We start from the raw sequence: 121,896 nt of genomic DNA on the forward strand, positions 1-121,896 counted from the left end.
CAAAACAAGACATGTCCAGTTCTTGACTGGAATTCAGCATTCCCCTCCAGGTGTAAAGTTTTCTGATGTTGCTGCCTGAGGCTGCCTGACATGCAGTTTATAAAACAGCTAGGAATTCTATCTTACTACCACAGTAAATTCAAACTTAACTGACAGTAAGAGTCACCTGGTTGTTGTATTTCTGCCCTTTATTTAAATTTTGCCAGTTTAAGTTTTTCTTTTACTGTTCTTACATGTTATTCTTCTATACCATACCTAGTCCTGTTAATAGCTGATAAAGTTTTTGCAGTGAAATTCACCTTCAATTCAGATGAATTGAATTAGGATTTTGCATCATCTAGCTATAGATTTCACAATTATCTGGTAATTCCAGATGCATAAAGATGTACAAGCAAAAGCAGTAATTTGGAGTAGGGTTTGGTTGTTTTTTGGGAAGGGGGGGACATTGAGCCAGTCTGCTTTTTCAAATTTAAATTGTGATTTTTCAGTGTCTGTAAGGAATATATTTAAGAAGAGCATTGCTCGTTGTATTTTAAGACATTTCACTGTCAGGTCTTGAAATTATTCCAAATTTGTCCAAGACTCTCCTCACCTCTGAAGCTGTGTTTAATCTTACCAGGTGCCCAAAAACCTGTACCTATGTGTTTTTCTATCTAGTCACTTGAGTGTTCACCTTATGGCTTTTTTCCTTTTTTTTTTAGTTTTTTTTTTTTTCCTTTTTTAAAGAAAATGCAATGTACAAAAAAAGAAAAAAAAGCAAGAATATGGGATCACTGGGACAACTGAGCTGGGAACTGACCTGTAGCCAAAGTTAAAGACCCTGTGATGGAAAGCAAACCCCTAGAGGTCACTATAATCATAAACATTCAGGGAGAGATCTAGATTTGAGTAATGTCATGGTTAAAATAAGCCATCTACAGAAAGGAGCTTAAATCAGATTTCTGGCCTGTCCTGAAGGGACCCCTCCAGAGCCAGGGTGAATGTCACTGGGGATGGTTTGGCAGCACCCCCAAAATCCATCACTCTACATCAGGGCACAGCAACAAATTGTCAGAAATTACCAGGGCAGAGCTGGAGCTCTGGGGTTTGTCCTTGTCAGGGAAGGAGGGGAAGGCAGGCTGGCTGTGCAGAAGGAAAATAGAAAATAAGTGAAAAAGAAGCTCAAAGTGGCTTGGACAAGATGGCAAAGTTTGCTAAACATAATGGGCCAGCAATCCATATTAAATGGGTGAAGGCTTTGTACTAGTAACAACTGCAGAGCAGTTTTGCCCTGTGTTTTGTCTGTGCATTGCAAACACTGGCTCAAAAGATGTTTTTCTCACACACTAAAAGGGAACAAATCACTTGGAACCTCATCCTGAAAATGGGAAGTAAGAACTCCTAAAACTCATAACAAATGCTACAGCAAAATAAATGTCAGATGATCAGCCCAAAACAGAAAAAAATGCATTTCATAGCAGGAACTGAATTGTTCAGTGTCTCACTTTAATTTAAAAACACTCCACACTACACATGGTTGAGAAGCAGTTTATGATGCTGTACTCCAACCTTGAGCCTGTTCGTGGAAACAAAATCCTGTTGATGCCGTGTTCAGTGACTGTATGAAAAAACAGATTAATTCACTCCCAACCAATTCACTATGATGTGGAACAGAAGCAACTTTGCAAATGTCACAGGGGCTGCATCTAATTATGCAGCAGTTTGTTTGGCTTTTACTTCTGGTTTTTACCTGGTTCTCCAAGGTTCCAGAAGAGAGTTGTATTTGCCCCCAGGGGAATGTGCTGTAATTTGACAGCCCAGAGAAGAAAGTATGTGGCATAAGGGTGCTGGGACTTCACTGTTTTCATGTTTATGCTCTGTAGACCATGTGAAATTCATATGGACCCTTTTCCAGTATATTGAAGCATTTAAAAGGTGTGTTCCATATCAACAAATTGTAAAGCTGATTTTCTGGGGTTTTTTTCTGGTGATGACAAGTGATGGAGTACACAGACAGGTCTTGATTCAATTGTCTGAACAGAAGCCTCCCATGTCATTTCAGACACTGGGGAATTTGCAGTCCTGTCAGATTTATAACCCAAGAAAGCAAGGATTTCTGGATTTGCATATGAATGCCATGTGAGAATTCCTAGGGTGTCCCAAATGTGTCCAGGCACCTGAATCACACTTTTACTGCTCATACATACCCTTAACACCATGCTGACTGATGCAGCATATGAAATAAGTAATTTTTGTCCCTTTTGTTGGTATGGGCTTATCTCATTGCCTCATTACAGTAGTTCTTTGTGTTAACTTCATTAAGTTTTCAACATGACTTCTGAAAACAATGAAAATTCCAAAACAAATTGTATAAGATCTTAGATAACAATGGCTTCAAAAGAGAGCATTAATCAAGACCTAGCCCCTGGTGCCTGAATAACATTCAAAAGGAAACAACAGTGTTTGTTTTGCTTTTTTTTAATCTGTTCAGACTATCCAAACTGATCTTAAGCCTGGGGCCAAATCAGCTGAAAGGGGAAAAAAAAAAAGAAAAAAAAGAAAAAAAAAGTTGAAACTGAGTTTTAAAGTGAAAAAAAAAAGGATGAAGGAAAGAAAAAGAATAGATATGTAATACAATATTTCAATCAAAAAAAGCAAGAAGGCTCACACCAGATCCCATCCCAGCTTCACAATGCTGCAATGGCATTGACCTCTGGAGGATTGTGTTGGTCCAACTGAGAGCAGAACTGGTCCAGTGCATAATCCTGGAAAAGCCACTGAATTCAGTTCAGAGATATTTTTTAAATATAAAATTTTAAAATACCTAATGTTTGGTTTTGGAAATATGTTGCTGGCAATATACAGGAAAGGAAGCTTTTTGTGTTTAGAAACTTTCTGTCTTCTTTCCCATTTTTTGTGATTGAAACAAGTAATATTGTTGTTATGACATGACAGTTGTTCCAGAAGCAACTCAATATGAATTCTATAAGAGAGGCTCAACAAGTGAACCAAGGGAATAAACAGCTAGAAAAAGGCAATAAAACTGATTAGACTGAAATATTGCTTAGTATGGGCAGAGGGCCCTTTCTATATACAGACATTTATTCAGGGAAATAGTTGTTATTTTAGATCCTCTAGCTGGGCTGCCTGGTGAAATGGAATGAAAGACATTGACTAAAATCTTTAATTCTTCACTCAGAATTTGAGTTATCAAAGAATCCAAAGTCTTCTTTTAATACCTTTCTGTAAACAGCTATTGTATGTTACTACCTCATAAACTGCAGGGTGCTTTCTGAGAATTATATACAAAATAAATATACATAATATTATTATAATAATATTATAACAACATGATATATTTCAAAATAAACAGAATTTTTTCACTGACACTTATAAATCATGTATAGAGCCCTCCCTCTACCAAACACACTTTTTTTTTGAGAGCTACCATTATCTTGATTCTGCCTTGTTTTTCTTAATAATTACTACTGTATATAACAATTTTATACATATATATATATATATATATATATATATATATATATATATATATACATATAATTGCCCCATTCTATTAGGAGAGGGTTTAGAGTAAAGCATGCAAATAAAATAGCAAAAAAAAAATTATTCCAACAAGCTGCAAACTTTATTTTGCACATAAATCTACCAGGCAGAGGTAGAAGTCACCCTGCTCTTGATATGTCAACACAAGAAACAGTGTCCTAGGCAGCAGAGTCTGTATTCCTATTATTTAGGACCTGTTTTTTCCCAGGTGATTTCCTCTTTGCATGAAGCCCAACTTCTTTGCAAGTTTCTGCTTCCAACAATATTGAAATTTAGACAGACAATTCCCTACTTATATCAGAATTTTTCTCAAAACCTCCTATTTTATTTTATTAAAAAGACTTTTATTTCTTCTCTTTTTTAATGGAATAAAGAAAATAATTTGTCTTGACTATCCTCAGCAATCTTATAGGGTTTTAAAAGTAATTGTTCTTGGCATTTTTCAGGTAAGTGTACATGATGATATTCAGATATGATCTGACTGCACAGATAGGGAGAAGAGGCAGGAAGGCAAAGTCCTCTGTCACATTTCTTCATGGGCAACTTGCAAACTGAGGCCCATTCCAGTTGCCTGCTTTCCCCTCTAGCATCACAATGCACTTTTTTCCCCTTTTTTGTTTATTCACAGAGTTGCACCACCACAATTTTTCATTGATTCGTGCAGAAATCCCTTGCTCCCACGTGCATCTCCCTGGTGTCCCGCCTTTACTATTTCACAGGGAGTTTGGGCCTCAAGAGAAGGGAGTTGACTGAAAACAGATGCAGGAAAGCTGAGTTTGCTGCTGCTTGTGAAGGTCAGTGCCTGGGAGAGTTGACTCCCAGGCAGGACTCGGGGTGACATCCCCTGGTTCCCACAGCTCATGGGATCGCTGGGAATACTGCAGTTATCTCCCCCTGTGCCTGAGGTCAAGTGCTCCAAAGGGAGCCCTTGGTGGCTGGTGCAGGTTGTTTTTCCAGGGCAGGGAGAGGAGTTTTGTTGATTCACACAGTGTGATCCGGCCAGCATGTGACAGTGGCCAAGTGCCAGGAGGGTTCCACGGGCACCGGCTGCTCCTGCCACTTCTGCTGTGACCTCTGCTGGGACAGGGGGACAGCTGAGTGCCTTCTGTTTGTCCTGCTCTTCTGCCTCCATCCCAGCTTGCTCTTACTCAAATAATGCAAAAACTGTGGAGTCTTCATCATGGAGAATCCACACTCATTGTGGTTTTCCTGTAGTTTTTGTAGTGCTGCTCTAGCATCAGGATTTCATTAGCCACTGGGTAGGCTGATATGTTTTTTCAGATTTGTCTATATCATCATGGAAGACTGGCAAGTCTGACAAGAACAGCATCAGTGACCAAGGCATTTTTGTCCCTCATCTCAGTGCTGATAGTTCTGCTTGGACAGAAACAGCAGAATTTCAGGAGTTCCCCACTGATGATTTGTCATATCCCTTTACTCTAGCCACAGACACTGCTTGGAAAAGAAAAGAAAAGAAAAGAAAAGAAAAGAAAAGAAAAGAAAAGAAAAGAAAAGAAAAGAAAAGAAAAGAAAAGAAAAGAAAAGAAAAGAAAAGAAAAGAAAAGAAAAGAAAAGAAAAGAAAAGAAAAGAAAAGAAAAGAAAAGAAAAGAAAAGAAAAGAAAAGAAAAGAAAAGAAAAGAAAAGAAAAGAAAAGAAAAGAAAAGAAAAGAAAAGAAGAAAAGAAAAGAAAAGAAAAGAAAAGAAAAGAAAAGAAAAGAAAAGAAAAGAAAAGAAAAGAAAAGAAAAGAAAAGAAAAGAAAAGAAAAGAAAAGAAAAGAAAAGAAAAGAAAAGAAAAGAAAAGAAAACAAACAAAACAAACAAACAAAAAACCAAATAAAAACCCAAACAAACAAAAGAAAAAGAAACCAAGACAGAAGAATTTGCTGATTGCTCTCAAACTAAGAGATGTGTTTGCATTGACAGCTTGCACAAACCTCTTTCCACTTCTTCTGAGAGGAAAGATGGAGCTCTCCCTTGAGCACAAGTGAAACAATTGGTTCAAATAACATTTATTTAGTAGTACAACTACGAAGGCCCTGATGCTGAAAAAAATATGAGGCAGAAAAAGATTTGTGAGGTAGTATATTGCATTAGACCAGCTAGTTAGTAAATTTAGAAAAAGTCAGTAAAGCTGTGAGGACACAAGGCTTTCCCCAGATCTGAAACTGCAGTCTTGAGTTCTTCCCTGTGTCCATGAACTGTTCTTTGGTCACACAGAACCAGGCCTTGGGTTTTAGAATATTTGTATGTCCCCTACCTATTCTGTTCAACTTGCATTCAATGCCTGGCTATGAAGGGCTGTACAGGTTTCCTCTCTGAAATACAGAGATTACTTTGTTATATGGTTAAAATAAAAGACAGAAGCATCAATATACCTACTTGAAGATGCTTAGTCCAGGTTTTGGATTTTTGTTCTTTGCTTTATTGGGAGGGTTTGGTTGGTTGGGTTTTGGTTTCTGTGGGTTTGAGAGGGGATGGTTTTTCCTTTCCCCTTTCCTTTCCCCTTTTTCCTTTCCTTTCCTTTCCTTTCCTTTCCTTTCCTTTCCTTTCCTTTCCTTTCCTTTCCTTTCCTTTCCTTTCCTTTCCTTTCCTTTCCTTTCCTTTCCTTTCCTTTCCTTTCCTTTCCTTTCCTTTCCTTTCCTTTCCTTTCCTTTCCTTTCCTTTCCTTTCCTTTCCTTTCCTTTCCTTTCCTTTCCTTTCCCCTTTCCCCTTTCCCCTTTCCCCTTTCCCCTTTCCCCTTTCCCCTTTCCCCTTTCCCCTTTCCCCTTTCCCCTTTCCCCTTTCCCCTTTCCCCTTTCCCCTTTCCCCTTTCCCCTTTCCCTTCCTATTTTCTCCTTTTCTCCTTTTACCTTTTTCCTCCTCTCCTCTCCTCTCCTCTCCTCTCCTCTCCTCTCCTCTCCTCTCCTCTCCTCTCCTCTCCTCTCCTCTCCTCTCCTCTCCTCTCCTCTCCTCTCCTCTCCTCTCCTCTCCTCTCCTCTCCTCTCCTCTCCTCTCCTCTCCTCTCCTCTCCTCTCCTCTCCTCTCCTCTCCTCTCCTCTCCTCTCCTCTCCTCTCCTCTCCTCTCCTCTCCTCTCCTCTCCTCTCCTCTCCTCTCCTCTCCTCCCCATTTTTGGGACCTCTGCAGAGTTGAATGGTGTTATAAATTACTTCCTCCTGGGCTCAGTCTTAAAAGGTTCAGAGATTAAAATCTCTTCTCTTAATTATTTAGGATATTGTGTAGATATTTAACTGGACAGAAAGTTCAGGCACAGGGAGGACAGACTGTTCAGCACAGAGGGTTGGAGTGTTTTTAAAGATTAATAATTTGGACAAGCAGAATTCCCTCAGCCCCTACACTGGACTGCTGGATGGTGCTGTGGGGTTTTTTGCCCCCTCACAGTTTTCTATCTGCAATCTGCTTGTCTCATACCTGTTTTAAGGCAGTTCTTCACACAGGCTCCAAATCCCTAAAGTAATAATTATGCTCTTACAATGACTGCAAACAGCTGTTGAAATAGGAGAGAGAACAGGTGAGGGTGCATGACATATAAGATTCTTGAGCTTGCTATTCCTCAGATTCCCTGGGAGCAGAAGAAATGTAACAGCTCTGCTTATTTTCTTATTTTTTCCATTGTTTTTTTTGTGGGTTTTTTTATTTTTAATCGTAGCTGAATTGTTTGTTCTTGTTTTTCCAGTGATTTTTAGGAACTCTCCCAGAGGAAAAGCGTGGGTTGTATAAATCTCCATCTGCCCCAGCTGTGATAACCTTGCTGCAGACACTCAGGACCAGAGCTGGGGACTGGACCTCAGGGAAGGCATTTGAAATCCTGCCAATTTTCCCAGTTACCTCCCACTCCTGAATTAAGCTGCAATCTTGTCAGTCAAGGAACTGGGCAGCAAGGCAGTGCAGGAAACTGGGATACAGGGAAAAAACTGATTAATCCACTTTGGATTATTTGATTTGCAATTCTTTCTGCTAACTTTAGAGGGTTGCTTTTATATAGGAGCAGAGGGACTGAAAAAAACCAAACCCTTTTGAGTCATCTAACCTAATCCTCCAAAACAATAATTCTCAAGGCCTGAGGAAAGATAAAAGCACTGAGCTCCACAGTCTGGGTCTGTTTTCACCAGATGTTGGGATGAGTAGAAGGAAAAGCTGTTTCCTTCACCTGGAAAGACAGCAAATATTGGAGACAGAAGACACAAGTGTCTTATCTCCAAAACATTATTTTCTTTGGTAAAAACCCCCAGCAAACAAAGCAAAACAATCAAACATACAACTATGAAAAGAAATCCACAAAAAAAACCACAAAACAAAACCAAAAAAACCCAAAAAAGACCCCTCCCAAAAAAAGCCCCAAAGGCAAACAACCCCAGCCCACTTTGTATTTATTACTGAAATTATGCTTCAAAAATTCAGAAAAAAAAAGTGCCTATTACTCTACAGTCTGGAAGTAAACTGGGGGTTTAAATTACTCCTATTCAGAAGTACAAAATTATTATGAGCATCTTTTGCTGCCTCTGTTTTCTAGATGCTGAAAAGGAAGCACAATGTGGCGGCTTCACTTCAGTCTCAAGTCCATAATTTGAGTAGGCAGGGCAGGGTTTGGAGTCTCAGTTGACAGATGCTCAAAAATCTGAGATCTGAGTTAGAAACTTGACAAAGACAGAAGCTTGTTAAGATTTTTAGGGTTTTCTATCTTCATGTGAAGCAGGAAAAAATTTTTTCATGTCTGTTCACATTTTATCTGAAAATAATAAGCTACCTTTCTCTACTTTGAGCTTTAAATTTATGCTCTTCCTTTTGAATTAAACCTTCTTCAGGCTGGCTTTCATTTCAAAAGATCTGCTATTCCTTTTTAAAGTCAACTGCAACCTTGAAAATATTCCAATCAATATAATTGGTAGATCAGACCAACACCTGAAATTGTTCTCTTTCAGAGAAGAAAAAGAAAGCAGCATGATAAAAATAATAATGTCTGCTTTTATTAGCTCAATGATTTATCTAATAATAAATTATTGCAAGGTAATGAAGCATTCCCTTGGAAGAAAGGAGAAATTAGATGATGTGCTTGTAAAATTAGCACACAAAAATTGATACAAGTCCTCAGTTCTGTCTACCACAGAAATAAGTAATCACATTTTTTTTCTGTTTGGACATTTTAGATCTAGAAGTGACATGTGAAAATTGATTTTTTTTTTCTTTTTTTTTTTAAATTGGAGAATAATAGAGATTTTGATGTAATTTTGGTGTCTGGCTATCTTCCCACTTGTTTTGTTGAAGGAAGAACAGACAGACAGGTGTAATATTTCTGAGGTAAATGAGGTTGTAACTGAAGTAGGTGAAGTTGAACCACAACAATGTGGTTCTTGGCTTGTGGTAACCATAACAGATAATAAGGTTAAAGCTGATAGAATCATGTATATTTACCTTTGGTGCCTGATAAATGCCAAGAACAATTATTTTTAAAACCCTGCAAGATTGCTAGAGATAGACAGAACAAATTCCTTTGTTTTAATTCAATGAAGAAAAGGAGAAAAAAGATGCTTTTGTAATAAAACAAAATAGGAGATTTTGGGAAAAATTATGATCTAAGTAGGGATATTGTCTGTTTACATCTCAATATCTCAGCACTAAAATAGACAATTAAATAATTGTTAATTGCAGAGTTTGGGTTTTTTTAATAAAGCAGGCATCTAACTAAAGAGATCTCAACCTTGTTTTGGTAGAGAAATGGGCTAAAAAGAATCACAGCACTACTTGCATAAGCAGTGTCAGTTTTGAACTCATATTTGAGGACGGTAATTGAAAAATATGAACTCAGAAATCCTATATCCCACATCCTGCACTCACTGTGGGATTCAGGAACAGCTTAAAAGGAGCTGTGAAGTGCAACAACTAAAAGAGATAGTATAGATAAAAGAGATAACTACAAAAAGGTAATATTACCAATATTTTCACTTCGTGTCTGGTAATCAGGATTTATTTTGAGCAATCGAATGCTGGCCCTGATTAGCTGAACCCCACACCAATTTTGAGACTTTGGTCATGGTGAGAAAGGATTAAATGTGTTTTCCTGCCTGACAAAGACTGATGATGCCTCACCCAACCCAAATTCAAGAGAGAGATAAGCAGAGGGGTGAGAAGAAGAAAGCTGGAGTGATTTGAGCAGGCCTCAAAAAGAGGCCTGGGGGCATTTAGGTCTGGCAAATATTAATTAGTTTTTGAACAAAGAAGAGCCCGAGGAAAGGGGCTTGGCAGTGTTGAGAGTCACTGTGGGTGTGACTCATGGAGACATGTCTCTATTTTCCACTTATTTTAGTGGCATTGAAACAGATCCTTAAATGTTTTTTTTTTTTACACTGGCAATTTCCTAAAGCAGAGGCTTTGGTTCCTTTACTTTAGGAACATTTGGGGAAGAAGGTTGGAAGTTCATTTTTGACAGGAAACATTTGCCTCTGAGAAAGAAAAAAAAACAAAACAGACTTCCTCCTGACACTGGGTAAAGAGCTTAAATAGCTTTTCAATGAATATTTGCTCCAGGAGTCCTGGGTTGCATTTTTTTCAAGGCTGCCTTGGCCTTTAGAAACCAAGTTCTCCAAAACCTGAGTTCTGAACCTTGTCCCTAGAAGCAGCCAGTGGGAAAGTTTATGGAGCAAGGAGGAGCCTTGGGTGAGTAGGTGGCATGGGGGTAGATTTTGTATCAATAGGAAAAAATACTTTTATCAAGAAAAACATTTTTCTGTTGAATTCTACTTTTAAGTTAGTCAGTCAAAAAAATCACAGTCATGGAATGGTTTGGGTGGGAAGGGAGCTGAAATCCCATCTTGTCCAACACCTTCCACCAGACCAGGTTTATCCAAGCCCTGGCCTTGAACTAGGCTAGGCAAGGCTTAAAAAAACCCTGAACATGGTAAATAAATAATTATTTCCGCTGTCAAAATGAAGGGTTGACAAGTTCTCAGAAAATTCCTGTGGCCTGGACCTCCTGAGTGAACTTGTGGATACTGCAGATCCTTGAGGTATCCTGCTCAAGACTGAACTTGGGGGAAAAATAACAGTTTTATTCAAGAAAAAATACTTAAGGGTAAAAGTTCTCAAAGCAGAACAAATTAATGACTGTTTGTTTAATGACTGCTTTTTATAAGTGAATGAAAAAAAATCAGATGGCAGCAGATGACAGTAAACAAACAGAAATGCTCTCAAAACAGTGAGGGATTACTTTTTTCCCTATGATGATTGAAAGTGTCCAAATAGCACTACAGATGATGCTAAAATGATGCCACTGAAAAGGGTGATAGCATTATTGTTGTTGTTGTTATTATTATTATTATTATTATTATTATTATTATTATTATTATTATTATTATTCAGAAGTTTCAAATTACTACATTGCATTTTTTAATTAAATATTTCTCTACAGTTTTCAGGAGAATGACATCAGGGAAAGATCTGCACTGGTCAAAACAGCTAAAATAAATTTGCATATCACAGGCAAATTCTCATATTGAGTGCATGAGACTTCAAGGAGAGCTGAATTACAAAAGATGATCATGATTGTAGAATTTTTTACCTTCTGAGCTGTTGAGGATGAAGAACTAGGGTCCACTGAGTAATGGTTTATTACTGAGATCATTAAATAACATGTGGTTTCTTTTAGAAAGGAAAAGAAGGCTGAAAAAAAGGAACCAAACATTAGTAGTCAAAATTAAACTTCAAAAATTTAGGGAAAGCTTTTTCTTCATATACATGAAAAATATTCCTGTTGTGGCAGCTATTTAACCAGATTTCCAGATTAACCAGATTGATAACATTTTGATTTTTTTTTTAATTTGAAGAAAAATATTTACTTTATTTTGAATAGTCATATCCTAAAGTCTTTTCTCATTATTCCCCAGAAATAAATATGCATGGAAGCCTTGGCATGTTAAAAGGGTAAAAAATTGGTGAGAGAAGAAGCAGAGAGATGTGAAAAAAATAAACCCCAAAGTACTCAACAGCTTATTTTCCACTTTTTCAAGCAAGTTTTTCATGTTTGATTTGTTTGCATTGACACACCCTACTGGACTCCAACCTCCACCAACCCTCCCCTTGAGTTTCTGACATTTTATCCTCTCAAAACTCATCTTTTTTGGCCCTGAGAGCTGCAAATGCTGCGTGACAGGGCTGGGCTATCACACCACTCAGCACAACCTCTGTATACATGAAAACCCCTTTATCTTGGAAAGGAAGGGGTGATAAGATTAAATGTCCTTCACAGAGGTCTAGAAAAGGTGTCTTTTCTGAGCCTTGTTCCAGGACTTGTCCCCTTTAGGTATTCAGACATGAAAGTGAACCTTCCATAAAGTGAACCTTTCTCCTCAGTGTGGTGGATAAACAAGTTCCAGACTAGAGTTGAACAAAAGTATGCAATTATTGTATTCTCTGTCAAGTTGTGCAATGAACCATCCATTTCAGAGTTCACAGGAAAGGTCTGAGGATACCATCACAATGACATCAGAGACAAATTTGAATTTTTCTCTTTTGTCCCCTCAATCACAGCAGCTCATGGGGTGTGTTGTATGCTGGTTCACAATCTTAGAGGAGTTATCTCAAGAGGTATTTTTTCAGAAAGTGATGGCTGTAAGAGGAAAGGAGTACCTTTTTTTTGGAGCCAAACTGTGCAATTGTTGCTTTTTTCAGGTGTCTGGAGCATTGTGTGGTACAGCTGCTCTCCATTCCCTGGGCTGTAGATTTGCATCTTAAAAGCAGAGGGAACTATTTCTAAAGGGAATTTTACATCAGGAATGATTGTTCACATAAGTTGAACTGTTTTGTTCTGTGAATGTGGTGGCAGGAGATCCTCTCAAGGGCTAATTCTTATCCTAAATTTGCCATCAACTGTATGGGTTATATGCATGTTTTATGTAAACATTCAGAGGCAAATTTACCTGAACACACAAGTATGTATATACATACACAAACATATATTCACTGAAAATGGGAATAGGGGAGTGTTTGAGTCACCATTCCTGGGAGTGCTCCAAAAAAGTGCAGATCTGGCACTTGGGGATGTGGTTTGGATGTGGACATGGCAGTGCTGGGTTAATGGCTGACTCCATGAATCCAGAGGTCTTTCCCAACCTAAACCATTCCATGATTCTCTGGAAAGCACATAGTAAAACAACTGTGCAATTAGTATATTGTATTTTGTATTTAAATGATACAGATTGTGTATATTTTTAAATTACACACAAGGCCTAATCCAGTTGTCTTTATTTAAATAAAACCTAACTTATTCTAAGCAGAAAAGGAACTTTTTTTACAGTGAAGAGAAAGAATTTTTGAGTTTCATGGATGACAAATATTTACTAAGTGTGAATGGGAAAAATCAGAGCACCCACAGTTGTAATATTCATGGTGTGTTTGAACCACTAGGTGCAGCAATGCAGGACCACAAATACAACTGGCAGGATGTATTCTTGAGAGGTGCCTATTTCAGGAATTCTTAGATAGGGAAAAGGCTGGTGTTTGACATGGGTGAGGATGCAGCAGTGCTGTCACAGAGCCACCTGAGGAACTCTAAAGGTTTTAAGTGCTCTCACCTCCTTGTGCCTCTTTGGCAGGAATTGAACCCACTCATGCCCACAGCTTCTCTCAAACACAAGAAATTTCTTTTGGGTCAGTGCTGTTACCAATTGAAAATTTCCCTGTTCCAAGTTCCTACAGGCAGACTACATAATTCACTTTATTCTTTAAAAATAATGCATAATTCATAACAACACTTTTGAATCTGCTTTAATCTGCATTTATGAGATGAAGTATGTGCAGCTGTGAACAGTCTTTCATTTAGCTTCAAAATAATCTGGCATTAGCAATAGTTTGCAGGGGTTTATTAGCAGAAGTTACAGATGATTTTGATCAATTTGTTTGTCTGTTTATTATACAGTATTTTTTACCCCTGCAGTGTGTTATTTTCTTTCTTTCTTTCTTCTGCACCAGGTGCAGAATTAAATCAGATAGCACATGCTATAAATAAATTAAAAAAAAAAAAGAAATCTGCTTGCCTTCCTTCATTGTTGCCTTCTTCCCCAGTCAGCACTGCCTTATTTAAACAAGTTTGGTCTGGTTAAATTCTTCCACTGTGAGCTTTGCAGCATGGACTGCCTGTAGTGCTTCTTCATGTCATGCTAGTGCAGTGTGAGAGTAATTAATGGCTGAACACTCTTGGTGTAACTTTACACCAGAATTCACAGGCCTTTGTTTGTTGTGGCTTGGAACAGCAGTGGGAAGACAACTAAACCAACATCCTAATAATTTAATCCTTGGTTTTGAAGAAATGACAAAATATCTGAGCCCTGGTGAGAATGAGATTAGATTTTTTATTTTTAAAGACACATTAATAGATGAAGAAGACTACTAGTGGTCAGTATGTTATGCTACAATCAAAGGTTTTCATCAGGAGAGAGGAAATCCTTAAAAGGCTAAGATCAGTTTCTATGATTCTCCACCCTATTGAACATTACATTATTTGATAACTAATTACAATATTCTTTCCCCAGATATAAGTGCATCTAGGGAGTGATGGGGTTTAAGGCTTTATCTGTGGATATTCATGAAAATCATTTTAACCATTCCTGATGTTCAGAAGACAGAACATGTATTCTGGGCAAATACCTAATGTTCTCCCCTCTCCTCCTGAGACCTTGCTGAGACTGAACCTCCTGTGCCATGTTTCTAGCAAAAATAACACTTAATAATAAGATTTTCCTAGCCAAAACCATGGAATAACACCCTTGTCTTCAGCACTGCAGCTTAATCTCTGTTGTGTCTTTGAAAGGTGACATTCTCATTTAACTGGACTGATATTTGCATGTACTGTGTGCTTTTTACCAGTAATGTTCTTTCCTATTATGACTGGATCAAAATCTTCCACGAATTTTTTTCGGTTTCTCGGTGGAAAAAGGGTTTCTGATATCCTGGTTTTTTGTTTTTTTTTTTTTTTTTTTTTAATCCTGCTGCTCATGAAAACATTCCAGTATCAAACTGCAAAAGTTCACAGTGGGAAACTCCTGCCAAGTGCCTGAGTTTTACCTTCTTGACCTCCCTCCTAGCTGGCCTCCCACAGCCTTGGGACCACCAGAACCTTTTCCCCAAGACCAAAGTGAAGATTTACAGGTGAAACCCAAGCTGTCTTTAGGGAAAGAAGTGGGAAATTCAGCCTCTGAGCTAAAAGTGCTATGTGGAATGCTGAAAAAGATTGCTTTGGAGTTTTCCAGCCCAAAATGGAGATTTTCACCACAGAGAAAAAGGGGAGAAGAGAGGCACACCTCTCTTCTGTCCTGCTCTCATCCAATCATCTCACAAATAATATTATCCCATTTTATTTCCAGCAACACTGCTAAACAAAGGCAGTTTGGGAAGAATGAGTGAAAGTTTCTTCATTTTGGTTTTCACCTCCAGACCAGTCTCATAAATCCTTATGCATTCTGCCATCACCAGTGTAAAAGTTAGTCCCATACCTTTGAGAAAAAATGCCAATCCCAGTTCCATGGCTCAGTTTGTTTGAGAAGGGATGTCTTTACCTGTCCTCTCAAGGGTCAAACAGGGGCAGGTGAAGGACACTTTTCATTCATAAACCAAGCCTTTGTGAACAGGTTAAAGAGAAATAATGCAGACAGTAATCCCAAGCCTGGGGTTGTTTTGGAGACTTTTCCAGGCAGAACACCAGCAGTGAATGCCAACAAGACAAGTTCTATGCTTCTGTGGCTAGGACTTAATGATGACACCACAGCAATGCTAAATCTTTAATCTGTGTACACAGATATGCCTGGTTGGAACACCCACACATGGTTTCTGCACTTCACACCTCATATTGGGGAAGAGACAGAAACTTCTGAGTTATGCTCCTTAAATCTCCCACTTTGGGGACTTTCACCAGGACTAGGAGTCATTTGAGCTCTGAGCTGGAAATAACTGCTGCTTGTGGCTGAGCAAAGGGAATTTTGTCTCCTCTGCTCTGGCACAGCCAGCAGAGCCCCTCAGCTGGACAAGGGCTGGTGTTGTGGCACTCAGGCATGACACAGCCTGCAGTGAGCTCCCAGCAATCCTGGGAGGTCTGGCTGCTGCAGATTGCTCATCCCTGGCCAGTCCTGCTCTGCTCTGCTTTCCCCATCCCATGGGTTTGTAATTCCCTTCAGCTGACTCAAGCAAACTCCACAGCTGTGCTCCCCACACTCACTCACTCACACCTGAGAAGATGCAGGGAAACAAAGTGGGGGGAGCTCAGGTGCTGGTGCAGATCTAGATTACATCTAGGCATTTGTGTTTGGAACATTATTGCCTTCTTCAGCATTTTGGAGAGTTTCATCACTGCTTCCTTCTGATGAACATGATATGGTCAATTTCCAACCACAGAGCAGTGATTCCATCACAGTGTACCACAGCATGACAAGGAGTTAAAGCAAGGCTTATATTTCTCAAATGCACATTTGTTTTTAGGTCTTTTTCTCTGTATTTTCTTCCAGAAAGTTTTTTCCCATCTGATGGTCTGCGTTTTATTGGTTTCACTGATTTTTATCTGATTTTCCAACCTTTGCTTCATGAGCAATAGTGAGTAAAGCATCAAATTCCTTTACTGCTCTGTCTGGACCACAGACAGTGATAATGATCTCTACTTGTGCAGATATCTCCTGCAGGGCAGCTGCTCTCCTTTGCTGTGAAATCTGCATTCCTCCACAGCTGCATCCACTGGGTGATTAATAACTTTTGGTGCCTGGCCATGGAACATACACCTTGGACATAAATCCCTCTCATCATCTTTTCTCTCTTTCACATTCTTTGGACAGTACTAGAAAAAGTGTTTTACAACCTCTTGTGTCATTTACCATACACTCTTCCTTTTTCCTTCCTTGCTTTTAAAATAAAAATATTGTCCATATGCTTCTTTTCTCTGTTGCTTCTTTCTACCACCTCTCTGATGGATTTGGGGTCAGGAATTTGGTTTGGAGCTTTCTGCCATTCCCAGTCAGACCTTCATGTACATTAAATTATATTTTTGCATTTCTGTCATTACATATCCTTGCTTCACACCATTTTTGATGGCTGTCAGCCCAGACAGTTTTCCTTTTTGGTGACTCTTCTACCAACAAGATGAATATGCAGTGGGAGCCTGGTGCAGCCATATCATACAGCTTCTGAGGCATTAAAACCTCTCCATTAACACTTTACCTTCAGTGTTTTCACTAAAGCCCCCATTCTCTGAGGCTAAATGCCAAATAAAAATGTGAACTTTCATCTGCTGCGTGTTCACACTTAGGAAAGAGAAGCTTGGAGCATGAAGGTTATAGCAGGAGTGTAAAGACTTTGATTTTTGTGAAAACTTTGGGGTTGAGAGCTCTGTTTCTGGAGGCATCTGACAAGACCTTTGTCTTGGCAGAGGTTTTCTGGAGGTCACTTGGCAACCCAAGCACAGCAAATGCTTGTCTGTGACCGTTCCTGACACTGGTGCCTGAGGACCTCAAAGGAAAAAATATCAAGGTATGTAAATAAATCATAGGAGCCAAAGGTTTAGATTAAAAAAAAAAAACATTGTACACTATAATAAAGCCTTTCTCTTATGAGTGCCGGGGCCCTTTCACACTTTATCCTCCTGAACTTCTGGTTAAAAGGGTAGCAGGGCCTCAGAAACATATCATGTACTTTCCTTCCCTTCCCTTCCCTTGTTCTCTATTAACAAAAATATTTAGATAAAAAAGGGTCCTTATTTCCTAACAGTTCATCCGCCTCTCCTGTTTATTCTCTACCTGGTGTCACAGTCCTCTGAGCTTTGGCAGTGTAATAATTTCCATAGCAGTCCTGCTGGGATGTCACAAGCAGAGGATTAGGATTTCAGGTTCTTAATAAGCAAAAAAAGAAAGATGAATACTTAGACAAAGACTCTGTCTTCAAGTAAATATCCTCAATAATGTACAATAAGGAAAGAAAAACAGGGAAAATGTATAAAACCTACACAGAACTGTACAAGAACAGTTTAGCTTTTTTAAACTTTTCCACAAACTCCCAGATGGGCTTCAGGAATGCCATTGCCTTTTGTCTTCATCCTCTGTTAGAAAACTGCCTCTGTATTTTTTTTGGGCAGAAGAAAGTGCTTGGCCAAGTTTCAGTCTGGACTGAATAAAATTTTAATGAACCTTTTTTTTTTTGCACAGCTAAATGGCAGGATCCCACCTTAAATAAAGGCCTGGCTTCCCAAAATAAATAGAGAGAATTCCAAGGTGGGTATGAGGTGGGCTGGGGAGAACTAGGCTGCTGTTGGTCACATTGAGGGCTTGGGGCTGTGCAAAAAAAAAATCAGATGTGGTTCTGAGGAGACCCTCAGTATTTTTTTAGGGTTATTGTCACCTGCATGTGGGTCACACCAAAACAGGCACCTGGGTTAGACAAATGGGGTGGGTTGGCCAAGCACACAAATAACTGAGCTTGTAAGATTTTAATCTGAATCCTACAAAGCAATTAGAGTTTGAAACCATGAGCACAAAGCTCCGGGTGTAGCTCACCTACCTCCAAGCAAGTTAAATTAATCACCAGGAGCCAGGTTGTACTGTCAGGGTTCCCATGAGGAAGTTGTTTATACTCCAAGTAAATCTCCTTGAAACCCATCCTGTTTAGAACAGCAAAATCTGTAAAAATAGCTGCTGTAAAATAGCTACCAGCAAATGGCCATGTGGCAAAAAAGGATCCTCTGAAAAATTATGCTTCCACATCTTAGTTGTCTAACAGAGTTACTAAAATAAAGCTTAAAGTGATGTGTATTTTTACTGTTACCAGAATAATGTTTCAGTGATAGCTATCCAAGTCACAGCATTCCAAGTCTTCGTAGGATGGCACAACTACAGTCCTTGAAAAACCTTCATTATTTTTTTTTTATATGAAATCATACTGATATAAACCCCAAAATGTTGAGTCCTTCAAAAAATAATGTTCTGTTTTCTATGGAACGTATTCCACTGCAATTTTGCAGATACTGCAGGCAGATAATTTTATGCCTTGGTTAAAAGAAGCAGCACAGACTGGTATTTTAAACATTATATTTTGTTTTCCAACAATGATAATGTCTTAGGCTAAACACTTCTCTGCAAAGTGCTGCATTGCTTACCTATCTGTCTTTGAGGAACTCTTAAATTCCTGAAAATAGAGTCCAGAAATAAAAGGTGGCCTTTGATTACACTGGATAAACAGTCTGCTGCACTCTAGTTCCAGCAGGTTTCCAGGACTGCATCTGCATTTCATGTGTGTGTTACATGGACCAATTAGTAATGCTCTGATGAGTTTTCTTTTACGTGCCTGTAGCAAGGCATTGTGTAATTTGTTCAAACAGTGGTTTCATCTGCACATTTAATTTGCAGTCATTACAGCTGTATTTGCAAATGAAGCATGTATTCATTTACATATGGGATAACCATAGGCACTTCTTTCTTTTACTATTTGGACTGTGTTTACATTTTCAGGGCAACATTTATCCAGTTTGTATAAGTCTTCCCTCTGGATGAGAACAACTGCAAAGTACTTACCTACCCCAGAAAATGTGTTTGCTGGCAATTTTTAGAGCTCCATCTCTTCACCAAGTTGTAGAATATTGTGTGTGTGTAGAATATTGAAACTCTCTCCATTGCAAGTGCATTTCCTGAAGGTTGGAGTGCAAAGCCTTGCAGAGCTGAGCTGTTCCCTCTGGCAGTGCTCCTGCTGCAGCATTGTCTAATCAGCCACACATTCCCACAGCTTTGGGGGAGAATTTCTGGCTGGCACTGAATTCTGCTGGTGTAGGTGGATTTGCAGTGGGTTTTACCACAAGCTGAAAGCTACCCCCTTTTCCCCTACCCTGTGCTAATCATCACACACACAAAGACGGACAGGAAAATTAGGAAAAATGAGAATTTAATGCCACCGGGGGGCATTGAGGGATTTGGGTGGGTTTCTTTGGGTGGGGTGTTTTCTGGCTTGTGGTTTGGGTTGGTTTGGTAGGGTTTTTTTCCCCTTGTTTTACAAGAAATTAATTTCTTGTTGTGAGATGCTGTGTCAAAGGCAAGAAGAGAAATGGCAAGTGGGGTGAATAATCAACTCCAAATAATTTTCCCCTGCTGTGCCAGGGTGGAACAATCTGTTACCTGCAGATCAATTACACATTGGCAAGTGGTGGCAGGTTTCAGCTGAAGGCATTGTGGCCTTAAATAATAACAATAATAATAATAAAAACACTCTGTGCAGGCACCCACCGTGGATGAATTGTGTGTCACTCCTGCACTCCCTGGATTTTCAGGGCCATGACCACCACTCATGCATTAACCAAAGCATGCTGAGGGATCCCTGGTGTGAAAAAAAGCTCCTTGGGGCTGTTTCACAGGGGGAAATTTGCTAAAAAGAACTCTGGGTTGTTTTTTTTTTTTGTCCACAATATCCAAATTCAGGCAGCAGTAAACACTTGAAAGCCCCCATCCCTTCCAGAATCAGTCTTGGGAAACAGGATATGGGGCTTAGCATGCTGAGTAGTGAAAAAAAACAACTCCACTTTTATGTAGAGAACATTAAAACAACAGGAAAGCCAACCTCTCACAGAGCCCAGGATCCCTAAGGATTTTAGACAGGAATTGTCTTTCTGCAGTAGCACACCTGCAGGTGCAGATGGAAACATCTCTGAGTAGGAGTCACTCAGTAGGTTTTTCTCAATTGTGGGTGATGGAAAAACGTGTGTTTTGAAAGTCAGAGGAGCTCACATAGGATTTTAGAGTGCTCCTGTTTTAAACAGGATAACCTGCTACCACAAGCCCAGCTCAGGATTCATTTAATTGTTCTTCCCTGAAAGACTGGGCTTCAAAACTACTGCTTATGCCTCTGTGAGGAACACAAAATCAGTTTAAGACCCCTTTGTAGGTGTGTAAGGACCTGCAAAGGTGCTAACAGGGAATGCAGCTGCTGCAAGGATAAAATTCCTACACCTTTTTAAGAAAGCATTATGAAAAAATCTAGGATTTCTGCCTAGTAATGTAGTATGCACCCCAAAATGAACTTTGTCTGCAGCTTCACTAAGGAAGTGTGGAGAGAGGGGGATTCAGAGAGCAGGAGTCTCTTTTTGGAAGGTAAAATGGAAAAAGTTCAGAAGTTCTTTATTTTCTGACTGAAGAGGTAATCCTTGGATGGCCAAAGGAGCTGGATTTAGGCTAGGCATTACAACAACAACCTCTCTGACTCCTCATTTCGGAACATTGTCTTTATTTTTTTTTTTAAAGTTAACAAGGATTAGAGAGGGTGAAAACAAAACCAGGAACTGGGAGAAGAGAATTTATCTGGTGAGGCAGCAATAATGCTGTGGTTTCTGACACTGTTGTATTTTTTTCATCAGGCAGCTCCCTCTGCTCTCTCATCTCCCTGAAGTCACAAATTGTGATTGCATTGGAAATACAGCACCCCCTCTGTAATGGTTGGGTGGTTTTCATGTTTTTTCCCTTGTTCATTACTCATTTCTTCTGTGAATCATTATCATAATTTTGTTCTAAGCATATTTGGGGTTGAAAAAAAAAAGTATTTGTGTCTAAAAATCAGAAATCTGTGGAGCTTTACAGTGTCAGGTTTGCTCTTTTATTTTAGCAGAAGAAACTTTTTTGGTTGAGTTTAGATGAATAAAAGATAATCAGGGTTTTTACATTCTTAGGACTCACTGAGGTCGTTTTGTGGGCTACAAGTTAATTTCTAGGACATACAGCTATTATTTTATTTTCAAGCTTTTAACAAAGGCACTGTGAGTAATTTATTATTTTTACCATGGCCCCTCATTTTCAGCCTCAAAATTTCCTGAAAAAGTATTGCATAAACTTTGGATCAACATAACACCATTCTAAGCCATTTAATGGAATATTTTCATGAAACAGACATATGTGAGAGAAATACATTCACAAAAATATTTTTCTTCTGGTATTTTCCTTTGTGCAGGCAATACAATGTTTCAGCGCTGTGCTGAAGAAGCAGAATTAGAAAACAAATTTAAATTTTCTGTTTTCATTCATCAAGAAGAAAGGAAAATGAAATCACATTTCTATCAAATGAGAGAAATAACTGTTCAATTTGTCATGTGTGTTTTCTTTTAAATTATCAGTTGTAACAGTTATAGCTTTTTTAGGGCTTATGGGATGTATCTGGATTCAAATCTCACCTGCTGAGCTCAGGGGTAATATTTAGTTTTGTAGGAACAGGATTGTCAGTTTAGAGCTGGTTGGGAGTTCTTCTGTTTTGTGCAGGCATTTCAGCTGATCTGAAATAATAAAAAATACTAGAAGGATACTGAGGATACTAGAAAATTTGTAGATTGGCATTTTTTTGTTGTGTTAGTTTGTTTTTGGTTTTGTTTTTGTTTTTTTAATTTGTGTGGTTGATAGGCCAAGTTGCTACTTTAATGTACTGTAATTCTTAATTATTCCTCTGCATTACCATGCAATAAAATGAAATTATGTAATGTGGCCAATACTAAAAAATTCTTGAAACATGAACAGCAGTTCATAGAGTGTAACTTTCCCTTACACAGAAATTTTTTTAAAAATTAATAGAAAAAACATCCTCATGCATGTTCAATTATGCTTTTTTCCTGTAGAAAGTTTTATATGGATCTGTTCAGATTGAGGTCTTCCATGGTACTGTAATTTTTTGCTTTCACAAGTAAACAAAATTAATGTATTAAGAATTAAACTTATGATTAGAATGGGCTTTGGTAAGTTACCCATATATCCAAATACCATTTAATTAAAGGTTTCACACTGTGATAAGAAAGAAAAATGTCACGCCTTTAGTAATAAAAAAATTTGCACTATTGGAATGAATAATTTTATCAAAAGGAAGCAGCAAGAATACTAGACCTCTGAAGATAGCTTTTTTTTTTTTAAAGGCAGAGTGTGTCTATCAGTAATTTGCTTCAGAGTTGCCTACAGCAATGACATTTTTAAAGTGTTTATTAAATTTTTTAATACACTTTAAAATTCATTTAATATATTAAACATTTCAAGTGTTTATTAAATCTGATGTGGAGGGACTGCTGAGGTAAGTAATGAATTAAGCTAGAGGAGGTGCAAATGACCTCTGTGTGCTGACCAAGCTGTGATGGGGGTCCAAACACTTGTTTAACACTGCTAAATGAACTTAAATGAAACACCACATATTTCCTTATCATCAGCTGCAGACATGCAAGAGGTTTTCACACACTGCTTTGCTTCCCCAGCACTGCAAAGCTGTGCCAGAAAGAGAATTATTTATATTGCCCTTTAATTTGGACTCTAAGATTTTCTTTTTCCTCATTTTTTTCACTGTAACATCTTCATTAAAAAAAGAGTTTTTTAATCTTGGAACTCCCAGGTGCTGTAATACTGCAAATAACAATATAGTGAAGGAATAGCCAGAGCACTAATTCTCTAATTTGTCTTAAAAGAAGGGGAAAGGGATCAAAGGCAGTAAAATAGCTTTAGCACACCAAACCACATAAGCAAAGCTGCTGCTGCTGAGTAACAAGGTGGTTTGCCACACCATGCTGCATGAAGGTGCATTCTTTATTTAATCCTTGATTGTCTGAATCATGAGAAGGTTGAAACAATCAGGTGTTCACCCAGGCACAATGGGAACACTGAGTACATTTCCAATGTAAAACACCACCTAAGGTTTCCTTGCCTTCTGACAAAAATTATCACAGATCTCAAAATAAAATAAAACATTTTTTTCCCCCGGCCCCACAGAATGCTGATTTGCACAGGTGAAATAAAACATTTATTTGACTTTGAGATGGTACTGAAATGTGATATTAATGCAACCTTCTTTTGCACTTGTTGTTAAGAGGGGAAATTGCACACAAAGAAGAACAGTTTATTGCTACACAAATTTAACTCCATGTAAACAGGAAATGTTTGCCATATAGGGACAGTGGTATGTTTATATATTTACTATAAAGGCTCAGAGCATATGGTGGGAAGGACACAGATATGCAGCTTGGGGAAAGCCAGTTCCTTCTGGCAGGGCCTGGAGCTTTCTAGGAGGAGATTTTATAGCATTGACCTTTATTTATTTATGCTTTGTTTCATCCTATGTGATGGAACGTTCAGCATTTCTTATCTAAAGCCCTGCTTCAACTACTGTGTTAGAAAGAAAATTTTACAGAGACAGAAAAATTGCACAAAGAATTTTTATTTAGGTCTTTATTGAGTTTCCCACTCAATCAAATTTAAAGTGTAGATATATGGAGTTTTTTTCAGGTGGTATTGAAAAAACAAAGCATTTGTGAACCACATTATTAAATGATGAAATGAAGTCTACTGTAATTTAATTATAGACATAATTGCACACAGAAATACAGAAGTAAAATATCTGAGGGAAACTGTACTTTTACAGAGTATCCTTGAAAATATTGTCCCTTATTTCCATGTGACTACAGCAGTAGCCTGTGAGTTCAAAAATGGGGAGTAATCTGGGTTATGTTTTCTTCTTGTTCTTGCTGTGGTTTTCTGGTTTTAAGCTCCCCCAATCATTTCCACTTCTGCTCTAGCTGTGTGAAACCTGTGACTAGTTCAAATAAATCAACACACTTGTGGATTATCCAGCCCTGTCCTGGCTAAAACAAACTGATCTCACATTGATGTGGCAGGTTCATGGGACACTCCAGTGTAGCACCAACTAGTTCCACGGGATTCACAGCATTCTTGTGCTCAGACACCAGGCTGCTCTGGGGAGCCTCTGAGTCAGAACTGGTTTCTTCACTTTTTTTTTTTCCTCTTTTTTTTTTTTTTTTTTTTTTTTTTTTTTTTTTTTTTTTTTTTTTTTTTTTTTTTCAGGCAACAAACTTGTTTTAAAACAAGCAGGGAAGGCAAAACTTTAGAAATCCCAAGCACCAAGCAATAAAGGGACTCACAAAACCTGCTATGACAGCGACCATCCTTCAAGGTGATTAAGGTCAAGGTGGCAGCTAAACCTCACTGGTTTAGATGTTTAAGTCCCTTTAAAAGTCTGGCTTACACCTACATATATTGTACTTAGACATCATAACACTGGCAGTGATTCTTTTACAACTTACATTTAGTTTCTGAAGTTTTTTGGAATACATACTTTCTGTGTATACTGACCATATTTCATGTGCTTTTCTTCCTGCTGGGCTTCCCCTTTTTGTTCCATAACTTTCCTCTATGAAAAGAGTATGAAAAAAAAAAAATAAGTTGGATACTGGATTTGAAGACCTTCACCTTTTTCATTGTTTAAGAAGCCAATAAATCATCAAATATTCAACCTCATTCTATGGTAAATTCCTCTCTCTCAGTATCATAGCTGTCAGCTTTTTGCAGCAGTGATAACAATCTGTCTGCATATAACAAATATCAAAATACACAGTGCTAAAAATTACAGATAAAAGATCATTAGAACTCTTCAGACACAGCTGCTATAAGTTTTAACTTAAGTTTTCCAGCAGGAGCCCACACTTGTCAGCTTCAGTTGCAGCTCTTTAACCTGGGTTGTTGGGTTTTTTTAACTTTTCTAGGAATATGAGTAGCAAAGTGACTAGAGGAAAAGGAAATTTCTCACTTATGCCAAGTGAAATGGAACAAACCTTTTTTTAAAGTTTATTTTAAAGGAAAGCCTGCCAGAATAGGTCTGTAGAGATCTGACTGGTCAGGGAGAGACACTGTTTCCTTCTGCTGTCATCTATTCAAGTTTCACTGTAGCATTAGAAAATAAAACAACTGGAACAAGCTTCAGAGCAAAGAGAAAAGAAGATGCAGCAGCTGTAGCAGATTTGGCATTCAAGGCTATTCTGCTTGCTAAAATCTCTTAGAAATATTTATCAGATGTGCCAAATGGTAATAATGTCAGGATAAATCTCACTGAAACTTCTGGGAAATGGAGGTTTCTTGTCTGAAAGTACCCAGTTTATAATATGGTATCAAGCCAGGTAACGTCCACAGAGTTCCCAGAAACAAAATATACAATAGTTATTGTATGCTGCATTCAGCAATAAACAGAGCTTCTTCTGCTTAATTGGATCTTAATTTAGAAATAGAAAATGGGCAAATTTCAAAGGCAAATCAGGAGGCTGAGGCTTAGTGATAAGTTTAATCATACAATTAGCAAGGTATGAATAACCTTGGGTGAGGGAGCCACGGTATCAGTTAAACTGGAAGGAATTCAGCCACCACAATCATTAGGGAAAGCACTGAAAAATAAACAGAAATTCTGGAGTTCAAAGTTACTAAGCAACTGCACTTAAGGGAAGAAATATTAGACTATGCATTTCTCTTTGTTTGTCCTACTTACTGGATTCACTGCAGAATGATTGCTAAGCAATAAACTAACCTGGGAAATTCCTCAGATATTATCTCAGTTTTATTCCCAATGCCTTTTTATTTGCCTGGAATGCATTTCATTAACACTTTGTAAACCTTTATGACACTAAAAAAGACAATCTGGGCAAACTGTGGTGTGATAATTCCAGTCAAGTGGGCAAATTCCCTAAGGATGTGAAGACTAAAAAACTGCATGAGAAACCACAAGATCTGTACTTTCTCTCATGTCTGTACCTGGCTAAAAAAGGAAATGGAAATACAAATTACTGTTGCACCTCACTCAGACAGCATGGTGGGAGTGCTACTTGGGGAGAGGGAAGATTTTTTAAAAGAGAAATTTCAATAAATCCAGGAGCACTCTGTGCCTGACCCCTGTGCAGAATGCCACTGGGCTGACCAAGAGCCTCACAAATGTGATGGGTTGGTCAGAGCTGCTGTCTAAGCACTTTCCTTCTTTCCCTTGATGATTAAATGATGATTAAATCCCACAGGATGGACAGAGGTATGATCCTGACCACAGTTCATCAGCAGCTCAGGGTGGGAGGAAGGGGAGGAATGTTACTCCTTGCAAATTAAGGGTTTTTTTGGTGGGCTCAGGGAAGACTTTTGTTTCTTGTTTCTACCATTTCATGGCTGAGCATAAAACTTATTACAGCATGAAATCTCATTCATTCTCTGCAGTCTGTTAGGACAATTTTTATCTTCAGTAGAGCAATCCTTCCTCACAACAGCAGCAGTCTTTCTGCTGTACAGATAATTCAGACTCTCCCACAGACTCCACAGTCTCTCCTAGAGACTGCATTAGTGCCTCCCAACTCCTGCTGGTTATCATATTTAAATCTTTTTTACTGGTCTACAAGGTTTTTTTTAAGATCCATAACTTATTTTATTTAATCACACAGTTTGGTGAGGAAAATCTAGCGATCATTTTAGGACACAGAAATTCAGTTGTGTGAAGAAGGACACTATGAGATATTGAAACACTGAATGGACCCCATTCAAGTGATAGTTTAATTTTGTCACATGCCATGAGGTGATATATCCCATTGGCCCCCTCTGGACCTTAGAAGGCTGCTGATACTGTATAACATCAAATTGAAGGTTGGCAGAAAAATAAAGTAATTTATTTTACACTAGAGAAAGATGCTGTGGCAGAAATTTCTCTGTTAAAAAATCATAGCACTTTTGATCTTTTGTTTTTTGAAAAATAAACACTGAAAAATGTTAAAAAGTATCCAAGGCCCATTTTTATATTTTAAATGTAAGTTTTATTGATAATTTCAAAGTCATTATTTGCTTTTGGATTCTTTTACACTGTTTCAAAGGGATTTGAATTCCAAATGAAATGTTTTGCATTTATTAAAGTAAAATACTTATGTTGATCCAGTTTGGTCTTTCCAGACATGTGAAAATATTCATGAACTTGAAAACCAATTTTCTGAAAAGGCATAACTATGATTATAGCAGAAAACATTAATTCATATATACTAATATAAAGATTAGCAAGATTAATAATCTTGCATAAAGCAGTGATCACTTCAGTTAGTTAAAGAACAAATACCCTGTAGTCATGCAAAAAAATTAGTAAATTCACAGTAAAGCAAGTTCAAAGCAAATTTACTTTCACAAGAAAGTAAAAACTATTTCAGAATCAGTCCTTCTGGAGTGAAAAATCATCATTTTCAAAGCCACCGCCATGGGGTTATACTCAAAGAGACAAAGGCTGTAAATTACATTTATTTGATGGGCCTTGTATTGATTTCACCTTGAGCCTGGGAAAGCTAAGGCCCAAAGCAGGTGAAATGTGCAGCACAAAGAGACCTTTAGGTTTCTGTGTACTTGAGCAAGCGTCAGGATTCCAGTTTGGCAGGCACAAGAGGTGACAGGGCAGCTGAGAGGCTGGGAGCAGCTCTGGGAGGAGCTGCTCTGAGAGCCCTGATGCTCCCATCAGAAACCACCCTGCTCTAGGACACAGCAGTTTGGTACAGCAACCCCACAAAAAAATCCCAAAGCGCAATATTTAAAATTTTTAGGATGGATTATTGCTGCTTATCACCTAGGCTCTGACAAGCACAGAGCTTAAGCATCGTGTCTAATCCCTTTGACTTGAATGAGCTTTGAGTCAGTTGCTTTTTTGCATTCATACCCTTTATTGTAAGTGTTTTCTGATGCAAAGCAGGGTCCAAGTTGGTTGTACTGCCTACTTGCATACAAATGCTGTGGTTGTTGTTTCATATGGTTATTTACCAAATCCAGAAGCATGGAACCCGTCCAAAGATTCCAAAGCAGAATCATATCACACTCCTTATTGGCCAGCATCCCCTGTACACAACATAATACATGTGGAAATGTGATCCTGTGAGGAATTTGGTGCTCTAAAATATCCCTTACTCTTTGGAGCATCACTCTATCCTTTGAAATCTCTTTGGAGCTATTACATGAAAGAAGCATCCCACTTAAATAAAAAAAAAAAAAAAAAAGAAAAAAAAGAAAAAAAAATCATTCTGCTTTAAAAAAAAAAACAATAATGGATGGGTTTGTGACTGTGACAGCTTCTTCAGCAGAGTCCACTGTAATATTTGCTTCATAGAGAAAAAATTCAGCAGGTTAAGCTAAATGTATATATAGTCAAGTGAGATGGTTAAAAAAAAACAAAACAAAACAAAACCACACAAAACCACCCCTCCATCTGTATGGTCCCTGAATAGGACATCTAGAAAGTATCTTCAAAAAGAATTCATAAGAAATATAAATGTTGAGCATTTCTGCAGGTGTACCTCTATTTTATTTCACAGTCACAACTAGCTGAACACAAGATATGAGGTTTTCTCTGCTTAGAATAAACAATTGTTCTGACTATACCCTACTCTTAATATTTTTTTCCTCTTTGTTCAGTGTGAAATGAGATCATCTCATACATACAGACATGCTAATGACTCATTTCAACACTTGAAGGTAGAAAATCTCAAATGAAAGCATTGAACAAAGGGCAAAGACTTTGGCAGTAGGTCTGAACCACAGCAATGTAGCTATGAACATAGTTTTGGGGAAAATAAAAACCACTTTTAATCAATATTTGGCTTATGATTGGAATGTTTTTCTATTTATTTCATTCCTACATGTTTACAAGGCAGTGAGAGCAAAAGTGAGACTGATTGTGTTTTATCAGTAACCTTGGAAAATTAGACAACTCATGAACTCGACAACTATTTCTCTCTACTTAAACATGATGGAAAAATACCAATTCCCCAAGATGTAGCCAAATAAATGGTATGCAGGGGGAGTATATGGGAAAGGCAGTTGAGATACACAAGCAAATATAAAAGACTCTACAAATCTTAGAAAGTTCTGTCTGAGTTGAAAAATTAGTGTTGTCATTAATACTGAGGTCCTAAATAAGTTGCCAGATCAGTGTGAGAGCCACGCAGAAAGTAAATGTTTAAGCTTTCCCTGAGCCTTGAATAAAAGAACTGTTCATTTTTAAAGATTATGTCCCTGAAAGGACATGTTTGTACAAGGGGACAAATAGCTTTACACTTTGCTTTGTTTCGTTTCCTCTGAAGAAAGTATATGCCAGTGGTGAGAAAACAGAACAAAAGCAACACAGGAAGGAAGAAGAGACCCAAAAATGGCTTTGATGTGTGTAAAATTATCTGTTTGTATAAAAGGGCAAACAAATCCAGAGGAGGACCACAGAGGCTCTGGGGATAGGCTGAGAGAGCTGGGGGTGTCCAGCCTGGAGAGGAGAAGGATCCAGGGAACCTCAGAGCCCCTTTCAGTCCCTACTGGGGCTCCAGGAGAGCTGGAAAGGGATTTGGGACAAGGGATGGAGGGATATAGTGCACAGGGAATTGCTTCACATGGAAAGATGGTAGATTTAGATGGGATTTTGGGCAGGAATTGTTCCCTGGCTGCCCCTGGATCCCTGGCAGTGCCCAAGGCCAGGTTGGACACTGGGGCTGGGAGCAGCTGGGACAGTGGAAGCTGTCCCTGCCATGGCTGGAGTTGGAACCACAAGAGCCTTGAGGCTTTTTCCAACTCAAACCATTAGGTGATCCTATGGCAACACCAGATTCATAGGGGTGGATTTCTGCTGACCACCAATGGCATTAACTGTTTTTATACATTATTTAAATGTATTTAAATTAAAGAAAATGGGGCCTGATCTTAGGAATTTGGAAATTAGGCAAAATTTTCCCTTTCTGTTTTGTATTCACTGGATTCATCTCATGGAGGGTAGAAGAACAAATATGGGGAAAAAGCCTTGATTATGGGCTCTCTCCCAGACCCTTTCCAACTTGTTTTGGAGTTTTGCAAGCTCTTGTGAAGGTTAAGGTTTCCAATAGCTTTCTGTAAGTGTAGTTGCCTCACTATTTTGTGTACAAAAGTGCATGTCTTGCAGAATTCACAATAGAAAAGCCAATGCAGTGGCTAAAACTACCCATGCTTTAGCCATCTTTCTTGCTGCTTTTCTTTCAAGGCAACTATCACCTAAGCATGTTGGAGTTTTGTTTTTAAGTTAGTGAAATAACTCAAGATGTGGATAGAAATCTCAGTGGCAAAAGCTGACATTTATCTTTAAATTAATTAGGTGTGCAGGGGGGTTGCAAAATCTGTGTGGGTGTATGATTTTTAGTTAATTTTTAGATATCCTTAAAACCTCTAAATACCAGCACCTTGATAAATACCAGTATTGGTTTTCAGGGGCATCTTTCCAGGAAGTAATAAGGTCTCCTTGTAGAACAAAATTAATTTCTGTCTGACATTTATTGCACAACCTTTTTAGTTTAAACAAATGGGTCATTTCAGGCCACAAAGTGGGAAAACAAAGAAATTTGTAGGATTGCTACCTCTTGCAGATTATGTAGAAAATAAAAACATATTTCAGAGGTGATTAAACATCTTAAGCACTTAAGCCCTACAATCAAATGTAAATTATTGAAATATGTATGCTGCCACTTGTCCAAATTAAAGCAATGTGGCAATGCATGGAGAATATACAGATTAATTTTATTTTTTAATTCTTGCAGGAAGAAGGGTTCAGGCAGATGGTTTTGCCCCGTGTAGGATGGAATACAAACCAAACAAACAGCTCCCATCAACTCAGAACTTTAATCCTGCTTGCCATCTTTGTGGGTCTTGCAGCTCTCAGGACATCATCTCTCTCTCTGTAAAGCCCTCCCCACATGAAGTCCAGTGAGTTATGGGTTTTCTACTGATTTTGTGTTCTAAACACACAAGCACCACAGCACCTGGGGCAAGTGATTGTTTTCTGCTTCACCTCCAACACCTGTGAAATTATTTTCATTTCAGCCACTGGTGTCATACAGTTATAAGTCAGTACAGGCACTTCCCTCTTGTATTCCCTCTTGCCCTCAAGTATTGCAAGGCAATAAGTCCCTCTCCCTTCTCTTCCTTCTCAGCCCAAGGCATGGGAATTTCACACAACTTCCATCCTCAAGGGACCACCCACCCCCAATTGCTGACAACATTTACTAGATACTGTGCTTTCCCAAAGAGGAACCAAGCCTCATTCCTTGACCTTTAATTTCGCTCTCACAGCAGCTTTGTTCCACTGACAATGCATGGTCCTGGGTTCTGCAAGACTGGCTGTAAAACCAGTTTTAAGGGTGGATGTTTACAAGTGGCATTGCTTGCTTTGCCATTAACTTCTCAAACAGCCAGAATCCAGGAACTGGGTATCACAGTTATGAGTTTAAAAATAAACAATTGGGATTATTATCCTGTTCCCCCTGCCCTCCATCCCCTCTGCTTTCACCAAAAGTGTTATGGTGCCACAATGTGAAGCCAAAAGATGCCACATCCTGAATTCTGCATGCTGAGTGCTTCATATTGAAAACCAGCAGGATGAGAAAAGGCTCACATAGCCCAGATTAAGGATAAAATCCATGAGCAGGAGTGGCAGGGAAGTGGGAACATGCACATGAAGCTCCTCAGCAGCAGAGCATAAAAGTCACAGGGAACATGCAGGCAGGCAAATGACTTGAGATCCTCTTCAAATATGAGAATTAGGAAACCCAACAGAACTACAGCCTTGCAGGTTCAGCTAAAACAAAAAAGGAAATACTAAAATTGTCCAATAGTGACCATAAAAACTTAATGGAAGAAAAATCCAGCAAGAGCTATTAAATATAGTGGAGAAGTCCTTGGAGTGCCAATTACTGGAGGTTGTGACTTTTCTGGGAAAGTACTTGTCCTCGGTTCTTATTTTAGGTACCCAGTGTTGAGGGCCATTTCCTTTATTATTCCAGTTATTTTCATGCTTTTCTGCACATCTTGAAAAGACAACACTGACACTGTTTGTTGCTGTCATATATTTTTTTCTCTTTTTTTTTAATTTCCACAAGAATTACTGCGACTACCATGGTGATTGCTGCCCTGCCACTGCAGATGCACTAAATACCACATTTTTTCCCAGAAACAAGGGATGCCCAGCACTGCATGTTTAATTCACTCACCTCCTTTGGCAACAACCATCTTTATCCCCCATGATTGGGAATACTTATTCTTACACATTTTGGGGATTATTAAAGACTCCATGCAAGCAGCCATTTTTTTTTTGTACACCTTATACAGTGTGTTTCATCCTGTTTGCAGGTAGAGTGTAGCCAGAACTCATCTCCTTGCCTCTTGGGCAGCTCCCACTCCCCACAGTCTGGGGAAAAGGAGGTTGAAATGCTACCAGGGAATCCACTCCAATCCCAACTCGGTATTTATTGTGATCCTACTAATTTACTGTGCCAGGAAGGTCAAGTGAGAAGCTTTACAAAGAGCTGTGTGACAGAGGAGCTGTCAGGAAAAAAAAAAAGAATCTGCCTGGTGGTGGTGTTGACTTCTGCTGAGTGGAGCCTTAGATCCAAAGGAAAGAAGAAAGCCTGAGAGCTGGATTAAGTAGAGTGGCAAAATAAACAAACCAGGTGGTAAAATAAGCAAGTTAGGTGTAAGAACAGCAGAGCCTTCAGCACTTCTTATACCCACACACCAAAAACTATTGACTGCAAAGCCAGAAAAGAGACCTGCAGATTTTTTTCTGAGCTTCCCTGCAAAAAACTAAGGAAAGAGTTCTGGAACAGTGTCTGAAATGAGTAGAGTGGGTCTGGTTATTTCAGCACATGACAAGCACTCCCTTCTCTGTACTAACCTGTGGTATGTGCAGTATTGGTTTCCAATAGGTTGACCTGAAAGTTTTCTTACCTGAAGAAAAGTACAGAAATAAATCCCATATTTAATGTTATGTAAACTACTATTCAACTACTAGCTGCTTTTCCATTTTAAAATATTTTTTCCATCTGCTGTGACCGTGGTAATAAAGTTTTTCATATTGTATTTGTGCTTTTTGCATTCCCTAAGGATATAAGAAAAAATGCACCAGCTAACTGACTTAAAAGAATGAGCCATTCACTTTACCTGCCAGGGGCAAAGACAGAAAAGTCTCTTCACATTTTTTTTTTAGCACTGAAAGGGATCAAGTATTTACTTTTTTTCCCCATTCCTGTAGAGTGAGAGTAGAAGCACTCCCACACTTAATGAAACTGGCACAAACAAATATCCAAAAGTCAGACTGAGAACAACCTCCAGTTTTGACTTTGACTTGACAATCTTCCTCAAATTGAGAGGAAACACTGGAAAACCTTTTCACCAACCTTTTATTCCTTTGATAACCCCTCATATACATAAATGCAGAAAAACTTCACCACCGTCCATAGGTGCAGCTTTAGGGCTACAAAAGGGGCACACTCCCTGAAGGACTAAAACAAAATTCCTACAGTGTGATTTTTTTTTTTTTTTTTTTTTTTTTTTTTTTTTTTTTTTTTTTTTTTTGGCTGCAGAACTCTTTCTCAGCCTTGCTCCCTCGTTGAGACACCCAGTCATGGGAAACAGTGAATAAAACCCTCCTCCTAACACACTGTGGGAAGAGTCCTTTCAGCTGCTGCCATGGCTACAAGATATAAGCCAAGGTCATTTTTTGTTATGATTGTAGCTGTGTTGAGCCTGGTTTTTGTTGGGTTTTTTGTTTTGGTTTGGTTTGGGTTTTTGTAGTTTTTTTTGTTGGTTTTTTGTTGGTTTTTTTTTAAATCAGCAGCTGTTGCATATCAGGGAAATTAAATCATGTTTGAGGCAGACATAAAGTGTAGGATTTTTCTAATTCAGGTGAGTCATGCTGGTATTTCTGTCTTCTCTGTGGTGTAACGTCTGATCTCCACTACCACCACACTTTAAACACAGAATAGCACACCTTAATGTGCTGCACCACAAAAAGGGTATCAGAATAAGTAACTCTGCATTAATAGCTTAAAATAAACCTGTAGTTACAGCAGTGAGTTAAGTCTGGATGCTTGCAAACTTTGACATTTTACAGACACGTTCTCTAAAACTAATGACATTGCTGGCAATCTGTACTTGTGCTTTATTTAAGGCGCATTATCCTCTGAATTAATCAGATTTATCAGATTTATTCTGCATGGATTTAGTATCAGTCACTCACAAGCAAGTTCAAAAACAAGCTCAAAGAAGAGACATGGTGTGAAAAACAAGGACCCCTCTCTTTAAAACTGCAAGGTTGATTTGACTATTTTTGTGGATATTTCTATTTAAATATGTTACTTTTAAGTACCTGGACTAAAAGAAAATCTGTCACTTACTTTAAATGAGACTTCTGTACGTAGGACCATTCCCATGCATGGTAAAACCATACCACAGGATTCAAGAAGCTGGTCCAAAGCCCTCTTCTTGGATTTTTTCCAGGCAAAACCAGAGGTAAACCCAATTGCTAACGTAATTTAAAGCAGATCCAGGATTGCTTTATTGTGTATGAACTGGAATTATTTCCTCAAGCGACTAAATGCAGATCAAAATTGCTGCAGCAGTGTACAGGGTTTTGATACAGAGCAGAAGCCAAAGCAGTAAATGTGATATGATGTGATCCTGGATACAAGACTAATTCTTCTGGGTAGATTTTCCTTAGCAAAACACAGAGAGCTAAATCACAAAAGGCACAACAGGTAATGTTTAGAGTTTTATTTACTTTCTGTTTTTAAAAGCCTCCTTTCAAGTGTAGCCCTCTAAAATGGATAACAATGGTTATTCAGGTATTCATCACAAAAGTGAAATATTGCCAAGATCTGTATTTTCCTGCAGGAAACTTTCCATACTTCTGTATTTTCCTTTTCAAAAATGGTGTAAAACACAGCGCTTCGCATCTCTGGATGAAATATGACTCTCCAAACATCCACTTCCTTTAAAAAAAAAATGTATATACACACATATAAGTGAAACTGTGCTTATCTCCCATTTCATGTGGTCAATCATGTAATACGTGTTCTTAAATGCATCCATGACCTCAGTTAAACCTTACAGAGCACATTCCTATTTTCCATCATTTCCTTTCTGACAGAATTGACACTAAGCCAAGGGAGCAGAGAAAATCCCTATCTTGATGTATAAAGAAATAATTAAGGACATTACTTTTCCGGGGCCAAATCATCCAGTTTCAGAAAAGCATATGGAATAAAACACTTCAGAAAGGATCTCGTAGCTAATTATCTCTTTGCTTTCAAGCCTTAACATATTGCAATATTTTTGAAAGTAAACAGACTGAAGGTTTGTTAATAGGGAGAATACTGGATGACAAATTCTTGGGTAAAATTATTTACAGGAAGATAGGAAATGAGTCAGGATTCTCAGGAAAAAATAGCTATCTTACAGGCTTCTAAAAAAATGTCCAAAGGGTTTTTTTAGATGGAGAAAGGAAAGGGAAATGTATCAATAGGAGTTACAAATCACAAATTCCTAGCTTCCTTCTTAGCTGCATACCAACTTTGTCTTAAGTTTTGTCTTAAACTTCTAGTGCTAGGCACGGATAGGCAAAAGAAAGAGATTGTTTGGCTTTACTCTGTATATTAAGGACTCCTTGATGCAAGCACCAAATAGAACTTGAATAAGTAATTTTCTCTGCTTCTGAAATTCTTTGGAAATATCAATAGCACAGCACAGAAAAGGTTTCTGAAAGCTGCTTTAGGACCTTTGATACACAATGCAGAATGCATTTTCATATGCTAAGCAGAATAACAGTATAATTAGTATGTGGTGTCTATAGTTTTGCATGCCCAGAAGAATCCAAAATGTTCATAGAGAGAATAAGGAAGGTATCAGAGCCAACAATCGCTAAGTGACATTATTTAAACTTTGGCATTTCAGAAAAAAAGGCTTTTGGGTTAAGGAAAATAAGATTTCAATGGCGTCATGCAGTACATTTTTTGGGAATGACTTGCCATTTGCATGCAGCAGCACAAGAGCTGGATGTTTTTCTGCATGCCCAACTCTCTTCCTTTCCTTGCTACCAAAAAAATACTGAAGAGTCTGCGAGACTCTTTGTAGGACCAAATGAGGCAAGATTCATTCTAGTCAGAAATTTGACATGGATGAAGGGCAGGGGAGCACTGTCGATGCTTTTGTTCTGCTAAGCAATTGAGAAGAATCCTTCCTTGTAAAACGTTGAGTTTGAAGATGATACAGAGTGTGGATCTGCTGGAGGGTCTGGACAGGCTGGGTCCATGGGATGGTCCCAATGGGGTGAGGGACAACCAGGGGAAGTGCTGGGTCCTGCTGATGCCTTAAGTTCTAAGATTTTCTGTTCTGCTTGGGTGTGCTTTTCCCTTGTGCTTGGGTAATGAAGACAAAATAGTCTGATCCCAGCTGGGGATTCAAGGGCTGTTTCTTCAAACTTCAGGCCCGAAGCATAAACAACGTGAAAAGAGGAGGGTGGCCAGCAAGCAAGCAAGGATGGAACTTCAGACTTTGAGACTATTAATTGGATGCTTGACTCCTGTATGCAAATGGACTAAAATCTATAAAGATGTGAGTTCATGTGACCAGGCCCTCTTTTGCTTCCACCTTGGAGCCATCCAGGCACTGGTACTGCCAGGGTGTGGCCTTTGAAGGCCTCTCAATAAATACCCATTTTATTCCCCTTAACTTAATTTTATTCCCCTTACCTCTGTGTAGCCTCTGTTCCAGCTTCTCGGGTCACAGCAACCCCCTGCAGCTCCAGGCTGGGGGAAAAGTGTCTGGAAAGCCAGGACAGGCCCTGGGGTGCTGTGACAGCAGCTGGACACGAGCCCAGGGGTGGCCCCGGGGCTGTGCCAGCAGGAGCAGGGCAGGGACCGTCCCTGTGCTGGCACTGCTGAGGCCACAGCTCGAGTGCTGTGCCACTGCTGGGCCCTCACACAGGAACTGAGGGGCTGCAGTGCCAGAGAAGGGAACGGAGCTGGGAAGGGGCTGCAGAATTCCTGAGGGAGCTGGAAGGGGCTCAGCCTGGAGAAAAGGAGGCTCAGGGGGCCCTTGTGGCTCTGCACAGCTCCCTGACAGGAGGGGACAGCCGAGGGGATTTGGGATCTGGGAACAGGGAACAGGGACAGGAGCAGAGGGAACAGCTCAGGCTGGGCCAGGGGATTAGATTGGATATTGGGGAAGATTTCCTCAACCAAGTGGTTGAGTCACCATCCCTGCAGGGATTTGGAAATAGCTGTGGCACTTGGGGACAGGTTAGTGCTGGCCTTGACAGCACTGGGTCCATGATTGCACTCAATGTTGTTAAGGTGTTTTTTTCCAGCCTAAATGATTCGGTGTTTCCAAGAACATGAACCCAGGCAGAAAGGGCTCGCTTTTTCCAGGTAGTCTAATTAAGTAGAAAAAAAGCACATTGTTCAAACAGGCAAGTTTTAGTGACGTGGTGGCAGTAAAGTTGTTAAAACCCTAAGAAAAGTCAGGATCTCTGTGTAGAGGAGCTTCCATGCTGCACAGAGCAGCTGCTCCCAAGACCTGGAAGATGGAAGCAGGTGTGGGTAGTTTTCAAAGAAACTGTTGTCTTTTTTCTTTTTTTTTTTTTTTTTTTTTTTTTTTTTTTAATTAACCCTTTAAGGCTAACCATATCCAGTCTTACATTTTTATTTCCGTTTTAGAACGTTGGCTTATAGCCCCACAACCCACAAAACCATTCACTTAAATCAAGTGGGGAACATTTCCTTCTTTCAGCCCCAGGAGACTGCCAGCTTCCACAACTCTAAATCATTTTTCTCAAGCTCTTTGAAAAGTGGTGATTCCCTGGAAAAATAAGTACCTGACAATCAAATCTCACTGAGTGAGGCCCTTTTTGTAAAGGACCCATAACTTAGTTTATTACAATCCTTAGATGCACATATTTCAGCAGTAAAAAAGGCAGACCAAAAGGCTTTAAAGAACAATAAATTTCCATAGACTAAGAAAAAGCATATGCAGGTGAATAATAAAGTTTGGTTGGGTTTTTTTTTTTTTGTTGGTGGTTTGTTTGTTTGGTTGGTTGGTTGGTTGGTTGCTTGTTTGTTTTGGGTTGAGCTTGGTGTTTTGTTTTTGTTTTTGGGTTTGTGGTTTTGTTTGTTTAGTTTGGTTTTTTTGTTTGGTTTTTGGTTTTTGTTGGTTGGGGTTTTTTTAACACAGGCCTGCTTAGGTTAAATTGTTATTATATTTGCTGCTGCTCCCCAAAGGAGATGTTTAAATTCAGGACTGCTCCTGCATAAAAATACCTCCAACTTTGACTGTGACAGACACATCTTCTGTTGAGTGATTGTACCAGATTATGATTTGGGAAAACAGGCAGAAAATTACGTATTTGATTCTCTAAACTCTTCTTATGTTACTCCAGGTTAGGTTGCTTCTTAGATCTCAGCTTAGATTACTTCTTTCCAAAACTGCAGAAAAGTTTTTAGGTACGTAACCTGTATTTTAGGTAGTCTTTTGTAAATATTATTAATTGAAAATAAATATTTAGGGTATTTTTATAGAGAACAGCTCACTCACTTCTTTTGCAGCTCCCAGAATGGATGGTTATCACAAAATGACTATTCAGCCACTAATATGAAGCAATCATTTGTATTTTTTACTGTCCATCACTGATATTACATTGTACACACAGAAAGATTAATTTCATCCTACGTTTTTTCCTAGAAGTCTCATGATTTTAGGACTTCTAATATGATTTCAATGTGATTTTTAATATTATTTCATCACTCTCCAAGGACCTCTGTCTATTTGCTTTTGCGAGTTTTTAAAGTGTCAATTTCATTTTTGGGGACCTACTACTTTAGTTAAAAATCCTGAAAATTATTTAAGATGTATTTGTATCTACGTCTGGATGCAAATGCAAGTGTGTGGAGCCAAAGTCCTGGTCTCTGAAATATCTGCTTAAGGCAAGCATTTCATAAGATTTCCTCCTTAAATTAATGTCATGGATCACGCTGTTCTTTAACCCATGTAGACTGAAGCAACAATAGGTCTCATTAATTAATTAATAAGAAGGATAAGAAAGAAAAGAACCAGCTTATCACAAATACATTCAACAGTTTAGTCATAATAAGGTGCTCTTATCACCATGTGACCTTTCAGGATACAGGACTGAGCAAAATAGGCACAGCTTTCTTTATAAAGGTCAGATGCTGTTGAAACTTCTCTTCCACAGAAGAGAATTTGTTTTACCCTTCAAGTTCTTACAAGGTGAAACTTTCCAACCAAATTCAGTTCAAATATCTGATTCTAGGGTCCTGGTGTTCCAACGTTTTTGCCTTTCTAGCTGAGAAAATCTACAAAGATTAGAATAATTTCTCTAAAGCTCCACTGAAATTGAGTAATTTTCAGCTATAATGACATTTCAGCCCTAGTTCCTACAGGTGCCAGATTTCTCTTTTCACCTTTGAATCAAGAGCATGTTCTGCTTTTCCAGTTTGATTTAAAGTTGTTTAAGACTGCTGATCATTCCAAAACCTGAATACAGCTTAAATATAGTGGTGATGAGGGAGAACAGCCAAATGATAGTTTTAATGACATGAATAATGTTTTTTGAATCATCTTGGCTTGTACCAGTGGGATTTTTTTCTATATTATAGCAGCATTTCAGGACTTCAAGAAGAAGGACTGAGTTCTTATTATTCTACTGCAAACACAGTAAAAAACAGTCTGACCTCTGGTCTAACCTGAACCAACAGGAAGACCATGAAGAGGACATGGAAAGTCACAGGAAAAAACTGATATCTAGTTGTTATACACTGCTTGTTGATGATCATAATGTGTCTATATAGTTATATTAGCTTTCTTGTTATTTATTTCCCTTTATATGTGGTTATATATATTGTCCATCCATAATAACCATGTCTGAGCAGAGTTTCCAAGTATAACCTGCACAGAACTGTCAAATAAACAAAACCTGTTTTACGGATAACTAATTTAAAGATCCATATCCATGCCTGTCACAAAAAAACAACCAAAAACCAAAACCAAAACCAACCAACCAACCAAACAAACAAACCGGGAACATTGAGGGTTGGTTTAGAAGTTTTCTTATTAAAAGTAGTACTGTATGATTTCTATAACATTCATTATCAGTGAACTCTCACTGGATTGACTGGAGAATGTCAATTTAATTTCTCATGAAATACAAAACCTGTGCAGCTGGCAAAAACTATAAAAACTAGAAGATGTAAAAAACCCTTCGGTTCATCTTGGCCTTCTTCCTCTTAAGGAGAAAGTGAGTTCAACAACATAAATTTTCCACAAAATTAGGACTGCAAAATAAGGGAATCTATGAATCATGAAAGCTGTAGCTCTAATCTTTTATTATGCTTGCATTTTCCCTCAGGACTGCAAGGCATTGTGCTTCTGGAATTAGGATACTAGACTCAAAAAAGAAAATGAGATATTCTTCCTGACCTCCTGCTCAGGAAGTTACTAGAATGGTATTTATTTTCAGTGACTAAACCCTGGGTTAAGCATGGCCCAGATTAGCAGGCTAAGTCAACTCTCCCTGCTGAAAGTGCTTTGCTTTACCCTGTAAATAACCAAGCACATTTTTCAACGCCTAAGAACTTTGAATTGCAGTAATTAATTCATGAGACACTGCAGTTGAAGAAAACGTGTCCTGTTGATTAAATCCTTGGATGGGGATCAATGGCTTCATTGCTGGGACGTATCAACTTCCTAAATATCATCGCTGTGAGTTCCATTGCAGGGAGCATAGTGGATTGCACATGGCTGAGTGGGAGGAATTAACACTGGTAATTAGCACACAGTGCTCCCTGAGATCGAGGAGCACTGCAGAGGGGAAGAGGAGGGCACGTCTGAAAGCCCACACAGCCTCACCTCCCTTTCATGCAGAAATAGAGATGACAGGCTGGGTGTTCTTCTGGTTTCAGAAGTTGTGCTGCTGTGACAATTTGACAGGCAAAGGTGATCCAACCCACAGGAGGGAACAGGGAGTTGTGGTTTCTGAAGTTTTAGAGGAATTGGATGGTTTGACAAAAACTTTTTTCACTGACAAAAGGGACATTTTTGAAAATTTACTGGCAGTGACTTGTCAGATATATTTTCCTTCTCTCTTTTCTTCCTCCTCTCTCATCCCACTACTCTCTTCCTCCCATTTAAGGTAACATGGTAGTTAGGACTTGTTTTTCCTGTTTCTCTTTGAATCCTTTTCAAAGTGAGGGCAGATTGGTAAAGACATAGATTACTTGTACTATTTTCCTTCAGTTTTCCTAGTTTTATAGCTTGGGTGTGACCTACTCTGCCACTCTGACCTGGATATTCATTACATTTCCTGAATATATGCATATGTGCAAATTATTTCAATGGACTGATCTGAGTCCACTATATGAGCAGGTGGTCTTTTGAGGGTTCTTGGTGATCATCTCATTCCCCAAATTTCCCTTTTATGATTCCAGATCTTCTAATGAATCTTTTATCCTTGAGAATGTCTCAAGTATGTGGGCAGGCCAAGATGTACTTCTGTTACCATTCTTTGCTCTGGCACACAGTCTCAAAACTAAGTTTGCTAGTATATTTTATTAATCACTGATATAGGCACCAAACATTATTGTACTAAAGTTAAAAGAATTTTCCAACATCTTCCCCCCACTTCTGCATAGACTTCTTTTTAAAGAGTTTGTTGGGTAACACCATCGACACTGTTTTTAATTTAGTTCCTTGGTCTTGCATTCTTCCCCCCAATTTTTTGTCTAAAAATTATTTGTCTCATGTTACGCTTCTGCTTTCAGTGATTTTCTTCTGAATTTTTGTTCTGTAAGGAGAAAAAAACACCAAAACTTTTGAAACAAAGCTGAAATTGGTTGATAGTTACCATTCAGGAAGTTTGTGTGGTTCACTGCACACATGTAGCACCTACTGATGTCCCCACTTGGTATCAGGTTGGTGACAGAAATGTTGTTAACTTAGTCTGGAAACGGCTCCAATTGACCAAGCAGGAGTCTCCAGGCTCCTGAACTGTTCTCTAGAATGTCCTCCCGTGGTCAAAGCACAGATTTTCTAATCAGAACTTCTTCCACCCTATGGTGGGTACAAGCACATGTCCAAGCACCAGCAGTTCCTTAAAAATGTGAGCATATTCTCCCCTGGGACAATCCACAATGTACCTTTTTTTAAACTGTTTTTGTGGCAATATTAGAAGAGCAAAGAAAACATTATATGTTTCCTAATTATTTTTAAATTTCCTCTCCAAAACACTGCCATTTCTAAGACACTCCACACAGATTTCCACTTCCAGGGCCAGAAAAAGTTCTTTTACTTGGCACTATTTGGTATTTTGAGTAGGCTTATGGTTAAAAATCTTTTTTTTTTTTTTTTTCTCTAACAAAGGAGGAGCTGGAATCCTGATGTTCAGAACATGCCAGAGTGTTGAAAAGATAAATACCACTGCTCCATTAACATCTTAATGAACTTACAGAAAAGCCCATCAGATGTCTCAAACTCGTGTTTCACACATGCTGAACAGTCTTATGTTTCTTTTACATTCCTTTGAAGTCCCTACATGCAGAAGACCATCACAGGATTTTTTATTTTTTTTTTAACCTCAAATATTTAGAGCACTTGCAGGTCTGGCTCCAAGCATGGTGATGATTGCTGATATGTGGCACACAGAGAGAAAACAAAGTGCCAGGCCTTTGTCATGAACACCACCTGCCTCAGACACTGACAGCCTTTCAAACTTCTGATTTTGCTGCAGATACAGCAATGAGAAGGAGAAAAGGGAGCTGGGAAGGACAGAAAGATTTCAAGGCAAAAGCTCTAAAAACAAACTGCAGTTTCCTTCCAGCCCAGGGAGTACACCAGAAACGTCCCTGCCTGAAACAAAGCAGAGGGAGGAAGGGTGAGGTTGAATTTTGTGTTTTGCAGTCTATCTCAATTCCACATGGGCATTTATTATAGATCTGGCCTGGAACATAGTTATTTCTGCATCAGCACAGAAGAGATCAACTTATTTCAGCATTTGCTTCACAAAATAGCTCTGCAGTTTCACAGGTACACTCTGGGATGGACCATTTCCAAGGTCCTTTAAATCTGTGAGACACATGACAACCATGCAGGAGCATAAATTTCAATCAAAACCCTTCTGGAAGTGATTTTCAAAAGTCCTTAAAAGACTGAGTGGAAATTAGTATTTAACTCAGATTTTCAAAAATTCTTGCATTGTAATTTCAGGAACTGAATTTTGTAACCGTATCAGACTCACTGTTTTATAAAACAAGATGAAGGCATTTAATTTTTCCCAGTTCAGGTGGGGCAATTATCTGTAGGGTGATGATAAAGAAATTGCTCCTCTGTGATGTCAGCATACCACAGCCTAGAAGAACCAAAAACATTTTTGGGAAATTTTATCTCCTAACAGCAAGTCATGGATCCTGGAAATATTAATACTGTGGATTGACTTCTTTTTTTAACAGAACCCCTTATGGGTCAGAGTTGAAAGACATAAACAATATTACTGCCCAGAGCAGACTGGGAGCTGCAGAAAGGGTTTTTCAGGGAGAACCTCCCATTGAGGTGTGGAAGGGACCCCCTGGATTTCTAAACTTCTCAGAGTGAGGCTGGATCCAATCCCAACCCCAGACTCACACAACAATCTATGTCTGAAAACTTGTATAGGTGTAATTGAACCTTAGGATTAAGGATGGCAAACCAGACATATTTATGTGAAAGCAAGTTATTTATTATAGGTGCCAGATGAAGAACTGTTTGCACCTGGTGAGTAAATACAATGCTTATTCTTCAAAAATCACTGGCCTGTGGAACCACACAATGCTCATTCTGTAGGAAGAAGAAATGGAAAGCAACCAGTTGTGCCAAGTTTCACCAGTTCACTGGGCGGTCAGGTGTGACTTTGGTGTCATCAACCAGGGACCCCCAGGACAGAAGAATGCATGAGCAGAGGGGAGGGAACACCTCCATGCCAATAATTTTGGGGAAATTATTATCATTTGTATGTTTTTTCATGAGAAAACCTATGAATATGTACGTAAAATACAGTGCATAAACAGGAGTTTTTCCTGTACTCATCCAGCTCAATATTTCAGAGGAGATTTCATGCATTCTGCTGAATAAAGAATGCCTGCTTCTTAATTCTGTATTGGAGTCAAGGAGGTTTTTTTAAAACCTATTTTTGGTAATATTATGATAATGATTGGACTACAACATCTTAATCAGAATTCCTTGCTCCACAGTACAGGTAGCTGTATCTACTGTATAGCATAGTGCACTATTTTTGAAGTATCAAAGCAATTGTATTAAAGCTAGAAAAATCAGTTTTTAAGTAGAGGTTGGTGTGGCTCAACCCCACCAAGATGGGGTAAATCTCTGTTTTTACCCTCAAGAGATAACCTGGAGGGGAGTCCCCTCTCCAGGGAGGAATCTTCACACACACTGCAAGAAGGGGTGTGAGAGAATATTTAAAAAGTGAACCTGGGCTGTTGTAGTATCAGGTGATGGACTGTCAGCCAGATGTCCCCAGGCCAGCTGTCAGCTCAGCAGCCCCAGATAAGTTATCAGCAGCATCACTTAGCTCCTTTATTGGGTCCTTCACCCGCCTGCCACATCCTCACCTCACTCTCAGGATGTTTGACTTCCACCAGTGATGGGTCGGGCTGGTCTCAGCATCATTCAACACTAAAAACACCAAAACACCTCCTTCTTCACTCACCACTCACCACTGATAGGGTATTGTAAGAGTTGTTTTACCCCTACTCCAGGCAGAGCATCCTGCTAAAATTACTCCTCACACTCCTTTTTCCACTGGAGCACCTGAAGTGCTGGATGCAGGTTGGAATACTTCTCACATGGTTTTCCCCTCTCATTCTGATTATATGGGTGGAGAAGCATTTACAGAGGAGTTGGTTCTTTTGTTGTTTGGGGTGTCTTTTTTTTTTTTTTTTTTTTTTTTTTAATGGTCCTTATGAACTGAGAGTAACATTTCCACCTTTGGAAAGCTCAGCCAGCTGGAGTGCTTGGATGCTGGGACAAGAAATTGTGCTGGTTTAATTCCTTACAATGCTGTTGTCAATGTGCAAACAAGACTTCTAACTGAAGACTGTCATACCAGGAACAGGAAGCTGCTTGGCAGAGTAAGAAATGGTATCTTAAGGACACTTGTGCTGCCTAAGGTAAAGCAAGTGTTTTAAGGTACAATAGAGACTTTGAAAAGCAGCATTGACTTGTTGTGATTATAATTCATATTAATGTCACTTCAGTTGTCAAAGATTCAGAAAAGCCTTACAAACTTGAGTCATTCTGGATGACATCCAGACCTCCTACATACAACCTGTAAAAAATGCTCCTTTATAAATATATATCATAAATATTCTACCCATTTTCTGGAGTGACTGACTGATGTTCTGTTGTCTTTGTGTTGTAAGAGCCTCGTGCATGGCAAATAATGTATCATTTGTTACTGTTTTTCTAGTATGATCTTAAAATCCTTGAAACAGGTAGGAGTCAGCTTCTTAATAACATACACACTACTGAGAAAACTAAGAAATTATTAGGAAGTTACTGCTATTCTGATACATGGTGCATTACTCAGATGTTCCTGTAGACTGGAATTCAACTTTTTATATAAGCACTGAGTGAATATGAATGAAATATTCTGAAAGTACTTAAAACATCCCAGATCTGCCATTGAGCAGGGGACCTCCTGGGCAATTTCCCATCAGTAACTTCATGTGAAAAGCGGGAACCAGAAGCAAATCAAACTCTGAGAACCCTAAGAGCACTCAGCATTGACATTCTAACAGCTGTAGTAGATGTTGACCAATACTTAAAAAGCACAGTTTAGTTTTTGGATCAAAGCTCAGAAATAGACGCTTTTCATGTTTCCCTGGTGCATACCATGGAAGATAAACCTGTAACTTGAAATCATTTGAGATCTGACCTGTACAGGACCTAACAGGGTGAGCTTTATATCCCTTTCTGCTCCCTCCTCGAGTACCACTCACTGCCAGCCTAGCTTGCCACTAAAGGAATTTGGGTTGTTTAAACATCCTGAAGTTCGTGTCTGTTTTGCTGACATTCAGACGGTGCTGTGTGTTCAAATGAAATATGGGACCTTGGTAAAACTCTTAACATCCAATCTTATCAGCCGTGTACCAATTTTCTCACTGGGGTTGTTTCTGGGTGTTCAAATTCTGAATAAAATGTGCTTTTATAGTATCTAACACACAACTGATCCTCACTGCAGCTTATGAACTGCTGGATTCTTCTAAAAATCAGGCAAATATTTAACGGGGGAAGTGTCCTTTTTAGAAACTTGTTTGCACACCTACTACATTGCCATAATCCCCCCTTTAATTGCTGTGTATTTATTGGATTCTGACAAAGGGTTGCAAAACATGCCTCTGATGATTGCATACATTCAAACACATGTAGATAGCACTTGCCTTAAGCAATCGGTGCTGTGAAAGCAATTCTTATGTAAAAGGGGTGAAAAAACCCTGTAAACTGAAGAGGAGACAATGTTCTGTCATCTTCAGAAACACAGTCAGCCAAACAGTAACACCAACCATGCTAAAACAGTGGAAAAACCCCAAGCATTGTACGTCAGCATTCCAGCATCTTTCACAAATGGTTCTTGCAGCTTTGTGACAAGGAGACACAAGGCATCTATCTTCTCCCTATCTGCAACAATAAGATCATATGCCTCTCGGGACATGTAATTTATTTTTTTCTGTCCCACATACAGGAAATGTTTTCTCATGCACTAAAATGCTCTGAAATACATGTTACAGTGCTGTGCCAGTGAAAAACCTCATTGGTATAGTATAATAATAGTGATAAGTGAGGAGGAAGGTACGCCTGGGTAGATTCCTCTGCTGTATTTAGACATCTGGAAAAATTATTTGCACAGTCATCTAAACAGTTGACTTGGTTGCCTTAATGGGTCATCATTCTTTTCTTTCTACGAGGAGGTCACCAGCATTCAGAGATCACCCTGATGTAACCACTACTATTGGCACCTGGTTCCCTCAGACAGCAGAAGGCATGAAGGAATTTAGTTATGCCAAGAGGGAAAGAATGAGGGGAAGGAGTGCAGCACAAATTATAACTCAGGGATAAGGCAGCAGGAGTCACCAATGTGATTAAACAAAAGAATTCCTCAGCAAAAAAATGTTCGGGGACCTGCTTCTATCACAAGTATTTGTTAGGACACTGGTGTGTCTCAAAGACTGATCAGTTCCAGTGCACAGTGGGTTCTGCCTGAAAGACCCATTAAATAACAATATTAGAGAGTGTGTGAGTGGCTGCCCAGAGATTCGGACGTGTGTCCTCCTCTCCGCGTGCCTGCACTGCCTCTTGCTTGAATTTAGCAATGAAGAAGATTAAAGCTGTCAGTTACATACAAGGGTTAAGAACTCCAAAAGGATTTATGATCTCTGTGCAGTCTCCAGGGAGAATAAGCAGACTGCTCCCTGCCAAAACACTCCTAAGCTGCCCTGCAGTGAGGAGCATTACAGGAAAAGTACCAGTGAGACAGGGGGAGGGGGAAGAGCTAAGGAATAGGGAAATGCAGCTGTCAGCATCTTACCTGCTGTGTGTGTTCCCCATTCTTACTTCACTGTACTTCCTCTTTTCTTTCAGAAATGTGTTTAAATTGACTCAAATTTAATGCCAAGTTTAATTAAATCAAGTTGCAGAGTTCTAGTACATCCTCTGCTGCATATAGAATCTTCCTTAGAATAATGAACAGAAATAATGAACTGCTAAGAATAGTGAACTGCTAATGAAGATGGCTCCTTTCTCAATTTGCTTATTCATTGCTTGAGCCAATATTAATAGTTTACAACTGATGGATGAGACAATTATTATTGTTTCAGCACTCTCCGGGACAATAGTGTTTATCAAACTGCAATGAAATGTTATAGCACTTTAGTATCTGAAAATATATAAAATATCTGGAAATATAATTTGCTTTCAGCTCCTCTCCTTACTCTAGGTATTAATAAAACAAAAAACCCTCTGGTATTATCACAGGGCACTCTCTTGTCAAAACATAATCATATAATCTGCCCCTGCCTTTTGCACAAATCTACCAGTCAGCAGAGGTCTTTCAATCACTAATTTCTCAAAGTCATTGTGGAGGGGTTTTTGAGAGGGCAGAAACCCCAGATGAGGAAAAACACCCCTGTGATTTGACTGCAGATCTGCAGCTGAGGCCAACTGCTCGTGAAGCCTCCAGCTGGAAGAACACGCATCTCTGTAAATATCAAAACCATCCCTCAGCCGTAGCTCACCTCGCTGAGCAGTCCACATTTCCACAGCTGCATCAGACTGTGGCAAAGGTGATGATAAAGGTTTACAAGAGCTTAAGCTCACCCACACGCTCAATCACGCGATGCGCGTAATTCGGGCTGGCGCTTTCAAAAACTGCCCGGCTGGCACCGGCTCTGCTGCACGGTCAGGAGGGGTCAACACAACCTCGAGCCTGGGGCTTGGGGGGGTTGTTTTCCATTGCACAGCCTTTCCCCATCAGTGATGAAGTAGCAGAGTTTTTTGCCAACCCCAAAAAGAGAGGAAAACAAGCCAAAGGGAGGGTTTCGCTCTCTGGCACAGGGAAGGGCCATGATGACTGCAGCTGAGTAGCCTTTTCAAGCATAATGTTGCATGTCCTCACTTGTGTAGCAATTTATATCTTGTTTGCATAAGGTGTGTGAATGAGATGCATCTTTCCTGTGAAATGGGAGCATTTCTGAACAGTTATGTAATAAAGGTATTAGCGTGCCTGTCTGCAAGCATAATGCCAAAGGAAAGGGAGAATTGTGGATGAAACTGGAGGAAAAATTAAAAGGCTTGAAGCTTCTCTATCACTCCATATCAAATTTCTGTACATATTTTGGTCATCTTTTGGACCTTTCCACATCATAAGGTACTGGCAATAGGGAATGCAGTGGGGTGGAAATTGTGCACAAACAACCAAACTGTGCCTCTGAGCCCCAAGTACTACCAAAACTGCATAAGGAGGGCAAGAATTTGATACCTGTGTATATTAGATTGACTCCAAAACGTTCATTCTTAGTGTGTCCTCAGCATGAAGTAATCTTCTTATAATTTCATTGGATGTTTTAATCAAATGAGCATGCATGTGTAACAATTCATGTGAGAAAAAAAAACCCAGCAGGTCACTTAGAGATGCAGTTCTACCTGGACTGTGCACTTCAGCACAGTTTGGGTTAAATTGGCTGCCAGAATGACTCATTGAACCTGGATCATTACATTGGAAAAGAGCTCTTCTGGAAGGAAATTAATGATCTGAAGCTACAATCTAGCAAGACCCAGGATACCAGAACCAGTTCCAAGCAAATAGGCGGCTTCTTTATGGAACACGTGTATTTTTGGATAGCACTAAGACAGTGCCATAAGGAACTGTAGGAGGAGAGCAGATTACAAGCCAGGATCTCAGAAAAAGTCAGAGGCAGGAAACAAGCAGAAGAAGCTGTGGGGAGCCTGTCTAGATCCAAAAGTCTCTTTGGGAAGACTGAAGTTAGAATCTGAGAAGATACAGAAAGACAAGTTAATATATCTTCAAATTATATAATTATTCTATTGTTATTCCCATCCCTTCCATGCCACAGTGAACAACTTCATAGATCTTACATCTCTCTCTTTTTTTTCCTTTTTTCCTTTTTTTTATGTCAGGAAATTAACTGAAGCAGCACTTCAGCACCCCTTTTTTTCCTTTTAGCTCCAGTGCTGAGCTCCTGTGTCAGTCTTGTCACTTCAACACCTGACTTGTTCATTTTCCAGGCAGCACAGAACATTTTAGCCTTGTGTGAATCCCTTTCCAGCATGGTTCCTCCTCCATGTGGCCCAGGAGCCCCAGACAGATGGCTGACAGCAGTTCACAGCATTTTGTCTCTAGCCACTCTCTGAATATGTAAAAATTCAAAGCAAGAATAAATACAGTTAAACAAAAAAATTATCAGGAATATAGTTCCTTCCAGCACTTCACTGTTAGACACAAAAACCAATGTAAAACAAGGGAAAAAAAATCTTAATATTTCTTGTTTCCTCAAGTCTCAGGATTTTTTTGCTTAAGTTTAGCAGTAGTCTCATAGATGACAGTAATTCCTTGCAATCCCTGACAAATTCTTCTGAAGTTTTCCTGTTCTGAAATATGTAGTTTTCTATGATTTCTCTCAACTAATTTTACCTGATTGGAAGTTAGAAGTCTTCCTTAAAATCTAGGTGGCTTTTCCAATAGAAAGTCAGGCACTTCCCATCTATCTTGCATTTTTATCTTCAGGTGGCTGAATCATCCACTGGAGATGCTTATCTCTCTCCATTAGTGCACTGTGAGAATAGGCAAGTAATTTAAAATTGATGTTTAAATTTAAATAGTTAAAATTCAAATAAACCAGTCAGTTAGTGAATAGATTAAAAAACCCCAAACATTGTGGACAAACACTCTTTAATAAAGGTATTTACCATTAACTACATTAATGTTCAGAGTATTTCAGAGTGCACTGACTAGACAATTTTCTTTTTTCTGGTCAATGTTAGGACCATTCTGCCTATGCTGGCAAGAGTAAGAAAGGGGAATGTAATAATTTTTAAATCAAAGCCCACTTTATTGGCAGTCCTCCATTTCAGATGCACAAGATTAATTTTCCTGTGTTGAGTTCTGACACTACATCCCCATGTTCCTATGTTCCTATCCTAGGATGCTGTGTTGAATTATACTGAATTCTGATACTCTGCTGAAATGTACAGGAGCCTTGACTTCCACAGGAATAACAGTTCTTAGGTGTCTTCACTCAGCTTTTCAGGATCAGGGGATGCTTTTGAAATACCAGGTATTCGAGATGACCAGCAAACCTAGGAACAAATCCTACTTATTCTCAACCTACAGTTTGAAATATGGGATTTTTTTTCCTATTATCTAGGATTAGCTTTCTACCACAAAATCAGAGAATTATAATCACAGAATACCAACACCTTGTGCACCATGTATTCAAGGGAGCCCTGGATGCATGGATGAAATTCCCAGAGGCATTCACACATCAATGTAATACTTGGTTAACTTCCATCCTTCACACATTTTTTCATTTTTTTTTTTTCTCCTGTGAATCATTACCTGAAAGAATCATTTTCTTACCAATAATGAAAAAAAACCAAACATTATTCGATCATGACCTTGATTCTTGACATTGTCCAGGCAGCAAAGCAAAATCTTGGGGCTACATAACTAAAACTGTGGACTCAAGGGAGAGACACTTCCATGGCTTGATCCCTGCACAGAGAGAAGCACTGCAGCACTCAGGAAACGCCTGTCTTTCCCAGTTGTGCTTGTTTGTGTCATTTGGAGCTGTCTGCCATCCTGGTACTGAGTGACTTCATCTGAGAAACTTGCAACCCCTTACAGCCAAGTGTCAAAGAATGCAAACAGTAAGGCAGGGAGTGTGGAAGTTTAATATTTACTTAGTGTTTTAAAACAGAACATCTATTCCAACATATGTAGGGGTTTAGATGCTGTGGGAAAAGCAGAGCTCTCATCTGACAAGCAGTGCCCCAGCTATTCTTATCCTGCAGCTTTCCCTCTTCTGCTTTTCAGTTTAATGAGATTTCACAAGCAATTCTGCTTCCACATCAATTTACACATTGCCATATCCTTGTCAGAGTAATTTTTTGTAATTTATTTTTTTGTCTGGAAAGTTACTGAGAGGAGACATAATTGGAGGATGCAACTTCAAACACTTGCAGATTTGTGTAAAGTTTGATAGATTTTTGTTTATGTTTCCCATGACTTACAGAATTGGGAAACAGGCCCAAATCAATAAGTTAAGTATATGCACTGTGTAAATGTGGCCACATCCCAAAGAGAAGCATTGAGTGGGAGAGGACTAGGCACTAGGCAGGTTTTTGTTGATATTTTTCACATTGATATATCCTGAAAAAAGGATAATTATGTATGTGGCACTCTCTTGGCCTGTTTTTCAGAACCTAGAATACTAATATTTAGTAGGTTTTTAGTAGTAGTTAATCTGTTTAAGCACCGGTATAGTCTTATATTGTTCAACATCCTGGAAACAGATATTCAGACACTACTTTCTAAATCCATCCCTTTATGTTACAGGCTGTAGTTCAGAATAACCCAAGCCCAAAGCACCATCTCAGGCAGTAGCATTTTGATATTTCTCTTGGAGCTAAGGTTCCTACACAGTACTTAGGAAAGCTGTTTCTCAAAGGAATGGCCTTTCAGAAGATAAAGTGAGCACAAGCTTTTGAGAAAAGCTTAGGGAGAGGAGCTTATGACTAATCTGATTCAGCCAGCTGATAGACATGTCTCTTTCTCAAGATAATCAGCCTCCAATCCTTTCCCGGTGGCAGTAATCATTCAAGAAGCTTAGTTTGGACCTGCTAAAGCCCTGTACTTGTCATTTACTCGCACTGGCTTCCTCTTGTGTATTCCTTAAATTCCAAGTGTTTTCTGCACCAGTCCTCTGCTGTCTCTCACTATTACGGATCTGCCTTGCCTGATGACTGTTAAGTAATAGTTATCAGGCATGTTGTAAGAGAGCCAAGATAAGGAAAGGCTGCCTGGGGCTCCTGTTGTGAATATTTCAGCTGTGGCACCCACAACAGTCTACCTCACGTGTGGCTAGACTGAAAACTCCCGGGCAGTCCTAATCCTAACCTTGGTAACAAGGTTATCCTGAGAGCCAGCAGCATCCAGCCCAGCCAACATCCAGGCTAAATCCACTGGGAGCTCGTGTCATCTGCCTTTGACCCCACAGAGCTCTTTTCTTTCAGCCTCTCCATATCTTTTCTGAGGTCCAGCCTTTGTGAATTCTTTGAGAGATGGTTTCATGAATTCTGCCTTTTCAGCCTAACTAAACAATCCACTCTGGGGGCCTTGCAAGATTTGAGGTCGGGTTTTCCCTAATGTTTTAGTCCTGGGGAGCACACTGTGGTTTCTAAATATGAAAAGGCAGAAAGAAGAATGGTAGAGGAGAGTCACCTAAGTAATTCTGAGGTTTTGTGCTGGACCAAGATGGGGGAAAACTCATGAAATTGCTATCATAACTTTCACATCAGCCTCTCTTCATCTACTTATTAATGACTACAAAGTCAGCAGGAAGAGGTGCTTGCTTATCATTGCATTAAATTAAATATGTAGAAATATATATTGCTGCTTTTTTTGGTGCTTTATATCTAAAGTATATTTGGAGCCTCTCTGAGGTACATGATGTCCTGCTTGCAGCCAGACAGCCATAAGAAGATCAAGCAATTTATGCAAAACTGACATTCTGAGAACATTGCACCTCCTAAACATTAGCTTGAAAGCAATTTACTGAGTACAAACCAGCATATCATCAAATAAGAAAGATCTTACTTGTTATTGTGGAAGTAAAGTCATAAGAAGATTAGGACAAACTCTAAATGATCAGTATCATTTGTTCAACAGAGATCAGATTAATCCAAGTAAACTTCAAGTTAAAAAATGCTCTGCAGCACCTTGTGTGATGTGATGCCTCAGATCCACCTTGTTCATATCAAAATTTGAATGGTCATCCCAGGAAAGGGTCCCTGCAACAGGATTTAAAAACCTTCTCACTGCTGCTTAGGAAAATTTTCTGAATATTTGCTTCACCTCTCATTTTGTAGGGCTGATGGAGGCATTGGGGTGGCCCTGCCCATGTGCATGGGGGGAGAATGGACACGTGCTGCTTGCAAAGCAACGACTGTGGCACAGGCACAGAAAAGCTGATCCTGGCAAAGTCTGCCAGGGAATCACCTGACCAAGGGGGCAAGGCTCTAAGAACATTTTATTGTCATTATTGCTGTCAAAATATGTGTGTTGTTTCCACCTCCCTGACTGCTGGGCATCTCCAGAATAGTTTAGTACCCTCAATATTGCTACACACACAGCTCTGTGAGCTCTCAGCCTAAGGAACATTCTTTTGTCTCTCTCTGTAAATATTTAATTACTGGCTATGAGCATAACATCCAGTTGACATAAGCATGCACACATCCTGGTGTCTACATTTCCATTACCTTACAGTCACACAATATCATGCTGTGTTAGAAGTCATTTAAACATTATGCACCATGTAAAAATCACTGTGCATCAAAATGGGTATTTTCACAAAGATTCACTCAATCATAAACTGATACTGTTTGATAATCAAAATTAAATTTAATAATACTGTAAATGTATTGATAGGCATAAGAAAAATACTTTTTAAAACACCCTCTTAAAATTCAGAGTTCCATTTTATAGAAATTGGATTTACAGAAAAGTTATTCCTCCATTTTGAAATATAACAATGCATGAAAACACACTGCATTGTAACTCTAAGCACTATTGTAGTCTATAAGATTTTATGAAGACATGTCAAGTAAATTGTTCATATCTGGATCACAGCAATACAGCAAATCTAACCAAGATTCAAAACACAGCAGAATGCATATAAAATCTCAACAATTCTGCCTGAGAGATATTTGTAAAGAAATGGTTTGTTTGGATGTGGGATAGCTTGTTCCACTTTTAACATTTTCAGCAGAAAACAAATAAACTCAGGACTCAAAGGTGAAAAGAAATGTGAAAGCCCTTATCATTTCATGACAATGTGGAAAAGATGGCACCATATTTGGCTTTGTTTTCATAAAAATCACTGTTTCTGCAGAGAACCACTTAGCCTCCTGTGCAACAAACTCCTCCAGCAAATGCAAGCATTTCAGCACCAACAAATTCTATTCCTGACCAACAAAGCGTCTAGTCAATTTTAAAAGAGTTTAAATTTGCATACAAATTGTAAGTTTAAGTGTGTGGCTCAAGCTGGCTGCTCTTCTGACAAAGAATTTCATGTCACTTGAATGTAAAAACCATAAATTAAACAGAAGCTGATATATTTTAATTTTAACCTTAGTCATGCAGCACTCAGTTTGAACTATTCTACTGAAATTAAGCTTTTGCTAACATAAGGCCTATATTTAAATTTTAACTTCAAAAAAATTCCAATCAACAGCATATTTCAATCCACTCCACAAAGAATGGTAGTTTTGTCTAATGCAGATTTCTAGCTTTTAACAATATAGAAGATAATGTTTAAATCTAAATTCCACCCAAGCTCAGTAAGCAGCACACTGCAAACGAAGAAAAATGTGGTATTCCTCAAAGTGCAAGTTGTCAAAGTACTTCATAGTTCTAAAAATAGCTTTCTGGCATTAACAACCTAGAACACAAATGACATCCGCTGAATATTTGTTAATTGTGTTTTTGAATTGCTTATGGCTACACCAGAGGATATATTCCAGGCTCTGATTTCTATTAATAGATGCCTGCTGTGGAAAGCATAAACCTCCCTCTGTCCTATCCAACCTCTCCATGGCTAAGACAGCAAGTCCCCATCTTTTAGACCACCTACTCTCAATAAAATACAATAAGCTGCTGCTCTCCCATAACATACAGGGAATATCCACGTGGATGCACAATGTGCAGGTCTGTAGATTCTTGAAACTCTTTGTCAGCCCTTAAGAAACGCAGAAGCATAATTAATCTGAGCCAGCAGTTGTATTTAATGCTTTCACAGACTCCAGCATTCTGTAACCCTTCAGGAATAGGTGAGGTTCAGTTCAAAGGGATGTTTATCGCAGTTATCTAAATGTATTGAGATTAGACTCTACTGCAAATAGAATAAAGTGAACTTTCTTACTAGGCATCTATTAATTTCTCTTTTGATCACTCGGAAACAATTCAAGTGCAATCAGAGCCCAAGCCAAAACCTGGAACTGTGGAGCTATGAAGTTTACACAATGTTTTGATAACAACTGTTGAATTTCAGAAAGTTCTGACAAAAACTCAGGTCTGCATTTTAGCTCTTCAGCTTTATTGAACTGACTGAATTTAAACAAGGCCCAAAGGTATGTAAGTTTTCTCCCCAGTTTTGGTACCCTACAAATCTAACTGCTAGTCCATATTAGAGGAGCACAAATAATCTGTCCCACCATCTCTGTTAAATCCCACCCATGAGGAAGAAGACACCTGCTTCCACATGAGTGCTTCCAATAGAAAATACAAGATTTATTTTTAAAAGTCAGAAGTTGTAAAGAGGGCAACATGATTTAATCCTGAAAATACTGTGGAATGACCTCCTCAGGAGATGTAATGTTGCAGCAACAGAACCAGATATTCTAAAATTTTCAGGATTTATTAATAAAATATTATAATTATAGTGCCAGTAACACTATTAAATTAATTGCATTTTTTGTATAACAAGGAGGTAGTCTTTTAAGAAGTACTACCTTGTTTTTCCAAAAATGTCCCTGAAAAGTACATACTCACTGCAGACACAAACATTTACATGTTGCAGCTCGTGGTATAGATAAAAAAAAAATTCCATGAAAACATATTACGTAGGTATTGACAAGTTGGGTAAGAATGCAAAGACTGATCCAGGAACATGTATCTGCTACTTTTGGCATGGAATAAGCCTGACATTACACCTGCCCTGGCTAGGTGAAAGATTGCCTAGATATGAAAAGGCAGAACAAACACCAACAATGACGCTTTCATGTGAGAGGCTGGAGAACGTTGTGAGGGTAGGGCAGATAGAAACGTCTGCTCAAAAGCTCTCCAAGGGCAGACAATCAAACTACTTAAACAACAGATGAGAGGGAGGCAGTGGGAAATCTACTGTTGTGGGTTTTATTGGACAAACATATATCCTGAATGTTATTGGGGCAGTCTTATCCCAAAGCTACAGTCACACACCTTCTGAAAAATTTGTTTTCCTTCCTCCTCACCCTTGCCCTGTTCTCTCATGATCTGAGTCCATTGCACATTTTTCTCAGTCAAATCTGCGTCTCTGCATCACCTAGGTCTGTAATAACCCTACTGCTTCCTTTCAAGAGGGGGGAAAACATCAAGAAGAAACATGTACATGCTGCATCCAGAGGCAAAGGTTTTACTGTCCAGTGGGAGAATCCTGTGTGAAACAGCTCTCTTCTCACAGAACAGGTGACAAAAACCTCCCCGCTCCCCTCCTTGCCTGACAGCGCCGGCAATGCTGAGTTTCGATGCAAGCACTGATGTAACCTCTTTGGATTGTTTGACAGCTGCCTAATTTTGCAAATTTAAGACCAAAGCTGGTCTATCTACTCTCCAGAGCCAGGAGCTAGGACTCTCTGGAGGGAGGGCTGGAACAGCCAGGTAGGCTGACTGCCTTCTAGAAGTCCTCCCCCACACCAGCTCTTGGGAGGATGAAGTACCTCAGCTGAACAGAATAAATCATTTCATGTGAACTGAGGCTTCTGTGCAGTAAAGGAAATTATTTTCCTCAGAGAATAGGAGCGCAAAACTGAAGGGCTCCTAGAGTTAACCTTTAACTGGAATGGCTAACCCAGTGCTTTGTCTGCTGAGGGCAGGCAAGTTCCCTGCGTTCCCATCCAAAGAGGACAAGGTGCTTTGGCACAGCCAGACTGTGGGATGCTGGCAGTGGGAGACAGCTCTCATGGGAGCTCGGGAAGAGGGTGTTCTATTGCTGTCTTTGGGCAATTCCCATCCAGGCCAGTCCTGCAAAAGAGAAATGAGGAATAAAAGCAGCACATTTATTCACAGAGAGTGGATTTTGCTGGCTAGAAGTCATGTTTATGGTGGTGGCTTTGTAAGGTGGGGAGCAAAAGAAAGACCTGTCTCTAACTGACTGTGGGGAGGGAGAGAGAGAAAGCAGGGGAAGTAAAAGAACAGCCTTATCCTGGCAGGAAAAGAATGGTGAGAAGGAGAGGAAAGAATTTTCCCTGCATACTTTCCCAAGTAGAAACACCACTGAGGAAGCATCTGATTTAGTTGTCTGAAGGTTGTTTGCATCCTTGAATCTTTGGCAGTAATTTGACATACATAGTAATTACTCCTATATTTACCAGCCAAGAATTAGAAAAAACAAAGCATAGGATTTCTTTTGCAAAGTTAGGAAGACAACAAATGATTGAGACCAAATTAGTCACATGGCTTGTAGCATTTTTGGCAAATATATGTGTACATAGGTAATTTTTTAACATTATACTACCTAAATCAGACTGTCATCATTAATTTATATTTAACTAATGAACCCCTGCTTTCCTGTATAATAAATAGATAGATAGATAGATAGATAGATAGATAGATAGATAGATAGATAGATAGATGGGGGTTTGAGGTTTTATTTCCATCAAAGTTTTAATGCAAGAGTGATAATGTTTTATCTTCTTTATGTATTCATAGTTCCTGTGAATTACTGGGACACATTTCAGCTGGTGCATTGTGATGATGAACCTCTAGAGCTTTTTCTGAAAATTCACTATTTTGAATTTTCACTTCACATTTAGAAAATAAATGTTAGGAAAATATAACTGGCAGAAAGATATCAACTTACAGACCCACTAACCAGACTCAGAACAAAGTAAAGTGATATCTATTACCAAACCTGAAAAGAATTTGAATAGCAATTACAATATTTCCCAGACAGGTAAGGATTAAAACAAATAGATTGATAATGTATTTTGATCTGAGGGATGGTTTGGTTTTGTTCTATTTTTTTTTTTTTTTTTTTAATAATAAATTAGCAAAACATTTAATTTAATTTAGTCAATTTTGTCAATTAGATTTTAAAAAGCAGCATAACACAAATATAATTTAAAGATAATCTCACTGCAGAGCAACAGAAAAATTATTCAGCAGAACCTAAGCTTTTCCTTAGTGCTGTGTTTGTCCCTGTCATCTGCAGAATAAGTCGACTGGGAAAAAATAGGTCTTGAATTTGACCCATGTCCAAGTCAGAATGAAGGTGAAGAAATCAAGAGTGACTTCAATTGTGTGTGTGTGTGCTCAATCTGACATTATCCAGATTAAGAACAAGAATTTTGGTACATCTGGATAGTAGAGAAAGAGGGATCGCAACAGCTGCACAAATTTAAAACATACTATGTATCATAACTTTTTGTCCTAGATTTCTAAACTTTCTGCCTTTAGCCCTGACCTTTCCTTCCTGTGCATACTGGATAAACAGAAAACAAAATTTTTGCTGTGGACTCTCAGTGAATCATATTTGTATTTATGAGTCAGTTATCTTAAAGGAATAGTCATTCATCCACTAAACTATTATTTATCAAAAAGAGTAATTATTTTCCAGAACTGTAAGGACTGCATCATGTGAAGTACTCATAGCTAACACAGCAGTTTTAATGTAAATTTATTTTCTAATTTCATTGTTCTAGGTGGTAAAAGGATTACATCACATCATGTTTTAAAGTCACCCTGGTTTCTTTGAGAAAAGTAATTCCTTCTCTTTGGGAACAAATTGGCATATTGTAGTTTTTTAATGGAAAAAAGAGTTAATGAAGTATTATCAGAAATCTGACTGAAGAGAAGATGCAAACACATGAAAAAGTATTAGATTATGAAGTCAAAGTTGCAGTTTTCACATAGCACTGTTAAGTATAAGTTTCCAGGTAATCTGATTAGGGAAGGCCTTTCTGGTGTCTTAAATTATATTTAATAATGTCTACACTTTAGTCTGAAGATAAAGAGTAATATTTTGCAAATTGAGAAGACAACTTATTTGTATCTAGTTGCCAAATGCTTGAGATGTCACCACTTCATCAACCTGTTGACAGAGAATTAAGGAAAGAGTGGAGCAGCAATCCTTCCAAAACGCCAGTTTCAGCATTAACCTATTTTGCTTGTCAAGAAAAGAGAACACCTGCTCTCCTGTTGGAACATGGATACATGTCAATATTCTACCTAAACAGACATAATTGTCAGCTTAGCAAAGCAAAGTCACCATCCATATTGTAATAAAAGTAGGAACTTAGAAAAAATACCCATATTTTTCTAATATTACATTTCTGAAGTGTGTGCTTCAGCTCCCATTAAATAAATTGCTGTGTGTTACTTCCTGCAAAAGTTTCCCCCAAATAGTATGCAGAATTCTTCCTTATATTTAATACAAGAACATGTTACAATGCTATGGATGGATGACTGTATGGTCCAAGAAGCAGGAATTGTACAGTCAATTGGAAAAACACAATAAGAGAAACTTTTGGGGAGGTCACTGTCTGTGCCTCTCAACCAGGCTCAGTTGCTAGAAAACTAAATCAAAAGAAATTCAATGTAAGTATCATTACTCTGTTTTATTTCCAAATTAATAACTTCAGTGACAGTATTTAAATATGGCTGATGAGAGGCAAAGTGTTTTAATCTGGAATGCCAATCTCCTTGTTAGTGTCTATAATTTTTACCTCTTTTTTTCCCCCATGCTCCAACCTGCAAAATGAGGGATTTCTTTCAGCAATCCACCTCTGCTTGGCATGTCTCTCAAACAAATTGCTTGTCTTTAGTGGGCCTCAGCAAGTTTAATGCTGAATTCATTCTTCAGTGCCTTGCTGAATACCACAGGAGGCAAACACACACTTACATAATTTGCTAAGTTGGATGTCTAGCTATGTATATAAAACAGCTATTCAACTGAATATTTGTTTCAAAACTGTATAAGGTCATCAAGAATTTTTTAAAATTCAGTGTACTGAAAACTTTAATCTGGGTTCTGATACCTTTCAACCTGCTAAAGCTCAAGATCTATTGCTGAAAAAGACCAAGAGGAAAGACAGAACAGAACAAGACAAGGAATATAAAACAGAATGTTAGCAATAGCTTTAGGAGAAACAAGCATATAGGGATTCAAAATTTCACACAAAAATGAGACAAGACAGTGGCAGAATGGAGGCAAATCTTTGTCTAGGGTAGTGTCTTTGATGTGGAAGGTAGATGGTCACACAAGGAACAAGGTTTGTAAATAGAAGCACTAATGGAACAAAGAATCAGTTATCATTTTCATTACAAAACAGAACAGAAATATTCTTTGTAGAGATCATACAATAAAAGGATAGAAGGAAAAACTGCTGCTTGCTGACAGAGTAAAGAGATAAGAAGGAACACTGCCAAAAGACAAAATTAGTTTTTGCATTTTGGTGTTCTAATTGAGAAAGATATTCACATTTCAAAATTATAGGATTTTCAAAAGTAGAAGATGTGCAGAGACAGCTGCAGGACAGCATTTCTGCATTTTCTTCCAGTCCATCCTGAAGATTAAGGTCTGCCTAGGATATTAATTCCCCTTGACATAAATGGGTGATGACAATAGCATGCGATGTGTGGGGGTGATGTTTGCCATATGTTTTTTGGCACAGTTGAAGGAGTTATTTTTGAAACTGGATAAAACAGATTTTACAATATGACATGTGGGATGGGGATGAGCTATAGTTACAGCAGAAGTTCTCCCTCTTGGTCTGAATGAGCTGCCTACAGGATGTTTTGAAAACATGAACCAGTTAATCGATCAAAGCAGCAGCAAGTCAGTGTCTGTTTCAATGGTGGTTTAGGTACCTTTCATCTACGGGAAAGCAAATGATAAAAGAAGATTCTCTTTTGAACATTTCTGCCAGATTTTGGATCAGATTTTGTGCTGCCAGTTCAGTCTCCCAGTATTTATAAAGGTAGCTGACATCCACTTTCTCCACCAGATGCCTCTGAACAGGGATGTTTTCCTAGGAGCAGAAGCACTACATGAGGTAAATTAATGCAAACATCACCCGGAAATCCAGTCCCTAAAGGGACCAGGGCCAGAGGCAAGCATGAGGAAATTCAGATAGCAACTTATACACCAAACCTGAGGAGGAATTCTGTCTGATACTTGCTAAGAGTTCACATATACTTTGACAGAAAAAGATTAAGATGAATAGCTTTAATATTTCCCTTTGCTGGAAATGTACTGATGTTTTATTGGTCTTTTGAATGACTAGTCCTTTCTTCCCATCTACCTAAATCTATGGTATCTGCATCACCAATCTTATTATGCTGATGTCATAATTTTTAAACTTAATTGATAGTTCTATTATAGTTGAAAGATTTACTGTAGCTCCCTATTTTCCCTCTTTCAGTGCCTTGCAGCATTTTTGATACATTCACAAAGCTCCTTCCTATTTGACCCCCCATAAGAACCACAGCCTTTTTAAGTCTCTCATTTTTCCACTTCTAAGCACTTTTAATTCTATTTTCTAGAAAACTGGAAATATTTATCTATTGTGCTGCTTTTTTTTAATGCAAACTAATCAAACTGTATGATTTGAAATGAAGATCAGTGGCCAACTTAATATTATTATAACAATTTCACAGAATCATAAAACAATGGAGACATAGAATGGCTTCAGTGGAAAGGGATATTTAGGATCATCTCATTCCAACACCCTTCCATGGCAGGAACACATTCCACTATCCCAGGCTGCTCCAAGCTCTGTCCAACCTGGCCTTCCAGGAATGGGGCAGGCACAGCTTCTCTGGGCAGCCTGTTCCAGGGCCTCCCCACCCTCACAGGTTTCATCCCTTTCTCACATTTTTGCACCATGATGGGGTTTTCATATTTTTTTTTTTTCCTTTGAAGCAATCATGTTTACTTGGAAGAGTCATATACATGTTGGGTACGTGCTAGCTTTTTCAATGAATTTTCATAAACATTAAATTTCCTTAGCACTCCCAGGGACCATTAATTCAGGTCACCCTGAACTTATCCTAGGGAAAGAGTTCAAAAACATTTCTAATGATAAGAAGAAAAACATTTGGATTCTAGCCCTGTACAAAGACATGGGGATACCTTTTTTTTTTTTTTTTTTTTTTGTATAAAAACTTGGTGTAATGATTTTCAGAGATTAGTGATAAACTCTTTGAAAGGATGCAGGTGAGTCACTATCTGAGCATTTAAGGACTTCAATAGCACATACAAAAATACCCCAAGAAAAAAGAACACTTGACCAAAATACTTAGCATTGTTCAGGAATACAATATAAAGCAACTTATCCTGCCAACATATCTTTAAAAGTTACACAAAAGACCTACAGCTAGTATCTGTAATGCAATCTGTATTTCTTAGCCTGAAAGAAAGAGGAAAACAAGTGCATTGCTACAAAACTGCATTTTCAGCTTCCACTACTTATAAGATTAGAATGGATTTGACTGCCTTCAGTATTAGCAATTTCCTCAATGAATCTGTGGGTGGAACAAAAATGTGGAAATGAAAACTGAGAGGGTATTGTGTGTTCAAAATAATCCACCTCCACTCTCATACAGTAGATTCAATTCGGGCTGTCATCTTTCCATGCCTCAGTTTTCCCATCTGTGAAATGGTTCAAGTCAGAATATGTTCTTTTACCACTGTATCTTCTCACACCTTAGTTCCTTTGTGCTCCCACACTAATTTCCTGTTCTGGAGACGAAAGGAGAGAACAGTTATTAAAACTGCTTATGAACAAGCTTCCTTGATTCGCTCCCAGTGGCTGCACTCCAAAGGTTGGATACATGCTGGGGCACAAGTGCCCTGTGCAGACATCCTCAGGGATGTGGTAGAGCTTCATCTTCCCTGCCTGGTCTCCAAGGATCCCATCCTCTGGTGCCAAATATGCACCATACACATCACAGTCTTATACCGTACTTCTGCAAAGATTTGAATATGAATTAAAATTAGGAGTAAGAGATTACAGTGATGATATATGACAGAAGTAGTGCAATCTTCCTTTCCCATAATCTTAACTTCCTGGAAGTGTAAACTCTGCAAACTCGTACATTAACATGAAAAAATCTATAATGACTGGATTAGTAGCACTTGGTGCTTATAGCATATGGGACACATTTTGTTTGTCATATCAGAGGAGAGTATCAAGGTTTCCATTCTATTGGACTTTTCCCTCCACCCTGAACCACTCAGTTTTAAGCTGTTATAGGGCAGAACAAAAACTAGGAGTTTTCTAAACCCTGAATTAAGTAGGCAAAGTGAAAAAAAAAAACCAAAACCAAAAACAAAAGGAAGACTGTAGCAAAAATGATTGGTAACTTCCACTCAATTTTCATAATGAGTGTTTATAGAACAAATATGAAAAAATAAAAAATAGCAATGGACTGACTGTTACAGTACAAGAAAAATTAAAAGAAAAGGACTGAAAATTAATTGTATGAGTAGAATGTGGTTGGCTGGCTTGAACTTCTGGAAATATAGATATCTGTGGACACTGGTGGGCAGCTGGCCAATCTGCCTCCTTTGGCTTCTTTACAAAATGGGTGTTTGCTCCAAAGGACATGCATTTCAGGAGATAATGAATGGGATACAAAGACATAGAAGCTATTTTATCTTCCAGAAACATAATTAAGTAACGAAAAAAAAAAAGCAAAAAACCCCAAAAAACAACAAACCAACAAAAAAAAAACACCCTCAGCAACAAAACAACAAAAACTTTAAAAAATGAGAAAAACAAATCTTTTAGCTATAACTCTAAAGGGTAATGCAGTTCCTTATCCCTACATTCTAGCTATCTCATGACTATAGGCCACAATCTCCAGAAGTGTTATGTCTGAGATAACTTCTTTCCTGTATTCTAGAGAGCAAAGAGATGAACTGATGAAGGGACTGAAATATGCAAAATGGACTTTGTTAACACAGAAGTGTCAGAATGAAACTGTCAGAACATGTTCCTAGATCACAGAGAAATGAAACAGATGGATCTCTGGTGAGATAGATTGCATGAGCTCTGTCCTGAGCAGCTCAGCTGCTTAGTTTGAACTCAAAATTAGTCCTCTGTAGTCTGGACTGAAGTTACTGAGTGTTCAGGCTGCCCATTTTACATTTCAGCCACACCTCAGAGACAGTCTGCAGCTTCCTCTGTGATAAAACTCCTTAGAGACTGAGACATAGAAAATTATTACAACTTAACAACAAAAGAAACATAACAAAAAAAATCACAGAGTAAAATTTCATTTTGAAAATATATTAGACTGCACAAAAGTCCTGTTTGTTGTCTTATTCCTGTAATTGTTGCAGTAAGTTAATCTATATTTTCAAATCATTCTTGATGTATCTGCCTACAGCCACAGTACTTTAAAATAATGAATTCCATCTCCCTTTGAATAATTTCTACTTCCTAACACATGTACGTACACACCACAATTTTCAAATGTTGGGCAAAAAGAGGAGTGAGTCAGACAGTAAGTGCTCTGGATGATATGTGATAATTGAAGTTTGTAATTATAAGGTCTGTCTTTGCATTTAATCTCACTGTGTCACATGCACACCTTGGCAGTGGTTTCTAGAGCCTGTGGGGCTTTGCTGGTCTCAACCAGACTGTTACGGGCATGGGATGAAAGGCAGTTTCTTGGGTACCAAGACAACCAGAACTTTAGAGATAAACCAGTACCCTAAAACTAGGCATGGGAACACATACTCAGGGCAGGGAGCAGGTGCTGAATATCCTTCCTCCAGCTGCCAAAACTGCAAAGCATCTCACAAAAATTTCCATTTCTGGATGCACTTGAGATGTACCCTGCACCTCCTAAGCAAAAGTATTGGTGACAGAGTATTAAAACTGGGGCCCGTGGAAGAATCTATCTAAAATGTATCTGGCGTGTCAGTCTTTAGAAACAGTAAAATTTCAGGACTAGAGTAATTATGGCAGTGGTCTCACTACCACCAGGCCCATAAAAGCAAGGAGAACAAGTGAAATATGGAAGACACAGAGGGACACATCTAAGGCATGATCAGAACAAGGAAGGCCCCCTGGAAGAGATTTTACAGCACCACATCCGGCTGCCAGCAAACGGATTTAATTTCTAAGTGTCTTAATCATAGGATTTATCTGGCAGCCTTTCAAAAGTGTTGCTGCAATTACCTTTTTTTTCTTGTAAGCTAGGATTAGTGTAATACAAATACAGGTAAGTTACCACATGACAATACCGTATTTGTTAGGACTTCATCCAGATTTCTTGGAAAAGAAAGTATTACTTAAACACTGATTTGGATGAACACCTGTAGTAATTATAAAGGACACAATAAACAGCACAGTAGGAGAATACAAATGTTAACTCTGCCTCTATTTTCTAAGGAGCAGGAAGGAAAGATAGAAGGAAAAAAAACATATAAAGGAAGTGAAGAAAGAAGAAAGCAGAACAAAGCTCAGGCTGTGTGTGAGCTGAGGAAATGGGGGACAAGATGCACAAACAACATTTTTAGATCCTAACGATTGCATTGAGCGGCCACTAGGTAGAGACAATCCAAGAGGGCAAATAACCCTCATTATGGTTCAAGTAGCACACGCACAGAACCTGCTCTGAAGTTTTAGCCCTGAAGAACTGCATTGAAACAGTGACTGCAGCTTACTCTACAGGACCAAAAAGTACACAAAAATCACAAAATCCACCTATTCTCACAAAAAAAAAAAAAAAAAAAAAAAAAAAAAAGAGAAAAGAAAAGAAAAAAAAAGAGGAAACTGATCAAAAACAAAGCTTGTGAGGAGACTAAAAGGAGTTAGATTCTTACAGGTGCCAACTGCTGAAAAAAAAATGATGAAAAAATTATGGAGAGATGATAAATTTGTATTACCAAAGCAAGAATGTCTTGAGAAGGGCTGAGAGGAAGTTGGCACAAATAAACAGCAGGAATAAGGTAAGTTACTAGGGAAAACCTTTTCCATGCAAAAGTTGAAGTGTCAAAATGTATTAAAACCAAATCAAAACAGATCATGAGCATGAAAGGAATGCCCCAATATAGAAAAAAAAAAACAGGAAAAAAAAAATTGATTTAGCACATAGATCTGGAACAGCAAGCCCATCAAGAGCCCAGGGCCAGTGGATGATGATGATGATATAAAGAGATGAAGACTTGGTTCATTTTCCTCTTGCTGTTGTTGCCAGCTTCTCATACAGTGGTAATTCCTCATCTCTTTGAGACTAGTAATTCTGAGACGTCAGCATTTTCATCATCAATCTTTTTCTCTTGTCCTCCATCCCCTTGTCTTTCTTGGGGGCTGTGGTAGCATCCTCAGCTTTTTATTTTCTTCAAAGCCAGTATTCAGCACTATCTCACATTCTTACAACCACGGAATCACAGAATGTTAAGAACTGACACCAGGCAGGCCATGAACCTTGCAGATGCAGCCAACACACATCCACTCACCCATGAAGACTGTCCTTTAAAATACCTAAATATTGCAATAACATCCCACCATCATCAACTGTAGAACACCCATGGGATTTCACAAGCTGTTTCCCTCCTCTGTTTTCACTTATTTATACAGGGAACTGACAGAAATTGCCATTTCCAAGTCTAAACTGCTTCCAAACACCTTATCATATGACATTCTATGCAGATGTTGATCAAGAACTGTTTATGTCTGCTTATGGGAAATGTACGGTGGATTTTCTTTGCATGTCATCTGTTGTTTAGGTGCTGTTTCACTTTCACTTCTGAACAAAAATCTTTTATTTTGACTCGTTCCCTTCATCACCCACTGTTTTTCAAGTCCTCGCAGCCTGACAAAAGAAAAACTTCACCATGGCCTACTCTTTTATTTTCCAGTTTGCCTGCAGATTTTATTTTCTTTACACTCTGAAAATTTGCCGAATACTTCAAATATTTTATCTTTTTTCTTTTTTAAATTTGTGAGTCTATCAAACGTTGTCTCAAACTACTTTCAAGTAGATAAATTTTTATGTTTTTTGAAGAACAGTGTTTAAACAAGAGAAGGATCAGTGTACCCATCTTTTTAATCTACTGAGGCATCCTCAGGTTTTTTTTAGGCATGTACACATCCCTAGAACTGAAATACTTCTTCCTCTAATTGTTATGGAAAAGCAAGCTTTGTTTTATAGTTCCAGTCATTTTATGTTGGATGACGTCACCAGGTTTGTTGTTAATTGAAATAAAACAGTAGAGATATGGTGAGCTAGAAAATGGATGTTGGCACTCAAGAGTTTGCTAGGCAGAGGGGGAAAATATACAAAACTGCACATCAGGGAGAAAAAAAATACTTGAAACCCAGAAGTACCAACTAAAATGTCAATGAAATAAAGACGTGGCATTGTTCAAGGGGCCTGACTGAAATGAATGTTTGTTTAATGATTTTTAGCACCCTAAATAAGGTGAAGCTGTTTTGGAGACACAGCCTACCTCTCGCGATAATCTGTGAGCTGCTACCTTCAAGTATAAAGACAACTAAAATACACAATGGAAAATCATTGGTGAGTCCCTGTTTAAATTCTGACTATGGAAGCTAAAGTATTTTACTCCCATTTGAAGTTTCTTTTCACAACCTCAGAGCCAACTTCATATGCTTTAATGGATTATCCAGGCACTTATGTTCCAGTAAGAGCAAGGAGGCAGAACAACTTCACTTTTCAAGATAAAAGAACCATGTATGCTTCTGGAGAATGAATAAACTTTAAGAGAACGGGGACAAAAAGCTGCAGCAGAGGAAACAGAAAAAGGCATTACTGACATTAGATCTATTATGCAAGTGGTTTTTACAGTGCACTTGGCAGAGACCCAGAGACTGGAAGGCAAAAAAAGGGGATCCGGGGGCGAGTGTGAAGGGGCCCAGGGGTGTGAGGAGTTCAGGGGGTGTGTGAGGAGCCAGGAATCCCGGAGCAGGTCCAGGGGCCATGGGGATGATGGCACTGGAGCATCTTTTATGAGGACAGCTCGGCCTGTTCAGCCTCGAGAAGAGGTAACTGAGAAAGAACCTCATCCTTGTTTATAAATATCGAGAGGGGGTGGCAGGGAGATGGAGCGGGGCTCGGTTTGGTGATGGTCAATCACCAGGGCCAAACAAACGGCAGGAACTGTGAAAGAAACACAGGAACATTCCACCTGAGCATGAAGAACTTCTTCCCTGTGCAGTGACTGAGCATGGGAACAGATTGTCCAGGGAGGGTGTGGAGTCTCTGTCTCTGGAGAGATTCCAGACCCGTCTGGACACAATCCGGTGCCATGTGCTTCGGGATGACCCTACCTGAGCAGGGAGATGGGACCAGATGACCCGCTGTGATCCCTTCCAACCTGTCCCAGTCTTGTGATTCTGAGGGGTGGCTGAGGAACCAGGGGCTTATCGGGGGATCTGGGGGTGTATGAATGGCACCAGGGTATGTGTGAGGAACAGGAGGGATGTGAGGGGATCTAGGGATGCAACAGGGGTCCGAGGGCTGTGTGAGACTAAAGCCATGAGAGAGCTCTGGGTGTGTGTGAGGAGAACTGGACGTGCTTTTGAGGGGCCCAGAGGGCTTGTGAGAGGTCCATGTGTGTGTGTGAAGGATCAAGGAGTGTCTGAGAAGATTTGAGGAGACTGGCAGTGTGTGTGAGGGACTGGGAGGAACCTGATGGGATCTAGGAATGTGTCAGGGGATCTGGGGCTCTCTGAGGGACCAGGGATGTGTGAGAGGATCCAGGAGCTTGTGAGGGGATCCGGGGGCTTGTGAGGGGATCCAGGGGTGTGTGAGGAGATCTGGGGGTGTCTGAGGGGATCTGGGGGTGTGTGTGGCAGGTCCGGGGGTCTGTGAGGGACCGGGGACTGCCCGAGGGGTCTCGGGGGCTGCCGGGGGTCCGGGCTCCGTGCGGCACCGCGCAGCTCCGGGCGCCCCCGCGCTCCTCTCGCGAGACGTGGCGGCGGCCAGCGGGGCTGTGCCGGGCGGGATCGCGGCGCGGCCCCCCCGCCCCTCCCAGCGCCGCCGCGGGGCGGATGCGGCGGGGCCGCCATAGTGCGGGCGGGAGGAGCCGCCGCCGCCCGGCCGGGGACGCGCTCCCGCCGCCCCCTCCGCCGCAGCCGGGAGCGGGCGGAGCCTGCGCGGCGCCGCCGGTTTTTTCCCCCTCGCATCCCTCCCGCCGCGCCAGCCGGGGAAGCGACCGCGCTCCTGCCTGAGCTAGAGCGGGATCGGGCGGAGGGACCGGAGGCTCCGTCACCTGGCGCTGCGGCGGGGGCGGGGCGCGGCGCTCTGTCTGCGGCAGCCCCGGGGCGCTGCTCGGCCGCTTAAAGCAGCGGAGCCGCCGGCCGGGAGGGGCGTTCGGAGCAGTGGCGGCCGCAGAGCGAGGGGAAGGCATGGAGGGCAAGGAGCTGGCGGCGGGCTCCCTGGGGGATGAGGGCTCCAAGGATGCGCTGGGCAAGCCGCTGGGTCCCACGCCGAGCCAGAGCCGCTTCCAGGTGGACCTGGTGGCCGAGGGGCCCCGCAAGTCATGCGGGGACATCGGCGCGGCGGGTAAGGGAGGCGAGGAAGCCAAGGGCAGGTTTCGGGTGAACTTCGTGGACCCGTCGGCCGGCGGCGAGAGCCCCGGCGAGCCCGGGGGAGGCAGCTCGGAGGGCGGCAATGTGAGCGGCGTCCAGAACGGCGGCGACACGGTGATGAGCGAGGGCAGCCTGCACTCGGGCGGGCACCACCACTACTACTATGACACCCATACCAACACCTACTACCTGCGCACCTTCGGCCACAACACCATGGACGCCGTGCCCCGCATCGACCACTACCGGCACACGGCCGCTGACCTGGGCGAGAAGCTGCTCCGGCCCAGCCTGGCCGAGCTGCACGATGAGCTGGACAAGGTGAGAGCGGCCCCCGGGCTCCTCCGGCGCCGGGGCTGCGGCGGCTCCTCAGAGCGTGTCGGCAGAAAAGCTTAAAAAAAAAAAAAAAAAGGCAAAAAAAGGCGAAAGCTCGCCGAGCCTCGAGGAGGCGCGGGTGCATAGCTTGCGTCTCAGTTCTGGGGTTTTTTTTTGTCTTTTCGTGACGCAGTGGTATCCATCCATCCTCCCCCTCCCCACACACACGTGCTTTTGGGAGATTGTCCCCCAGTGCGAGGGGGTCTGTAGAGCCCTAGGTCTGTTTTCCTCATCATCGAGCGGGGATCTCTTTACAGGTTTTCCCCTTCCAAATAGCCTCCAGCACACAGGGTATCGATTCGGGGCTTGCCATAGGAATTAGTCTGGGAAGGGGAGTGAAAACATTTGGTAGAGACGGGAGGAGGGGGGGGGAAAAAAAAAAAGTAAATAAATAAGGATGGCTCTTGCTTTGGCAGCTGGCGGAGCTTTGTGTCTGCAGCGCTGAGGCAGAGCCCGCTGGATCCGATGGGATCTGGATGGGATGCTGCTGGATCTGCACAGGCACAGGTCCTGAGCGGGCCTTCCCAGGGCTCTCGGTGGCCCCTGAGCCGCGGTCAAGGCTTGAAACATCTCCGAGCTGTGCCTCTCAAGCTTTTTCTATTTTGGACTACGAGTCCGTGTGTTATTTGAGACGAGTTGACAGTGGGAGCCTTCTTTGCATTGCCGGCTTTCTTGGCTAGAAGACCAGCTTTAGCTGAATTAATTTCCTAGGCTTTTTTTTTTTTTTTTTTGTCTTAAGCTATCATCACTAACGTAGATAAAGATCAAGCTCTTGCAGCGCTGTTTTTTTTTTACAGTTTGAAATTGGTGGCTGTGCTCAGAAGCCTGTGTGTTAAGTGGGGTCTTAATGGTGGGTTTAGGGAAATAAAGAAACGCTTGGGCCACGTTCCAAGGAAGTGAAGAATATTCTGTTTCCAGAACTTTTTTTTCATCCCACCTTTCACTCTTTATAGGTTGAGCTCCATGAGGAAATGTGTGTTTTTTCCAGAGATACCCGTTTCACACCATTATTAGGCTGCTCAGGGCATCAGCACTGATATGTGGAGTTTGGGGTCTTTTGGCGTGGTGGTGGTGATTTTTAAGTGCATTTTTTGATACTGACTGTGGAGCTGTTCCAATAGAAATAACTGGTTGGTGTATTTTAAAGATCCTTGTTTGTGACATCTGAGATTAGATGTCAAATTTTAATTACTAACCATAACTGCAAATTACTCCTGCCTTCCATGTCCCCTTTTGATGGATCTAAATGATGATCTGTGATCTAAGTCAAAATTGGTAGCTACTGCCATGTGTTTGGACTTGGGTAAACTACAGATAAAACACATACATGTGTGCTCATAGTACATGTGAAACCACATTGGTTTTCTGTCATGCTCCCCCAGACTTCTGACTCCTGGTCCATGAAGGGCTGACCAGGTGTTAGATACTCAGCTTTGTAAGCAGAACATTTCTCAAGATAGATTTTTCAGTGTATTAGTGTTGCAGCACTCTGGAAAGCTCTTTGACTCCATTAGGAGTTTCCGTGCTACTGGAACTACTATTCCTAAAATTGTAATATCTTTATTAAGAGGAAATTCATAGCAAGGAATTTTCTTTGTAGTCTCTGGAATTGAGGAGTGGCAGACAACCTGATTACAGGGTCATTATCAAAACAGTTTTACAGTAAGCATTATTTAAGTCAAATTACTAATTTCTTAAATGTCATTAATTTGTTCTGCACTGTGGATAGATGTACATATGAAGGTACTTTTTTTTTTTAAAAGTCATGTCCTGTCTGCTTGGGACAGGACCCCCCTCCCATAAATAAATATTGGGGATGGAATATGGAATTTTGATTTACATTTGGTATTAAGTATTAATTTTTTAAAAAGGTCACAGTATAAACTTCAGAATTTTTAGGTGAAGTTCAGTGGAGTAATTCAAGTGTTCTGGCGCAGGATGTTTAATGTCCAAAGCAATTAAAGAGTTAGCAGCTACATAGGCTTATATGAAGAAGGGAAGCCATTATTTTTGCTTCCAACTTAGCAAAACACTTTCCAAGATAAAGCTGTGAACACTAAAGCTTTTAATAAGGTTGTGTTGTGTGCTAATAGCATTAGGATGCCTACATTCCTAATAATCTCAGGAGTATGAAACACATCCCATCTCTGATTATGTACTTGGTTTGTGAACACAGAGCCCTGATAACTTTTCAAGATCAAGATGGTGCTGTACTTTTACTTGGAAGATGCTCTCAAAGCTGTTGTGCTTTTTTTCTGTTTCCAGGGGGCTTATTGTCTCCATTCTCAAAGTGACTTCAGATCCTGCTGACTAGCAGGTCTCTGCTGTTGAATAGTGCTGTGCATTTGGGAAAGTATCTTACTGACTTTCGGTAACTTGAAGATTTAACCTTGCTCTTTAGCTGTGGATTTTGTTCCAATCTATCAGGTACAGCCTGTCTGTGCAAGGCAGCTGGTAACAAACATCCTGGTACCCTTACACAAAGTTTGCACTGTGTGAATACCTATTGTTGTGCCTCTGCTCTTGACCCAGTGCATCAAAAGTGGCAGATCATTCTTCGTGTAAAGAATGATCCAAAACTGTTTACCAGCAGTATGGTTCACTGGTTTGAATGCAGCTATTTTATCCGGCAGATAGAGTTCGTGCTATTCTGTTTGCTTTTAATAGGTAGATAAATGTCAGGCAGTGTTGGAGCATTGTTGATGCCAGTGCCAGTTATAGAACAGATGTTTTTTTTCCCTTTAGCTTTATTTGGAAGCTTCACCTGTCTAACACTTCTACTGATTCTGTTCTCACAAAAAAGCAGAGTTGGAAGAAGAGTGACTGTTTGAGGGAGACACACACACATGTTCTGGAGGGGTCCCATTTCACAAGGCTTTGTCCTGCACTCCTGGTGGGATAAGTGTTTGTGTGGTTATTGCAGTAGTGGCTTTTCTCCTAGGAAAGGGATTGTTCTTGAAACTGGCTGTGGAAACACAGCTGAGTGATGCTGCAGTACGCTGAGGTTGATGAATTGCATAACACGGTCTTGGTTGATCATACTTAACTACCAGTGAGGGGTCTTGTCTTAGTATGTCATTTGCTGCAGATAACTAAGGTGGTCTATCTGTTCCTTACCCAGTTGGTATGTATGAATTTCTCTCTGCTTTAGAGAGGTGAGGGAGAGAATTTGGTGATGCTGTTGCAGTTGCTGTCTTGTAGATAAAGGGAGTGTGTTGCAGCACTGGTCTCCAGAGATGTTGAGGTGAGAGAATGTTCATGAGCAAAAAAAGTGGGAGGGAAGTCAGCATACCACGACTGCAGGTTTTTGTTGCGGTGGTGTCACCTGCCCTCTTGAGGGGGATTTGTCTTCAGGCCATGGGAAGATTAAAAGCATTCTTGCTTTTCTTAATTTTTTCTCTTCTGTCTTGCAGCTTTTCGTGGGTCAGCTACATCTGTACATAAAGATACAGCCTGTAGAAATCCTGCACATGCCTTTGTGCTCCTCGGTTTATCAATACCATGTCATAATAGCACAGACATCATTCTGACAAATGTGTACTCTTAGAGTATTCTGACCTGCACACTGCAATCCTCTGAAATAATGTAGGATTTTTCTGTATAGCATTGAGGTAATTGGGGAGCTTATGTTTTTTCCTTAAGACTGGATGTCTGGAGTGGTTCTGACTTGATCTTTGTTCAGTCCCTCGCAGCTGTGGTGAGTGGATGTGGTGTGAACCAAGCCCTCTGCTGGCAGCTCTGCTCTGCTGTTTGTTAAATACTCACCGGGAGCACTGACAGGGTAAGGTACTGATCTCAGAGGAAGATCCTTACACCACCTCCACCACCCACCCCCCAGATCAAATTATAAATCAAAACAAAAAGAAATCCCAAGGTATACAAAAACACAAGTATGCTTTGCTTCCTCCCACACAAAAATCTGTGCACCTGTCATTTGAATTTGAAGACAGGTGTCAGAAAAAAGGCAATTACTGGTAGTCCTGATACAAACTGAAGGGGGTTTTTGTTGTTTGTTTTTACTCAAGCTGGATGACTAATGATTATTTTCAGTTGTCTTTCTGACTTTAAGTATTTTCTCAAACACTGCAGCTTTTCCTCTGGCGTAATGACTTCAGATGTTTAATATAAAAGGTCTGTGTGTGGCACTGCTTTCTAACAAAATTGTATTCTATCTTGAGAACGTTAAACAGCTGCTGCACCTCTAATATTTGTTTGTTTTTATTTTCTTCCAGTTTGTGGTTTAGGTTTGCTTAGCCTGTAACAGAAGCAGGAGTGAGCTAAAGATACATAAAAGGCTAAAAGATGATTGTAGGGTATCAAATTAGCTGACCCTGTTACATAAAGTCTGTCTTTAAAAGCTCCTTCCTTCCCTCTCACGGAAGATTGAGACCCTCTTGCACATAGTTTTCATTTCAGCACATTGCTCAGTCTTATTTGCAGTTTGTAGATCTCTTTCTTTCTTGAGTCCCTGTTATTTTTAATTTAAATTACATTTTCTTGCTGTCCTTCATATATGTGAGCAGAATTTGAATCTTCTTTCTGAAGTTCACTGTACTAAAATTAAACAAGAGAAACTCTCATAGTCTTGGTCTCGGTGCTGTTGTATGTCCCAGAAGCCTATAATTGGTAACTGTTCTTTCATCACTTTTAAACAGCAGTGACCTTAATGCACCTATACTCAGTGAGGCTTTGCTTGCATCATGCAGAGAGATGTTTTTATGCTTTTTCAGCCAGTGTTGAGAATCATCACGTTGTTTACCCTGATACCCCACTTAAGCACAACTATTTTTATGAAGGGAAAAATGAGTGTACTGCTCTGTTTGCAGCAGTAAGTAATATTAGTGTTCCACTACATTTGTATTTTGTTAAAGACCTTGTATAATTTGTATTTTTGTGTTGCTCGATGCCTGTATCTCTTGAATCTTTGATAAGTCTTTAGTACCTAACACTTATAGAATGCTAAAAAACATGAATTGTGTTCAGCAAACTGTTAATATTATTCTTAATATTTTTTTTTCCCCTTCAGATCCCAGGGAAGCTGGGAATAACTGAACCTTTAACATATTATATAGCCTGCACCACTGTTGTGGACTGCTGATGAAAGGGGTGAACTTTTTGCTGTCACAGATCTTAGCTGAATCTGATACAGATTTTATCTGGTTTACAGAAAGCCAGCAGCCCCTCAATTGCACAATCTTCCACTGCATGTGGTGATTCAGTTTGCTCATCCAATACTTAAGGGATCTCCACAGTACAGTACCACTGCATACAGGCACCATTCCTAATCTATGTTCATTTACTTAAAAATTTTATATACCTGTACTACTTTACAAATAATGTGTATAGTACAAAGTAAAACTTCAGGAGTGATGTAAAGATTAAATTAACACTTCCTTTTTTTTTCTCTAATGTTACAAAAAAAAAAAAATTGTCACACTCCTAGTGGACTGTTCCAGAACTGGTTTAAGAGGAAGGTGCTGCAGAGTTCATCTCCAGATTAACTTTTTTCCTTTTTGGTACTGCGCTTGATTAGACCTCAAATGATCTTCATTCTTGAAGAACATTCTTGCAGGGGAGGAGCTTGGCAAGATCAGTATCTTGGAGTAATTTAAACCAGTGTACTATATCTTCTGTTGAATTCTTCAGATTTTTTTCCCAAAGCCTCATATAATACTCATTCATTAACAACCACAAAAACATTTTCCCCAGTTCTTGGAATAGGTAATAGTGGTCACACTATGGTCATTGGTTTCTACTAAGAATTGTTTTAATTAGGTGACTTCAAATTATTTGCTTTTCAGAGTTTTGGAAGTGATCCAGTTTTTGCAGTTTTAAGTGTGTGAATGGTCTTTGATTTATTTCTGCTTTTCACCATACTCATTATTCCTGACAAGCTTACTGAAATTTCATTTGTGTATAAAAAGTAACTTTGGATGTATTATCTGTGCTTTGTGAACTTGACTGATTTAAGGGTAAGGTGATAAAAAGAGTGAAGAATTTCTGAAAAATTAAAGTTGCCCTTTAATAAGAAGGTTTATCTCTTGCATCTTAATTTAGTTAGTTAACTTCCCTTCTTTAAATACACTGTTCATACTTCAGATGATTCAGTTGTTTGGGTTTTTTTAAATTCAGATAAAATAGCTCTGTCTGTTTCAGCTGTGAAGGAACTGTTGCTAGTCAACTTGGTTTGTCAGTCTACATGGCAGAGACTCCCAAGACTATTCTGAGTAATACTGCTTTTGAACCGTAAGCAGTTTGGCAGCTTTGGCTGAAATGTGGTGCTGTGCTGGTGCAAGGGAGTGCTTTTCTGTGGAACATACCAGCCCTGTTTAGTGCTGGCTAAGGGGCTGTACTGTAGCTGCATTCACCACTTCAGATCATAACATTAAAAATTCAGGTGGTACTTAAATGATTTTTTTTTTTTAGGATTACTTCAATGGGCTTTTTAGTCTGTTTTAAGCCAACAGGTAAAATGTGATTTTTCAGGAGCTTACTACAGAGGAGCTAGACTTTTTCTAGAAAGGAGATGTTTTATTAGGGTTTTACTATTGCTGCATAGGGTCATTTGTTCCTGTCTCTGACATCTTGAATAGAAAGTGCACCATGTTTTGCAGAAGTAGATGAAAACCAAAAGCTGTTAAGAGCAAGAACATTTCAAATTAATCTTTATTTTTGGGTGGAGACAGATGACTTGTGTGCTGGTTTTGGCTGGGGTAGTTAATTTCCTTCCCAGTAGCTGGTGTGGGGTTCTGTTTTGGATCTGTTCTGGACACAGTGTTGGTAATTCAGAAATGTTTTTGTTTTTGCTGAGCAGGACTTGCACAGAGCCAAGGCCTTTCATGCTCCTCCTGTGGCCACACTGGCGAGGAGGGTAAGAGGGGACACAACCAGGACAGGTGACCCAAATTGACCAAAGGGATGCTCCAGGCCATGCTCCACATCACTCTCAGTATGAAATGTGAGGGGGAAGAGGAAAGGGGCATTGAGAGGGATGGTATTTGTCTTCTCAAGTGAGATGTGATGGGACCCTTCTCTCCTGGAGATGGCTAAACACCCCTGCCCAACCATGGGAAGCAGGGCATTGATTCCTTGTTTTGCTTTGCTTGTGTGTATGGCTTTTGCTTCCCTTGTTGAACTGTCTTCACCTCAGCCTGTGAACTTTTGTCCTTCCATCCTCTCCCCAGTCCCACTGGTGGAGGAAGGGGCAAGTGGCTGCTTGGGGCTGGACTGCTGGGGTTGAACTATGAGACTTGGAAATCTATGATGACTTGGAAGTGTGTCCATCCCAAACAACTTCTTGACAGGACTGAAATGGATTCTCTTTTGGATTTAATAGCAGAACATTGTATTTCTTAGACTACACTTTAGTATGTAAAACTTCTCTGCAGGAGGCTCGCTATTTGGATTTACTTCAGGCCATATCAATCAAGTGCTGCATCTGCTTCATTCTGGAGTGTATCAGGCTTATGTGTTTCAGACGCTCATGTGAAAACTACCTGTGTTCAGAGGCTGAATCCACTTCCCTGTGAAGTGTGGTTTCTCCTTCCAGGACAATGGATGTCCAAAGGAATATTGCGTTCAATGCACAGTAAGGAATAATTACTTTGTAGATCATTCAGAGTGCAGTGGTGGTTCTGGAAGGGGTCAAATGCATCAGTGCAGAAATGAAGACCCATTCTTGAGGTAGACTACGTGGGTTTCTTTCCCTTAAACTGAAGGGGTTTGTTGCGCCCACACTTGTGCAGGAAGTCATGCCTCCCGCATCTTTCTGTTAACCAGAACTGGAGAGAGTGGAAAAGAAAGTTTGGACTTTTTTTGGTGAAGTTTGTTTTTTTGGGGGGTTTGTTACTGTTTTGCTTTTACAGTGGCAGACTGTGTTGACTACTCCATGGCAGGAAGGCCTTACTTTAGCTACAAAATTTCTGAGAGTGCAGACCATAAGTATTGTGTGTCTTTCACACTACAGAAGCCTTTTCTCATTTGTTTCTAATTTTCATGATCAGCTTGCCCAGAATTTTCATACCATCACGTGCTTATGGATGGATATATGCATCAGGATGTGAAGATGTGGGGAAATTTTCTATATTTTGCAAAGTGCTCATTCTTTAATCAATGTTTTTACTAGGGGGAAAAAAGCAAATGTTATTTATATTTCTGATGGGATATTGGTCTTGCATATCTGTAGATGTCAGCAAAACTTTGCTGGTTTATCGCATGTCAAAACTGCTTCAGAGGGATGTAGCTTTCATGTAGTAAGCATAGAGATTTGTCAAGAAAACTGTGTTCATGTAAGACATTAAAGTAGTGCTAATCTTCATAAACCAATCTGCTGTTTATCCTTTGTAAGTATATCACCTTGAAAGAAAGGATTTACTACTAAGCTGAAATCAATTGCCTGAGTAAGTTTCCTGATTAAGTTTTGCTAACTTAGTTAATACATCATACTGCATGTAAGAGATGAAGGATGAGTGGGTGATTATCCCTTTAAAAGAATTAAAATAAAATTGGCTTTTAAAATCATTATATATACTATATATATATGCACACACGTAAAAAACCCACAAGTTTAATGTTTCTCTATTAAAAGCAGTGTGCAAGACAGAAATACAAGCTGATGGCAGAGACACAGCTAATCCTTCAGTTGACATGTTAATTGCAACTATAAATTTCTTCTGTTTAAAATTGTTCTGCTGCAAACACAGTATAACACTCTTTAATTTCAGCTTAAGATAACATTAATGTTCAGTGTTTGATGCAATCTCTTTTAAAATCTCTGGAAGTGGTGCCAAAGGCATTTGCAACTAGGTTTTAAATGTATAATTGTAGAGAAGTTAATAACAGTCAAACCCCTTAAGTTTCGGTCTGCAAACCTGGAATAGATTTCCTTTGATAGAGGTGAGTAACCAGTGATTGTAGCTGTTCATGTTTGATTCCAAGGAATCCCACATTTTAAGAACTGACTGTTTTTATCTGGGCAGTTTATCTCCTGCTGTTCTAGGTAACTTCTGGATGCCATTTAATGACTGACTAGGCTTTTTAAAGTTATGACTGTAAAGACACTGGAGTGGGATTTATGGCAAATTTGCTAATAGAATTTATAATTCATTCCTGTTTTATAATCAAATAGTAAAGTACCTAATATGACTGCTGAAATTTCTGAACTGCTGTCAATAGCAATAACTGGTCACTGTTCCCTGGTAGTATTAATTTTTTGAGTTAGCTCTTTAAAGAAAATGCTAAGAAGGTGTTAGGCAGACTGAGGTAAATTGAACCTTTCTTAGTGCCATGTTTTCTTTTCTATGTGCTACCTGACTGGCTTTTTTTCCCCATTGTGACCAGTGCTGACCAGTCAAGCTTCCCATCTAACTCCTGAAAAACCTAAGCACCTGAATCTGTTTTGTTAGCTTGGCAAGCCATTTTTGTACTGATAAATAGTCAGAAATCTGTCAGACTGGCTTTCTGAGTAGCAGTTTCTAAGTTAGGGGTAACCCTGTGTGAAGTACCAAAGATTCAGACTGTTGCATCTTACATGTAAATTTTAGAATTTACACATTCATTGCTCTTTCATCAGAATGAGGCCAGTAAAGCATTAGTTGAGAGTTGTACATGCTTTCTCTTACTTTCCATACCTGTCACCATCCTTACTCCAGCAGAGCAGGGCTAGTTTACAAAATACTGGCCAGACTGTTCTTTAAGAGAATGTTATGTGGCGTAAGATATTCTAAAAGTCATTACCTGTGATACTTCCTCCCTTTGGAGTTACTTCCCTTACAGGAAAAAAAGCCACTTGAAAACTGTCAGACTTGGCAGAGGTGTTTTCTAAGTTTACTATTAAAAACTCACCATGATTTGTAGTTTAGGAGCAAAGTCAGACAAAGTATCCCAGCTTCTCTGGAGTAATGGTTTTCTTAAAAAATGGTTACAAGCAGTAGTTAGTGTCTCCAGCTTGAGTCAAAGATTGGTGAAAACTTACATTTCCTCCTGTGTATTTAAGTATTGAAATACTCAATCTCAGGCAACCAAATTCAAGGCTTTTCTTGATAAATGGTTTGTCATAAGACTGTCTGGTATCCCTGCTTAAAGCCATTCAGTGATTCAGGTGTTTTAGAAAGGAAACTCAGTCCCCTTGATGTATTTGACAATGGTGTAGATAAAAGCATTAAAATACAAAAACAACTTATCAAACTGACCTGTAGACAAAAACTGGGAATTCTATGACTGCAAACGTCAACATGCTGCAAAAGTAAAGATACAGATAAAGAACAGATATATTTGATATGGCTTGGTGTCCTTCAGACAACATTTAATACCTAGCTTATTATTTATTCTTTATCAAACAGCATCGCGCTTGTACCAGTACAGATTGTTTTCAAAAGTTCTGTTGTATCAGAAGTAAACACCATAGCAGCAGAATTATTCTGTGCAATTAAATACATCTAGCACTTTTGAAATCTTCTGTTCAGCTTCTTGGAAGTGTCAGAGGTGGTGGGTGCTAGAGTCCAAATGTTCATTTGCTCTTTCAAGGAAAAGATCTTTGGTAGTGTTTAAAAATCCTTTGAAGTGTTGCCATCATTTGAGGCAAAACATCTAGTAATTCTTATGTAACTTACATACTTGGGTAGCTTTCTTTATTGTCATTTTTATCTATGCTCTGGCTGAAGTATCCTCTAATTAGAAAAGCAAAAGAAAACAAAAACATATGTTTATAACCTCTTTTTTCATATATGTTTTAAACTGTTTTAATTGTGGAAAGAGCAGGTTTTGTAGCCATGGTCTTAATAATGTGCCCGTCTGGAGTTGGGATATTTGAGAGTATAATCTCTCTAAATAATGATTCTTCTTCTGTTGAGACAGATGGTGTGCTGCATCTGGATCAATACATTTTGCTGTTTGTTTCCCTCCACAAAACAAGGAATCTTAAAATGGCAGTGCCTACCAAATTAACCTTTGGGTGATGTAAACAAGAAGTTGTGGTTGTGAGGGCTGTGAACAGGTTGGCAGTAGTGCTGTGAGCCACAGTGAAGTGCTGCAGAAGATGTGTGAAAGCCTCTCACTTTTGTGAAGAAGGGTTCCTGCAAACATCCCCAGCCTCAGAGCTCCTGAAGCATTGAGTGGTGTGGGCATTGAATTGTTCTGTCAGTACTCTTTGGGCAAAGATGGTTCTCAGGTAGCTTCCTTTATTTATTTTTTCTCTTCTCTATAAACATGAGAGAACTATGCTCAGCATCAGGATATAAGTAGGTAATCACAATAAAATATGTATCAGAATATAGTATCAGAATTTAGAATGTCAGTACAAAGCAGCTTTAAGTGTAAGCAGCTTGATTAAATGTACTGGAAGCCATTTCTATATTTCTTTGCAGAAGCTGCAGCTTGAAAAGATTAGACTCTTGATTTTTAGCATTATGATAATACAAACTATTGAAACCAGCTTTAGTACTGTATCCTGCCAAAATGAGAAGAAGCTGCTGTTGTGAAGACTTTCTAGGGAGCTTGTGTGAGAAGAGCCTCATATTACATGGCATCTGCTAAACCTGCAGCTGGCCAAACTTGAGGAATGGAAAAAGCAGTTAAATGCTGTAGTCTGAGGTGCTTCTCTGGCCTCTGTTTTTGCACAGAGCTAATAGCAATGCGAGGGATTAACTAAAGAAGTCAGTGACTAGTTAGAGCACAACAAATTAGGCACAGTTCACAGTGACAACAGTCTGCCTGGAGATGCAGCAAGTAGTCTTACATGCAGACTTGCTGGTGGTCCTGCCCTTTATTTACTTGTGGCTTCCAAGTTGTTGTTCGTAAAAAGAAGTAAGACTTCACATGTGTTTATTCTGGTATTACCTCATACAGTTCCAACATAGCCCAAGTATATTGCCATTAAGATGGGATTTAGATAAGTTCACCACAAAAAAAATTATGCTGCATGCATACACTACTATCAAGAACTCTTAAATAAAGCAATTTTTCCTGAACTTTTTGATGCACCACTGTATTCCAGGCTGTGTGTGAAAAATCTCAGATCTCCTCTACCAAAATACCAAGTATTTTCTCATTACTAATCTACTTCTGATAGATGTGGAGGCTATTCACAGTTGTCACAAATAACTTATTGTTGTGATCCAGCACTGGAGATGAAATAGTAGATTATCTGTGTAGGAGCAGAAATTAACTGTTTCTTGTCTGGAGTCCTCTCAGTGCATGATAGAATTGTCAGCTTGTAAACGTACATTATTTTTCCTTTAACAGCACAAATGAACATCATGACTGAGTATTTTTGGACCAATTATTTTGTTTTAAGAATTGTGTTAATAAGACTGTTTCTGATCTGAAATGCTAAACCCCCTTTTCTTACCCCTTTTTGTTACACCCCCTCCAAATCCACAGTATGTTAGTGTTTTTGACTGTTTATGAAGATCTTATCGTACTTGTATTGGCTGTTCTAAAATAGTGCTGGGGCAGTTTTTTCCATTCAGTGTTTGACTTGAGTAGAAGCATTGTTTCCTCATGAACACAAGCATGAAAAATACTATGCCTGCTTGATTTACAGCTGAGACCACAGTGCTGCTTTCTTAATGTTGTCTTAGAGGGCTGAACTTGGAGCCTTCTGGAGTGAAATTCTTTTGTGCCCACACTCTGTAATATCTGTTCTCAGTGGTGCTTTATTGGGCACCCACCAGCACTGATAACCAGGAATAACCTTTCAGTTATTACATTTTGCTCGTGCCTCAAAATATTGTCCTGAGAAATATTGCACGTTGTGGAGAGACGAGACATAGAGAACAAAACTTTACTGTGTTCAGAGTGTGCAGTGTCTCAGAGCTGATCTGGTAACTGATAACTCAGAATACCAGTTGTGAGCCATTATCTCTGCCCAGAACACAACAGACTGAGCTGTGGGCTTGTGTGAGCACTACAGTAAAATGTGTGGCTGCCACATGGTGGTTAGGGTTTTGGAGTGACCTTTGGGAGTCACCTTGGCCATGTGTGCAGGTTTTACCAATGCTTGCCAGCCATGCTCACATGATGATGTATGTGATCCTTTCTCAGACTAGATACAAAAACGTTTCTCCACCTTCTTACCAAACCTGAACTGGGAGCAAACAAGCTCCAAGTTTGTTCAAAAAAACCAAAATAAAGGCATTACCACTTTAGTCTATTTAGCCACATTTCGCTATTTTAAGAAATGAAGATCCAGATTCCTCCTTCCATTCCTTGTTCCTCCCTGACCACACTTCTCAGAGAAGAATTTTGTTATTTTTTTATTACAGACATGATGCGTGTTGTTGTAATAGCAGAAGATGTTATCTAATGCTGGCAAGTTTTTTTGGCCAAAGGTTAAAAATTGTTTAGATATTTTGAATGCTACTCCCTTCATGTAATAGTTTAAAATAGAGTTAGTTCTAAGTTTAATGTGATGGTTTTCTATAAGGAGTAAGAATGGGTTTTATATGAACAAGTAATAAGTGGTTATACTGTCTCATGCTTGATTTGAGGTTTTGAGACCAAAGTATATTTGAGAACATGTTTATAATCTGCCCCTTGTTTTCTTGCATCCTTTTTGTTTCCTCCCCACACCTGTAAGAAGACATAAAGGGAGGCATTAATGCTTAGAAGCATATTTACATTTTATTCTGCACTTCTATTGGAGCAGGGTAGGTGTTTGGTTCATCCTCTTCTGGCATGAGCCTCAGGCTTGAATAGGAGATGTTTTCTTAGTTCTGGTTCAGGCAGGTCAGCATTTCTGAAATTGCAATTCTCTTTTTGGTCCTCACTGTTCTTACCACTCTAAGTGATTAGGTGCCACTTCTTGATTTGGCTTGAGTGCCTGAACACAAGTCAGCAATCAATAGATTCATCTGGTCAAAGGCTGTACAAATCTCCCAAGACTACAGCCATTAGTTCTATCCAAGAGAGCTGCAGTTCAGCAAACTGGTTAACTCCTGAGTTAGGTTTCTATTTGTCCTCTGTTTAGTGTATATGACACATTATATAACACATAAAATAATATGTTATGGAAGAATATATATAACACATAAAATGTCTTTGTTTTGTTTTTGTTTTTTGGGCTTTTTTGGGTTTTTTTCTTTTCTTTTTTTTTTTTTTTTAATTGTTATCCTTTCTGTAGATAAATTATATTATCTCTTTAAAAGAATAAGCTGTTAAAGGTAATGATCTGGAAACTGATCATGATTGCCTAACAGTGGAAGGCTTGTGCCTTACAGGATCACCAGGTGTGTTGCAGGTGTATCTGTTTCTCTGAGAATTTCATAATTCTGCATCAGTGACAGAAGCACTGATGTGAATCTGTGCTGCTGACCTTTGGATAAGGTTGAAAATCTTTTTTTTTAAGTCTGTTTTATATGTTTACTGCTGATTATAAGAGCATATGAATGACACCCTTCATAATGGACAGGTTTAGAAGTATTTCTTCTGGACTCAGTTCTGGGCTGTATCTGGTAGTAATGTACCAAGAGTAGGAAGAATTTGGTAAAATGCATCACCCTAATCTTTATTAATCTTTTCCTGCATACACTTTAAAGTTTTATTTGTGTCCACTCTATTTTGTCCCTTACTTAGCAAATGTGGGTTTTGCCCTTTACCTCATTGGGATTGAACCTCTAATTGTTTAAGTGTTTCCTAAGCCCTGGGATGCAGTGTGCTGCTTGAGCTGGTTTGTTGGATGTTTTTCAGGGTCTTTTTAGTGTATCCATTCTTAGTAAGTGTTGCCTTGGATAAAATGACTTACTTAGCTTAGAGTGCTTTTTGCTTTCTTACAGCAGTTGTGGGAAATGTTTGAGTTTAAATGTTCTGGTTCTGTTTGCCTGGCTTGGCAAAACAAAACTGCCTTTTAAGCAAGCATATGTGTGTGTGTATACACATATATTTTTATTGATATCTGAAGTTGAGATTTTCTGGTTTTGAAGTTGAGAGTGAGTTGTAAATAAAAGACATAAGTTGGCCTTTGTCCATGGGCTGATGTTTTCTCCATCTGTCATCCTTCCTATTTAAATGGGGAGCAGTATTTGGGATAAGACTTCTCTTCCCTCCTTTTCCCTGAAATGCCAATCTCCTTTCCTTCTTTCTGGCAGCGTCACCTTACAAAGAGTAGTAGAATAGTTTACAGGGAAATGAATAATTTATTTCCTGAAAAATTGATCAAATGACAGCTAAGTCTGAACACAGGAAGTGCTACAGCAAAGACCAGTAACTTGTGGTAGAACAGTCTGTGCTTTCAGATTAAGAAGTAAAAGGTCATGTACATTTGAAATCTTCCAGCTCTTTTTCTACAGACTAGGTGTTTGACTTCTTTAAGGATCTAGAACTAATTCTTGAATATACCTACCACACTGGCTGTTAACAGTTTGCTGTTGTAAGTTTGTTTTACATTACTTGAAATCCAAGATGTCATGCAAGGGGTGTAAAGGAGCAACTCAAAACTTCTCTCATGTCATTCTTCTAATTTTTCTGTTTACAGAAGTAGGATAGGTTGTTTTTGTTTTGGTTTGGTTTTTTTTTTAGCAACATACATTTCACATGCCCACTCTGTTCTATCAGTGACACAAAATACAAACTTTTTCTATGTTTTCCAAGGAGCCCTTTGAGGATGGCTATGCAAATGGTGAGGAAGGGACACCAGCTGGGGATGCAGCTGCTGCTTACACACCTGACAGCAAAGGGGTGGTCAAGTTTGGCTGGATAAAAGGTGTGCTGGTAAGTTTGATATATGTCTCTTCAGTTTCTTACAGATGCTGATGTATTCTTACAGATCTTTCCAACTACCTTCTTTTTTGACAGGCATTGTGATAGTGTAGTATCAAGATTTTATGTATGAGAGGCATGATAAATGCCATAATTTTAGAAAGGGTTGCTCCCACTTCAGCTGAATAAATAAATACTTCAGGGCTTTAAGTTCTTAAGGGTTTATGGTTTCTTAGCACAGGTTTTAAGAATTTTTAGATTGCATGATTTCCAACAAGGAAAAAGATACTGTAGTAGAAAAATGCAGACTGAACTTCTGTGGTTTGGAGAGGTCCTTATCGCCTCTTTTGGAGGATTGATATCTTACTCTTTAGGTAAGAGAGAGACTCAAGATCTGATTTTAGCCTTTTGTCTAAATTCTGTACAATGCAAACTCTATTTTTTGAGATCTTAGAGTTGTAAATACAGGGATTAAAAAAAAAAAGCATACTTCTCCATCCTGTTATTATGCAGCTGTGTTGTAAGATACAAAAGTTATAGAAATGGAAAGCTGCAGCAGTTTTTTTAGTTTAAGAAGGATAAGCTATTTAGTAGAGTATTGCTTTAGTGCTTTTTTTTTGAGGGAGAGATTTGTGAGAGATACAAACTGGGGTTGTAGATCTCACAGTCATCACAGCTTTCCATCATATTTTAATTCATATATTCCATTTTGAATTTTGAATCCTAAAGGTTAGGGTCTAAATTATTATAGTTGCTTGCTTAAGACATACGGCAAGCATCAGATACTGAAGTACTCTTAACTCTGTGTTTAAGGTAGTAACATTTTAATCATATTTAAGCCCCTTTTTTAAAAATCAAACTTACACTTATAATAACATTATATTCTTGTGAAAGAATTTGAAAAGTGGTGAGGAAATACAGCAAGATAATTTCAAGAACATTAAAAAACTGAAATGAATAATTAGTGAAAATGACTAATCTATGTTAAATTTCTGTTTTACCCTAGGTACGATGTATGTTGAATATTTGGGGCGTGATGCTCTTCATCAGACTATCATGGATTGTAGGACAAGCTGGGATAGGTATGGGTACTAATGCTGTAATTTTATTTCAGTGACTTTAAAATGTGATCCACAAGAGGTGTTGATCCTGAGCTTTTACTTCAAACAGGAATAGGAAATTATCTTAATACCGCCGCTTTTTATGGTAATTTATCCTTATCAAAAACTTCAACCAGTTACTTAGACTTTTTCATTTAGGTACAAGGCAGGTATTTTAAAATTAACATTTGTAAGTCTTCAGAGAGCTGTAGAGATATACTCTTGATCTCTGGTTATTAAAACCTGCATAGAGACTGTGTAGTAAGTACATAAGCAGTTCTTTTCAAAGGCTTAGCTTTGTGTTGGACTGATGTGCAAAAGGCCTGTTTCCTTGAATCTCTAGAATGAGCTTCTTACCTTGTTGATTTAAGAGAATCTTTGCCCAGCTTTATTTGTATCCTGAGAGGGGAAAGAGCAAGCCTTTTGCTTGAAAGTAAATTTGTGTTGTATTTGTAAGACTGAGTATTTAAATGAAATTAAATTGAAGGTTTGTACTCTAAAACTGCTGGGCTTACAGTGTTTTTCACCTTTTTTCCCTAAAGGTCTTTCTGTCTTGGTTATTGGAATGGCCACTGTTGTGACAACGATTACAGGACTGTCTACTTCAGCAATAGCCACAAATGGATTTGTAAGAGGAGGTAATGCTATTTCCATTAAGTTTTTGAAGCTTTCTTCACTCTGGAGTGCACACTTTAATGTTGCTAAGGAATAAAGCCTTCCTTGTGTTCTGTATGTGATTAAACAGTCAAGTAATTAACAAAAAGTCAACAGGTAGCCTACTAATTACATTTGAACTAGTACCTTGTTTTTCTGGTCTAAAAGAAACATTATTGGTGTAAATTTTTGTAATACAAACATTTTTAAGAATACATATCCAGGAGTGAGTAGGGTCTTAGTATTTTCCTGAGCTGCATCAGTTGGTGTGTGCTTGTATGTGTTTATGTCCTGAAATAAACCTTCACACAAGTAACTCTCCAAACTCTAAGTTAGCTCCAGCTTTTCCAAGGGTAATGGTTTTCATTCTCTTCCATGGTTTATGTGGTGTTGTCAGCTATTTTTGGAAATGGTTTGTGCCTGACATGATCAAACCACTTCATGACAGTACAAGAGTGCTACTAGGAAAAAGATATAATGTAGGAACTTAGAAAACTATCTGTATTAAGGTTAAAAATGAAGAGAAAACTTCACTATCACAATGTAAACAGACCTAATGGGAAAGATCAGCTATGAGTTGTTATCATGTCAAGCTGAGTTTCTAAATGCCCTTTCTGTTTTTTAATTCCATTATGTATATCAGGTTTTCCCATTCATATGGGAACTTTTTTTTTTAAAGATAGTAGTTGGAAGATAGTACTTCATTGAAAAATTTGAAATGCTAAATTGGAAGAGCTGTATAATTTCATAGGAACAATTGTTCCTATGGAATTGTTATATTACAGTAAGATTTTTTTAAATGTTATGTAAGAAGTACAGAGTATGGCCAAGCTGGGTACATGGACAGGATTTGTCCAAGAAGTCTAATGCAGTGAAAATAAGTATTTTCTGTTGCAGATTTTTAACTCAGTTGCTTCAGACTGGAGCTGAAGGATTTTGTTGCTTCTAGAAAGCTTACCTTTAAGTTTGGGGAATATGCCTTTGCTACATTTTCTAAACTTTACTTTTCTGTAATACTCCAGATACTCAGATTTTCATTTGTCATGTGGGATTTGAGATGTTGTTTTTATCCAGCTCAAAAGTACAAAAAACAGGCTCTTGAGAGTCCCATTGGAGGGCAAAAGTTCCTTTAACAACAGAGCTTTTAGAAACTTGTCTTGAAAATTTGGAACTTCAGTGGGTTTATTCAGTCTGCTTTGCCAGTTTCTTGATCTTGACTGCACAAGTGCTTTGAGTAGTTTGAAGTAAAAATCCCAGTTATACCACAGCTTGTGTTTTACAGTTTTTTAGCCATAGAACTGGTTGCATAGCTGAATAGTGTGATGTGGTGCATGTTCCAACTGGTCTCTTTTCCTAAGAACTTGAAATATATTCCTGAAACTTCAGCATGTCTGTCTCTAAAATACTGAGTTAAGGGTTATTTTCTAATACATCAGGGAATAAAGAGTGAGTAGATTCTGGCTCGTGTAAATGTTAAATTGCTGATGACTGTCTGTTTTAGCCTCTATCATGTAGAGGACCTGTTTGTCATTTTACTTTGTTTTTTCTTTCAGGAGGAGCATATTACTTAATTTCCAGAAGTCTGGGGCCAGAGTTTGGTGGTGCTATAGGTCTGATTTTTGCATTTGCCAATGCTGTGGCAGTGGCAATGTATGTTGTTGGTTTTGCAGAAACAGTTGTCGAGCTACTCAAGGTACGTGGATGACAGTGCTTATATTGATTATACTTTGTATATATAAAGTTTTATACTTCATATAAAATGTTTGAGTATATGAAGTGTATACTTCATATGTAAAGTTAAAGATTATGCTTGGGTTTTGATTCACCCAATCACAAAACAGTGTGGTTTGGAGGAGACATTTCAAGGTCACCTAGTCTATCCCCCATCCAGGTAGAATCACAAAATTATTTGGGTTGAAAGGGACTCTAAAGCCCACTCAGTGCCACCCCTGCCATGGCAGGGACACCTTCCACTGTCCCAGGATTCTCTAAGCCCCAGTGTCCAGCCTGGCCTTGGACACTGCCAGGGATCCAGGGGCAGCCACAGCTTCTCTGGGTACCCTGTGCCAGGGCTTCACCACTCTCACTGTAAAATCTTTCTTTCTTACATCTAGTATAAATCTGCCATCTTTTAATTTAAAACCGTTATTCCTCCTTCTGTCACCACAAGGCCTATCCAAAAGTCTGTTCCCATCTTTCTAGTAAGTCCCCTTTTAAGTATTGAGTGATTGCAGTAAGTTCTCCCTGGAACTCTCTTTTCTCCAGATTGAGCAGCCCTTACCATTTCCATTTGGAAGATTCTTTGATTCAAAAACAAGGCAAAACCCCAAAATTACTTGAATCCTTAAAAGGAATTTACATTCGGTAAATTTGTGGTGTCCAGGTTAACTAGTAATAAATTACAATGAGTAGAATGTTGTTCTTTAGTAGGGAAGGAATTTATGTGATGAAGTGTATGACTGTGTATTTTTTGTTTGTTTTGTTAGGAAAATGGAACATTGATGATCGATGAAATGAATGATATCAGAATCATAGGGGCTATCACAGTGGTTATACTCCTGGGCATTTCCATTGCAGGAATGGAGTGGGAAGCAAAAGTAAGGAACTACCATCTTTTTTTTAATTCTCTGCTTCATAATTTTGATTCTGTTTTTGTACCTTAGCTGTCTGATTTATTTTTAGTGTATTTTTGGTAGAAGTCAGTTGACTTTTATGCAGTAGCTCTTGTTCTAGCACTAGCATGTGCAGCTCTGAGCAGCATTTCAGATCTTAAACCACTTACTTCACTGGAAGCTTAAGCATCTATGAGAACCTAAACTCCAGCATAATCCACTCTTAAGGACATTGTCAAGTAGATTTATGGTATTTCCCTCTTCTGGGCAGTTACAGCACAAGAGAAGGTAAGAACTTAAGCTTGGGAATTTTCCCTTACTGTGAACCTTAGGCAAATTTTGACGATGAAGAACACACTACTGGTACCAAAGCCAACCTAGAACTATGTAGCTTCTGCTAGCTCAAACCCAGTACCCCTGCCTTCTCTTCCATTCTCTTCTGGTTTGATTTTCACCTGGGAACAGTCTGGAAACAGTGGGATGCATTCACCTGACCCAGCATGGAGAAGGGATTTGAACATTGGTGGTGAGGAATGTGTAGGAGGGAAAACCTCCTTCTCTCATCTTGTGGCTGCACAGTCTTAGGTCAGCTCTGGCTGAAGAGATCTTAAAAGCACCTTAACAGAGAAGCTGCCTTACCAGTTTTGTGTTTGGCATTATGAGGCAGTGTACCTTGCTCTGTCTCCTGCATCTTGTTGGCTTTTTCTGAATATCTGTCCATAATTTGCTCAAAGAAAAAAAAAAAGTTAAGAGCCTCTCACTGGGGCTTCCTTCCCAACTTGTATTTATATCACAATAGCTTGCATTTTCTGCACTGAGAGGCAGCTGAGGGAACCTCCTTGTAAAGTGTTGTAAGTTTCTTATGCTGCTGCATCAGGAAGATGATGGTATTTATAATCAAAATGAGAGAATTTTATCACTGTTGCTTCCAAGAAATAGGGATCCTGGAAGAAGTGAGTGAAGATAGAGTGCATTTCTTTGGTCTACTGGGGAGAGAAGGAACTTACACAAATTTGCTTTGGCAGGATCTTCTAAACTGAGCTGCTGTAAAAACTGTTTGCCTTTCTCAAGTAGCCCTTCACTGTCTATAACTTGTATTTTTGATGCTATTTTTATACACTCGACTGCAAACAATGCTGACCTCCTTATTCTGAACTGTTTTGAAAGAATTATTTGTTATTAATCCTCTGGCTGCTGCCACCTGAAGTCACAGGAGGTATCTTGATTTTGCCGTGTAGCATATTGTTATATAACAATAGTTAGCATGAAAGTACCCTTGTTTAATGTTTCTGCATCAAGCCTGAATTGTGGTATTGCTGCAGTGTCATCCTTATTTTAGGGGTAGCTTTCAAAAGTCCTGTCCTCAATGTAAAAGTCAAGACTTGGTTTCTCTGTCGTGGAAGAAGAGAGGTGGGAGCAGTGATAGGCAACTGAACCTGTCAAACAAGCATTTCATGTGGGCTAACATGCAACTCAGCATAGCAAAACACTGATGTCTCCACCTTGATCTGTGGTGTTCTCCTATGCCTTAGCCATGCCTTTGAAAATGGAGCAGGGGAATCTATAATAATGCCTCTGAAATACATCTAAAAGTCAGTACAGACTGGGATTTGTTCCAGGGGATTTTTTTTTTTTCAAAAAATGGCTTTACAGAGTTTACTGCTCAGCTCCTTGTTGGAATTGAAGTAAGATATGCAGGAAACATCCCTAGCTTCAGGGAGAAGCTTAGGTCAGTTACTGGAAAACACCACTTGTGGCAATTGCTCTATGATTACTTCATGTTTGTTTCTTACTGAAAACTTCTGTAAGCTGCATCCTTAGACCTTTCACCTATTCTTGAGGCTTTACAAAGATTTAAATACAGGGCACAAACTCTTTTCTTCAGGTGGACTTTTAAATCTGCTCCAGGCCATTTTTCTCTGTTTATCACTGTTCCACCCTGTTTTCTCTAGATGCTATATGAACTGAAAACTTTGTTTTGTAGGTGTCAGCAATGCCACAGTGATAATTGCATATTAACTCCTCATCCTAGGCCTAAAAAAGGTCTGTGAATAGCTTCCCCCAAGTTACTGCCATTCCTTTTTAAGGAATCAAAAAGCCCAAAAGATAACAGCAGTGTGATTGCTTATTGAAATGAAGATCTGAACCATCCCTACAATGCCTAGATTTATCTTTTTTCACACTTTTGAGGTGTTGCTGGTTTAAAGACTTTTTGTTCAACTTGTGGTGCTTTAATAGTCCTGTGGAAAAGTGACTAAAAACCTAGGTTGTAATAAAAAGTCTCAAAACAAGGAATTAACAAGTAATTGTAATTTGCAATTTAATTTCCTAAGTAAGTGTAGGAAACAAAAGCTTTTTGATTCTGGATGTAATAAAAGCTTCAGAAAATATCACATACTAAAGTATAAGACAAAGTATGGCCATGGCTAATAATGCAGTAGGATCATTTGTGTTGCATTTGGCTATTTTCATGTGAATTTCTCAAATACACTCCTTCTGGAAGGCTTATATATAGAGAAATAAGTCCTTTCAAGCATTTTATCTTTAGGAGTATAATTTTGAAGTGTTTGGTAATAATAAACTTTTTTGATTAGGCATAAAACTTAGAAATTATTCCTATTTCTTAATTAAAAATCCTGGTACAAGTTCTTTCCAGCTTTCCTCATTTTTTTTTGCAGAGAACATGCTGAGAAGGTGAAGCTGTATTTGAAATCAAGTAAACATTTACATTTTATAGCACAGCACTTGATACTGTGAAAAGAACAAGTTCTCCTGTCTGACAGCAATCATTGTGTTTCAGGCACAGATAGTCCTCCTGGTGATCCTCATACTTGCTATTGGAGACTTTGTCATAGGAACATTTATTCCTCTGGACAGCAAGAAACCCAAAGGTTTCTTTGGTTATAATGGTATGTTGGAACAGTTTACAGTGTGGTAAACAATACCTTTTTTTGCAAAACAAGCTGCTATAATTAAATTAAACATGTAATATATCTTATAGTCCTGCTTAACTATGGAGACTTCTTTCCTGATTTCTTCTAACTTCTGCAGATGAGTTAAAACTTGAATATTGATTAATATTGAATATATATTAAATTTTAAAAGCTGGATTATACTGCAAGTGTTTTTTCTGCCTTGAAATCTGCTTAAGCTTACTGTATTGACTTCTGTTTGAATTGAAGTGATTAATCAGGGCTTAAATGTTCTACACTTAGTTTTAAAAAGGTCCTGTGACTGTCAGCTTTTTTTATTGATCTGATAGTGGCTGGAATGGATTAACACTTCAGCTTGCAGGTGAATATTGACAGACTTAAATCTTCTCTTGCAGCCGAAATATTCATGGAGAATTTTGGACCGGATTTCCGACAAGAAGAAACTTTCTTTTCTGTGTTTGCTATTTTCTTCCCTGCTGCAACTGGCATACTTGCTGGTGCAAATATCTCAGGGGACCTTGCGGTGAGTAGTGAATTAAAAACATTGTTCACGACCACTCGAGTGTGCATTGACCTCTGTCATCACTGTCCACTGACATTTTTCTTTCAGGATCCTCAGTCAGCCATACCTAAAGGAACGCTGTTGGCCATCTTAATCACTACATTGGTTTACGTAGGAATTGCAGTATCTGTAGGTAAATAGAGAATGTTTTTAACTTTTATCCTTTCACGTTCGTTCTGAGGGTGTATTTTGATATGGTTTTATGTAATTTGTTATGTAAAGTCATTATGTAATTGACTTTCCTGCACGGGAAAGTAATAGCCAAAGGTTTCTGGTTTTTACTATTGGGAGATTGTTTTCAGCTGGTTTTATAATTTTGTGAAATGGCTGATGCTTTTCTAAGAAAAGTGACTGCTTCAGAGTAAGGATGACAAAAAACTTCTGTGGTGTTTCCTCATTTGTTGCACTTATTTACTTTAAAGGATTTACAGTTTAGCAGGGGGATAATCCCTGGATTAGAAAAGCATGTTTTCTGGAAACACCCACTGAAGAAACACCTGTATTGTTTTGAGGATTATGGTAATCAGCCACTTACCTGCAGTGAACTGTGGGATGATCAGACAGCCCTGTGGGGAGGATGCTTGAGCAGTAATTCCCCTGTTGAGGGAGGAATCCAAGAAAGGCCTTCAGTTCTATCAGCCCCCTTTTGGAAGTGTCATGTTCTTTCCTAAAGAAGAGAAATAATCACAGACTGATCTGAGTCTTTCTCACCCTGCAGTTGTTTGAAATCCTCTGTATAACTCACCCTGGGGTTGATAACAGTTTTGATGTAGATCACCAGTGGTTAACTATGTTTTTCTCACACATAAAGTAATTCTAGTAACTTTAAGATTTTAGGATTAATCGTGCACGTTTCTTGCCTGTGATTGGAAATGTTTTTTACTCATGTCACATAAACTAGTTTCTAACAGCAATAGTAATTTTTCTTATATGAAAGACCTTGTTTTATAATAGCTGTGGTGCCTTTTGAATGAAATTCTCATTTATAAGAGTGCCATTGATCTTACCACTAATGATATTTCCTTTCCAAAGATACTAATCTTGCTAGTCTGCCTCTGTTGGCGAACGTGGGAGTGTAGCTCTGCCAAATAGTTGCTCTGTAGAGATTGTGCTTTATGCAGCATAATGAGCTACACTCATTTCCTAATTAGATTGACTGCATAGACCTCTTGCTACCAGATTTGAATCCTTTGGAACCTCAACCCACACAAGACTAAAATTATTGTTAATACTTGCTTATTAATGAGATCCTTTGATCAGCTTCCAAACATGAAAAATGCAGTACAAAAATTGACAAAAGAAGCAGTTTGCAAAACCAACTGGACGTGAAATTGATTCATCAGAAATGTTCTGCTGTGTACTGACTTACGCTTTGAATTCTGCTAGTTACAAAAAGGCAGCAGGAGTCAGAGATTGTAAGTGAAATTTAGCTCCTTTTGAGGCATTGGTTTAGGAATACTGGACAAATAAAAATGCTTCTGTTTCTTCCCCATAGGAGTGAGAAGCAAGTCACTTAAGGGACTTATTTGAAGGGACTAGTAAATGTTGCAGAGTAGTCATATGTGAAGAGGAAGATGTTCTGAACTTAACTCAGTATTTGTATGCTCTGTACTAAGTAAGAAAGCTAAACTGAGTAGAAAAGACTGGAAAAAGGAAAATTAGTGTTCCTGCTGCTGGAGGTAGGCAGCTATTTCAAAAAGATAACTGAGACATAGGTATGCAGTTTCATATTTTAGCAAAGGACTAATACAGACACGCAGGTGGCATGAGGTGGCAGATTTCACAGGCCAATATGCATCAAAAATCTTAGAACATACATTTCAAGGAACTGCATTTATTGTTTTATAAACAAGGGAAGCTCTAACAAAAGGGGGAAAAAAAAACCAACCCAAAGTTAAGACCTGCTTCCTGTATCTGCTTCCTGTAGTTATGAAAGTAAAACTAATTGACAAGAACCAAACTGTGGGTGTTTACAGCACTAGTAAAACACTCTGAACTTAAGTCTGAAGGGCTTTAGTACCTCTGGAATTCATATATTAAGGAGATAGCTTACAGCCATCTCTATCAAGTCTTCTCATGCTTAAAGCATGGCAAACCTCTATTTGACTTTGGCATGAGCATGCTTATGTGAAACATGCCTGTGAAAAGGTGAAATTTTATTTTCAGGAAGGAAGACCTAGAGACTTTGAGGGAAAATGCTGCCAGAATCATAAAAATAAATAAAACTTTTCTGAATGTTACAGAAAGTAACACTTAGTATTGTTACTTTTATCTAATTGTCTTCAGCTGAGAACTGAGCCTGCCTTCCTGGCTTCTGTCTTATATTCTCCCACATTAAGTGTGTCCGTACTGTCATGTCTCTTCCTTCCATATTTTGATTCCTGAAATGTCTGAAAGTCCTGCCAAACCAGCTGAGTTTGAAACGAGGAAGAGGAGGGTTGTGATAGTGCACTGTAGGTATTTAATGACTTGTTCAGTATAATGGCCCTGCCACTGCCATCTGTCACCAACAAAATGTTATTGACAGGTAGTTCAGTCAAAGTCAAGTATTTTGTCAAATGCATTATATGTTGCTTGAGTAGCTGGGGCAAATACTTATGTAGTGAAGAAGGAGAAACATTTTCCTCTTACAGAGCTTTTAGTCCCAGTTAAACAAGAAAACAATAAAAAAACCTCAGCTCTTCCTCATACTCACAAGAAAAGCATAGGCCAGGTGTTTAGCGTAGGAAAGTTTTACTGTAATGTAACCAATTAGGCATAATAAGTAACTAAAAAAAGAAATGAAGAGTGGAAGGATCAATTAATGTCCACCTACTGGGACCAGGTGTTGCTGTGGGCTGTTAATCAAGTTCTGGTATCTCACAACAATTTGTATATGGTATAGCTAATTAGGAATTCATTTTCCCTGTGGAAGAGAGACAACAGACAAGATGCCTAGGAATATTACTGAGTAAACTTAAACTTGCAGCAGATCTCTTCCTTCTTCCTTACTTGGCAAGCAATTAATTTGGGTCCTTAGCTGTCATGGGGTTCTGTTGTAGGGCAGTTCTTGTCATTCAGGTTCCTAAATGATTAAAGTAAGGGAGTTCTACTGGCTCTGTAGACTTTTCCCCACTCCTTGTTTAATTCCAGTTCCTCTAAGTATTTCCTGGTGTTCAAACAGTTTGACTACTTCTACTATTAGACCACAGAATATTAAATAATACTTAGTCTGATCAACTTTTTGTCATGTGAGTTGAAAACCCCTTGAAATAGAAGAGTTAATAGTCTTTTCGTACTCTTCAGTTTTTCTTAATACTTGCAGCATTTTCTTGACCAGCAAAATCAAAAGTAATCGTTGATGAACTGAGGACAGTAGTTAGGGTGATGATTGTAAAAAAAAGTAAAAGAAATGGTATTCTGTGTCTGTTTTTCACCAAGAAACCAACTGAAAAATACCCTAGGAGATGGCTTATTTAAACATTGGGAAATGGCTTGCAACAGGCTTTCATGAAACTTACTTTTTTTAATGGCTGAGTCATAGTGACTGGAAAAAAAACCAAACAACTGCATCAGAATGTGTACCTGTCTGCAAATATCTGTACATACAAAGCAAATCTGCACTCCTCTAGGAAAATTGAGCAAAAGAGAAAATATAAAGTTGTAAAGCTATAAAATGGCTTGAATTGGAAGGGACCTTGAAGATCATCAAGTGTCCCAGGGTGCTCCAAATCCCAGTGTCCAGCCTGGCCTGGGACCATTCCAGGGATCCAGGGGCAGCCACAGCTGCTCTGGGCACCCTGTGCCAGTCCTGTCAAATCCATTGTGATACTGACTTCAGTTCAGGAGCTATTTGGAAACTCACACTTCAGAGAAGCGTATTTTAAGTATTCAGTATTCAGTATTTTAAGCTAAAATTGTGCTTCTAAACTTTCGCAAGTCTACTGACATGGTTTTCCTCTGTGCTAAAACTTTCTATTTCTTCCTACAATCAGATATATTAAAGAACTGAAGGTGATTTCAGCCAAGGGAGCAGTTCTTTTGTTTGTATTTGCTCTTCATAGTGAGGTTAGGCTTAGTATTTTAGTGTGTTAAAACAATAAATGCTGAATTTTAATGTTGCTCCATGAGGTTATACTTACATAAAAAGCAATTAACACACATCCTTAAATTCATGTTCATTTTGTTAATGTTTTTTTTACTGTTGTGTCCATTGTAGGTTCCTGTGTAGTTAGAGATGCCACAGGGAATGTTAACGACACCATTGTCACTGAGTTGGCAAATTGCACTTCTGCAGCCTGCAAACTCAACTATGACTTCTCATCCTGTCAGTCTCAGGCAGGGGCAGGGTGTCACTATGGGCTGATGAACAATTTCCAGGTAAACTTCCTCCATAATCTGTATATTGGGCTTTGTGTTCGAGGGGTTTTTTTGAGGGGGTGGGGGATTGGTTTGGTGTTTTGTTTGGGTTTTTTTTTGTTTTGTTTTGTTTTTGTTTTTTGGAGGTTTTTTTATTTGTTTGTTTTTGTTTGTTTGTTTGTTTGTTTTTGTTGAGTTTGGTGGTTTTGGGTGATTTTTTGAGGTTTTTATTGGTTTTTTGTTTGGTTTGTTTGTTGTATCTTGTATGGGGCTGTGTGGATTTTGGGGATTTTTGGGGATTCTCTTGTTTTTGGGTCTTCCAGTTGTGGGTTTTTGGGGGTTTTTGGGGGTTTTTTGGGTTGTTGTTTTGACAGGTTTTGGGGTTTTTTTTCTTGGATTTGCTGGCTTGGGATTTTTTTAAGTTGCTTATTAGGAAAGTCTTAGGCTAAATATGCTTACCTCCATAAATGCAAGTTTTGTCTGGAATGGGTGTGTGGTACACTCTAGCTGGTATGCAAAAGAATGCATACAGGTTGAAAACTCTTAGGTGTTTATATGCAGGTGGTATAAATATTTACACTTTCTGAGCAAACTGCTTAGATTTAGGTGGTGGTGCTGCAGTTTTCTTTAGGGACCTGAATGTCATTATTCATTGGTGGGGATATATGTACTCATTGTTCAGTAGTGATGCTGAGTAATCATAGATAGCTTCTGTCAGTTATTTATTTGCTAAATTTTAAAGTTTTTTAGAAACTACACTGATTTTTTTTTTAAAGACTGTTCTACATATTTATCACAGCATCCTCTTTAATGGGAATAAGGTAATGGATTTTCATTAAACATGATGTTACAGTATTTCAGAGTCCTTTACAAATTAAGGGATAAGTCATAGTCCTTCACCACAGCCAACTGGGTTGTTCATGAAATACTGGTAAGGGTTTGAAAAAATCCAAGGAAAATGAACTTGCTGCCCTCTGATTACAGCTTGGTCTGTGGTAGTCCCATTTTGCCCAAAGTTTTCCTAACAGGTGTACAAAAATTTGGCTAGAGATTGAGCTGAAATCCACTGATGGAATTGTTATAGTGGAATAATATGAGTATCTTGTCTGGTGTTAACTTTGTTCTAGTTCAGAGAAAGTCAGAATTGCTCTTGTGGGATTGACAAATTTGTAGAATTTGATGACTTCCATTGTTTGTTTTAAACTCAAAAGACCCAACATAATTTTCAGGTGCACACTTGTGAATAGCCTGTAGTTAGTTCCCTCTGATTGTGTCTTTAAGTCATGACTTTTGTAAGATTCTTAAAATAAAGGATACTTGTACTTACAGAATGTTTCTGCCTCCCAAATTGTTCTTACTTCTCTCTCTGTGGAAAGAAGAGTTTGTCAGTTAGGAGAAGTCACTTTTAAGGACAGAGGCAGCACAGAGAATGCAGTGTCCCTCACACCCCCCTGTTTTGTTGTAGTTTTGAAAACCTTCTGTGTGAAATTTCATTTTTCTAATACCCAGTGGGACTCTCCCATGCTGTTTTTTCTCTGACCCTGCCAGCTTTTGCTGTGCATCTCTGGGAAGAGTCTGATTCTGTCTTTTCAGGAGGTGTCAGAAGGAAAATGTTTGTGTGAGAGGCTGTTTATCTAATGAGAAACATGTCCATTTCATAACTGAACAGCTTACAACTTTGTATCTCTGATTTTTAGGTGTAAGGAAAGATTTTTTTTTTTTTTTTTTCATATACAGAGCATAGTGTGTGTGCAAAGGGGGGTATCAAAGCATGTACACTTCTCAGGCTCAAACTTATATCTCTTTTCTGTATGTTAAAAAAAGAAAAAAAACAACTTCTCTGTATGGGGAACAAATAACTGCACAAACTAAAATTAATCCCTAAGGTAAGGGAGGACTGTTGTATTTCTCTTCCAACTTGTAAACAGGCAGGTTCTGGGGCAGAAAGTGCCAGTTTGAGTTCTGTGTAATGACTTTATCACTTCAGGACACTTTGTGCTGCATTCAGTTCTTCTGGCAGAGGATTCATCTGAAGTTCTGCTGGGGCAGCCCAGGGTTTGGGTGTGTTCAGGCAGCACATGGGTGGCTTGTGGTATGATTTACCTGTGGAAATTTTAGATGAGAAGCTCCAAGTGAGGACAGAAGATGAGACAGGTTTAGTCAGACCTGCCTAGGAAGACCATCTTTAGTTCCTGTTACAGACAAGGAATTACAGATCCTCACAGGCTTCTGAAATTTCTGTTCAGTGTCAGAGGTTATTCTGTGCCCAGGCTGTCACCTGGTAGAAGAGTATTTTCAAAAATTTGCTCTGGGCTCTATAACCTCAATCTAGAGCTTCCCAACAAAAAGTTACATCTTTTTTTTTTTTTTTTTTTTTTTTTTCCCCCCAATTTTGGGTGAAAGTTGAAAGTAGCAGAAACTCATTTGTTTTAATACAGCATTTTTGTTTTGCTTCAGGGTGCTGGACCAAGGGACAAAATAGTCAAAATACAGTATTTCATTATCCCAGTTGTTTGAAATTTAGGAAACTGCCTTAACTGTAAATACCAGTAAAACACAGTGAGGCCCTTATCAGCAGGAACTGTGTGTCTGTCAACACACCAGTGGTTACAGGGCCACTCTGCCCTACTTTGCATGATTTTGCTGGAAAGAAAATTTCATTGCTATCGGTAGCTGCCTTTGTGGGCTCCTTGGTTCATGGTCAGGAGGTCTGGATTTTGTTGGGGAGGGAGAGAGGGGAGTTTAACACCACAGCACACTGATTCTGCTGGGTCTGGTTCCCAGTGTATTCTCCTAGCTTAGAGAAGCTTCCTAAAGCCTCTTAAGGCATAACTTGCTAGGTTTTAAAATGCCAAATACTGCATAGGCTTTGGTGGGGTATCCCTCAAATTTATAAAACAGTGTATTAGTCAAAAATAGAGTGTGTCAATAATTGGAGGCATTGGACAGAACCTAAAAAGAGAATGTAAAATATGAGGCAGTGTAGTAGATGTTCCCCAGTTTCACTTGTTTTATCACTTGGGCTTTCTGAGACCATGTTAGTCAGCAACAGGTTAGTTGGAATAGATAACACATTCCAAAGTGTTCTACTTCCATTACTTCCTTCTTGTCTTCTACCCATGATGACTTTTGCCCTTGATAATTTGAGCTTCAAATTATAGATACATTGTGTAAAAGCCACCATCTCTTGTACTGAAATCAGGATGCATTTATATTCTGTCACTAGTTCGTTCATTCCTATGAATGCATGATAATCAGAGAGCTTTAATTAAGTGAAGAGTGCATAGTATTTTTTTTTTGTTTGTTTCTGTAGTTAATGGTGCCATCCAATTGAGCTTTTTCACATAGTTTTAAAAAATTTTGGTTTTCAGGTCATGAGCATGGTGTCAGGATTTGCACCACTGATTTCTGCAGGTATTTTCTCAGCCACCCTGTCATCTGCATTGGCATCTCTTGTGAGTGCCCCTAAGATCTTCCAGGTAAGTAGGGGAAGAAAACAGTAATATTTTGAAGAATAATTAATTCTGAGTCATGATTTTTGGAAGAGGGCTCTGACATACTGCCAGTCATGGTCCATATCAGATGACATCAGTAGATTGTTCTAATATTTACCTGTTTAGAATGGGAGAACAGTTTTTTACTGTTTCTTGAGGCCCCTGAGTGTGTTTTGCTCTATCTTCTTTTTTACTATTGAATCTCCTTCTCTGTATTTATTTGGGTTTGAAAAAGTTCAGTGGGGAGTCAGTTCTGTTGATGCAGAGAATTAGTCTGTATATTGGGCAAACTTTGCACTTCCTGAGAAAATATAGTCTTTAAAAATGTCCTTTTGTGATTGTAAGACAGTAAAATAAGATAGTCAAGTAAAATAGACAGTTACTTACAGAAAAGCAAAGCTGCTTCTTGCAGGTGGAGATTACTGAAGGATAGAATAGTGCAAATGCAAAATGTCAAGATGCAAAGACAGTTAAGAATAAAATTAGTCCATGATGGCTATAAACTAGCAGGAAGTGTTCAGAAAGACAGTATGCAATGGAAGATGATATGGGCAAAATGCATGTTGACTCTTGATTTTTTATTTTTTTATTTTTTCCCCATAGGCTTTGTGCAAGGACAGCATTTATCCAGGATTTCAGATGTTTGCTAAAGGCTATGGGAAGAACAATGAACCACTGAGAGGATATATTCTAACATTTTTAATTGCTCTTGGATTCATACTGATTGGTTAGTTCAAAATTTTAGTAAATCTCAATCCCCTTTTGTCCTTTAGAAAGCATTCCAATGCATGTTGATGACAGGGTCCTAGAGATCTAATGCACAGCTTAGTTCTAAACCAGCATTCTAAATCCGGTTATTTTGAGGTTGACTTTCTCCCAGCTTCTAGACACAACTCTCTTTTAAGAACTGCAGGAAATTTTAACTTCACTTCTCTTTTTAACCATAGGGATCTGTCTTTAGGTGCTATCAGTCAATAGAAATACATCATTTGCTTGAGACAGTATTAAAATCTTGCAAATATGAATGTTTGTTTCAGATTTCCAATAATGGATTCAGTAAAATAGAACTTGCATGAGCAATATTATTTAAAATGTGCTTTTCTATGAAAATGTTCTTTTCAAGTGGTAGAGTCGAGTGCTGATACTGCTGTTGCTAAAGGTTGTGTAGGTGTAATTAATTACATGTGTTCTCTGTAGTTGGCAAACTAATTGTGCTGTGTCCATCTATGTGCCAGTGCTTTAAACTTCTTATCCCAATTTTCTCTGTCCTCCTTTGTCCTCATCTGCTTGAGACAGAGCTGGCTGGAAGTTTGATTGCAGCTAGAAACTTACAGATTAGAATGGCACATTCTGCATTTTGATCACTTTTTTATTTTTAAATGATGGTGAGAGTACACATCCAAGTGTTTTATAACATGCTGCCTTGAGAAAAGGAGAGAGCATCAGGTTTTTCCTTCTACTGAAGGGGATGTTAGCATCATTGTTGTGATGGTGTTGGTCTATAATATTAAAACCTTCTGGCATTCTTCAGAACCTAATGTATTAGTGTACTGTTTGATCCAAGCCCTGCTGGGAATGAAGTTTTCTCAATTAATGATCTTGAGAAAGTATGTAGTGCTTCCAGGGTGCGTCTAGACACTTGGTAGAGGTTACATTTTTGAAACTGAAAGCTACATTTCCTAACTGTTAAAAGATAGCTTGGTAAATAGGAGATCATTGACATGAAGCTAGGTCAGCAAAAAGAATAAACTGCATTTCTTTGGAGTATATCACAAAATAAGGTTCTTTGTAGCAGAATTTTTACTCTGTAATCTGCAAAGTCATTGGATGATACTTTTGATAACAGCTTGCTTTTTTTTTTTTTTTTTTTTTTCTCATTTTACAGCTGAACTGAATGTCATTGCTCCAATTATTTCTAATTTCTTCTTGGCCTCATATGCCTTGATTAACTTCTCTGTATTCCATGCTTCTCTTGCAAAATCTCCAGGTAGGAACTACAATTTAGGGGTGGGAGTTTAGCCTTGCAGTTCCTTTATGCATAAATACAATGTAAAAGGTTTTAAGAGAAATTAAGGTTTAATTTAATTATTAAATTTATATTTCATTCTCATGGCATTAAAAGCTTTAGATGTTATATTCATGGGTCTTCTGAAATTTTGAGAACTGGGTGATCCAGTAGGGCTTGGGGGATACTAATTTTGTCACCTTTGCTGAGGAAAGATAATTTAGAGATTATTCTGAAACTCAGGAAGAAAGCTTCCTGCTAATTCAGTAGCTGGTGCTGGCAAACCACCCTTTTGTTGTCTTCAGTTTCTGTTAATGTGTTTAATCTTCTGGTCCTGAAGAAACAGGAATTGCTGGTGGTATTGCCACATTTTTATAGTCTTTAGTGTGGGAGGTTGATAATCTACAGGGTTAGGCCAAAACCTGGTGCCTGCAGAGTAGATGTATATTATACCCACTTCGTGTGCAGTTGTACTGGAATAACTCCCTTAAAAGCTTCTTAAGTTACTGAACTCAGAGATTTATCTTTTTTTTTTTTTTTTTTTTTTCTTCTCAGAGGGTGGGTATAACAGTTTGCACAGCAGTTCTAACTTTATAAATCTATATTTAATACACTTGTTAATCTTGGATGTGTTGGTGGAGGTGTGCATGTGTATATCTGATCTTGGAAAAACTTGTGGTTAATAATGTAAAATACTGTCAGTCCAGTACTTTGGTGTACCCAAGTTTCTGTTTGGACTGTTCTTTTTCATGTAGTAAGAATTTCTATGTGAAAACAGTAAAAATGCACAATGAAAACAGTAGTAAGAAACTGAGATATGACATGATGATTTATACTTTACTACCTTTGAAAGGAAAAATTGAATGTCAGGCAAAGCTATTGCCAAAAGTTCTTGGAGCCTGATTCAAGAGACATAATGGCACAGGCATCCTCAAACTTCTCTTCTGAGCTGTCCTTTTAGGGGGCAAAATTAGGAGCATTTACATGCCTGTGTGAGAATGATGCAAATTCATTTAAAAGGTGTTGGAAAATGGAAAGCATAAATGTCCAGTCTGCATTTTGAACATCACTGAAACTCAGATGTAATGGATGCAGAATACCAGGGAAGGGAAAAAAAGTGCAGTGCCTTCCTTCTCTTGTAGTGTTGTTTAAATTAATTTTCTTCCTCTTTTTTCCTACCCTTCAAAATTTTATTTTGACTAGGCTGGCGCCCTGCTTTCAAATACTACAATATGTGGATTTCTCTTATTGGAGCTATTCTGTGCTGCATTGTAATGTTTGTCATTAATTGGTGGGCAGCACTTCTAACCTATGTCATAGTGCTTGGGCTTTACATCTATGTCACCTACAAGAAACCAGGTATGTATAAAGAATTTTTTTGGTTGTGGAGATGGGAAAGAAGGGAAAAAGTGATGGTCTTGGCAGGGAAAAACCCCAGCAACTTCTTTCTGTTTGGACCACTAGATTAAATTTCTGTTTCAGGCTTTTTAGTTGTAATTGAATGGAATTTTGCATGCATAGTCACTGCCATTCCCCCTCCTCCCAAATTATGAGGATTCCACTTAGGCATAAATGTCTGAATGAGAGTTGGAGGAAAAGGTGCATATAGAAAATGGTAAATTCACGGTGGCTATCAAGAGATGTGTATGGGAGCAAAAAAGGGATAGTGGGGTCTTCTTTTTCCTCATAAAAATAATAATCTAAAAGGATCTGCTTCATCTAGCAGTTTTCCACTGAAGGTATCTGACTTTGTTTAGGCAATGTTTTGAGATTCAGTTTTTTCTTTGCTGTGGTATAAAATAACTCAGCACAGCATTTTTTTCCTCAAGTGGTGTTATTTGAACTTTGAACTATTGTGGTCTTTGAAACGTGGAGGTAAAGAAGTCAGTTACTCCATTCTTTAACTTTTTTTTGCTAAAACTTTTACAGAAATGTTATCTTTAAATATAATGGCCAATTAAGTAGGTTTTGTTAACAGGTATTGTATAAAATGCAGCAAGGTGTAGCTTAAATCTGTGGGTTTAATCTGTGTCCAGCATTCAGTTTGTAATCACATAGTTTTACAAGGGACAACTGTAAATAACACACTGGAACCTCCAATCTTTCAACAGATGTGAACTGGGGATCCTCAACTCAAGCCTTGACTTACCTGAATGCACTGCAGCATTCCATTCGGCTCTCAGGAGTGGAAGATCACGTGAAGAACTTCAGGTGACATCAAAAACAGGGAATTCTGTGTTCACTAGGCTGCTGTCATGGGGTTTGCTGTCAGGGTTTCTATAAAGTCTGTGTTCATTTTATCCAAGTAAATGGAATTACAGATTGAGTGGGGTTCTTAGTACAGGTGCCATCCTCCGAGGTTATGGAGAACCTGGCAGTAACACTGTTTTCAGCAAAGCAGCCATGAAAGTTAAATGGAGCAGCTAAAGAGATTGAGAGAGATTACTTTAGAGGATTTCGTATGATATTAATTATAATGATTATGAAAAATGATCACCTGTAATGAGTTCCGAAGCTTGGACACTCCTCTTTTAAAATTTATTTAAAGTTGCCCTTTGGATCACTTGAATTAGTTTGGCTCTGCCTTCTAAAGAAAAGTAATGTAAAAATGAGCATAAGATTCTAGTATTTCTTCTGGACACAGAAGCTTAGAAGAATCTAAGCTACAAAAATGCAAGGGATGTGATTTACCAGTGGGGAAGAAAAACTTAATCCCTGTGCCCTAGCCTTGTCTAAAATCTGTTCTTGAACTTTTTAAATGTGTAGATTTTCAGATTTAATGGGATTACAGAATTTTTTTGCAATTAGTCGTAGATCTGCTGACAGTTGGGTAACAACTGATCTTTTCTTAATTCAACATAGTCTTATAAAAGTGGGTGAGGTTATTACATTTGCAGTGATGAACTCCAGATTAATTCTAATTCAAATATTTTTTTTCCCTTCATAATCCTAGACCTCAGTGCTTAATTATGACAGGTGCTCCAAATGCACGTCCAGCTTTGCTTCACCTTGTCCATGCTTTCACCAAGAATGTGGGCTTGATGATCTGTGGCCATGTACATATGGTAAATTTATTCTGTCTTTACTTTATAAAGTTACCTTGTTGGTGTTTTTCTTTTCTCTACTTTGGGGTCTGGTTTGGTTTTTCCTCAAGTGGACCTGTTTGACTTCGTTTCTGGTTCATGTTTAAGTTTTGGTTTGATTATTTGTTTGGATGGTTTTTTTTAAATGGAAGCATCATTAGGCATTAAAAAGTGCATGAAGGTATTTACTGGTAAGTTTTGCTAATGTATGCATCATCACTATTCCAAGTATGACTTGCTTCTGATCTAATGAACAGATAAAAGCAAATCAAGTTAATGCAATCCACATACAGGTGCTGTCTTTAAGAAACTTTTCATTTCTGTCTATATAAACTTAATATTTCAGTGATTATCAAAGGATAAAGTGAGAACACAGATGTAGTCACTGCCTTTTAAAAGAAGGGCTATAGAGAAAAGAATAAGGTGGTGTCATCCTTCTTTCAGGAAGGCAAGTGAAGATTTTTTGGGAACATACCCTTTCCCTATTTAAAATGACTTTCTTGCAGGAAGGGTGGCACTGCCTCATTCTTCAGTAGCTTTGACCATTTGGTCGAGTCTGTGTCCTTCTACAAAAACTGGGCTTCTGTGTTCCTGATTATACCTTGTGCTGTATTCTGCATTTTGATGTCTAGGAGGAGCACAAAAGATTCACCTCAAGAGAAGTAACATAAAGGAAGTATATAAAGGGGAGGTGACTTTGACAGCAGGATACAAATACTCCCATAAAGTGTAATATTAGGTCGTCCTGTGTCTGTGTATATTTCTTTGCAAAGCCCTTTTCTTTTAAAACTATGTTAATGCTTTGGAGGACAAGCTTATGCATCCCTCTGGGGAAGAGGTTTGTGCTCTGCAGGAACAAGATTGCTAAAGTTTGAGCAACCCTCTTCCTAAAAATGGTAAAAGTTTCTCAGTTTTGGTGCTGATAATGTGTGGTATTGTGGTTTGGGGTGGTTTCGATAGTGTGCAAGCATGTTTCGAGGTTCTCCGAGTTTGAATTTGTTTCTAGCAGTGACACTAAAAAATTGGGTGGGGCTTTTTTGCTCCCATTACTCATATTCCTAATTCTTGTTCCCTCCCCTCTTATTATTTCCTTTTTTTGAAAGGGTCCTCGGAGGCAAGCCATGAAGGAGCTGTCAACTGATTTGGCTAAATATCAGCGATGGCTAATTAAAAACAAGATGAAAGCTTTCTATGCACCAGTGCATGCAGAGGACTTGAGGGATGGAGGACAATACTTAATGCAGGTATTTTAAAAATAAAAGTTCAAGTGCTCAAGTTGCACATCAAAATCAGAAGGGGCTTTATACTTTGAAAAATGTTCCTTTTGCAAAATTATCTTAAAAGCTTTGATCAGAAGTACTTTATTATTCTCTTAAGCAGAAAAAAACCCCTTCAGTTTAGAAACATGTTAATTTTATAAAATCCATCTTGTTTTTCTTAGGCTGCTGGTTTGGGTAGAATGAGGCCTAACACCCTTGTTGTTGGATTTAAGAAGAATTGGAGACAAGGTGATATGAGAGATGTTGAAACCTATATCAATTTATTCCAGTAAGTAGTAAATACAAAGTTTTAACTGCTGTGTTGTATTTCAGTATGTTTGCTAGTAAGAAAGATCTTAGTTACATGAAGTCTCTTTCAAGTGGACCTAGATTTTCCATTCAGCAGTCTTCAATACCTTGGTGTTTTTCTGATAGGGAAATAAATAAGCAAGTCTCTATAGTTCAGGCATATTAGAAATCTCCATAATAACTTTCTGTATCTGAAAAGAGTTGTGGCAGAGGTCTGAGGTTTGAGAGCTACTGTCTGAAAAGGAGAAATACTTTACTCACAAGATACACAGCACTGACACCCAGGCTTGTACAGGAAGGAGAAGAGAAAGGAAATCCCAGAGTAACTTGACAGTACTGAAAGGTAGACCAGTTGTGGCTGAAAAAATTAATAGAGTAACTTTTGTGTTGCTACCCAAACAAGGTAAAAACTTGCTTGGGTAGCACTTAAGGTAGAAAAAAATATTATTTTACTTACACAGAGATTTTTGTGTTCAGCTGAAGTGTTGGTTAACCCACTTCCTTTGTGCTTTACAGTCCTTTGTGATTTTTTTATATTTTTCATTTTCTGTGCTTTTGAAAGAGAGAGAGAGAGGATGGAACTTTAGCTTATACAGGCAGATATTAGAAAAGGACAAAAAAGTCATCTCACCCAGGTCTTTAAGAGAAGAGCAGGGGCACCAAATACAGTGGAAAAATAAGGAAACACGTTGGTTAGTTTTTCTTTTCTTCCTATTTTATTTTGGGATGGCTTTTGCAGGAAGATCTGTCAAGGTCAGCAAGTCATGTGGTTCTCCACATCCCTAAAGAAACCTCAGGAGGTAATAACTGCAGGTCAAATATATTTCTGGAAAACTAAAAGTTTCTGAAGCACACAATAGAAGCACATCTAATCTCTACAAATCTAACACATTAAATAATTAAATTTAAATGTTCACTAATAGACAAAACAAATCAACCTCAATATTTCTTGCACTTACTATAGAATACATTGGTACTTCAGATATGTCTAATCAAGTCTTACTTCTTCTAAAGGGAAGTATTTAATTAGTGAAATCCTGAGAAATTTCTGTCTGTGGAAATGATATGGGAGGGAATTCTGATTTATGGTTGTAATGAATAAGGTATTTATATTTATAAGGATGGTGATTAATGACTAATGCAAACTGTTTGATATGGCTAAGTTTATCTTTTTCTTGTCTTATATTTTGGGGTTGGGGTTGTTACTAACTTTTATTCACTTTATTCCACTTTTATTCAGTTTTTGGGGGTTTTTACTCTTTTCTACAGTAATGAAGTTCTGCCTCTATTTTTGACTGGAGTGAGTTTTGACTTTATCAGATGTGATGGCACATCAGAGCTAACTTACATCTAATGTGATATTAAATTGTGTTATGTGTGTTTAATACCCAGATGTTTTGGGAAAGTGTCAGAAATCTTTAGTTCTCAGATCAAAAAGATCTATTCAAATCCCTTTTTTTATGGATTGAGATAAAAATCTATATTTCTTGGTGTATATTACTATCTGTGCAGAACTTGAGTAACCTATTGACATTGATTTTATTTAATCACTGTTTACATAGTGGAGAGAGGGAGGAGGAGTAGGTATCCTTTCTAAATACTGTTTTTCCTAAAATGATATTCAGTTAATGTTTTGGAATTGAAACTGACGTTCTAAAGCAAATTTTTAATTTGGGACTTCCAACAACAGTGCTTAATCACTAGAATTTGTTCAGGGAGGGTGCATTTTTCATTTGGGTAAAAAAAACCCTGTAAAATATTTTATTTCTGTCCTTTTTGTTTAGTGATGCCTTTGATGTTCAGTATGGTGTAGTTGTCATCCGCCTCAAGGAGGGTCTGGACATTTCTCACCTTCAGGGCCAAGGTATGACTTGCTTTGTTCCATCTGGTGAATTTGCTGCTCTAATTTCTTTCTAAAACTGCATTCTAAAAATACTAAAGCTCAGTAAAAAAACAAATCAACAAAACACCACTGTTGTGGTACAGTAATATTCAGTGCAATTAGTAAGTCTGAACTCTAAGATTGTGACCCATGGTCAGCAGCAGAACTTGGGTTTCCTGTGTTTCACCTTTTTGTGTTTGCAAATTGCATGCAGCTGCTTCCAGAAGACCTGATATTTTCCTGAAACTAATTCGTGATGCTGGCAAATTGGCATCAAGTATTTAGGGCACAAGCCCAGAAATTGTGAAAATCACAACAAATACTGCACCATGCAAGAACTCCATTGGGTTTGGTGTGGGTTGCCAGACTGATTTAGGGACTCTGAGTAGTCTGCCTCAAGTTTGGAAAGATGTCCTGTGTAGAAGACTTGGTTGTTCTTTCTGAGTAGTGTTCTTAAGAGGGATGGTGTAATTTTAGTTAAATTTCAAGCCTGTGAGCTTTGATGCAGCTGTCCTGATTTGATAATGTGTAATTTGTTTGTGGCTTGCTCCATGAGGAAAAATGGCACAAGGAGAGGCATCCCCCTGAAAGAGGAGCTTCCTTCACTGGAAAAGATGAATGTTTTAGTGTTAGGAGAGAGTCAGGGAGCCTGTCACCATGTGCAGGAGGGCAGAGGAGTGTGAGAAATGGCAAGGAGTGAACCTGCAGTGTGGAAACAACACTGCTGAGAAAACTGGGAATGTAACACCAAGATACCAGAAGGATTTTGGGACCCACTGGGGGACTGTGGGAGTTTGCTTCAGCTCTCACAGCTGCTCCACAGAAGCCACGCTTGGAAAAAATCTCACTTGGAAGTAAGACAGACACACTTGGTCTGTGCCCTGCCTGAGGCTCATCTTCCTCTTGGCGTTAAAAGCAGAAACAGAAAACATTTCACCAAGTGATTTTTTTTCTTTTTTCCTCTTCTAGTTGTAGTTCCACAGTGTTACCTAGCTCTGTTTTTATACTCTGGGCATGCAACCAGCAATCACAACATGGAAAAATAACAGAAAATGACAGCTCTGCTCAGAGGAAGAGCCTCTTTGTACTCTGAAGAAGCTCACAGAATATTCTTGTGTTGGTTTGCCCCCCTCCTGACCTCTTTGCTGTAGTGTAACAGTTGCAGCACCATGTAATTAATTAATTAGTTAATTAATTCCAAACCTACCCAGTACAGTCACACACCTCTGTTGATACTGTTTGTAGCAATTCAGTGGTTTCTAATAGGTTTTTTTCTTTCACAAAGATTTGCTGTCATCCCAAGAGAAGTCTCCCTGTGCCAAGGATGTAATAGTAAAAGTGGATTACAGCAAGAAGTCTGAGACAGACACTTCCATAGCTTTTGCTCCATCATCCAGTGAAAGAACTCCCACTCCACGCAAAGGTAACTGCTAGTTAGCAATGAATCTTGAATTCTCACTCTCCTCTCTCTGATTCCTCCTCAGTTCCTCTCTCTCTTAGCCCAGGGATTATTTAGGGGATTTTTTTCGACTTTGCACAATAGAAGTATTATGATTTTCTAGGTGTTGATGTCTAATCTCTTTAAGTACTTGGTTCAGATCTTACCAGTATGTAAAGTAAGTATTTATTTCTAGTTGCCTAAATAAAGCAGGTGGTAGGCAGTGACTTATAATGAATTTTTTTGTTACTGAGTTTGAGAGACAGTAAAAAATGCTTGAGGATTGTGCCCCACCTCTGTATGTTACGAGTGATTGGAAGGCTGCTAAATTTATGGAGCTTTGTTCATCTCAGACTAGAATATTATGTGCATATTAACAGATACAAATCATTCAAGATACTTTGACATGACAATAAACAACTTTACTCTTCTCTTACAAAGCAAAAGCCATAATAGTTAGATGGACAGTGGAGGTATATGCAATTTTTTTGAAGTACAAATGAACCGTAGGATTTGGTGGACTGCATTTGTGTGCTTTTCTCTGTGCAAAAAAACGCTCTTCATTTCACATATTTTTTTTCCATTATTTTTTAATTTGCATTTGTATTGTGTTCATTAATATCAGAAAGGAAATTAACCTTTTTATTTTGTATCTTTAAAAACCTTGCAGAGGAGGATGACGATGGAAAGACTCCAGCACAACCACTGTTGAATAAAGGCAGGCATTTTCCATCTTTTTGTGTTAAATCATTCTTTCACATTGTTGATTTCTGTTTTCCTTTTGTAATTCTTTCTACACCTAAGTACCAGAGAGGAAAATATCAACCATGCAGTGTTTATTTCTTTCTTCATATCTGCTTTAGAATGTGCTTCATTCTTAGAGACTAGGCTGTGGGGAAAAAAAGCAACATTGTGGAAATTCCCAGAAGTTGCTACTGAGAAAGGATTGTGCATAAGTGTTGGAATTAAAAAAAAATTTAAAAAGGTCATCTCTTAACCTAACATTTGAAATGTGTTCAGGACCTTTTTCTCCATTCTGTGTCTCAGTTGTCTGTCTGGGTCCTTGCTTGGTTCAGGAAATACCCTCTGATGGTGTAGTGGAAGTGCCCTCAGTTTATTCAGTGTATCTTCCAAAGTCACAGTTGTTGCTCCATTATTTGGAAATAATTCAATATCCTGAAAATTAAGGCTTAGTGCAGCTACTTAGTGAGGTGAACATGTTGATAAAATGCAAAGTAGTCTTTCAAATCAGCATTTTGAGAAATTAACTGAGCAGTTTTCACTTCCTCATTTATTTCACACTTGGTCTGAGTTAATCAGGTATTTTTGTCTTAATTTCAGTTCATCTGAACTGTTTTGACATTTCCTTTGTAATTTCAGCAGCTAGAAGCTTTTGTGTTTTATAATAGAAAGTGAGATTATATCTTGAAGCACAAGATGGCAGTTTGGAAGAAGTCCCAGTATGCAATAAAGTAGTATATTAATGTAAATCAGTCACAGATGTGCTCTAAATTTTAAAAATTCCTGATAAAATAAGGGCAGAGATGAATGTCAGACTCCTGGCTCTTGCTCAGACTGAGGTTTTAATTAAGAAAAAGAGCTTAGGGGTTTCTTTTCTGCAGTTCCAAAAAGAATATCTGTATTATTCTAACTGAAAATGCTATTATTGTCTTGTTCTCAGTAAATCAAATAACTTTGTTATGCAAAACAGTGCTTTTTGCAAAAAGGGCTCAGTATGCACAAATAGCTTTTAATTTCACCACATGCTTAAAGGAAACTGGATTTAAGGAAAGAATTTATCAGGACATGACATTTACTTGTGAAAAACAGTTATCTACATATTTTTAGGGAAATTCTGTAGTTTGCAAGAGGTAGAATGCATGACCTAAAGCTGGAGCAAAATTAATTTAATTGTCCAGGCAAATGTCTATGTAAAGACCTCAAACATCCTTTATTTCTCAGATTCCTTCTAAATTACTTCAGCTGCTGAAATTATGAGTCTCTAGACACCCTAAATACAGCCAGTTCAGCTTATATCCAGTCAGTCAAAATTTGGAGTTGGGTTGGGAGGCATAAAGGAAAATTTTTAATTTTAAAAGTAGGTATATTGCAAAATATTAAGAGTTGCATTTTATGATTTTCAAAGTGATTAAGCAAAACATTTCAAAGCCAAAATTTCATCATATATTTTTTACAGATTCAAAGAGCTCTCCTTTGAATTTGGCTGACCAAAGACTCCTTGATGCCAGTTCTCAGTTCCAGAAGAAACAAGGCAAGAGCAATATTGACGTCTGGTGGCTCTTTGATGATGGAGGTAATGTGCTTTATAATTTAAGAAACTTAAATGTTGATATTGGAGTAATTCTGGATTAGTGGTTAATAGATACCTGTCAGTCAGTTCATATAAAACCTGTACTATTTGACAAAGTGCAATTTTCTTCAAATCTCAAATTCTGTTCAAAACTCAGGTTTGACACTGTTGATTCCTTACCTTATCACAACCAAGAAGAAGTGGAAGGACTGCAAGATCAGGGTGTTCATTGGTGGAAAAATAAACAGGATTGATCATGACAGAAGAGCGTGAGTTTGCCTTAGAAATTCCATTTCAAATGCTAATACAGCATGTTACACATTGGATTGCTTTCTCTTCCTACTTGCCTTATTTCAGTTGTTCTTTGCTGGAGGTGTGATCATATTCTATTGCCTTTCTCAAACAAAAGGTTTCATTTCCCCCAGATTGTTTTTGGATGAGTTACCTGAGACTAATTTTTCTGTTATCTGACACTATTTTCAATTATTTTCTGAGATTATCTTCAAGAGAGAGCTCTTATGTTATTTTATTTGTTTGTGTTTTTGGGTATTTTTCTAAAGCATGTCTTAGATTTATAGTCATATGCCAAGTCAGTTTGATTTGTGTCCTTGTTACATTTAAGATGCCTTTTTCTCTTTCTTAAACCAGTGTTTTTTATTACCAAACATCTATCTGTTTAACCAGTGAAATAATTAAAACTATGATCATGTATAAAGGCTTTTTTTCCTGATGCAGGATGGCTACTTTGCTCAGCAAATTTCGGATAGACTTCTCAGATATTATGGTCCTTGGGGATATTAATACTAAGCCAAAGAAAGAAAAGTAAGTCTCAAAACACATCTTGTTTGTTCATTGAATTTGTGATGTCTTTAAATTTAGAGGACTTCATTCTTTCCTACATATGATAGAGAAGTGTTTCACAAAAATGTGAGAAATTAATTAACAATAACTCCCATGTCCAGGAATATAGAAATCTATTTTTTTTAATTTCTGGCCCTTAGATTGTAATACTATATTCAGAAAAATGAAGTTTAAAAAATACCTGAATTGTCTGCAGCAGTCTTCTTTAAGAAGAGAGATGTTCACCAAAACTTACTTGATCTGAATCTCAAAGTCTTAGTTTACTGTAACAAAGATTAGTCTTGAAATAGCCTTGGATTTTTGGGGGGTTTTTTTTGTTTGTTTTTTTTTGCTTCTCCATTTTTAACTTGCTTGGACTTTTAATGTACACCAGAATGGTCATACATATGATATTTCTTACTTTCAAGTTCATTAATTGTAGATGGCTTTCAGCACAAATTTAGAACAGAATGTGTATGATCTAAAAATACCCTCCTTTGCCATTATCCTCCTTTCCCTTCAGGCCTTCTTGAGTATGCTGAAGTTGTAAAAATATCTTTTATATGGGCTTGCACTTAACTGAAATTCTTGATACACCCTGGAAATTTAGAAGTGTTATTTTAGAGCTTGGCTAAATGCTGAAGTTAATATAAGTTCTTTTATACTGTTTTTAATAGTTGTTTTTTTAAATGTATAGAATATATTGAGCAACTAAAACAAATATCCAAGAGCTCTGGTGCTCTTGGATATTCAGATTCCAGGAGCCTGCTGCTGTGAAAGGTGTGAACTCTGATGGAGTAGCACTCATTTATGCATCACAGCTGAGATCTGAGAGTCATGTGGAATTATTTTTGTTTAATAGAAGTGATCCATGAGTTAGTTACTTCTTCTGAGAGCATTTTTCTTTCTGTCTCTATGGATACATCCCCACAATATATCCAAAATATTTCTAAATACCATTTAGGTATTAACAACACCTGGAAACCAAGTGGAGGATTAATTTTTAACAGTTGCAGTGCTGTATAATAATGTTATTATTAGATCTCCTTTTTGCTCAGCCAGAGAATAGCAGATCACATTGTTTTCTTCCTTTTGATTGAAGTGAGGTCATTGTACAGTAAAGACCACCAAGGGTAAATTTAAAGATGTTTTGTTTGTAATGTGAATATTTCCTGGAGGAACTATAGGTGAAAAAAGTAGGGTAATGTGAGTTCTTCTTTCTAGCAGAAATTAATTCCTCCTTAATCTTCAGAAGGTTTTATTCTGAAGTTCCTGCTCTAAAGTTCTGGTAAATTCAAAGTATTCATATCTTACAAGTGCAACAGGAAGACTGAGTTAGAGATCTGTGTTTTTTTCATTTGAATGTGGACTGTACTGGAAGGAGATAAAAGAAGCAAAGTAAAAAGATGAAAGCCAGAGTCCTAACAGCAATGGCATGAGACTTGATAGCTGGTTTTTACTGTAACATCAAAGTTAGTTCTGAAGAACCTGCTCCTAGTTATTGTCCCTTTTCTAAAGATAGTACTGTTCAGCTTTTAAAATTAGAGGTATATTTCTGAACTGAGCAAAACTTCAGTTATGTGGTGAATTGTTTGCTGAATCACAATGTTCAAAAAGCTGATTTGATGTTCCAACTGCAGCAGGTGGGGGGAAAAAAAAGCTCAATTCATTTTTACATAGCAATAAAACTTAATTTCTGATACCATGAAAATAGTTTTTGTCATAAAAATTCATATCAGCTATAATGTTTTTTCTTTTAATCCTTCCAGTATTGCAGCTTTTGAGGAAATGATAGAGCCCTTCCGACTTCATGAGGATGATAAAGAACAAGAAGTTGCAGATAAAATGAAGGAGGATGAGCCATGGAGGATAACAGATAATGAGCTTGAGCTCTACAAAACAAAGGTTCTGTTTTTTGTAGAATGTTATGTCAGTTAAAACTTCCTTCTCCTACTGCATTTGTGGTTGTGATAACAATGAGTTAATTCCTGTGACTGTCTCTCTTCCATAGCAGTTATGACAGATAAAAAGTAGCATCTAAAACTATTTAGATGGTTCATAAAAGCAAAACAGTTCTGCATTTGAGTATGAGCAGGGGCCAGACTACCTGCTATTTCAACAGGTAGTTTAATTTAGTCTATAGCCAGGTGTTTTTGACCTTTTTTTTTTTTTTTTTTTTTTTTTCTTTTGTGACCAAGCTAATGTTTTTTGCTTCGTTATTTTTAAAAAAACACCACTAAAACCAAAGGACACTTTGTGGTGCTGAGGAGCAATTAAAGGTTTGACATCTTTCCCAAGCTATTGTGCCACCCTAGAGACACAAAAGTATTTCTTCTTGGGTGTTTCTTTGCATAAATAGGAAATAAATGGCATCCTGTAATAGGGCAGCACTTGGCTTACTTGCACATTCTGAGTTTGCTGCTTTCTTTTTTCCCAGACTTACAACCACAGTTTTTTTGAGAATGAGTTTCCAACTGCTTTTTATTAATTACTCCTTCCAGTTGGTCATACTGTATTTCTTTTCTTTTTCTTTTTTTTTAAGAATTTTTTTATAGTTTTTAAATAAAAACTGTTCCTAACAATTTTCATTTTATTTACAGACTTACCGACAGATTAGGTTAAACGAGTTGCTTAAAGAACATTCAAGTACAGCTAACATAATTGTCATGTAAGTAAATTTTTTAATTTGTGGTGTTACCTGAATTGATATGGAGCTGTAATTCAAAATATAAATGCAAATATAGGTCAGGAACAGGACTTTGCCTTGGCATTGAAGTATAGAAATATTCAAATTTCAGTGCTAACTGTATTTTTTTATTGGAAGTATGGAACCACTGTTCTGCTGAAGAAAAAAAAATCCTTTTTAGCATTGTGCTTTTGATTGTTCTGTTTTAGCTGATCTACACACTTGTGCAACTCAGGGTTCTCACATTCTTTCTACTCCTGTGTGCAGTTTGCCTCTTTCTCAATTCCTTCCTTTGGTTTCTTTTTCTAAAGGGTCTCTCTAGACAAAATTAAGTCATTATCTTGCTCACAGATTTTTGGGGATTGCTTTTGGATGTGAACAAACAAGAGGCAGACTGTAGGTTTCTTACTGCAGTATTTTAAAATGTTGAAGATGAGAATGAAGCTGAGGAGAATTCTTCATGAAGCTGAGTATTAAATGGTGTAAACAGGCCAAAAGTTAGGGGGAAATAGGTGTAAATGCCTGTGATGTTTAAGATACAAACTCTCAACTCATGAATTCTGAGAGGGGGGAAAAAAAGATTAAAAAGAGAGGAAATCTGACTAAAAACAGAGATCTTTCTAGAATCATCTGTCATATTTAGGATCTGACTTGTATGTAGCCAGGTTTCTCAAAGTTGTTTCCCTTGTGGCTTGCAGGAGCTTGCCAGTGGCACGGAAAGGGGCAGTTTCCAGTGCACTGTACATGGCCTGGCTGGAAGTTCTCTCTAAAGACCTTCCACCAATCCTCCTTGTTCGTGGGAATCACCAGAGTGTCCTGACCTTCTATTCCTAAGGGTGCTGCCCGTGGCACAGCTGTGATGAAATGGTACTGCAGTGCCCAGGGAGAGTGACTGCCGTGGTCTCTAGTTCATTAACATCACAAAGGCAAAAAGTGACTCTTCTTTCACTACTTCACTGACTTGAAAGCACACAAGGAAAGTCACTGTATTTCTAAAGTTGTGACATCTTCAGTTTTATTCTATATTTTCTGTAATTTAATCTTGCTTAATGGGGGAGGATTCCTTGTTAGACTGAAGAACAAGACGAGCTTTTTGTTTGCTATTTGAATAGCAGCAATAAAATGTTGTATTTTTGATCAATGAAAGGATTATAGATTTATAAAAGCCTTTTAGCCTTGAGGTGCCTTCTGAAATTAACCAAATCTCACCCATACATCCTATTTTGTAAATTTATATAGAATGTCAAAATCTGCCTTCAACTAAGAATTTCGATCAGACTTCCTTTAGTTTTTAGTCTATTCCATATTACAATAAAAATGAATGCTGCTTTTCAGTCTTCCATTGAGCTATTAGTTCTTAGTACTGTATGTTTTCTATCATCAGAAAGTTTTTTGGTTTGTTGTTTGTTTTTGGTTTTTTTTTAATTATTATATCTGTTAGATTTAAAGGTGAGAATTGGGGCAGGTCAGTTGAACTAAAGCCAATCCCTTACATTACTGTCACTAAGCTTTGTAACAGTTAAAATAAAACTAATTCTGCTTGTAGGGAGGATTCTTTTCCTCAAATTTGACAATGTGTACCACTTTGGCAGTAGTCTAAGATAGCTAATTTTACCTACCTTGGCAGAGGGTAGTATCCTCTTCATCTTAGCTCTGCTGTGAAATCAAGCTCATCTTGCTGCTTGAGACTTTTTATCTTAATATAATTTGGAAGAAAACCAAAGACCTGTCCTAATTCTTGGCCTCTTACGTTTTAGTGTCACTTTCAACTTATTTTTGAAACAAAACTCGACTTAAGGCTTGAATGGGGATAATATAAGCAATGTGATGCTATCTAACAGAAAACAGTAAACACTATGTGGAATTGTGCTATCCAGTATGAAATGTAAAAGCTGCAGTTCTCTCGCATTTTTCAACAAATGGTTAAATGGACCACTAAGTTCTTAGGGGAGATGTTTTTAGGTCAATTCGTTCAGTTGTCAGAAAATGAATTTAGTCTTATTAAATAATACTCAGGTTTTATCGTCTAGCAACTTTAATCTATTCCATACATCCTACTTTATACATTTTCTATGTTCAATAAAGATACTGCCAGTCTTGTGTGCCCTTTCATTGTATATTTTGGAAACTTCATAATTTAGTCTACTACAAACACCTGCAAAAGAAATTTCACTTGAGCCTTTGTATAAAGGTTAGTAATGTGAACTGTTTTTTAAATTCCTAATATTTTTTTTGATAGAAAGGATTGCCTAAAAACATTTCACAAGCTTTTGATATTAGCATTGGACATGCTACTGGATCAGTTTACCAGTGGGTGAGTGACTTTCATTTAAGGATGCACAGAAAAGGTTTTTGGGGTTTTGGGTTTTGGTTTTTTTTTGTTTGTTTGATTTGGTTTGTTTGAGGGTTTTTTTTTCTGTTTGGGGTTTTTTTTGTTGTTGTTGTTTTTGGTTTTTTTTTTTTTTTCTGAATGTAGGATCAAATTGAAATGTAACTGTTCCTTTTGAAGGATAAAGTATAATCATTGTGTGGCAAGGTAAAGCTTCAACTTCTTGTGATTAAAGACAAAATAATACACTGTGCAGTGTACACTGTTGTCAAGTTCTTGGTAAACTGCAAAAAATCCTTCTTTTTTTTTTTTCCTTTTTGTTTGCTGTTTCTGTCAATTGGATTTGAGACTATGGAATCATTTCACTTTTGAAAAAACTAAGAAAAACAAAACATGCATGTCTTGCTGCTAAGTGTGAGATAACTGATGCCAGCATGAACCCAGCTTGTTATGATAAAACGTTGTAAGACAAGGCAGACAGTGTGGGGTCAAAGTGATGTTTCCTTCCAGGTGAGGGGATGTGGATCAAACTTACCAACATAAATATCACAGGTTTTACAGTGTTTTGTAGGGGATAAGGTTGTCACATTGTGCATATGGAATCATTGCCACATTTCTCCTTGTTTTGTGGGTAGCATTCTTTTGATGGACAGTATGGCATGGACTTAGTGCTGCTATCTTTAAAAAAAATACAAAAACAAAACATGCACAGGTACACTTACTTAAAAAAGGTTTATTTGCCCATTCAGGAAACCATTGCTTGTGATCTGTAACACAACACGGAAACCAAATGAAGTATATGTGTATACATGCATATATGTGTATAAAATTATATAAAGTATATCTAAATATGCATAATGGGGATAGTTAAGGTCATGTCTGTGAAATACCGTAGGATGCTTTTCACATGCACTCTCAGGAGTCCACTAATGCTAGGCATGAGGGCAAGTTCCAAGATTATTTGCTCACTTGAAATTTGAACAGTTAATGGCAATTGTCTGCAACAGATATCAGTTAGTGGCAGTCACTCCAACTCCTGCTTTGATTTTGACTCCAAATTTACTTATGTTCCAATCATCATTAATTACGTGGAAAATTAAATCACTTACACATGGCAATTCATACCTTCTTATAGATTAGGTTCCTTTGTATGGGCTTAGAAAGACAGTAATAGCTGGTGAAAATCAATTATTTATTTGTTCACTTGTGTTTAGGTTTCCTTTTACATACATTCTTTTTATATGCTTTTTTTTCTGACATTACATATTTAAAAAATAACTAAAAATAATTTAAAAGATTTGAGCGTTAGTGGGTCGTGGCCCACTTGGTTTGAGGATGTAAGATTTGACACTGTACTGTAACTGTCCCACACAAATGCTTTTCTAATGTTTTAACGTAATTATTGCAGTCAATACTTTGTACCAGGGGGATGTCACTGCAATAAAAGAAGTGAATTCAATACAACTCTTGTCTAATAAAGCCTTTTTTTTTTCCTTTTTTTTTTTCTTTTCTTTTTTTTTTTTTTTTTTTTTGGTGGTGGGAAGGGAATAATGTTCATAATTCAACAGATTCATGATGAATTTGGTTCCTGATATGAATATGCTTCTTGCATCCATCTGATACTCACCTTTGTAGTGGGATTTGCACAGGACCAGTGAAAACAGTTCATGTGTCTGATACAAGACCAAA

The 121,896-nt window shown here is 38.5% G+C and overlaps 1 protein-coding gene across 1 annotated transcript; it reads left to right on the top strand.

The window, feature by feature from the left end:
• The first annotated feature begins 69,769 nt into the window (after positions 1–69,769).
• On the top strand, positions 69,770–121,671 carry SLC12A2 (solute carrier family 12 member 2). Its single transcript, XM_056513878.1, has 27 exons — positions 69,770–70,625; positions 86,265–86,384; positions 87,379–87,454; positions 88,015–88,110; positions 89,680–89,819; positions 90,613–90,723; positions 93,539–93,647; positions 94,067–94,194; positions 94,282–94,366; positions 98,432–98,592; positions 101,943–102,050; positions 102,669–102,792; positions 103,951–104,052; positions 105,274–105,429; positions 106,182–106,281; positions 107,024–107,135; positions 108,257–108,397; positions 108,595–108,701; positions 110,506–110,585; positions 111,889–112,026; positions 112,712–112,759; positions 114,239–114,355; positions 114,510–114,621; positions 115,088–115,174; positions 116,962–117,097; positions 117,793–117,860; positions 118,577–121,671. Exons 1-27 carry the CDS (start codon positions 70,125–70,127, stop codon positions 118,710–118,712), a joined length of 3,399 nt encoding a protein of 1,132 aa, XP_056369853.1. The 5' UTR covers positions 69,770–70,124; the 3' UTR covers positions 118,713–121,671.
• Positions 121,672–121,896: the final 225 nt, after the last annotated feature.

This window comes from Oenanthe melanoleuca, chromosome Z (genome assembly GCF_029582105.1).
Source record: "Oenanthe melanoleuca isolate GR-GAL-2019-014 chromosome Z, OMel1.0, whole genome shotgun sequence".
Lineage (NCBI taxonomy): Eukaryota > Metazoa > Chordata > Aves > Passeriformes > Muscicapidae > Oenanthe > Oenanthe melanoleuca.

What these genes read in the sequence shown, in the direction of transcription:
- SLC12A2 (XM_056513878.1), top strand. Translation starts at nt 70,125, where the DNA reads ATGGAGGGCAAGGAGCTGGCGGCGGGCTCCCTGGGGGATGAGGGCTCC. An exon ending in ATATCTCAGGGGACCTTGCG is followed by an intron (nt 94,195 to 94,281) that starts GTGAGTAGTGAA and finishes TTTTTCTTTCAG; the next exon opens with GATCCTCAGTCAGCCATACC. An exon ending in ATTGATCATGACAGAAGAGC is followed by an intron (nt 114,622 to 115,087) that starts GTGAGTTTGCCT and finishes TTCCTGATGCAG; the next exon opens with GATGGCTACTTTGCTCAGCA.